Here is a 144,179-nt window from a genome sequence, read left to right as displayed (position 1 = left end):
TTATAATGGTGTATTTGCAAGTCTCTCTCTCCTCTAAGAAACCATGAATCATAGAGGGCAGGGGCCAAGTCCTGCTGACTGAGGGCACAGTTTTTAGCACAGGGACAGCCATGGAGCACTGTTTTTAATGAATGTTTGGGGAAAACAGAAAGGAGCACCTGGCTCTACCTGGAGGGCGTGGAGAGACGGGGTCAGAGAAGGATTTCACAGAAAGGAGAGGTTGGTAGAAGAGAGATTGGAGATGAGAAGAGAGATTGGAGATGAGTCTTCGAGAGGGACAAAAGGTCATTCCAAGAAAGACAAAGACATTACAAGGCCTACTTCAGAGTCTATTGGGAAAAATGCTACTACTGACTACTGGGCTGGCCAACCTGAGCACAAGAAAGGAGGATTAGAGGGTGACAGCACCACCCAAAGAGCCCTCGGTGTTCTCTACTTGGAGCCAACAGCCGTCCCCAGCAGGCCATCTTCAGAGCTTGAGTCAGGAGGGCAGAATAAGAACACGCAAATTGCTATTTCAGTGCAGTTTTGCCTGCCAGCAATTTCTGAGACCACACAATAGAAGTTTTCAAATAGATGGTTTCAAGTATCCACAATATAATGAGATCGAGACTCCACGACTGCCAGCATGTAGCACAACAGGAAAAATATCATTCATGGCAGGGTCATAAATCCTATTTGCATAAAACTCATGAACTCAAAAGCACACACTTCCCATGCAGTGAAAACCAAAGAGGCCTCTCCCAGTTTTTGTTTTCTCTGGATGGTGGCATCAGGTAGGCAAGCCTTCGTGATAAAAGGTTTCTCTCAAGCTGAACGCAGCTACTTATAAGGGACTTCTAAATATGTGAAAGCATTCATTCAGACATTCTCTTCATTGCTTTTATAAATAGAAAATGAAGCCTTTACATAGGCATTAAAGCCTTTCCACTTAAACTGTTTTACAAACCTTAAATCCTTGCACACCCACTGACACACCTTCATACCCCACGTTCTTATGTGCTCACCCACCCAGGCACAAAATATTATGCACGTGCGTGCCCAGAGGACATCACAGTGCTGCACATATTCTAAACACTCATCCCCCTGGCTGATCCTTAAGGTCACAAGTGCACAACTAAGGTCACAAGTCAGGTGAACTTTTTCATAAGTAAATTGAGGGATTCGAATTAAATGAAGTCTGAAGTCTCTTCCAACACTTTAGAATTCTCCATTTCCTTCTATCCTCTCCCTCCACACTTTCAAACCCCACAGCATGGCATACAGTTTAGCCCAGAGTAAATGCAGCATTTATTACATAAGGGCCTTCCTGAGCCTTCACGGGGCATGGGCTTTTCTGCTAGAGCCCTCCAAGCCTTGATTTTCTTTGGTGCCAGTTGCTCCTGCATTCATAGAGTTGAAAAAGTAAAAAAAAAAAAAAAAAAAAAAAAAATTGAAATTCTATTCTGCACACTTAAGATTATGCCCTTCATTGGAGTTTCTAGAGGCAATGTGTTCTCAAAACCTCTTAGTTTAACTGACTAATAGTGAGGACTAGAGGGATCCAGTATTAAGACAGGGCAACAATTCTGAACTTCAGAGGTGGTTTGGACCACAGCAAACTGCATGGCTCTCGTGGAGTTTGGTGACTATGAGAGTGGATTGAGACTTGCAGCAGGTGAGAGGGCTTGCAGAAGGCCAGGGAAGGGGTCAGGGAAGGTGGCGTTAAGGCCGAGAGGAGCACGGGGACCTGAACATAGGCTCCTCCTGGGCCAGGGTTGTGAAAGCTGCCTGGTTTAAATATCTCTAACCTGGTAGGAGCCAGATTCAAAAGCCTACCATGGACAGTGGCATAATTGTGTGAGATCTTATTCCTCAGTGCTGGGAAGAGAGCAGGGAGAGAAGTGGACTATGTAGAGAGTAGGCACCAGGCTTCAGCCATTGCTGACTTTAATGCACAGGGACTCAGCATTGCAAGGTCTGTCATTTCTTGCGAAATTTGCACATTTAAAATATTACCTACTAAATCAAATTTAGAAGATTGTGTATTCCAAACAGAACACCTTAGTGGGACAAATTTGGACTTCCGGTGGGATTTAGGCACAAGGCCAGAGCAATCAAACACATTTCACCAGTAGTGGGTCATAAGGGCCTGGCCTGGGGAAGGAGATTCAGACAATCCGTGAAAGGAAGGCGAGTCATAAAATTCAAAAGTCTCCAAACAAGGGGGACTAAGAATATTTGGAATAACGGAAAGGCTTGACTTCTTTAGGAAAATTGTATGGTCAGGGTCCAGGGACACATGTTGTCCCAGGGTATTTGTGCCTGTGGTCAACACTGGCATACCAGGAACCACTGGGGTGAGGGGAAAGTGGGGGAACTCCCTTCTTCAAGAATACATAAAGCTTAAAAGAAATTGATTCTAGTTTATACCAGAAGAGGGAAATGAAGTCAGAAAAAGATGAGAATAAGTAAAAATACTGAGTCACAGAAAGAACTAGATCACCTGTTTTAGGATTGCAAGAAACTGAATAATGCCTTCAGGAGGCCAGACTGAAAAACACAAACCTGTTTAGCCAATTTGATTACATGTGATTCATTCCTCAAGATTTCCCTCTCACTAGAGTTAAAAACTTAAGTCTTTTAAATGATGGGCTGATGGTCTTGCCTAATCATGAATGAGGAATGAATATTACAAATGAAGTGTGTTGACAAATCAGTTTTTTGAACACCTACTATTTGCCAGGCCCTGTGTGGGTGCTTCACATATTACAACTGCTTTTGTTACTTATAGCATCCTTATGAGATTGATAATTCTTATCATCCCCATTTTACAAATGAAGAAATTGAGGCATACAGTGGAAACATGACTTATCCAACGTCAGGGAGCTAATAATAAGTCAAAGAACTGGAATTTAAGCCAATTCAATAAGATAATAATAGCAATGAATACTTCCAGGGATCTTTGTGTGACCTCTGAGCTGTGACCTTTCATTATTAACTCAACCTGTTTTTAGAGGGCTGTGAAGATTAAATGAGATGGTGCATATAAGCATGTAACACACTGACCTACCCAATAACTGCAATTAATCGTTATTTTAATAGAGTAACTAGATTTGGCATTCAGAATGCTCTTGTGACTATAAGGGAGATAGATGAGAAGAGTGATGCGGACAGATTGCCGTGGACTGAGAAGTGACTGGGAGATGATAAAGAGATAGCAGCCAGTGTAGACTACTCTAAGGAAAAGTTTGGTGTTTAAAGTTTGATTTTAAGAGAGCTGATTTACCATGACTACTGTGGACTGAATTGTGTAAACCCCCCAACCCCCACCAAATTCATATGCTGAAGCCCTAACCTCTAATGTGATGGTATTTGGAGATGGGGGCCTTTTGGAGGTGATTAAGTTATGGGGATAGAGCCCTTATGACAAGATTGGTGTTCTCACAGAGACATGTGAGAGATCCCTTTCTCTTTTACCACCTGAGGATATAGCAAGGAGATGGGCATCTGCCATCTAGGAAGAGGGCTCTCACAAGACACCAAATCTGCCCGCATCTTGATCTTGGACTTCTCAGCTTTCAGCACTGTGAGAAATAAATGTTTGTTGTTTAAGCCACTAATCTGTAGTATTTTGTTATAAAGGCCAAGTTGATTACGAGAAAGATTTTAAGTGGAAAAGGAGAGGCTGGTGGTGCAAAGGGAAAGGGGGTGCTGGTAAATGAAGAACAGCCCCCAAGTTCTGGAGGGAAGGGTGTCAGGAGCCCTGATGAGACCCTCAGCCCTGGAAAGGGGTAAGGATGCTCTTCCCTTGAAAAAGGGGAAAGAAGAGAATGGGTGGAACACATTGGTATATTGTAATGGGGAAGGAAGTGAGGAGAGAAAAAAAGGTGCTGGGGATGGAGGATATGGGGAGAAGGTGGGGCATGGCTTCTGTGAGGATCTATAATCGTGACAACCTCACACACCAGATTTTCTGGCACAGCCCTAATTTCAGTATCCTCTCCTATTATCTTCTATAAGCATATTTATATGGACACTGATTCTTGTCAGACCATATGCACAATTTGAGATTCAAAATACAAATTTCTACCAACCAGGACTGAATAATAGTAATGACGAGCAGCCTCAAGCAGAGCCAAGAGTAAATTGAGTAAAGGTACACTGAATTCTATCGGTAGACCTGGCTAACTCTCTCAAGTTCTACAGAACAGTTCAGATAACCAGAACCATAGAAGGCTTGGCAAGAAGGCTGTATTGAAAAACCAAGATTGTAGAATTCTGTGGCAAAGATAGGAATGCACTTTTTTTCCTGTTCTGAATTAAAGCAAAGAAAGCTTAGAACCAGGATTTCTCTAAATGCATTTCCCTATGGTCAAATAAACTTAAGAAACACTGCATACTATTTATCCACTGAGGTTTTTTGCTACAAATCAGCATATTAAAGGCTCTGAAAAATCCTATAGTAAATATACTTTGACTTTCAAAAAAATATGAAAAAATGCATTTTAATACAACTGCTCTCTTGAAAAATACTACTTGAAAGGACTACTTCAATAATATATTAAGGATTGAGGTGGTGTTGAGTTCGTGAGGGGCCTGCTTAAGAATTAGCAGATAGTGCCTATATGACCCCTATGGAGAGTGGAGTCAGTTAACTATAGGACTTTTGTTTTACTGAATGCAATATGCCAACATTTTAGGACAATAACATTTTCTGGACAATGAAGAAAAAAACTAGATATGAATGAGGATAGAACAGGAAAGTTGAATTTCATGTGTTCTAAGAATAGAGGGTCTTGGAAAAGAGGTATATCTAATGAGGACATTTAAGTAGCTTGCTATGGATATGGGGAATAAATCTTCTTCATTTTTCCCTAAAAAAATTCAGCAAGAATTGAAAAAAATTAAATCACAAATGGTTGTATGTAATTGAAATTTCTTATAGAAATGATGAAGGGGTGGAATGCCACCAGGCGTGGGGTCGAGATGGTATCAGCATATGAAAATGGCGTAGGGAGTCGGGGGATGTCTGTCCAACTGGGCTATAGCTGTTCAACCCAGTATTTCCCAACTTATTTGTCAAAGACCCTAGTCGGTTTTTTGTTGTTGTCGTTGTTGTTTTTAGAATGCCTTTTAACATCTCAGAACTAGTTTTTCTCAGATTCAAATTTGGGAATACCCTGGTTTTAGTCATTTTTTACCCCACATAATCTGATTAAATTAGGGAGGTTGAGAAAATGCTCAATTTGACTCCTGATGAAAACCACACAAGAATGACACTTAAAATACCTAACAAATCCAACATAAGTTCCAGTAAATGAGAGTGGGTAACTGTCAACCCAAAGCGTTCGAGTTGAATATTAGCACTACAAAATTCCACTCTCTTTTCAGGTTAAATTTAATTCTGGAATTTAAACTCTCCTCTTACTAGAACTGGAAAAGGCCATGGACATCTTATTCTTCAACTCCCTCCTTGTACAGAAGGGGAAATTAATGGCTAGTTGGTGACACAGTTGGGCTAAAACCCCAATCCATTAATGGTGAGGTATCAGCAGTTACTCTGTGAAATGTGAATAAATCACTGCTAGATATTCCAAACCAAAATCATCAAATGATTTTCCTCCTCACCCCTCTCCCCACCCTCCATCTGTTTTGGGTCTGTGGTTGTACATAAACACTGTACTTAGGAACAAGACTCAAGCATTTAGGCATTGCCTGGGTGTGGAAAAAAGAACTCTTTGGACCTCTATTAGTTAGGATAGGATAGGCTGCAGTAATAAATGGACCCAAACAGGTTATGGCTCAACACAACACAAGCTTACTTCTTGCTCACATGACAGGGGTACAGGGGACTCTTCAGTTATTCAGGAACCTAAGCTGATAGCAGTTCTGCCACTTTCAATAAGTAGTTTCTAATGCTGCTCAGGGGATCTTCATCTTAGTAGGGCAGAGGAGGACACATGGAAGCTTATAAACTAGGCTAGAAGTAGCACACATCAATCCTGCTCCATTCCATTGACTAGAACTCAATTACATGGCCACAAGAGAGAACGGAAAATGAAGTTCAGCTGTTAAACAAGAAAAGGAAAAAAAGACATTTCTGTGAACAGATCTTTTGACCCTCATCTTTCCATGAACTTATGAAGACATTAGTCTCCCCATCTGTAACTGTGTGAATAAAATAGAAAGAAATGACAATTGGGTTCAGTGGTGTCTTTTTCATTTCCTAATGTTTTTGGTATCCTGATTTGCATTTAGAATCAAAACTGATAAAACTGATAAAAGCTGATAGAGTTCTTCTTCAAATCATTATAGGTTTCAAAAGCCCCTTCTCCCTCCACTCCATTTTGTGAGTGAATGCACAGTGCTGAATACGGAAAAGCCTGTTAGTGTAACAGAAAAAGGGGTAGTTAGGTTCAAACTTTTCCACTTCTTAACTGTATAACCTAAGGAAAGTCAATTAATGTCTTGGATGCCCAGTGTCCCTTAATTAAAAATTAAAAATGCAAATTTCAACTACACAAGGATATCTGATCCCAGAAAATATAAGGGTCTCCTCCATCCTTTCCCACACTAATTCGTATTAGGACTCTTCCTGATGATTCGTTTTAGGAATGAATTGGCATTGTTTACATAAGTTGACCAGGGCTCTGTTTTGGGACTGGGGGTAACTCTCCTTGAAAGTTACCAATTTATCTATAAACTTAGTTTTGTTTTGTTTTGTTTTGTTTTGCCATTCTTAAGCTGCTTCTAGTCTGTCTAAACATGTACTCATTGTGAGTTTGAGTTAGTTCTTAAACTAAGGCACAATATAGGTCATAGACTTAGAGAACAGGATTATGCACAGAAAATCAAACTGATGACATATCATGAATTAGGGGTGTATTTTTATTTTCCAAGACATACCAAGTTCAGGATAAACTTTTTTGCACTTGTAATTTCAGTGATTTTTTTTTTTTTTTTGCATTAGGGATATGGCACAAATTTATTAAGAATACAAATACTTTAAATATACTTTAAATATTATTTCTACATCCTCAACCCTCCTACAGGGGATTAAAAGGAAAGGGTGTGGTAGAGTTGTTATACAACTACTGTTCCATTATATAGTCCAGAAGATTCTAAGAGTTGTTCTAGTAATGCAACTTGTCCCAGACAAAGTGAGATGATACCCAAAATGTCTCAATTTAGAAGTGGAAAAATGGAAGCCAGAAGAGGTACATTCACAGCTTGTCAAATATTATGTACAGAAAAGCCATAATGTAGACTCAGATTTTCTGACTTCCATCCTATAGTTTCATTTACTCATTCACACACTCATTTATTCACTTACTCTTTCATTCATTGAGAGAACACTATGGACACAGCAGTCATAGAGGTTGTGAAAGATGACACAGATATGGAAGAAACTCTCAGAGTCAAAGATCATAATCTGATTGAAGAGGCAAAATCAATACAAAAATGCAAAAAGCAACAAAACTGAGTCCAAATGATTACGTGCCTGGCACCTTGGTCAGAGAAGTGCTTAAAGAGCTCCGAGGGAATCCACTTCAGCATGAGGTGGTCTGTTCAGGGTGGTTTTGCAAAAAAGGTGGAACTTGATCTCACAAGTGAAGACAGATTTGTTTTTGCTTTTGCTTTTAACTGGGTCTGGGGTTTGGTGGATGGAGGTGGTAGTGGTTAGACTTGTGAAGAAGAAAATTATGAGCAAAATATCAGGAAGGCAGAAATGAACACAAATTACCAAAAGATAGTGAGAAACAGTTTGATTAATAAACTTTTTTGTTGTCATTGTTGTAAAAGAAGTAGACAAGAGAAAAGAAAGTTCAAGAGAGAGAAAGAAAATCTAGGAGAGAAGAGACAAGAGTCTGTTGTACATGTACTCGATTGCCATTTAGAATTCATTTCTATTACCACTTAGTATATATGTGCACGCGGAAGCCAAAGAGCAAAAATGACGTTTTCCCCTACCTTGAAGTTGAGATATGGATGTGAATTGGGTTCTACCACCAGGGCCAGATTCTGGTCATGCAACCTGTGCAGTTGCATATGACCCCTTGGTCAGAAACTCTAGGTTTGGTTTAATGCTCTGCTATCATGGTCTTAAAATCCTGAATAATTTTAGCTTTACATTTGTGTGTTGTGAGTGAAGTCCAATGGGGGCAATGGTTCATGCATATGAGCAGAAGGGATACACACAATATGAGTATCCTTACAGGTTCTTTTTGCCCCATTCCCATGAGTACAGAATCTGGTGGACCTACAATGTATGAGAGTTCAAAAAACCTCAAAACTGGTACACAACAAGTGCATTACCTACATGACTAAATAAGCAGAGCTGCTCTCAGTCCTAAAAGGCCCACTTCGTACCTGAGACAGAGCTTTCTTGGAACACAGAAAGAAGGGAAAGGCATTCTAAGAAACATGAAGCACTAAGCACCCTTATCATATCTTTTCTTACTTGCTTATTTTTTACTTCCCTATAATTAGCCAACTACTTAGCCCTGAAAATGAAGATACGGAAGAAAAGGAAAAGATAGGGCAACCCAAAGTTTTGTTTCTTTTCTGTCCTTTCTTATTCATTGGTAAACTGAGGCACAGATTTTTAGTGGGATGTGTGCATATCAAAAAGTAAATAAAAACAGCTGAGTTAGTTGTGTGTAGTGCTTTCATTGTTCTGATAAGAACAAAATACATATGCATGTACAATCTATGAAATACAAATTGTGTGATTTTGGTGATTCTACATGCAAATTAAATGCTTTATATTTGTATTTGAAACTGGCATTGTGCAATGCAAAACGGTAAAACTCAAGTTAATAATTTAAATTTTTAATTTTTCCTTTCTGAGAAAGACATTGAATAGCAAATAAAAAACACCATAAGTTGAGAGAGAGACTGCAGAAGAAAGGGAAAAGCTTTATATTTTAGTGCATTTAAAAGTTTTTTTTTTTTTTTTTTTTTTTTTTTTTTTTTTTTTAACAAAGGACCCTTGCATTTTCATTTTGCACTGGGTCCCACATATTATGTAGCAGGTCCTCTCTACTGGTTTGATTTCTTTGTGTGAGATCTGGAAGGCAAAATGGTGTGGACCCTGTCTTCCTTCATCTACCCTGCTGTCACTGACCTAACTGCTACTGCCTAAGGCCAGCCATGCCTCATGGCTTATGTTACTTTCATCACAAGGTGAAAATAGTGGAAATTCTAGAGTAAGGTTCAAATTAGGTGGGGATGCAAACCTATTTCAAAGGTAATTCAGGGTTTTGAGTTTAATATTATTTTCAATTAATTTTACTTTTATTGAGATTATTACTTTAGTATAACTTAACATCTCAAATAGAATATACATTTTTAAATGGAGACATAATTCACATACCATAAAGTTCACCTTTGCAAAGTGTACAATTCAGTAGTTTTTAGTATATTCACAGGGTTGCAAAACCATCCAGAATATTTTCATCACCCCCCAAAAAACTCTGTACCTGTTGGCAGTCACTGAACATTTCCTCCTCCTTCAGTCCTCTGGAAACCACTCATTTATTTCTTCCCTCTATGAATTTGCCTATTCTGGGTATTGCATATAAATGGAATCACACAAAAGGTGATCCTTTGTGATTGGCTTCTTTCATTTAGCATAATGTTTTCAAAGCTCATTCTTTTAAAAAAAATTATTATAATTGACTAACAATATTTTATGAGTTTCAGGTGTACAACATGATTATTTGACAAGGTTCTTTCTTCTTGTAGCAGATATTAATATAATACTTCATTCTTTTTTTATGGCTGAATAATGTTTCATTGTATGGTTATGCCACAATTATTTTTATCCATTCATCTATTGAGGTATAAAGTTTAAATGAATAGTAATCCCTTTTTTCCATTCTTTCCTTCTTTACTTTCCTATTCCCCAAAGGAAACCACTTTATACTCTTTTAGTTATTCTTCTTGGTATGTACCTCTCTGTTTACATACATCATTTTCATACTGTTATTTATTTATAATTTTTAGATATTATTATATTCTTACTTGGGAAGCTAGTCATGTGTGACTTTGTCACCTCCATACAAAGCTATTCTTTCTTCTTCCTTTCTCTCAATATAATCACATGAACAATTTTTGCTTAAATCAATATTTAGCAGTTAGATTATTATGACCATGTACAATATTGTTTACTTCTGAGCCAAGAATTGTGTCATTATTACTTTTGTTTTTCTGAACCAGGAAAATCAACTCTCTTCTTGATCTCCACATACTGGAGTGCCACAGCGGCCAGGCCTTTGGACCACTTCTTTACTCTATTTACACTTACTCCCTATTCATCCCGAGTGCTTATGACTCTCGGATACATATTGCCATCCTTGCTTTCACTTGAATTCCAGACTAATGTCTCCCACTGCTGACTTGACATTTCCACTTGGTTTTCCAACAGGCACCATATAATTAACTTGTCCAAAACAGGACCCCTACGTCCCTTCCTCTAGAGCACAACCTTCCCCATCTCAGAAAATGGCACTTCCATTCTGCCGGTTGGTTAGTCCCTGAAACCTTGGAATTAAGCATCTCTCTTTTTTTCCCTTTCATATCCTATATCCAATACACAGGAAATTCAGTCAGCTGTACTGTCAAAACATATCCAAAACCCAGCCACTTCTCACCACCTCTACCTCTACCACCCCAAATTCAGGACAGCATCATATCTCACCTATACTGTTGCAATAATCTCCTGACTGTTCTCCCTACTGCCATTTTTGACCCCCTTTAGATAATTGTCTACACAGTAGCCAGAATTGTCCTTTAAAAACATGAGTCACATTGCATCACTCCTCTGCTCAAATCTCTCTAACAGTTTTCTGTCTCACTCAGATAAAAGGTACTATATGATCTTGCTCTGCTGCGTCTTTGACCACTCTCCCCCACGACATACTCTGCTCCATCAGCATTGGCTTCCTTGCCATACATGGAACCCTCTAAGTTCATTTCAAACTCAGGGCCTTTGCACTTGCTGTTCTCTCACCCAAAATGCTTCACTCCCACTAGCAGCATCTTGCTCCCTTCTCTAATGTTTTACCTGCTCAAATGTCACCTTATTAGACTGAATGTTTCTGACTGGCCCTTATATCAACACCCCACTAAACTCTTTGTGCTGTTTTATTTCTCCTCTCACTATTATCACCTGACACATTATATGTTTGTTTATTGTCTGTTGTCTTCCAACAGAAGGCAGAGATTATTTGTTGTGTGTACTACTATATCCAGTATCAAGAATGTGCCTGAAATACAGTAAACACTCAATCAATACTTGATGATTGAAGGAATTAATTTAAGTGTGAATAGATTCATTTATTCAAGCTACAGGTTGAATTTGGAAGTAAAATTTCACACTCTGCATTAAAAATTCTATGTAGTCTCCCCTCATAAATGGCTTCTTATTTGGTAAGACTCTGTATTTAAGTCTCATTCTCTTCCATTAGACTGAAGTTCCTCAGAAGAACACAGAGGAGACCATTAATAAAATTGATGAGGAAGGGCAAATTTCCCCAAGTAATGAGGAGACCAAGCCCTGCACCTAGAGAAGAAGGTCCTTTGATGGAGAACATAGAAAGAATTCAACACACATGCCAAAGTTAGAGTCAAAAGGAAAGTTTATTAAAAAAGGGGTAACACTCCACAGACAGAGTGTGGTCTCCTCTCAGAGGCAGAGAGTGAGAGAAACAGTGAGAAACAGAGTAAAGGCACTACTGAGAGAGACCAAGAGAGGTTTGGAAAGATGGTAGGATGGGGTGGGGCGAGTTTTCAGGGAATTTGGCTTGTATATCATTCTTTAGTTCCTGTGAGTTATTATTTAAAAGACTTTGCTAACCCATTTCCTTTGACATGGACATACAGTGAGGAAAGGCAAAGGTATGTAACATGAAAAGGAAAGAATATGTAGAGTATAAAGTCTGTTGGCAGTTCCTAGCCTTTAACCTATAGGTTGCCCATGGTTTTAGCCATAGGAGTGACTCTTGGTTCCTGTTTCTCCTTCACAGGTGTGGAGAATGGGTTGATAGCAATCACAGGAGAAATCTTCCTTTGTTCTGAAGGTGTCCTCCTGGTCTGGCTGCAGGGCTGATCAGCACATTGCAGTCTCTGAATGTGGCTTGATTAACATTTGTAATTCTCGTGCCTCCTCCCTACATTAATTCTTCCTGGAGGCCCCAATCCTCAGGAAAAGTAGAAAAAACTAACCATGTTCTTAAGAAAACAATAGCCAAACTTTGCCAAGAAATCTCTGAACCATGAGTAACTCTTTTGCCTATTGCACTGCTAAGAGCCTGTTTAGCCCCAACAGACACCCTTGAGGCTAAGCCCTTTTGAAAGGGTTTATGGAAAGTCTTAACTTCAGACTTATATTTTGAAGAAGTACAACAGATGTTATCTCATGTTATTAATCTAGGTCAAGTCCAAAAGGCGCTTCAGAAATATGGTAATAACATTCTACCTACCCCTTTTAAAACTCAGCCAGACTCTCCAATACAACCAGGAGATCATGCCTTATTAAAAACTTGGAAGGACAGGTCCCCAGAGAGCCGACATCGGCCCAAGTGGAAAGGGCCTGCCTAAATTTTGTTAAGTTCCCCAACTGCTGCCAAATTACAAGGCATCAACAGCTGGGTACATTTATCTCGAATTAAACCAGTTTCTTATGAGTCCTCACAGGTTCCTCCAGAAAATGAATGGTGAAGTATGACCTATTCCTAAGAACTCATACAAGATCTTAAGCTCTAGTTCTGAAAAACAGATAAGTCCACACATGTTCTGGGGAATCAGGGAACTTTTAGCCCGGTGCCTATGCCGCTACTCTCTCTTTAAAATGATTCAATTTGTTTTCAGTAGATATCTTTAACTTTGAATATACAAACTGCCATGAGAAGGTAATCTTTTTGCCAGCTACTTCTGCTATTAATTTTGACTTTGGTCTTTTCAATCTTTTTGCTAAATTTATATATTCCAGACTTCTAGGCTTCCTACCGCTTCTACATGGTGGAACGACCTCATGTTGTCTGCCTCTGGGGCCCTTAGAATAGGCTTTCAGAGATTTTTATTCCCAGTAGGCAGGGACTACAGCCCTATCTCAGCTTTGAAGAAGTTACAGAAGACAGACCTTTGTCCCTCAACATCCCCTTAAGAATAAGGGAATAAAATCTCTGAGGGGCGAATAATGCAGGGAGGAGGCAAGAGAATTAAAAATGTTAATCAAGCCACATTCGGAGATTGCACTGTGCTGATGCCCTGCAGCCAGATGAAGAGGACACCTTCAGAACAAAGGAAGATTTCTGCTGGATTACTAACATTCTCCACACCTGTAAAGGGGAAACAGGAACCAAGAGTCATTCCCAATGGCTAAAACCTTGGGCAACCTATGGGTCAAAGGCTAGGAACTGCCAGCAGACCTTACACTCTACATAATCTTACCTTTTCATACTACTACCTTCCCCTTTCTCGCTGTATGTCCATATCAAAGGAAATGGGTTAACAAAGTATTTTAAACAATAACTCAAAGGAACTAAAAATGATATATAAACTGAATTCCCTGAATACTCATGGAACTTTCCTTTTGACTCTAACTTTGGCATGTGTGTTGAATTCTTTCTACACTCTCGGCCAAAGAACCCTCCTCGTCTCTAGGTGCAGGGCTTGGTCTCTCCATCACTTGGGGAAATTTGTCCTGTCTTGCATCAAAATGTCTGTGGATAGTAACGTCTTAGGGATATAAAGAACTAATGTATACAGCTGCTCGTAAAGGTTTTATGTTGCTTCTCCCTCAGATTTATTTAGGAGTGAATTCAATACACCCAAGACAAAAGATTCTATGACCGCATTCATTCATTCATTCATTCATTCAAGCATTCAATTTGATATGTATTGAGCACCTTCTCTGTGAAAGTTTCTAGTTCTTAAATACTTCCTATTCTTGTATCTAAACTATTTGCCCTCTCCCTTACTGATCTAAAATTTTCTTTCTTGTTCTCACCTCAGTGGAGCTGGGAAACAGCTGGGTACAAGGATCTGTCTAATGACCCTTTCTCCCTTGGTAACTATTAAGACATCTCAGGAAGCTCTTTGCTGATGCCTCTCAAATTTAAAATGAGGACACTGAGTATTCCAAATAGAGGGCCTTGACATTTAGAATATAGCAGTCCCTCTTATCTGTAGGGCATATAAGATCCCCAGTGGATGCCTGAAACTGCTGATAGAACTGAACCCTATATATACTATGTCTTTTTCTTCACATACGTACCTTTTCACTTAGAGAAAGAATTTACAGCTTCTCTGTGGCATATCCAAATTGCCAGCATCCCTACTGTTGCGCTTTGAGGTCATTTTAAAGTAATCACAGTTTCTTGAAAATGAGCATTGTGAGTGATATGACACTCCAGTAATGGATCCAATAACCAAGACAACCTAAATGACTAAATTGTGGGGAGCATGTACAGTGTGGGTATGCTGGACAAAGTGATGAGTCCCATTCTGGGCTGGTTGGAATGGGACAGCTAGATTTTGTCACACTACTCAGAACAGAATGCAATTTAAAATATATAAATTATTTATTTCTGGAATTTTCCATTTAATATTTTCTGATGGCTGTTGACCGTGGGTAACCGAAACCATGGAAAGTGAAACCACGGATAAGGCAGAACACCTTAACTTCCCCTCCTTTTTTCACCTGAGGAAAATGCCTGGTTGTTGACTTTCGGGCAAGCCATCCTTCTGGAGGGCTGAAGTTTGGTTTCGTGGGTTGATTTCACAGACAGTGGGCACATTTTCACAGTCCCACTAGGAGGGAACCACATTCTTGGAGGCAATGTGTGATAGCATGATAAAAAAGAGATAATATTTTATGTCTACAATTTTAATTCTGTTCAGCTGGTAGGGAGCAATCTAAAAAATGTAGGGAAAGAGATGAGGCCAAATGGAAAACAAAGCCCCCAGTTCATACAGGAGGGCTGTTTTGTAGTCAGGTCTTTGGAATTTCTCTGCAAAGTCACTAGGCCCTCAGTACATTCTTGCAAAGTCCTTGCTTTAGTTGGAATGAAAAGGTGTCCTTGGAATGAGTTTCCTGAAACTGAGGTGTTATGTAAATAAAGCTGTTTTGTAACAAAGTCTCCAGAGTGTCTTTTACCATAGGGCCTTACTTTTAGGTCAAAGGGCAAGAAAGGACAATTACCAATCAATATTATTGTTTTGCGACAATTATTCACTGTTTTGGTTGGCATCATTTTTATTTCCCAAAGTAGAGCACTTGCAGAGTAAAGGTATGTTTGACTTCAACAGAGGCAAAAATTCATTCTTTTAAAAAAAAATGGAACCTAATTCTTTTAAAGCGGGAAATCTTTGAAGCAGTAAGCTCTCCTATTGTGTTTAAAATAATTCAATTTGCACATACAAACATGCATATGCATACTCTGTCACACACAATCTGATTTACAACCAGCTTTTTATTTTTATTTTTGTCCTTTTCTGCCTGGTTCAGAGCTATTGTGTCCAGCCACCCATTTGCACTTAGTAGGGGAAATGGGCTCATCTGTCTGGAAAGGTGAGCAGGGACCTCAGGATATAAAACCGATTGTGACAGATTCCTATCAGGTGCATTTGCCTGTGAAGGGACTTATTCAGCTGTAATGAGGTGAAGTTACTGCATGTGGCCAGATTGCTAGGAGATCTCCTTGGAGTCCCTCTGGATACAGGTGTAGTGGGGGTGGCGCTGGTTCCTGGTACAGCTCCTGGGTTAAACTAGGGCTTCCTTTGTTTTCTTTTGGGAGGTTGGCTCAAGCCTCCGGAACCTGTTTGCTGTTGTTTCTCCTGCCAGGTGATTCTGTCCTTGGGAAGGTATGGGCTGTGAACACAGGAACAGCTCAGGACACACGATTTGTAATTTTGAACTGATACTGCATTTCCCCAGATAGGCATAGCCTTTCTTCAAAATCATTTTCTCCTTGACTTCATCTCTAGAAATTACTTTCTTTTGCTCTCTTTAAGGTATTTTCAGAATCCTGTGTTCATTAGCCTAACTTTCGAGCTTTTACTCTGTTCCCCACCTTACCTGTACAAGCCTCAGATCCCAGCAGCCTACCTAGTTGGTGTCCTCAATTTCACTTGAGCCACATTTCTTTTTAGCAAAGATGTAAGCAGTTTGGGGGATTTTCTGGATAGAATCCCTCAAGGTACAACATGTGCAGTCAATTCACCCATTAATACCTGGCACTATGTTTGTTTCTGATGGGGATAAATTATCAGGAATAAATAGAAAAGAATCAGTTTCAGGGAGTTAAGTAACACGAAGAAGACCGAAAACTCCTTTCTTAATTCTACCATCAACTTCCTGTCTGACCTTGAGTTTCTAAGACTTGTAAATACAGAGAACCTCAGATAACTTCCCAGGGCTATTTTGAGCAGTACACATTAATTGGTTAAGTAATGCAGTGATTACAAATCATCTTGTAAATGCAAAGCTTTATATATACTAAGTAATTCTGCTTGACTTACTAAATGACTGGACTAGAAATGACAAAGTCCACATTATTACTATAATAATATATATAATATATGTAAAATATATTATAATATCATACAATAATAAGAGCTAGCATAAATTAAGCCTTTATGTACCAGGTGCTGAGCTTAGATTATCTTGCTTAACTCTCCCAATAATCTTTAGTGGTCAGTACTTTCATTTTCCCCATTTTAGAGGTGAGGACAGAGGCACAAAGAAGTTGAATAATTTCCCAGCCTTGCGGCCAGAAAGAACCAAAACTAGGGCATGGATGCCGACGATTCATTTTCATGTTTACTCTTACCTACTCTGCTATAATTCCCACGTATGTCTGGAAGTCTCTCAAACCACAGCAGAAAAGTTAGATAATTTTGTTTCACTAAAGCCTTCATGAAGTCCATTTTAAGACATAATAATAAATAATTAACAATTGCTGAACAATTATGCTATACAATTACACATATTAAACCATTTAATTCTCACACCAACCCCATGAGGTTAGTAGTGATATTATTCCCATTTTATGAGTGAAGCAGAGAGATGTTAAGAAACATGTCCATGGTCACACAGTTAGCAAATCGCAGAGGCTGGCTTTGGACCTTGGGCAGTCTGGATCTAGAGTTGTGATCTTTATTAATAAATAGCCCAGTCAGTGAATAAAAGTGTAAAGCTGCGTGTAGAATCCTGTTATTGACTCAAGGAGTAGACTTGGCCACTAAACTATCTGTGCAATCTCAGGCCTCAGTTTCTTCATCCGTAAAATGAGCATTTTTCAATGATCCTTCCAACTCTGTACTTTAAGATGTCTGTATTTCATAACAGGAGTCTAGAAAACAATCACTGAAGTTTCAGGAACAAGTAGATAGCAAACATCAAGGTTTTAGGAATTTGAAAGGAGACAGGAGCCTACACACATTTGGAGTTTCATTCAGAAGACCTAGACCTAGGACACTTGAATCTGGAGGTGCTAGTGAGACTTTCGGAAAATAAAACCATTTGGCAAGAGGATGGTGTTTTGAGAGCTGATATGGGTTCTAGAGATGTGGTATAGAAGGATTTTGGAGGCTTCATAGAGTAGAAGGTAGGAATGGTTTGAAAAAAAAAGTACAAATTAGTGTCGTGTTTTGTGAATTTGGAGTTAATATTGGGAAAGAGAAGTCACAATTTTATCATTCTTAAAGTACAAGTCTTACAGTAAGGGCAGCACGGAATGATAGAGCCTAAGGGCTTTGGATAGGACGGATGCCGATTTGCATCTCAGTCTGCCACTCTTTAGTTCATGCTCAGTAAGTGCCTTAATCTCCTTGGTAAAACAGGAATCATATCGTTACCTTTGAGGGCAATTTGAACTTCAGTGTCACCCCACCAGCAGGCAAAGGGAAGGCGGCGGGGGAGGGGGGGTGTAATAATAGTGCAGAAGTGTAATTAGCATTTTTTCTCAGTTCTTCCTCCTTGACTCAGTTAAGAATCACAGGTCAGTGAGATTTAGAAAAGATTTGTTAATATTATACTTTAGAAAGACAAAGCACACTCCAAAGAGAAGCAAGCGAGAAGTGGGAATCTCTGAATTATATTTGGGCTGTGATGGGTGGTTCTAAAGGCATTCCTAGGTGATTGCTTCATGAGGGCAGTTTGATTGACACTTGGCTGTTATATAACTCTTTGTCTAGCGTGCATGCGCTTACCCAGAATTCAGTCTGTTATAATTAGGCATAAACATGATATTATATGACAGTATAATGAACATTAGATTGTGGGCAGATTAGGGTACTACTTTCTACACAATTGTCTGTGGCCAGGTTAAACCAGTTAAGATTATGGCCCTCCTGTCCTTTGTCTCTGGGGAAGCAGGAGGGATTCTCTAACTACCAATAGGGTTTTCTTTGGGAGGTCTCTAGGCTGGGCCTCTATTCCTTTGTCGACCCTCGTCCCCCCTTCATGCCTAACTAGCTACCTAACAATACTGACACTGACTAGAGACTCAATAAATTCTACTTTCATTCCAATAGGCCGGGATTGCTTTTCTTCCTATTTCCACCTCAAATCTAAGAAAGTCAATCCCCAATTAATTCTTAGCAGTGATGAAAAATTTTGATAGTAAAGAGGAATGAAGATGTCATATTTGTTCCTGATTTTCATTTCAAGTTGTTTTAGAAGTCTCGAAGAGCTTGACTCTGATCTCAGAGACAAAGGAATGGGAATACAGTGATAAGCAGCATCGTAAGGAACCCCCAGGTAGAGGAGCCCAGCTTACTCCTAAAGGTAAATATAGTAGAGTTCCACTAAAAAAGTCATAATAGGAGTTTCCCCTCTCAGTCCCACTTCCTCACCTCCATCCTGGGTAAGACCTGGTATACAAGCACTGGCCAATATCTGACTGACTTCACGGGACAGAGGGCTAGTTAGAGGAGGAGCCTCCATTATACCTTTCAAGGTCCTCCAAATGGCAGAAAAAGCAGCTTTAATGTTATTCCAAGGGGAGAAGGAGAAGAGACAAAAGTATCACATGTGTAGATGCAGAAGACCAAGTTGAAGAGAGGGGAAAGAGTTGCCCTGTATTATTTCCTATTACTGCTGTAACATATTACTAAAACAATGGTTTAAAACAACACAAATTATTATCTTACAGCTCTGGAGGTCAGAAATCCAAAATGGGTTGGTAGGCCAGCCTTCCATCTGGAGGCTCTGGGGGAGAGATCATTTCCTTGACGTTTCGAGCTTCTAAAAGCTACTCATGTTTCTGGGCTCCTGGTTTTAGATTACTCCTATCTCTGCTTCTATCTTCACATCTCCTTCTCTGACTTTGACCCTCCTGTTGCCCTCTTATAAGGACTTGTGTGGTTATATTGGGCTTACCTGAATAACCCAGGATATTTTGACCCCAAGTCAAGATTCTTAATTTAATCACATCTGCAAAGTCCCCTTTGCTATGTACGATAATATATTCAAAGGTTCTAGGGATTAGAATGTAGACATCTTTAAGGAAGGCCATTATCCAGTCTACCATGGTACCTAAACTTTAGTATCCAGAAATTTAGTTTATCTCCTTCTTAACTTTGTAACTTGAAACAACTCACTACACCTGTGGTCCGCATCTGGAACGTAGAAGTCAGACTGCAATCTGGAAGTTGGCTACAAACACTGTTTCATCTGGTGCTAGGTTAACCCTTCACTAGTACCAATTCCCTGGATAAAGTGTTTAATCATTTACAGTTGTAATGGGATGGTCAAAGGGAATGATATTTTCTTTAGTTTAAAGTGGGATTGGATGGAGAAAAGAGGTTTAGAAAAAATGAATGCAGGGATTAGCTAAAATAATTGGTATTCTTTGAGAATCCTAGGCCTTCCTTCAAAGTAAAATAAGATATGACAAGGTAGACTGACTCATTTATGTATTATGTGTCTTTTTCTTAATTCTTTCTTCACTTAGAAAGTTAAAGCCTGAGGACCGTCAAACAGCCCAACCCTAATAAATCTGCCACTTTCTCTTGTATTAGATGTTCTCCAATTTTCTTCTTCCCCAGACCCAACCCATGCTGGAGAGGGTTGCAGAAGATTAGAATAAAGATAATCAGAATAAAGCTGAGGCTGCTCCATTTGAATAGAAAGACAGACTGGGTTTAAGAGAACGAACATTCCCCTTGCAGAGGGCCCAGGCTCCAGGCTGAGAGCTCCTGCCTGCTTCTCTGCTCTTCCTCTTCTTGCTCCTCCCTCTGTGTCAAGCTGAAAAAACATCGGATATTTACTTTGATTTTCCTTTTCAAATGTGCTTGATTTTCAAGCCTAGCTTGTTAAGGACACTGCCCCACTGGGCAGTGGGGCTTCACTGGGTTCCTAGCATACCAAGTTAAAAAAATAAAACAAACAAACAAATAAACATCAACAAAAAACAATAAACACAGCCCACAGGAATCCCAAGTCACAGAGCAAGTGAGTTTGTTGGACTCATTTAAACTTTCTCCAAGACTAACTCCTCATGTATTTCATTAGATTAAGAGTCGCCCTAAAGTTTCTTCTGCATTGATGGTGTTGGGTTTTTTTTGTTTGTTTGTTTTTGTTTTTTGTTTTTGTTTGTTTTTTGTGTTTTTTTAGCAAGTAAGCAATAAAACAAACATGAAAAGTATTTTGATAGAAGGAGCAATCATGCTGTTTATATCTTTCAGTATCCAAAGAACTCCTAGTGATCCAAGTTTTTGGCACTAAGGGCAATACTTAGCAGACAGGATCATGCCCTTGATTTTTATCTTTGTGGACTTAAACTCAATGAAAGTCAGTTCACAGAGATGTTATTACTGGGCCAGAATAGACTTTTCATATCAGTAGGCCTGGTTGACTTTAACCTTGTGATTTTATTTCCCCCCAAAAATAAGAATAGGCAAACAGAGAGAGCCTGGAACTTGAGGGCAAACCCATTAGACAAAATGTATCTGAAATCTATGTTCTTCTTCTCATTTCCAATGCCAGTATTCTAGGTCAGTCAACTATTACCTCTGAGACTAATACTTACAATGGCCTTCTAATTGATCTCTCTTTGTCAAGGCTTGCCTGACTCTTGTATGATTTTTACACACACGATGGCCCGGGTGATTTTCAAAAGTGAAAATCAGATCATGTCACTCCTCTCACTGAAACTCTCTAGTAACTTCCCTTGCATTTAGGGTAAACTCGAAGTTTTTACTATGGATTTCACTATGGATCCATGGCTTTGCTTGTCCCTCAAGGCTTGACCCACTGTCTTCATGGGCTACTAGACTTCGATTTCTTAAGTAAGCTTTTTCAGGCCTCAGGACCTTTTCACATGCTGTTTCCTATATTTAGAAGTTTTCCCTTCACCCTATCCCTTTTATTCTTGCCTTTTTCTTTAGATTTCACCATAAATGTTACTTACTCAGGCAGAACTTCCTTTACTACCCTATTTAAATGAGGTTTCTCATTCCAGTTATTAGTCTCTATTTTAGTCTTTATATAACATTTATCATGATTTGTCATTTATTTTTATTTTTAATTTATTATTATTATTAAATTTATTTTCTGCTTCTTGTATTTGAATGTTGAGAACTCAAATCATGTTTTTCTTGCTCACTTTCTGTCTAGCAAGGCATTTAGCACAGAGTAGAGACTCAACATATATCTGTTAAGAAGAAACACTTTATTCTGATAGGAGGTTTTAAACATGGCTGTGTTTTCCATGAAGTAGTCTGCTTTTAAAGTTTTATTTTATTAAACACTATTTAACATGTTGAAGTGTCTGTTAAAATCATCTAGTTCTAAATTTTATTGAGATTGTTTCTATCCCTCAATTTCTTATGTTTTCTCATTTCAACCTTCGTAAATTCCATGAATATAAATGTATGCTTGAATGTAAGCATCATTTTGTCTACTTCATTCACTACTGTACCTCCAGTATATATAATAGTGCTTGGTACATAGTAGGCATAATATGTATACTGCTGTTACACAAAAGCTATCCAAGGTGAAGTTTCTAAGATGACCTAGCACTAAAGACTCGGCGCAATGGCTCTTATAGATTTTGCCAACTGGTAGCATATTAGCTAGAAGTGCCCCACAGAAATATATGTTTGACCTGGGTGATATTTTAAATTGTTTTAAATTAGTTGCCTGTATTTAAAACTTAGTTGCCTGTATTTAAAAATCCCAACACCAACTTTTCTTGCAAAGCCAGAAGATCTAGCCACACCAGGTCCTCTGCCACATGGCACAGTGGGCTGAATGAAGCTGGATAGCAGCTGTCTCTTTTGGAGGTCTATGTCCTCTCTTTTGCTTTTCCATAAGTCTGTGTTGATGCAAGTATCCTCCCCTGTACAACTGTCCTGAAAATAATAGTGGGGGATTTTTTAACTAGATAAATATAGAATTTCATCAAAAAAAACCATCTGGAATGAAGAACTGACTCAGAATATTTGTGCAAGATTGAAATGAAGTTAGTCCTGATTAGTCCTTCAGAGATTTGTTCAAAGCTCTCATCAAGTGGTGCAGTAGGTAGTGGCTAGAATAAAAATTATTTACTCTTGAGATTTTCTGTGTTGTTAAATTCTGGGCATGGAGTAAGGAGCTAAACTGATTTCTTCCTCTTAGGACCAAGCTAACTAAGCTCATAAAAATTAGTCAAGGGCACCATGTCCCCAATTTCTAAGGAAGGGAAGAAACAAATATAGGCATTATTTAAATCTGTCACTGGGCCATATGCCTTAAAATTTGACAAACAACTAGTCCCTAGACAAGACAAATCCAAGAGCTTAGTCTATCAACTGATGATGAGTGAATATCATCACCACCGATGAAATCTGAGTTTTTATCTGGGCATTTTGAAACAAGTTAAGCTCCCGAATAATGTGAGCAACTATTTGAGCTTGATATTCAGAAGTTCAAGTTACATTTGATGAAGAAATACTTCAGCTATGTTTGCAATAAGTGTCAAAGTAAAAAGTGATTTATGAGATCTAGAAATGAGTTATTGGCTTAAGTAAATCTGGGCTGATTTCAAAATGATGAGTTTATTATAAGCGTTTTGCTTTTAGAATTTTATTTTTTCCCTCTATTCTCTTATTGTTTTGGTCACTGTGGAAAAAAAAATAGGCCTGATGAGGGTAAAAACATCCAAGAACTACTGAGTTTGATTTAGCCTAGCAATTAGATATATTTTGGCAAGTGCTACTAATTTATCCTTAAAATAAACTGAAATGCTACAAAAATGGATGTTGCAGTCTAAAATTACTCATCTATTTTAAAATCTAATTTATAGCTTCCACTTAGATGTTTACAGATTATAGTAAAAAAAAAAATAAGAGCTATTAAAATTATAAAATGTTTAAATATAATTTATGAGGAATTTATCATTCATGATTTAATTAAGTAGTTCATTGCAGCTGTTCGGGTTCATTCCTGAATAAAAATATCTCATACCCAGCAGTATTATTGAAAACCTAAAGTTTTACTTCTATTGGTTTAGCTTTTCTTTCTCCTTTTTCTTTTTTCCTGAAAGTGTGAGAACACAATAATCTAGGAAATTGGAAAAGAACACTTTTCAAAACATGGAAAAGCATTAACATGTAGTTACTCACATCCGGTCTACAGATTGATTTTACTTGGACCTATGTATTGTTTGACGATAAATTTCAATTAATTTCCCAATAGGGAGACTTACTCTCCAAATCTTGATTTTTCAGTTTCTCTGGAAAAATTGGAAATTCTGGACAGTAGTGGGCCCCTCATCTTTATCCAGCAGCTATCGCATGTGTAGAAAAGGAGTTGTTTCTCTTTAAAAGGGCATGTGCTCTTATATTCCAATAGTAGACAAGCTTCTCACCCACCATCCTGGTAATGATGGAGCTCTAACTCTTGCCCAAGGTCATTTTCAATATGAACATCCCCTGATTCTCTAGATTGCACCCTAGGGGTTGGTCCTTTAACCAAGCCTGTAAGTAGCACCTTAGCATTCTGTCTAATTTTCAAGTCAGGAAAGTAATTTCTGTTGTCCCTTTCTCAGGGCCTAGGGTGTCTTTAATGAAGAAGCAAGAGAGTAGGAGCCTGAAGGGATGTGAAGGCTGCTTCTTCACCAAGGATAGAAGGAAACTGAAATTTCTATGTTTATAAATTCTTAATTACAATATACACAAGTGGGCCTTATTTAGGCTGAATGTTTGTAATAACACTGGTTATGTATAGTTCCATCAAGAGTAAAGACATTGCTAAATTGCCAGGTTTTTACAAATTAAGATGAAAATTGTATGTCACTGAGTCCAAATCTTTGTACCAATATAATAATTACTGTATGACTGGAATTACTGAAAAGTAGTGGCTTTTCTGAAAAAAAAATAAAAGTGAGAAAGTCCTTTTAGCTTTTTCAGAAACATCTTTAGCCTAAAGTGGGATAGTTGGGCTTGAAGGACTTGGAAAATGCTATTGAAATGACAGAAACCTGATCACAAATTAATCCTATCTACCAGTTGTAAGAGGAATTGATCTATTCAAGATATGTTTTTCATACCACTTCCATCTAAATTCCCTCAAAATACACCAAATGTAAAGAGTGGCCAGTGTAGCTATTAATCTCAACTTTCCAAGGCAAATTAGTGTGAAAAGTGTACCCCCTATGGTCACTTAATTCAAATTAAATATTTCTTGGTCCCCAATTATGGGCATGATTCTATGTTACAAAAGATGGATAAAATTTGAGTCCAGAAACTAGCATATGTTACAGATAAGTATGCAGGTGACAAAAATACAAAATACCCATTGGATGTTTTAAAGGATTATATTGATGATAAATGAACAACGTGCTATGGGAAAGAGAGAAGCATATCATTTAGGTTGAGCCTAGAAGGATAGTTTGAGCTGAGTGGAGAAGGAACATTTAGGCCCAAGGCCTGACAGTAGCAACACATGCTTGGTGATGCTCTGAGTACTCTGCTCTGACGAGAGTTGAAGCTTCTTGAGTGATGAGAAAAAGAAAAAGGAGTGAAAATTGGCAAGAAATAAGGCTAGAAAGCTAAATTATAGCCAAATCAAGAAGGCTACGCTAACGCATTAGAACATTGTTTTGAGGTAATAGTGAAAGGCACTGAAGCTTTTTGGGATTTTCATATTTTTATTTAAAAAAAATAGCTCTCCATGCAGTGTACAGCATGGATTAGAGAGGTGGGTGTGGAGAAGGGTCAAAGTTATTTTGAGGTTTCTAACTTGGGTTTGTTATTATCTTCTGTCTTAAACCTAAAAGATAAAATATCTATTAATTAGTCTTGGCTCAATGGTATGGTTTAATGTTAACATAATGTTAGATTTGAGTAACAGCCCTCTTTATGAATTGAATTATTTTGTTAATATATATTATTTTATTTTAGTATACTTTTTCATTAAAAAAGAATGTAAATTAAAAAAATAACATTGCAATTATTTGAGGATTTTCCCCACCTCTTTATGACTTTCCTCGGACCTTTTCTGCTTCCTTCTCTTTTCCGCTTTCACTGTATTCTTAACAGTTTTGCAGTAACTCCAGGGTAATACTACAAAGTTTGGGCATTGAAGCTGGGATGCTAGTGTTTCGGAAACAATTTGGGGGTCCAAATGACTCTTAATATTCCTGTTCCCTTTTGCTACAGACGGCTGAGAGTGTTGTAAAACATATAAGATGGAAACCTTCAAATCAAATGTAGTAATAAGCCAATAAACCAGGAATCTGATTATGACAAGAAGTAGGAATGAAAAGGAAGCATAACTCACTGCAAAGAGGTAAAAACATAACACACATACTAATATTTCTAATATGTTTTACCTTGAACCATTATATATGGAAGCTGTTTTGGCCTCATGGAAAATAGATTATTTTCAGCAGAGTCTACCAATGACAGGCCTTTGGAGATTTTGAAAGGAAAACAGAGCCCTTACATGTAAAATACAATTACAACCATGTGAAATATCATATTGTTAAGTCTGGTATTATTACACTGCTTTGGCAGAGACATACTTAAATGTTAAATTCTTATAAAATATGAAAAATGACAGCTGATAAGGAATATAAGGCTTTTTCATGAATTTCACATAACTTTGGAGATATTCAGCCCACTGATAAGCATGGCTGAAGTAAAATTCCATGGAATGAGCAAGGCTGAATTTAATATTTTATTATTTTGCCAATACTTTTATTATTTTGGAGAACTAGTCACAAACCACTAATATTTTTATTAAATATTATTTTTACTACTTATAACTCAATATCATCTTAATAAAAATAATACAGTCTCAAACTATTTTAGTTGTTGAGATGGCAATGAGCATTAAGTACACTCACAGAGTTCATATTTGGAGGAAAGAAAAGAGGTGGAGCTGAAGTCACCTGCCTCTGAGTTCCTACAGAGTGCCAATGATGGATGCTAGGGCCCTATAGCAGCAATTCCTTCATAATATCCATAGCTCATCCAAAGTTATCTGTTCGTTTCCCGCCAGTACATCATAGTTAAGATTAAGACCTCCAGAATCGGACAGGCTTGGGCTGGAAAGCTGCTCTGCTGCTTACTACTATGTGGCTGGAACAAGCTACCTAATATTTCTATGCCTCAGTTTCTTTATCTGTAAATGGAGACAATCTCTTAGGGTTGTTTTGAATGTTAAATGAGATATTCACCTAAAGCAGGGTTTATCAACCTTGGCACTATTGGTATTTTGGATTGAATAAGTCTTTGTTGTGGAATAGTGGTCCTCTGTACTATAGGATGGTTAGCAGCCTTCCTGGCTTCCTTCCAGCAAATGCCAGTATCAACTCCCTGTGCTTCTTCCCCTGAGAATTATGACAATTAAAAATATCTCTAGGCATTGTCAAATGTCCCCTTGTGGGAGAACTCCTCCCCTCCTCTCAAATCAATGATCTTAGTAAGGTACTCTGAACAAAGTAAATTCTCAAAATGTATTATTATTATTATCATTATTATTATTATTATTATTATTATTATTATGTATTGCTATTAAGGAGCAGAAACTTTGCACTTACAAAATCTCTTTGTTTCTTTCCTTGGCCTTCATGAGAATGTATAGACAAATGGTCAAATGAAGGAGTAAGAAAGGATGAGCCAAAAACTATATAATCGGCTCCTGGCTGTTTTTTTAAATGTAGTGATTTTCTTTTTTTTCTGTCATTAAGGAGAAATAGGTGACCCAACCCTTGGATCATTCCTGATATATTCCAGATTTTGCCAGGCTCTGTAGATGCCTGAGTAAAGAGAATGTCATCACTTTACCAAGCCTGCTGTATGAGAAAAGGATAAAATATAACATGTTAAATCACTTGCATGCTATTATACAAGTTGCGCTCTGGTGAGCCAAGCTGTCTCCGAAAGTAATTTCTGTGTATATCCTCACCTCTCACCTTTCACCATCGCTATTACTTAACCCACTGACCCAGATAGCTCCTTATTAACATTTAATACATGTCGAAGTGTTAGTGGGCTTTGAACAAGAAGTTTCTGACTTGCTTTTAGCTTTTTACCCTTGAACCATTACGTGAGTAATTCTTTAAAGCTCTTCTCTACCATTGCTGTAACCATGGCATATCTTTTTTTAAGATAAAAATGAACAATTTATGAAAAGAGTTGGATCCCCTGAAGCATGTAGGCTTTCATTCATTTAACAAATATTGATGAGTTCCTCTTATGCTGAACATTCTATGCTAGGGAGGGCTCAGTGAGCCGACTTGGTGGTTGTTTTCTAGTTGCTTATGCTAGAGAAGGCAAGTGAAAGGGAGTGCTGGGTGACACAGACAGGTAAATGGGTGATTACGATAGTCATCTGGATGGGATATGTTCTGAGAAATGCTTCATTAGTTGATTTTGTTGCTGTGCAAACATCATAGAGCACACTTACACAAATCTAGATGGTATAGCCTACTACATGCCTAGGCTATATGGTATAGTCTATTGCTTCTAGGCTACAAGCCTGCACAGCATGTTACTACTGTATAAAAGGCATGAGATTAAATCAAGCACAAGAGACAATGATGCAATCAAGAGATGAGATAAACATGAGATGTATGAGGCTGCTGCCAGCATAACATGTCGTACTGTTTTATAGCAAACTTTTTTCTAAGCAGAAAGAGTACACTCAAAAATAATGAGAAAAAGTATAGTATAGTAAATACATATACCAATAACAGTCATTTATTATCATTAACCAGTATTATATACTGTACATAATTGTGTATGCTATACTTTCAAACGAGTGGTAGAACAGTAGAATATTTTATACTGGCATCACCACAAACATGCAAAAATGGGGTAGCTATGACGTCACTAGGCGGTAGGAATTTTTCAGCTTCATTATGATCTTATGGGTCCACCGTCATGTATACGGTCCATCATGAAATGGGATGCCCTTATGCAGGCATGGCTGCACAGAGTGAGAAGTGCTAAAAAACAGAAGGTATGTCGGCAGTCACTCCAATTAAAGTACATAATGGGGCCTCTAGCTGAGTCTTCAGGGGTTGAAAATGTTGCCTCCATTTAAAAACAAAAAGAAAACTATTCCCATCGTCCTCCCTCCCTTCTTAAATAAATAAATAAATCAATAAATCAATAAATCAATCAATCAATCAATCAATAAATAAATAAAGTAAAGTTGCCTTGATGAGAAATATAAAAATTCGATAAGGGGGAAACTGGAAGTTGTGACATCTGAAGCATATAGCTCTGGTATATGCCAAATGCAAAAGTATTTGAGGACAGGAATGTTTAATTTAACATAAATATTTATTAATTTCTACGTGCATTCCAGAAAACATTTGATATAGCTAAACTTGGCAAATAACCATTTATTTTTCATTTTTTAATTTTTAGATTATAAAAGCAATACATGAACATACTTGAGTAGATTTTCAAACAGTGCAGAAAGAAAAAGAGGAAGAAGTTAACTCCCCTACGTCCTCTCCCCTTCCCCATGTCCACCTCCCTGTCTAAGATGAACATTTGGGCATGTATCCTTTCAGAGATCTAGTTATATAATTGGTGGACCCACATAAAATTGCTGTTCGGTGTGGTCAAAAATAGTCAAAATACCAGCACCTTTGTATAATTCCACTTAATATTTATTTAACATGATTTGAGTCATCCTACATGTATTATTCTGTGACTTCCTCTTTTTCATTAAAAACTTATCTTTAAACTCTGAGAGATCAATTTTATTTTTTTTGGCACATTACATCCTTAAAAGGATTATTAAAAAAATAATCTTGAGACAATAGATGAACACTACAGAGGAGAAGCTGATGATGGTAGAGCTGCTTGAAAAATTACTCATAATATGCTACCATTTGAAAAATAAACTGGTCGCCTAAAATCAGCCTGTCCAGAAGGCCCAGTTCTTTCCAAGGGGCCCATTGTGCATCACTAAGAAGCTTTTCAGTTTGCAAACAAAAGAATGTCCCCATCCTTTTCACTGGCTGGCCTGGCTCTTGCTGCCTCATGTAATTTACCTTTCAGCCACCCAGTGATCTCTGACTGCACTGTGCTGGGCTCCAGGCTGTCTGGGAGAGAGGCTGGCTGGCTCCAAGACCCAGAGGCCATAGTCTGCTAAGTTTTTGTGTTAACAACAAATGTTAACTTAGTTTCTGATGACTGCGGGAGTCTTAGGATAGTACCTAATCCTTCTAAATTGTTGTCTAGTATAATTTTTCATAATTGCTATTTTTCATAATAATGCCCTCAGAAGGCAATTTGAGTGAAAGCGGCACTGGATTTATGGTTAGAAAACTTGCCTTTAAATGTCTGTCTGCTCCATTGTTTATTAAAACTGATAGACTTTGGCTAAATCACTTCTCACTGAACCACAATTAGTTTTAATAGCTATAAAATTAAGATAGTAAAAAATATCTGCCATTTATTGGGTGCTTACTATATGCCAGGCACTGCTTTTAGTACTTACATATATTAACTCATGTAATTGGCATCATAGTCTCATGAGGTGGTCGTGACCCTATTCTCAACCCCATTTCACAGATAAGGAAACCGAGGTGCAGAGGTTAAATAACTTGCCCAAGGTCACATAGCTAGAGAATGAGAGGAATGGAAGCAAGAGGTGTAATGACTGGAGGAGGTTAAAGAAGTATGAATGATTTAGCATCTCTTCTTGGCCACTAAGGCAAAGAGTTGGTGATTTTTGTCCCTTCAACTAGTATCGCCCCCAAATCAGAGAAGCATAAACTTTTAGAACTGGGTAGAACCTCAGAGGTTGCCAAGGGGCAAATCTCTTGTTTCAAAAGAGGAAGACACTTGGCCCAAAGCATTCAAGAGACTCCAAGGTTCTAGCTTGCTGATAGTGTGTGTGTGTGGGGGGGGGGCTAGGTTTTGCTACCCAATGCCCTCAGGCATTCCCATGGTTTTTCCTATTTGGTTAAATACTGTAAACAATTTTTAAAAGCTGTTCATTGTAGAAAAAGTTAAACTTCTGTAATAGTATATTGAAATGCCATATCCCATCACCCATCATTGGCCAGTCTGGCTTCATCTGCATACCCACCCACTCCCTACATGCCAAATCGCACTGGAAAATTTGGAAGAGAATCTCAGGGAATCTTATGTATGATATATTTCATAGTAAACATGTATATATTTCTAAACTACAAGCACTCTTTTAATATTAGCACAATACTATTAGCACACCTTAAAAATAAAGATATTACTTAATATCATCAAATAGACGGTCAGGTTTCAAATTGCCCATTTGCCATTCTTTTTTCTTTCTTTTTTTCTTTTTTCTTTTTTTTTAATTGGTTTGCAGCAAGCAAGTATTAAATTTTTAACAAATGTAAGACACAGAAGGACACAGGAATGGTTAAAAAACAATTCCTACCCTTCGGTTCTGAACAGTCAGTTATGAAGTTGAAAACCGACTCTTAGAGCAGAACAAGCATGCACTGTGATATAGAGGGAAGCAGCACGGTGTAGAGGTTTGCTCCCGGGCTGCCTGGGTTCAAAGCCTACCTCTACCACTAACTATCCAGGCGACAGAGGTAAGTCACTTGACCTATTAGTAACTTCTCCTTATCTGCAAGATGGGATTAATAATGAACTGACCTCAAAGGGTTGTTTGGAGAAAAAATGTGATAATATAGGCAAACACTTAGAACAGCACATAGAACATCATACCTACTCAATAAACATTAGCTATTATTATGCTATCTCAACATGGTTATGACCTATTAACAAGTCTTAAAGGTACTTCATAGTGGAAAGGTGGGTAGTTCTGGTTATCGCACCACTAATAATAACACATAATGATAATAATGATGATGAGGATTTTGGCCAAGATTTTATTTTTAATGTGCAAGTCAATTAAAAGTAATTGACTTTAATTGTCAATTACAATCAATGTGCAAGTGTTTTTGCACTCATAGTATCTCTCTCTCTCTTCCTCATTTCCCTCCCTTCCCCCTCCCTCTCCCTCTTTCTCTCTTCCCACACCCTTCTGTAAAATGAGATCAGGACTTAATCCTGGGAGCTACATCTCCAAGGCATTTCTTTCCTAAAGAGCCCAAGGTACACAAGAGATCTGATTCCTAATTGAAATGGGGTAGCAACAGAGAGGTTGCTATAATCTCCATGCTCAGGATAACCACTCATCCTGGATTGCTTGGTTTATGCCTGTTGTCTTCTTTCCCTCCCCCAAATGTCCCAGTTTGTATAATAAATTATATGATCACCCTACCTATACCTAACTCAAAACATCAAGTGTATTTTTAAAAACATGTGTTTTAGAGTCAACCCCATTTATCTCCTGCCTCCCCCATTCCTCTATCCCACTCCAGCCCCTACCCTAGCCCTGCCCTGTATATACTCCCATCCCCAGAGTCACTTTAACTATTGGAGGCCTGTGGACAAGCTATGATCTGAGCTGTTTCTGTTGCTGAAAATGATTTACACTACAGCACTGGTGAAACATGGGCCATGTTCATGTGGTTATGCTTTCCACTGTGGATATAGTTTCTGTCATCAAGAATGAGGGGCAAGTCCCTAATCTGAGATCATTTAGTTGCAAATTTTAAGAATTACATAAATATTAAACAATTCCACTCCATCCCTCCTCTACCAATCGAGAGACCTGACTTATGTGTACTCTTTTTTTTTGTATGTTAAAAGTATTTTTACTCCTTGTATTTACTCGATCATTTAATACTTTGAATCTTAAAGCAAGTTTTTCTTACTACTCTTTCAATGTGACTTCTCTCTAAGATCTAAGGAAAGTATAAAAATGTGAAAAGGTCATGGTGCTCAGTATGAGACTAAGACAGATTTGGATTAGACAAATTTATGACAATAATAAATTGTAAGAGAAGAGGTTGAATTTTTTGGAGCCAAATAAAATACTGATAAAATAAAAATAATAGGAAAAAGCACCCAGATGCATAATTTGTCAGAAATTCCATTTTGCAGATGTGCAGTGCCTACTGTGTGCATGGGTAAGCCCTTCAGTGAGACACACTGTTGAATTACAGCACAGGTTCTCCAAAGAATGGATTTTTTATTTAGTGGAGAAGCTATGACAGATAATTCTAACACAAGGCAATGAGAGATATATGATTTAAGAGATGTCTGAACCCTGTACTGTGGGGATTTATGGAACACAAATGTGACTCTGAAGTTTAGAAATACTTCTGATTCTGGAAAGTAGAATGGATTTAGATAAGAAGCTCTATGAAGTTGTTATTTACTTATTTATTTTTGTACAGTGCCCCAGGCATGGGAGATTGTCAGCAATAGTTACTGATAATTATGACAAAGTAAGCTTTTAGTGTCATATTTTAAGTCTATGCATATATATATATATATATAAGGTTTTTAAATTAACCCCACACCCTTACCCCTTTTCTCACTGGACTTGTCCTTCTTGGCTTTAGATTCTGTTTTCATCTCCCCTTTTCAATCATCCTCCTCCATCAACTGGATCTCCAAATCTCTCACTTCTGATGCTTTTACTTCAGTTTACAAACTGCTCGAAACTCCCTAGTCTCCCATTAATCTCTTGCTCCATCCCCTCCTTTCTTATACCATTAGATTCCTTAAAAATCTATCAAGTGATAAATTTTTGGATCCACCTCTTCACTTCAAATGTATTGCTTAATCCACTCACCGCAGCCTGAATTCTGGCCTCACAAAATCTGTGGTGTGTGTGTGTGTGTGTGTGTGTGTGTGTGTAAAAGTACCTGTTTAGTTACCAAAGACCTAAAGATTAACTAGGGAAATGAGTTATTACTGTAATTAAGGACAGGAGCTATGGTGTCAGCCTGCCAAAGGTTTGAATTCTGATGCAAAATTTGTACAAGTTACCTAACTACCTAGTGCCTCAGTTTCCTCAACTGTAAAATTTGGGGACAAAGAGTACCTACTAGGTAGACTTCTAGTGAGGATTAAAGAGTTAGTTATATATAAAGAATTTAGAACTTGCTAGGTGTTGTCAGTCCTTATTATGATTACAAACTCCAGTCAATGAGTTTCTGTCCTTATCTTATTTGACCTCCCTAAGAGATAGCATACAAGAAAACACTCCTACCTTCCTGAAAATCTCTTCTTGGGTTTTGGCTTTCTGACCCTGTCTTATCAGGATCCTTCTGTTACCTATTTTTTTCTGCTTGTCTGTTAAATAATGTTTTCCCAGGAGCCAACCAGCCCCTCTGCTTTCCTCATGATATTCATTCTCTCTCTCTCTCTCTCTCTCTCTCCCTCATCCAAATCTTTGGCTACAGTCACCTCCCTAGTGCGGCTTTGAAGTAGTTCATGAGCCCCTCAAACCCAATAGGCTCAACTCCAAATCCTTCACCTTCCACTATAAACCTATGTCCATGTCTTGCTGAAGGCATGTGTACTGTAGCTCACACCAGAAATCGGTGGACCATTCTGTAGTCCCTCTTCCCACTCATCTTCCCCAATACTCTTAGTGATTAAGGCCTAGTTATGTCTCTTATTCATCCCCTCTCACCATTCTTACCGCTACGAACTTAATGCAATTCACATTCTCCCATGGACCGCCACATTAGGGTCCTTACTATTTTCTTTCTGCTTCAAGTTTTGACCCCTTTCAACTCATCCTTTACTGAACTTCTCCACTCTCTTTTCAGAATGTAAATCTTATCACATCTGGCCCCAGTGTAAAGTCCTCTAGTGACTTTTCATAGCTCAGAGGCTGAAGTTCATGTTTCTTGGCACAAGTAATTCTTTTTTATCTCCATGATCTCAACTCTCCCCCTCCCCTACGGGCCCTGTTTCCCTAAAAATGCCACTACTTGTGGTTCTTTCTATTCCTCATGCTGTTTCATGCTTCTCACCCTTTGCATACGTGCTTCCTATCCTTGTACATTCTCCTGCCTGCTCTTTTGATTGCTCAGAATCTAATTGTCACCTCTTTGGGGGAGCCTCATGAGATCACTATACAATATGACTTAGGTGCTCCTTTGTGTTCAAACACGACCCTATGCATACAGCTCTCTTAAAGTATGTGTAACAATGTAGTCTTTGACACCCTTATCCATCTCTTCTTTCTCTGCAAATCCCAGGAGGACAGCATCCGTTTTGTCTAATTTTGCATTCCCAGAACCTACTGTAGCACATCTGGTACATTGAAGATATTCAATAAATACTGAATGAAAGCTTGAACTAAGAGCAGGCATGGTCTTTCATCCTCAAAAACTGTGAGGTGGTTATTGTTAGTATAGAATCTAGGAGTAAGGATCTTATAGTTGCTTCTCCCACTTTACAGACAACTGACAATGCCTGGACAGTTCTAATGGTTACTGGAAAAACAGAAACTATTAAGTAAAAAGCTTGAAAAGAATTATACCCTTGGCGCAGTAATTCCACTTCTAGGAATCTATCTTAAATAAATAATCAGAGGTAGGAGAGTTTTATTCACCCAGATGTTAAGCAATTTATGTAGGAAAAAAAAAACTGGAAAAAAACAGAGAAATGATTAAACATCCAAAATTATGGTACATATATACAATTGAACATTATATTGCTATTGTATGTCATGTTTCCAAAAAAATTTAATGATTTGAGATGATGCTTATATTATGATTAGTGAAACAGCTGGATAGACAACTTTACAATTAAAGTTTTAAATTATATAAAGAAAAAATAACCTTTTAGAATAAGGAGGACAAAAGATTTGAAAGAAACATATTAAAATGAACTCTTCAGTAATTATATCTTGGGTGATTTTATTTTGTTTTATTTTTTATAATTTTGGGGATTTTCTAAATTTTCTAAAATAAGCATATTTACTTATATACAATCAGAAATATAAAAAAATTAAGTTAGAGATAATGGCTGAGTGAGACTATAAGTGAACATCTTTTGTTCTATTTGTGCAGCATCATTCCTCTTTTCTGTGGGAGAGTACCACGATTTGGGGGGCGTGGGACACATACCTCTCCATTAAGAATGTCCTCATGATGTGGATAAAGTTGACACCAACCCTCCAGGGGTGGGCATGTAACCCTGACCTGGCCAATCACCGTATTCCATCTGGCTTCAGTAACTAGTTCCAGATGGTCATGTGATTTAAGCTAAGGCAGTACTTTTATAGAAGATGTTCATGAGGGAAGAAAAACTCTGCTTACATTGGTACTAATGAGCAGTAAGCCTAGAGCTGCCCAAGTGTACACAAACACAGGAAAGCATTGCTGAAGGATAGAGATAGAGAAAAAATGCACGTGCATGCGTGCACACACACACACACACACACACACACGCATCACCTTCTAGTCCTTTGAGTTCTTATATCTAGCAAACTCTGGAACATAATCATCCCTGGACTTTCCGGTTGTTAAGAGCCAATAAATTTTAGGTTTCTTTGTTTGCTTAAGTAAGTTTTAGTTGGGTTTTTACATCTTGCAATCAAGAATTAATACAATTATATCAAACTATAATACAAGACTACAATATTCAAAACAGCATGGCACTGGCATAAAAACAAATACATTGTTCAATGGAACAGAATAGAGAGCCCAGAAATAAATCCATGCCTATATGCTCACTTAATATATGACAAAGGAGGTAAGACTATCCAATAGTATAAAGATATTCTCTTCAATAAATGGTGTCGTGAAAATTGGACAGATACATGGCCAAAAAAAAAAAAGGACTACCTTCTTACACCATATATAAGAATAGACTTCAAATGGATTAAAGACTTAAATGTAAGATCCAAAACCATAAAACTTTTAGAAGAAAACAGGTAGTAAACTCTCTGATATTACTAACAGTAATTTCTTTTCAGATATATCTCCCCGGGTAGGAGAAACAAAAGAAAAAATAAACAAATGGGACTACATTAAACTAAAAAGTTTTTGTACAGCAAAGGAAACCATCAACAAAACAAAAAGACAATTGACTGATTGGGAGAAGATATTTGCTAATGATACATCTGTTAAGGAGTTAATATCAAAAATATATAAAGAACTCATACAACTCAACAACAAAGAAACAAACAATCCAATTAAAAAATAGGCAGAAGACCTGAACAGATACTTCTCCAAAGAGGAAATACAGTTGGCTAATAGACATATGAAAAGATGCTCAAGGTCACTAATCATCAGAGAAATGCAAATTAAAACTACATGAACTATCACCTCACACCTGTCAGAATGTCTATCATCAATAAATCCCAAAACAACAAGTGTTGGTGAGGATATGGAGTAAAGGGAACCCTCATATATTATTGGTGGGATTGCAAATTGGTACAGCCTCTATGGAAAACAGTATAGAGGTTTCTCAAAAAATTGACTCAGCAATTGAACTTCTGAGTATTTATCCAAAGAAAACCAAAACAATGATTCGTAAAAATCTATGCACCCCAATATTCATGGCAGCACAATTTATAATAGCCAAGATATGGAAGCAACCTAAATGCCCATCAACAGATGATTGGATAAAGAAATTATGGTTCATTTGTACAACAGAATATTACTCAGTCTTTAAAAAGACATGAAATCCTACCATTTGCAACAATATGAATGGACGTAGAGGTTCTTATGCTGAGTAAAATAAGTAAGACAGAGAAAGATAAATACCACACGATTTCACTTATATGTGGAATCTAAGGAACAAAAAGAAGAAACTAATCAAAAACAGACTCACAAATATAGTGAACAATTTGGTTGTGGACAGAGGGGAGGGGGGGAGGGGCTGGGAGAATGGTGTGAAGAGTTAAAGAAGTACAAATTAGTAGTTGATAGATAGACACGGGAGTGGGGATCAAGGCATAGGGAATGTAGTTAGCATTAATATGTGGGCCAGGGGAGGGAGGGAGCAATTAGGGGGGTGGGTTATTTTATGAACTGTATAGATGTCTAACCAATGTACTGTATACTTGAAACTAATTAAAATAAATAAATTAAAACAAGAATTAACACAATTACAAAAACAATACAAATATAAAGTATAATTCATGCAAGAAGGCAAGGCAACCAAAGAACAGAGTACAGAACTGGTCCCTTACATCCCACCTGAGTTATAAAACGTTTCCATCATTGTAAATATGTCTGTTGGACATGACTAAAATATTTCACTCTTAGCCTCTTCTAGATGCCTTTTAGTACATAGCTGGCAGGGCATATTATTAAAAATAGCTAATAACCCTACAGGCACAGGGACTGGAGGCTCTCTACTCTGCCTAGTATTAAAATATTAATTGTTAGATCTGAGGAGTTTGGGGGGTCTCAAAAAAAGGGATGCAGCGAGGGGGCACTTAGATGGTAGGAGAATGGCTTTTTTCCCCCAGTGAGTACAAAAGGATTTTAATATTCTACTAATCAATATAGCCAACTTGGTGTGTACCGGCTGCACGTGAGCCATGTTAGCAGATATTATAGCTTCTTATTTAGGTATATCCCCTGCCTCCCCCCCCTCCCCAAACTGTGAATCCCCCTAGGCAGGGACTTTGTCTTAATGTTTTTGTGCCTACCTTGGTGCTCTATAGATGTTCGTTGAATTGTTAATATGAATCACTGTCTAGCATTGTATAATTCCCTATTCTGGTATTTTTCCTGATAGAAGTTTCCTGTCTAGAATTAAATTGGAATATGGTCTATTTTCACCAACTCTTTTGAAGACTTGTTATCCTCTCCAATATCAGTTGATTGAAGAAGAAAATTGTAAATTTTCTCTCTCAGGTATATTGTTGGTATTTTAACCCACGGTGACTTTTTTTTTTCTTTCACTAGAAAATGGATTTTAGAAATAAATCAAGATCCTAGAAATTTATGATTGCTTTGAGTGGTAACTTTTATCTGTTATCCTAAGAAAAAGGTATGGTCCAATGGCCCCGAGTACAAAGAACTTTGAATTTCAGTTCTCTCACAGCTGAGGACTTGAATCTTTTGCTAGGATATTGGGTTGTGGGTTCCCACACTTGATTATAAAGATTGTGATAGGGCCCACATCTGTCTACAATGGTACTTCCAGTTCCTAGTGCCTCCTTGTTCACAGTAGACACTTAAATGCTTGTTAAAGGAATAAATAAATTTCAGGAGAAGCAATCATATATATTGATCGAGTAGTGATAATTTTTAAGCAATAAGCTTTGAAAATAATTTTTTCTTAAACCAACGTAGGTCCTATTAACATCAAACAGGAGGGCTTTCAATATTAAATAAAGTAGGGGGTGCTGGTTGTTATAAATTTTGGATGCTACTTTAGAGAAGAGTCTAGATGCATCTAAAATGTTCCATTGCTTTTTTTCTGATGGGCACCTCTCATTTATTTTCCGTTCTAAAGCTCTCTGGAGAGGTGTTTTACTGGTTTATTAGAATGCATAGGAAAGCCTCATTATACCTGGAGTTCGTCATAAAATGACTGGGTTTCCCCTCTATTAGCTGTGTGATCTGGGGCCACTTTCAAAACTACAAAAATAAACGTATCGGCTCTATCTACCTTACAAAGCTGTTATTGAGAGGATGAAATAATATTCAGCGTAAGGAGGAACCATAAAACCCTATACAGATACTGTTGTTACCTTGGATAAAGCATTTCTCAGGCAGTGGCACCTGTCTTGAGATTCATTTTACTATTATTCTGCTCCTGGTACAGGCTAAGGCAGCTAAGAGGAACCCCAGGATCCCCACCCCTTTAACTATCGTCCGACAGGCAGAGAAACCATAAAGGAAGCGGGGGGCGGGGGGGTGGGGGGTGCGGGAAGGCGCCCAAAAGGCTTAGTATAACGACTTTGGTGCAAAACGGTTTGCAAACTCCAGTTCCCAGAGTGAACTTCGCAAGGCTCCCCTCCCCACTCCAAAGCCCCAGTCTCCAGAAAAGTCTCGGCAGAAGCTTGTTGGGCGGAGTCCACTGCGACCAATAGAAACCAACAGTGTGGTTAACAGGTTAAGGAGCAGGTGGAGAAACCGAACATGAATTATCTACGTCCTGGCTCAGCCTTTTACCGCGGTACCAGCCGCCACGCTTGCCCCTGACTAACAGGAATGGAGAATATTGAGGTCCAACACCTAATTCCCCTCCCCGCCCCCATTCCTGCCCCCGCACCACCTCCAACACCAGCGACGTCCACCCTTCTCCCTCGGGAGCGTGCTCGAGGGCTGGGAGGGACCTTTATTGTCTGGAGAACACCTGCCAGGTGGCGGTTGGGGTCCTAATGTGCGCGTGATGCCCAGTTTAACAAAGCATGTGGGCAGCACCACCGGGAGCCGCTTCTAGCTGCCCAACCACATCAGAGGGGAGGAGAGGTGGAGAGATGAAGGAGCTCTGAGGTCGGGAGCGGGCAGTAAAGGCTGGGGTGTCCTCTCTGCGGGTTTAGATACTCCCACCTCAGGGAATTAACAGGTCAAAAGAGCTGGGCCAGACGCCGTAGGGAGGGAGCGAGAGGGAGAAAGAGGGAGGGGAGGCGAGGAGGGGCGCCGAGAAGGGGCGTGGCCGGCGCGCAGGGGGAGGGCGCTGGGAGGAGGGGCTGCTGCTCCGCGCTCGCGGCTCTGGGGGCTCGGCTTTGCCGCGCTCGGTGCACTTGGGCGAGAGCTGGAACGTGGAACGGTCCTCGGATCCCAGAGCAGCCTCCGCGATGAGAAGCGCTCGCGGTGCCTGGGGTTTCCTCTGCGTCCTGATCCTCCTGCTCGGCCTCCAGACAGGTGGGAGAGCGCGACGGGTACCGGGGCCGTGACCCCCGCCGCCGCCTGTGCCGCCGAGGGCTCCAACTCGTTGGGGTGTGTCAGGAGAGGTGGCCGCCGGCTCCCAGTGTCCGTGCGTTTCAGCCTCGGAGAACATTCGAGCTTCCCCGGGACACTCCTGCGCCCAGCGTCGCTCACCTGCGGAAGGAGCCCCCAGCTGCTGGGGTTGGGGACCCTGAACTGGGGTCTCCCGGGCATGAGGGTAGCAAGCGGGGTTAGGCGTGAGCGAGGTGAAGGCTGAGGACGCGGGCTGCATGCAAGTTTAGGGTTGCTTTTGTGCAGAGGGTGCGCAGGGCAGAGGCGGGCGGGTCGGGGCTTTGCACCCAGTGCGTTATCTCCGCAGTGCGAGGCGCGGCCGCTGCTTCCTTTTGTTAAAAGTTGCGCGTGTGTGACCGGCGCACTGGAGGACCGGCCCGCAGGTTCTCAGCCGCGCCGAGGGCAAAGTTGGAGAACGTTTTCTTTGCTCTGCAGCTGCTGCTTTCCAACCGTGGGTGCTCTTTGTGCCCCAGAGCTAGGGACCGACCCGCTGTCGCCTCTGCTAGCGGCGCCACCCGTTGACACGAGTCGAAGGCTGCGGCGTTCCCCGCGCCCCGGGTTATGCTTTTGCACCGAGAGCGTTCGCTTCTGGGGCGGGACTCCGCGAACCTAGAGGTGGCGACTACGGGGACAACTTGAGTACGGCGTGTGGAAAGCAGCCGCTAGGTTGCAGACTTTTTGCTTTTGTAAATCTCGTGCTTGAGGCTTGCCCCTTTCTGCCACGGTGCCGTTTCCTGCCACGCGCCTCGGAGCGGCTGGAGGCTGCGTTTGCCGCCTACTCTTGGGGGACGTGGAGACAGTGCGTTGGAACACTGAGGTTCCCGACCCCAGCCACCTCCCGCGCCAGGCCAGAGTGCCGGGGCAGGAAGTCAGGGCTCTGCAAGCCGCGCGAATCGGGGTCTGCGACCTGTGATCGCAGCTCCCTGTTTTCTTTGGGAATTTTGAGATCGCAGCACCGTTTCCCACAGGATTGCTATACTTAAGGGCTTGCCTGAGGTGGGGGATGGAGTGGAACTTTCTGAAAATCTTATATTTTAAAGAAAATTTTATTATATCTACGAGGAAACTTGGGTGCTAAGGTGGAGGAGGAGGATTTGCAGGCTCCTGGAAACCTTCAGTTAGATTCCTGCTCCTTCTTCCCATTTTTCTGGGTGTCACTGGCTGGTGCGTCTGCCAGTGCAGGTGGCCTGACCAACTCCTGCATTGCTCTCTCCCAGGTCATTTAAAAAACAAACAAACAAACAAAAACAACAAAACAAGCCTTTAGGGCTATTCTGATGATATGAAGCTAGAAAGTGAGTCTGAACTGGAATTCAAGGGCTCCAGAGGAAGCATCGCAGTGAACTATTGTGGGACTCTGGACTACCGCTCAATTTTCCTTTAGTCTCAAGATGAAGCCTCCCCCTTCCCGGTCTCCTAAGGCATTGTGAGGTCTTTCCTGTGAGGGAAGAGAGGCCTTGCATCTGGATCCCTGTGAGGTAGGAGAGAGTTCACCAGTAAGTGTCCGGATTCCGTGAAGGTTTTGACCACCTCAGCTTAAAATGACATGTGTGGGCCTTATATCTTTGTGCCTTGGCATTTTTAATTTCAGCTAAGGTACGTGAACCAGCAATAGACAGACCACACAGAATAATTCCCTTTTTAAAAATCGAATGAATCAGTTCCTTCCTTCTTCCTTGTAATTAGCCTGCTCCATCCAGTAGATTTTTGGCAAAGGAAATTTTCAAGTCTGGCTCCTGATTTGAGGTGGGAGTAGGTGAAGTATGGTGCAATGACAAAGTCTTGTGCTGCCCTCTGGTTTTTCTTTTCTTAGCGATTTGATTTATTTATTGGCTGTGTGCCCTTGGACAGGTTGATTAAATTCTGGGGATCCCAGTTTCCTCAAGAGGACAGTAAGGCATCTGCCTCATGAATGATCCTTCGGGTCCAAAATTCTCCTCTTCCAGTGTTCTGAGTATAGACTCTACACTTTTTCTGAACTGTTTCCCTAATTCCTTTCTGCCTCCTTGGCATTCCTCTGCCTCTCCTGGTCACAGGGACCAAGCACTGGTGGTATCCTAATGATCTACCCCTGGTTAAAGCAAGGATATGTGGCTTGTACCGCCCTCTCCTTAGTCCACATGTGTTTACACCTATAGTTTCACTTTGAGGGCTAGGAGGTGCCAATTATGCAGGACTTCCCCCTCCCCCATATTTATTTACAATTCCTGTGCCCAGCTGGATGAACCTGCAGGGAGCAATGAATCATACCTTCCCCTTGTTCCTGCAGGTGTGAGGCTAGAGTCATCCCCAGCAACTGGACACATTCTGGATTATTATCCTACTGGAAATAATATCATGGTCTTGTAAAGGGATTTCGGATAAGTCATTTATCCACATTCTGGTCTTTCCTACTCATCCACACATTTATTCTTATGCCTTTATAAATCATGTATGCTGTGCCCTTGCAACACATTTTCTCTGGTGCCTGAAATTGCACATTACATGTGTATTATACTTAGTTGTTGCTCTTTAATTGGGAACCGTGTACCCAGCCCTGTGCTGGGACCCTTACCTGACATTTTCAGTTCTCTCAACAAGCCCCTGAGGCAGTACTGTCACCATCCCTACCATTTTACAGCTGGAGGAGCTAGCTGAGGATAAATCAGTTTCCAGAATAATCAGCAGTGAAACCTGAGGTTGGTCCCATATGCACATCTATTCACATGACTTACTAGAATCAGTTATAAAGTGAGATTCATTTGAAACTATTTAATGAGTACCTACTATATACCAGGCATTGTTGGAGGTTCTGGGAATACAGGATGGCCAAGGGCTTTACCGTCCCAATTTTTGCGAGAAAGACTTGCGAGAAAGAATTGCCTGTCTAATGATGTCTGAGTTAGAGTGTTCTCAGTCTGAAAGGAAGTAGTCATTGAAGTGAGAGTCATTAAATTATAGCCTCCCTGGAGGTATGTAGGCAGGTGACCCTGAGTATGAAGACTTTAGGTGTTAGCTGTACCATTACAGTTGGTCCCTCAGAAATGAAGATAAGCCATCTCTAAAAGGATGATGTAAGTCAGTTGAAAATTTTTTCCATCCCCCACTCTGAAAAATAAAAAGTGTTTTAGCTAGCATTATGTACTCGTGGCATGCCCGTGAAAGAGAAAACTCCCAGTCATGGGTAATAACCATTGGGCCATTTACCCTTGGTGAGAACGATGAGCTACAAGGGCAGGTTACCACTCACAGCTTTTTATCTCCCAAAACGAATTCCCATCAGGAATGTGCCAAGTATTCTGTGAGCTTCCCTTAGAGAGCATTTATGTACAGATGTTGTTGTGGTGATGGATTTTGCTGCTGTTGTTGACGGCTGCTAAAAGTTGCCCGTAGGATTTTGACTCATTTCCTCAAGTCTCTCCCAGCTGATTAAAGAAAGACACCAGGAAATGGGCTGCAGCGGCCTGAGCAGAATTCTTGAAGCTGAATTGCAGTGTGGGGACCCTTCAAAGGCAGTGGCCATAGCAGCATTTTCTCCAGAATGAATTTAGTTTTTAGCAGTAGACAGGCTAGGACGGGGGGGAGTGCTTTATTTTGTTGTATTCATGTGTGGTGATTTTTACAAAAAAGGCTTGAAAGACATTTGAAGGAATCTTAAAAATGTAAATTTTTATGTGGTTTCTGTAACTTGAGTAGGTATTTTGCTGCAAATCGAGAGTGAGGAGGGGTCTTCAATGGAGTTACCAGAGGTAAAAGTTTGAATTTAGGGCAAATCCAGGATAAATCTTTGTTGAAAGTAGACAAGACTTGTGGGTAAGCCTAATCTAATAGCTCTGATTTCAGACATTTTGGGCAGGAGACAGCCAGCCCATCTTTTGACTTCAAACTCTTAACAAGTAAAGAGAAGTTGTAAACTGATAGTCCATGTTTTGTTTGGCCCCTGTGATGCCTTTTTAGCAAATACTGAGACAATATTTAAAAATATAGAGAATCGATATCAAGATCTCTCAAAGGATGGAAAACTCCGCTCCTTGAGATGGGACCTGTGCTCTTCTGGTTGCTCTAGGCAATACCATGCTCTACTGCCAGCCTTCAGGTGTTATGCCTGCCTGCTTATCATGCTCAGGTAGTTCTATGCAGGCACCTATTGGGAGGAGCACAGGCCTAAGGAGAGAAGACAACCTTGAATTAGTCAGCTAGCTCCATGGCTGACAGTCTTGTGGCCTTGAATGGAGCAAGTTGCTTGACGTTGCTGAATTTCACTATTTCATCCTTGTTTTCTCTCTGATACTTTGGAAAAATTACCTAACCTCTCTGTGCCATAACTGTGTTCCTAAATGTAAAGACTTTAAAATGGTATAGTATATGCTTAATTACCTGTGAGCCATAATTACTATCTGTAAAATATGAATGATTATTATCCCTAAAATTATTCTTATATGACTGCCTTAAAGATTAGAAAGAGATTCTTATAAAGATGCTTGGCACCGGGTCTGGGATAGGACAGGCACCTAATGCATAATGAATTTCACAAGTATGTAGAATTTGACTATTTCTCTTTATAATCCTTTCATGCAGTTACCAATAAGTACTAACTTGACAGATTTTAAAATGAAACAAACTTTAATTTTTGTCTTGAGTTTTATATAACTTTTGACATAACAGTTGGGAATCACTAATCTTAGAGATTGAACAGACCTTGGACTTTTTTTCACCAGGAAGGGAAAAAACCCAGATTTCTCCAATGCAAACATTCAGACCTGTTAATTTCTCCATTCATATTATACTTTAGCCTTTATGCTTACACTTTGGTTATGACATAGTTTTGTTAGATCTCTTCCAATGCATACCACTCTGACAGCTAGGTTTTCAAAACTTGCAAAGTTTGAAGTTTAAGCTAATTTTTATTCAGGGCCTGTTGCATCAGTGTTAAGAGCTTCGGCTCTGATATTGACAACCTGGGTTCTTATCCAGTCCACTACTTGCCAGCAGCTGTGTGATCTGGGTAAGACCTTTTAGTTCTCTTACACTTTATTTCCTCATCTGTAAAATGGGCATGATGGCATAGGGCTACTGAAAGGAGTAAATGAGATTGTGCATATAACATGCCTAGCAGTGTCCCTCACAGGGAAAGCATGCCATTCTGAAGCTAATTAGGCTGATTTTGTTTCTCTTTCCACTTAGTCTCTTAAGAAAAAAATTGGAAATGGTTTAAAACCAGATTATATAAAAGCTGTTTTTAGTATTAAAATGAAGCGTATATATTTAATATATAGTTTTTTCTTTCTTTCTTTCTTTCTTTCTTTCTTTCTTTCTTTCTTTCTTTCTTTCTTTCTTTCTTTCTTTCTTTCTTTCTTTCTTGCCTGCTTTCTTTCCTTCCTTCCTTCCTTCCTTCCTTCCTTCCTTCCTTCCTTCCTTCCTTCCTTCCTTCCTTCCTTTCTTTTTAAACCCGCAGTTAGTGGCAATGTATATTTCTCTCGCTGGCTCTTTATTTAACCTTATTCTTGGCCTGCTGTCCACCAAAGGGGATACAGATCTCTGGATAAAAGTTTAGGAGGGGAAAAATCTGTAAATGACTGTTTTCTTAAGGTGACTAAGGAAATGTAGCTCACATGGGGTCCATGAACCTTGTTACCTTATAAAGTAGCATCGAAAGCTCCTTGAGAGTAAGGAACTTTTCCATGACTGCTTTACCTAGGAGTGAAAAACCAAGCTGAACTTGACCATTGTCCTGGGCTGGACACTCAGTGGTTCTCAGTAAGTATTGGTTTAACATCTCTCCTCTTTTTTCAGCACTTGCATAGCACTTTGAACATAGTAAATGCTCAGTAAACATTTAGGATTTAGTTTAACAAAGGTTTATCTATCATTCTCTATGCCTTGGTCTTTGCACATGGACTCTAGGTACTGGCTAGGGGTGAGAGAGGGACAGGGTAAGACTGCCACTGATTCAAAGTAGAATTGCCATCTTAAGAAGTGCCAAGTGCTTGGGCAGGATTTCAGAGGATAGGTATTTCTGTCTTGGTGGGTAGGTGATAGACATCAGGGGTAGTAAAAGTGTCCATGTAGGAGATAATATTTGAGATTAATTTCTGCAACTTAAAAGGGGGTGGAACATCTGTAGTTGAGGCTTCAACTGGAAAAAGCTACAGAAACAGGAAATAAGACATGAAGATCTTATTTGAGGCTTGTCTAATCTTTCAATTGGTGTGATGGCTGGGGGTAGGGAGCTGTGGGGTATGGAAGGGTGGACTCTGGCCAGCCTCATGGAGCTTTGGAGGGAGGGTATATTTAGTGTTGAGTTTGGTTCAGATTCTGAAAACAGCTTTGAAGTAAAGGCTAAGTTGGAGGTGACCCAGTAGTGGCCTTTACTAGTCCAGGGGTTTGCTTACTAGTTCAGGGCTTCTTGCTCCACCATTCTCCAAGGTTAAGCCCACTCCTCAACTGTGTCAGAAAATTTAGATACTCCCTTACTTTGAGCAGCCAAGACTAAGGGAAGTGTGTGTGTGTAAATTTTAGTAAAATACACATAAAATAAAATTTACTATCTTAGCCATTTTTGGGTGTATAGTTCAGTTATGTATATTCACATTATTTTGCAACCCATCTCTAGAACACTGTCTATCATGCACAACTGAAACTTTGTATCCATTAAACACAAACTCCTATTCTTCCCTCCCTCAGCCTCTGGACACCGTCATTCTGCTTTTCCCCTCTATGAATATGACTAGTCTAGGGACCTCATATAAATGGAATCATTCAGCATTTGTCTTTGTGACTGGCTTATTTCACTTAGCATTATGTCCTCAAGGTTCATCCATGTTGTAACATATATCAGGATTTTTTTCCCAAGGAAGTGTGTGTGTGTGTGTGTGTGTGTGTGTGTGTGTGTGTGTAGATAGATATATATCACATATTATCCGTTATCCATCAATGGACCCCCTTCGTAGGCTTCCCCCTTTGGGCTATTATGAATAATGTTTCTATGAAGATGGATGTACAAATATCTAAGGGAGAGTTTCTGAGGGGCCTCAGGATGGTTAATCTCATGGCTGAGAGCTGTGTTCATGGGGAGCTGGACAGAGGAATGATCAAACTTTTTAGAGGACCTCTGGCTAAAGGGGTAAGTGCCTGTGTATTAGGGTGCATGCTCTGGAAAGAAAGGAGACCACCTAAGAGACAGGAGGAAGATAAAGGTAGCAGACTTAATTTACTTTGGATGTGTCTGGCACTGATGAGATTGAGGGGAAGAGGAACGGGAGTTATTGCTGGTGTGAGTAACTGGGCGAACTGGTGGTATGGTGGGATTAATGGAAATAAAGCCTATTCGAGGGGGGCGAATATGATGCTGGACTCTTCTGTGTTTGTTCATTGATTATGTACAGGCTAAATTTACTTGAAATTCAATTCCACAGACATGATGGTAGATATAAATGAAATTCTTCTTAGGGTTAGGTTCATGTAAGAAACAAAACTAAACCCCAAAGGTCATAGAATATGGCTCTATAATATGGTAGGATTTGGGGATTATGAAGAATTGTGTGTTGTGTACCACTCATATAAGTACCAGTCATATAATGAAACATAAATCTTCATGAAAAAAATATATAGTCAGAAAATAATCCTGCATTTCTCCTCTGCATTAGGCCATTTAAAAAGTATGTTTATTGGTTTTCTCAGAGAACAAAATGGACATTTTGGATACAGAAGAGGACATAGGGTTGATTAAAGCTTTGGGAAATAGTCCCTTTGAAGGAAATTTAAATTGGATTTATTAAACCTGGAGAAGATAAGGTGAAGGAAAGTTGAGTGAATGGCAGTCTTCAAATATTTGTAGTGTGTGAGTGAAGAATGAGACACAATAGAGCAGTTTAAATTGCCCCAGAAGGAAATTGCGATTTATTTATTTTTGGGGGGGAAAATTCTTTGATTGAGAGAGTTGGAAATAACTTTATTGCGTTACTAGACCGAGTTATAGGGTCTTTGCTGCAGGTATGAGGAAAGCCAAATAATTGTCATTTGAAATGGTTAGGTCCTATCCACCTCAGTTGGATTGATGACCTTTTAAGGGCCTGTCTGAAATCTTTTCTAAATAAAATACCTAGCTCTTTTCTTCACTTTCTTGGTGCTGGGGTAGAGTGTTTCTCATAAATTCTGGGTGGACTCTAACATGATTCACTACTCTTTTCACAATTTTTGGCTATATTGAAAATAGCCAGTGAAGAACCCACAGCCTAAAAATGGATTATTGATCTGTTGGGGGTAGGGGTCTAACTACAGAATGAATTGTGCGATATGATAATTAAGCTGAGTGCCAAAATAAGAAAAACAAAAGGAAGTTCGAGGTCTGGAGAAGTCCATAACCTATCATAATTAGCCCTAACCTAAAAGTAATTGTGCTCTGTGATCACCCAGCTGACTGATTATTTTGAGATAGAGCCAGCCATGCTGTATGTCGACTGAAAGATCTGCAAGCGTGAAGGAAGTCCTTTTCCCTTGATTACTCAGGGATGGATTGTTCACTGTGTGACTTACCCACCACCCTGACTTCCCTTCCCACCTGTCCTTTCCCTTTGGTCATTTCATGGTCATGGCTCATAAGAGATGAGCCACAGTAGGGGAAGATGGTAGAAATGAAATTGCAATTCAACAGCTTCTAGTTGTTTACACCAGGGGGTCCTAACCCCCGGGCCCCCAGCAGACCAGGTACAGTCTGTGGCCTCTTAGGAACCGGGCTGTATAGGAGGAGATCTGGCAGGCAAACAAGAGAAGCTTCATCTGTATTTGTGGCTGCTCCCCAGTGCTAGCATCACTGCCTCAGCTCCACCTCAGATCATCAGGTATTAGATTCTTATAGGAGCATTGGTCGCTGGTGCCAAAAAGATTGGGGTGCTGGTTTATACTGTTTCAAGCCTGTCACGTTGAAATATATGATGATTTCTGACATGTGATTCCTGGCTTTAAGGAGCCTAGGATCTGTGGGAAGTTAAGTGCTGGGTAGATGCTAAAGTAGTAAGATTTGTAGTAAGATTTAAATAACAGTCCTGGTCCAGAAGCTAGGACCCATATTCATTACCATTGGTTTGGAGGGATGGGTATCACTTCCTTAGTAAAATGGCTAATTTAAAGGAAGATCTGGGACCCGAGTTGGTCAGGGTGTCAACAGCAAAGGCAAAGGGTTGCAGTTAGCCCAGACTCCTGTAGAAAGAATCTCTGTGGAGACTAGTAGAAGATGAGATGGGATCATTTTTAGGTACTTGCATTTATATTCTTCAGTAATTGCTGTATTTCCTACAATGCCATATGTGATAAGATTTGTGTAAGTGTAATCTGGTCAATTAGTTGCTTACTTGGAAATAACTTTAAAAAATGGAAAAGTACAGATCTCACTTTTGCATTTGTTACATATATTGTATGCATAATGCAAATCCAGAGGTCTGAGAATATGTACTTTTTGTTGCTTTTAAGTCTAGGGCTAATTACAGTCCTCAACCTGCCTACTCTGTTACCCCCAGCCAAGATCATAGGTTTTGTAGACTCACCATCTGATAGGCAATAGATGATCTTCGATTCTCTATTTATTAACAGATTTTAAATATTTAATAAAATTATAAACCGAGTATTTAGCAGTCTGCATAAATTCATTTATTAAAACAAACAAGCAAACCCAGACCAAACCAGCAACAAGGAAAACCCCCAAGACTTGATAAGGGTCCTGTGTGGCTTAGGACTTCTTGAGATTCCACTCTGGGTTCCCCAGCTTTCAATAGAAGGTAATTATGGGCACTGTCACTGCTCACTGCTTTGGGGAGGAGTTGGCTGTGGGAGGCACACATCTATCATTTGAGTAAAAGGTGTAAGTGATGGCACTTGCCAAGGAATGCCTTGCTCTTGACTGAGGGTTAGGGGGCAGTAGGGTGGGGGAGTGCAGATAAATAATAAGGAAAGTGAGAAGAGCAGAAATCCTTACTCCTTATATCTTTTTTTTTTCTTTCTTTCTTTCTTTTTTTTTTTTTAGTGATGCAAACCATTTAGCTACATTGCGTTTACCTCAGGTGACTCAGGTGATATCAGGGGGGTGTTAAAAAATTCTTCAAAACAACCCTGGGCTGCTAGTAATTTATATATGATGGCCTAAGTAGACTCTTAAGAAGAGGATTGATTGCTTTGCAGAGTTAGAACAATGGGGGCTTTATTACAAAGAACTTGGGAAATTATCTGGTGTCTCCTTTTATTGGAAGGAAGTATTTATAAGTAGGGATTTAATGTAGATTTGGCTTCTGGAGAAAACATTTGTGGTGATTTTAGAAGTACGTTAGGTGGCTACTAGCATTGGCTATCTGTTAATTTGGCTAGTGCCCATTTATAAGAAAACTAGATTTAATGTTTTTTAAAAAAATGAGAATTACTCTACTGGGAAAGACTATGGGTACTCTGAAAGTGATAACAATTTTTTTTTTTTTTTTTAGTTTGTAAAATGTTTAACTGCATTTTCATTCTAATTTTCCCAAGGTACATTTCTTTTTTAATCGCTGACATTGATTGAAGGTACCTCGAGAAGATTTCACTTTAAGAAATGGCCTGGTAAAACCACATAGACTTGTCTTTAGGATTTTTGTCATTAAATTAAACCAGGATTCTTAATCCAAACTATGTCTTTAGAATAGCCACTTGAAAAATGGTTAATTAGGATGTTTGAATGTTTTTTTACTTATTTTAGTATAGTTGGTGTATTTATTGAAGAGAAATAGTAGACAAGTTTCTAGCTCAACTGAAATGCTTGAGTTTTATAAAAAAGAATCCCCCCTCCTGCTTTTTAAAATAAACTAGCATATGTATAAGGGCTTATGCATTTTTGAGTAGATCTGAATGTGTAGCCTAATTTACATTCCAGCATTTTCAAGGAATGTTATTTAAAATGATCACCTTAGTTTCAGAATGACTACCTTCTAAAGAGAGGCTGGCCAAGGGGGTGGATGTTGGAAGAGCTAAGCTGTGGCCTGCCATCAGGTGAGGAGGTAGTCCAAGACTAGATGCCTTTGGCTTCTGTCTCTATACGGGAGAACTGGAGCACCAGCTCTGGCCATACTATTGTAGTGCTTAAGATTTACAGCTTCATTCTACTGGTACCTTCTAGTATCTTTTAAACTGACCCTATACCAGGAATTCATGTTTGTTCACAAATAATTATTCAAGTATGCGAGGTATAGCAGTGAGTACACCAGGCAAAAACCTTTATCCTCTTGGGGCTAATGTTCTAGTGAGTTCTTTTTATCTCATGAGCCCAGGCCCACAAAGTGGCCCCCTCCCCCCCCAAAATTGTCTAGGGTCTCACAGAAAGCAACTTAATTTAGATTTATTTCAGTTCTGTATTATGGTCAATTAAGGAAGGAAGCAGAAGAGTCAGGAGGGCTTGGGTTCAAGAATGGGGAAAGAGGGGATAGAGAAGGCAAACTAGGAGAACAGGGAAGGAAGAAAGGTGGACAGGGACTCCGTAGGAGCTTTTTGAGATGTCACTTGAGTTCTGTCTGTCACCGGCCCTGCCCTAGGAAGGGCTGAGTGCTCCCCACTGTTCCAGCTTTTCATTGCTTCAGCGTTTGTAACTTAAGAGCGCTGAGCCTCTTGAGCAGGTGTTTCTGATGTAGGACTTACCGAAGCGCCTTGAATGTGTGCAACACCAGGAGATGCAGACAGGTGTCTTCACTTTCAGGATGTCGTGGAACCAGCCCTTAATGTGCCGAAGCGTGTTGTTAGTCTGTAGGTTTGGAACCATCTTTCTCAGAGTGCACCGGAATGCTTTTTCACAGCTCAGAGAGATGCTTTAGGGGTCCAGGCTGAATGCTCTTCAGTATGTCTCCAAGGATTAAAGGTTATGCGCCTCCTTTTTAAATTCTTTCACCTTTCTTCTTGTTAAAATTTGATCATTTTTGGTTTTCATAATAACCATGTTCCACTGGTAGCACTTTGTGTCTGACAAAAGCACCATTTAGCCACCATCACTCCTACTGCATATCACATTTCAACTCTCCTGTCACTGTAGCTGGCCTGGGTGAGGTGACATTAGGTTTACTTTTTGCATTTTGGCCTTACGGTGACCTTTCAGAGGCCCATGATGTGAAAAGCCATTCAGTTTCAAATCAAAGACTGACTTCCCAAAATGAGAATTGACACTGTTTAATTACTTAGGGCTGGAAGGTTCCTTCTCTATCAGTTCTTGGCGTGGAGTAGGACTCCTGCCTTTGGTGCTGTTAGTGTTGATCCTCGGGAAGCAATCTAAGATAAAGACTGTCTAGGGACTGAAAGAGGTGCCCTCCTGAGTTGTGGGCAGGAAGGTGTCCCCAGTGACCACAGCTTTGCTTGAAGGCATTAAGGAGAATTCCTCAGCCACTTGGTAGGATGTCAGGTGACTATTTGATGAAGTACCAGATTTAGGTTTACAAGTAGGAGTACTTTAATAATTATGACATCGGTTGCTTTAAAGTACTTGCCCTAGGTTTGAGGAAAGACTAATGTTTCTAAACCAGAGAATTCTTTTCATCTACTGTAATAACCTATTGTTGGGGGTGAGAATTTCAGGGCCTAAATTTAAATAGGTCCTGTTTAAGTGTGCTATTAGTTGAGACTAGGGGAAGATAAAACAAAAAAGTTGGGGACCTGTGACTTCTAGGTGGTTCCCTATTACAAGCCATTTTATTTCAAGATGGAGGAACTGAACCTCACATTAACTTAAAAATTATGTGTGTGTGTGTGTGTGTGTGTGAGAGAGAGAGAGATGTGAACATTTCTCACAGAGAGAATAGTGTAATGAACCCACATATAAACCCATTATCCAGCTTCACCAGTTAGATCACCATCCAGTCTTTCTGCTTTCCTTCCATTCATTTCATTCTCCTATTATTTTGAAGCATATCTAAAGTATCATAGAATTTTTTTAAAAAAACATTTTCAGTATGCAGCTCTAATATACAGACTCCTTTCTCTAAAATAATGATAATGCCAATGTCAAACCCTTCCAAATAAATATAACTCCACAACTGAGTATTCAGTATTCGCATTTCTCCTATTAAAAATAAATACACAAATATATGAATATTTGGTAGAATCCAAACAAGGTCTGCACATTGTAATCGATTGATATGGACTTTAAGTCATTTCTTATTTATAAGTCCTATTGTCCCCTGTTTTTGTTGAAGAAGCTGAGTATTTGTCCTGGGCAGTTTTTCAGTCTGAATTTTGCTGATTACATTCCTCTGGTCTCTGTATAAATTGGTGGTTAGGCTTGATCATATTCAGGTTTGATTCTTAATTTAAAGAAATTTTTTTATTCACATAACATACAATTAAACATTAAAAAAAATTTACCTATCTCTCACCTCACTCCTCTTTGGCAATTATCAGCTTGTTCTCTGTATCTATGGGTCTTTTTCTGTTTTGTTTATTGTTTTTTCCACATTCCACATATATGATTTTAAAACAAGACTACTGAATAGATGCTGTGTTCTGCTATTCTATTTTCTCCCCCCCCCCTTTTGGTATACCATTGGGTACTTAAAAAGATGTGTATTTTTTAATGGTTGCCTTTATACTGATACCTTTAACTAATACCCTTGGTTTGCTCCTTATGAGGGGCTCTTTTTTATTGTTTTCCTAATAGAGGTAGCATTTAAATTAGCTAGTAAGTAGTCTGTTCCTTCCTCTCCCTTTTTTTCCCCCCTACGTTGGGATTTACTATCTATCTATCTATCTATCTATCTGGCAGTCAGCTAGCATATTCTGCTTTTCAGATATGTACTTCAGTGTCCCCTAATTTTTCTGATAGCTGTACTAAAATTACTTCATCAGAATATATAGCCATCATATGCTCTACTATCTCCTTTGTTACTACTAGCCTTAGTTCTGCAAGTACATATATATTTAATGCTTGCCACTAGTTCTTATGTCCTTTCTTTCCTGACATTTTGGTTTTCCAAAGCTCATTCTTTATTATATGCCTCAGGAAGAAGCACCTATGGGAAGTATTTCCTAAATTATATGTTCACAACAGTTTGTCTGTAGCCTTTATACTTTTTAAAAGTCAGTTTGACCGATATGTAAATCCTTGGCCCATCTTTTCTTTGCTCAAGTATCTTGAGTATTTTATTGTGTCATCTTTTGCCATAAAGTGTAGTCAAAGTCAGCTGATAATCTGATTTTCTTTCCTTCACATTTAACTTGGTATGTTTGCCCAGATATTCGAAGGAATATTTTTTACCTTTATTCTTTGAAATCTAGTAGTTTTATAGCATTGGCTGCTCTGGGTTGATTTTTTTTTTTTCCAGGGACATGATGTGCCTTTAATATGTAATTTCAAATGTTCTTTTCTTTTAGTGACGTTTTTCTTGTAATATAACTTTTGCTATTCATTCCAGTCTTCTTTGTTGGCTTTAGAAACTCCCAATACATGTCTATGAGATCTTCTTTGCCTATCTTCTATATCGATCCCTTTCAAATCCTTTTAATGTTTTTATAATTTGTCCGAATTAAAAATTTTTTCCTCCTTTCCATCTTCTAGTTCTTTTAAGGTACTATTCATTTTATTTGCATTTGTTTTCTTTTTCTTTACCCTTCATATATAAAATGATTTTTTTTCCTTTTCTAATTCTTAGTTCTTGCCTTCATTTTCAAACCTTACTTTTCTCCAGTCAACTGATCTCTGGGTTTTAAAATTCCGATTTATGCTGTTCATTGTAAATTCTTTTATTTATTTAATTTCTTTTAGATCATTTAAAAATATTAGTTTATAGTTTTCATTTGATTTGTGTCTTCCTGGTTTGATTTTATTATCTATACTAGGGATGGCATTCTGTTCCTTATTTTTTCTTTATATAATTATTTGGAATTTGGAATTCAACTGTGATTCTTTTCTGTTGTTCACTGTGAGTTTTCCTATATTTTCAGTAGGGCCAACATAGCTCTTCTAGCTTCACAGTTCTAGAGAACCTACTTGTTTTCATGAGGTGGTAAAAATTATCGACTCTACTTTTCTACATCCTAAGACCTCATTTTTTGTTTTCAATCCCCCTCCCTACCCATCTGACCTTCTTTTTCCTTTGCCCCTATTTTGCTCATCTTATATTCATCCCCAGCATTTTCTCTTCAGTATGGGGCTTTGTTAGTTTGTAGGGATCAGACCCTCCCCCCACCCCCCCCCAGAATATTCCAGATATTAGACATACATGGGTCACAGTCCCCTCTGCACTGACTGGTGAAATTGGAGTCTGCAGGGTCCTCTGCCAGTTTCTGTGGGTGTTCAGAATGGCTCTGAGGACTCCAGTAAGTACCTAACGGCAGTTTGTGAAGCTGTTGGTAGCTTGTCCCCAGGCCTCAGATAAAGGGTTGGGGGAGGGGGCGGGGGGGGGGACCTTATCACCTACCTTTATTATAGCTGTTGTCCTTTTTGATTCTGCTCTGTTTGTCTGTTTTTAAGGTTATGATAGGGGCACATTTGAGAGATCGAATAGTTATTTTGTCACCACTATCTGGCCAGAATCTATATGGACTTTTATACAAAATTTGGTAACCTCAGAGTCTACCAAATTGGGACCAAAGTAGCAGTCTCGAAACATTAAATCCCTGGTAGCTACCTTTAAAAATAATTTTCTTCTAAAATAAGTTACTAAAAACATATTGGAGAGAGTAAAGTTAGTGGTCATAGACTATCTGAAAACTGGAATCGAACACTTTATGTATGGCCTGCCTAGCGTTTACTTTCTAAGCTGATTGTTTGTGATAAAAATGTAGTGGTTGAAATCATCTGAGTACCAGGAAGTTCATATCTGAACTATTGTTTCTGAGGAAAATGTATAAAAAGTGACAGACTTTTGCTATTGTTTGTTTGATGTGACATTCCTTGAGTACAGAAAGAGATAATACTAATTTATAGCTTAAAAGCTTTAAACCTCATGTATATTTTTAATATCATCTAATAAAGATAAAATCATTACTAAATTAGGTGCATTTTTCTCCTTCAGCCAGTGAAAAATTTGCATATCTCTAATTATAGTGATTTGAAAAAAAAAATTGTTGCCAGGGCTTGACATAATATTAATTTAGATTTCCAAAAATACTAAATTTCCTTCCTCCAATTTGAGTTTCCTCCAGTTGGCCATTGATTTAAATTACATACTAAAAGGTTACAATTTTAGAATTGGCCTCTTTCTCCCCCTGCTTTTAGGGATAGCCATTATTCTAAAGCCATATAAGGAAGGGGTAAAACTTTCTCAATGGACATATTGGAAACTTTGTTTTTTTTTTTTTTAATTATGGAGAATAGAGCAAGAGTGTTTTCAGACATTTCTACAAAGAGATTGAGAAGAAATCATTTCAAATACAGGGCTGGTCATTAAGAATTCTTTACAGAAAGGAAGCAGGCTTAATGTATTGCTCTAAGTGAATGTCACCCAAGAAAAATTAAGGGAAAAGTGAACACTCATTAAGCAAATTGACCAGCAAGTGTTCTGATGAATGTTGCAATGAATTTGAATAAACTAATTTTGTCCATTAGTGTGCTTTTAGACCAATGTGATTGTTTTGGTCTAATTATTTTTTATTTTGTTTATTCAAATGTAGAATGGCTACAGAATTAACCATTGCTGCAATTATCTGATTAGCAATTTAGGAAATTGGTGAATGGTATCGGACTACTCACCAAGAAATGTCATATTTGATATTTCGTGCAGCCATGTGCATGAACACTTATTGTCTAAGAGAAGCCTGTGCTATCTTCTGTGTCTCACCCACTGCGAATGGGAGCTCAGAGGCCCTCACTGGATTAGCATGGCCTGTAGACGTGGGCTCTGGGCCCTCAGATGTAGTGTACCAGATTGAGGTCTGATGTGCTGCAGAAGTTGTCTTTGCCACCCAGTGTCACTATTCTGGAGTCCTGTCGCTGTGACTGGTGAATTCTGCAACATTTCCCACTTTTAAAGCTTGGGGATTCGAGAAATCTGTGCCTGAGTGGCTGCCAAAGCTTGTCAGGGGGACCCAGTGCGAGGCCGATTTCTAGGTGTAAAAGCCAGGCAGATTTGCTCACTCAAGAAAATCTGTTTTTGCAGGTTTGCTTTGAGTTCCAAGATACAGATACTCTTAAGATTTTTTTTTTTTTTTTTTTTCCCTGCACTAATGTCTTGGGTTTCTTCTAGCTGCCTGTCTTTTTGGGGGGAGGGGAGTAACTGGTTCTCCAAGTGGGGGCCTGGACCAGCAGCAGTAGCATCACCTGAGACTTCATACGTGCACTCTCCCACCCCACTCCAGACCTACTGAAACTGGAAACTCTGGGCGCAGCAGTCCATTTTAACAAGCTCTCCAGGTGATTCTGGTACAGGCTAAAGTTGAGAACTGCTGGCTGAGTGCAAAAACTATAGGCCTTTGTCACAGCATTGGGCTATGATAGTTAAATTAAAGCTTCTGCAGTCTCAAGTGTCAGACAAGGGTGCAATTCTTAGTTCTCCTTCTGTGCACTAGAAAGATAGAGGTGAGTTTCAGTTAGTCCAGACAGGAAAACAGACAATTGTAGTACTGTGGGACAGTGCCTCAGTAGACTGCAAGAGGCCTTCAGAAAACATGCATATGCATGGGAGCAGGGACTGGAAGGCCCCTCTAGAGGTGGTATTTAAAAAGGACAAAATGATCATGTCTCTCCCTGATTAAAACCTTTCAGAGACTTCTCAGAGCTCTTCGAATAAGGTTTGTGTGTGCAGATCCTATCTATGGCCTCCAGTGTCTCCTTTTAAAGTCCGTTTTGCACATAGAACCTGCCTTGTCCTTTGCGCAGTGCTTTCTTACTCCTTAATGTTCTGCTCCTTCCAGCACTGCCAGGGGCACCAGTTTCCTCCTGGTCTTATGCACTTCTGATCCCAGCTCACATGTTTCCTTTGCAATCTTTTTCGACCCCCCAGGGTAGGTCAGATCAGCTCTCATTGTATAGTGCACTTCATACTCATCACATTGTAATTATATAATTGCATAATTTTTAGTTTATTGCTCAGTGTTGGAGCTAAATATAAATTCCATGTGGGGGAGAGACCTAGCCTGTTCACTGCTGCCCAGAGGCCCAGCACAAAGCAAACATTCAGAAAATATTTTTAGATGGATGAATGAATGGGGGGGGGCAGTCCCATTTTAATCTGTAGGTCATGGGGCTGGTTAATGCGTGCAGTTTTGATAGAGGTGTCACCTAAAGAGTTTTATTTACATGAGCGATTGCCACCACCGCATAATCCTAACACTGGAAAGGCGAGTCCCGAGCACATTGGCAGCAGAATTTCATAACTTGGTTCTAATTTAGGACACCCAGGAGAAGTTCTTGAATATTGCTAATCCAAGGATATGGGAAAGGAGAGAAATCCTCTGATCTCGGAGATATTCGTAAAACGTGGGGCAGAAGCCAGCAGCTGGAGTGGTAAAGGTGGTGCCTGGGAAGTGTCCCCAGGGAATGAGTGTTGTCCTTTCCCCGCTCAGGGCTTCCAAGAAGAATTGCCTGCTTTGCTCACCAAATTAGGGCACCATATTTCTTCCCAGCCACTTCTAAGTCCATTGAATATAAGAGCAGAGATGTACTCTTTTGCCTTATTTTAGTCTGTTTGTCTTGGCTCGGATAAAGCTAGGGTTTTTCATTCCTATTCTAGAAGGCAAAAGCATGGAATTAACCTTCCAGGGGCAACAGCTTCATGGTGGGGGCATTTGTCTCAGGACACGAAGTAAGCCTCACTGATGTTTAATAGAAGAATTGCCAATAGCATACCTGTGTGTAATTTTTAAAAATACATAAATTGAGAGTTGAGGACTCAAAAAATTTTAAAGGTGAAGGTTTCAAGGCCTAGAGGGTAAAGATGCTGACATATTTAGGGAATCTTGCTTTTAATAGAGGAACTGATAATTTGTTGACTAATTTGTCAATTAGTTGAGTTGCTTCTTTTTTTAACATTTGAGGCTACACATACTCTCATACCTATTTTAAACTCCTTTTAGATTAAGTTGATGTAATAAACAGTGAGTTTTGGAACAAAAGACACAAACGCAATTTCTCACTTGCTGTCAGAATAGCTGTAATCTGCTGAGTTGGCCAGGAGTGTTGATAGCATGAATGGCTATCGTTTTATGTTTTGGTGCCTGTGTCCTTTAGTTTATTTATCTTTATCAGATGCCATTTTCCTTCATAACTTCATTCCACATCCCCTCTGCCCTCCTGCCCATCCTGGATCCCAGTGTGGCTCTAATACTTTGTCCGGTACTCTCTTCCTTCATTGTCGTCAAGTACAGTAATTACAGCAATAGGACCATTTATTGAGTGTAAGGTACATAAAGGATTTATAGGTGATATAAGAATCCTGAAATATTTTACTTTCAATTTATACACATCAAAACCAAGATTTGGAGAGGTCAGGTAACTGCCCCCAAAATCTCACGTAGCTTGGGATGGAATTCGTGGTTGTCTGGCTCTAAACCCCACACCTTTTTTTTATTATATTCCTATTGCTTTATCATCATGTCCAATCTCTGAGCTTGACTCTAGACTTTAAAATACTGCTGAATAAAGTTACAAACTTTGCAAGATTGGTACAAAGAACTCAAGGATACCCTTCACCTAGACTCACCGATGGTTAACATTTCGCCACATTTCCTTGGTCTATGTATATACATGTTATCTTATTCTACCATTTTGAGAGTAAGTTGCTAATGTGGCCCCCTGAAGACCTATCCCAAGGAGACTCAGCCTTGCTTTTATGAGACCATTGTGGCCAACCAGAATGAATCCTTTCTTCTGCCCTCTACTGAGTGTGGTCTTCTCCTTTCCTCTAGGTTGGGGCCTTGCTCCTGGGAAGGACACTGAGCTGCTTTTCTCCTCAGTCTTAGTCCCATCCCAGTCCTTTAAATTCAGCTCAGACCCTAAAATCTATCCACTGCCTTCCTGGAAATTGGATCTCTCTACTACCTCTTCTATGGCAAGGAAACAGAAAGGCAAATAAAAAGGGGTTCCCTGTGTCTACCTATCTGTGAAGAGGGGAGAAAGGAGATTCGCCTCAGCTTGTTATCCAGAGCTGCAGCTAAATCATTTTGCCACTTCTAATTCAAGTCTGTCTGCCTGACAGTTATCAATGCTAGTAACCTTTTCTCTGGCAAATGCTTCAGATAAGATTCCTTTTATTATTATTATTATTAATACTTTTGTTTTTACTTCCTTTGGTGTAAACCACCCTTGTGGCTATAAAACGACATTTTGATAGTGGAAACAGATGGGAAAAAGCATTCTGTCTGCTCTGTATATGGAATGGAGGGGAAGGTGCAATTTCCCTTATCTGACAGGTTCATTACAAGCAGGATTTAGAGTGTATTCACTAGTAGAATGTATTGATTTACCCACTATGGTGAGAATTAGCTTAAATATCTATTTAAGCAAAGTATAATTCCCCACATTTTTCAGAGCTAGGAAATCAGGCCTTTTAGAAGTACAGATCATATTTGAAGACAGAGTTTAAAAGTGACTCAGGAAAGCAACCCAAATATTAGGATGGATGGACACACAAATATGTGGTATATACATACAATAGAATATTATTCAGCTTTAAAGAGTAAATTCTGACCCATGCCACAACATGGATGGACCTTGGAGACATTATTCTGAGTTAAATAATAAGTGAGACACGAAAGGACAAATATTGTATAGTTTCACTTAAATGAGCTATCTAGAGTAGTCAAATTCATAGAGACAGAAAGTAGAATGGTGGTTGCCAGGGGCTTGGGCTGGTGGCAGCAGTGGTGGTATGGGAAGTATTTCAAGGGCATAGAGTTACATGTTGGGATGATGAGAAAGTTCTGGAGATGGATAGTGGTGATGGTTGCACAACATTGCGAATGTACTTAATGCCACTCAACTATACAATTAAAAACTCTTAAAATGTTAGATTTATGTTATGGCTGTTTTACCACATGAAAAACGTTTAATGCCTTGTTGGCACATATTCATGTTTGTGTGTGTAAATGTTGACCAGCTAAGTCCCTAACTTTATGGGTATTTCATTTGAGGTCATTAGAATGAGATGCTTCACATATTTTTACTTCTTAAAGTTTTCATTTGCCATTAGTACTATCTCATTTTCCCTCCTGAGCCTGGGAGTTGGCATCTTGAGGAATTCTAAGTTTCCCTGGAGGATGAAATGATAGGGTGATTAGTATTGAAGTATGGCCCACTCTCTGCCACACGTGAAGGCAGTTTTTGCCCTACAGGTCCGGCATAGCCCTCGTCTCTGGGGTGCAGCTGGGAGGGTCTGCCTGGAGGCCAGACGTGCACACACAGGGCTCTCTTATTGGTGTTTGGTAGGTCTTGGGGTTAGGTTAGCCTTTGACTAGCGTGGCTGACTTTGGCCGACCTTGGCCGTGCTCTTCTTGCCCTGTTCCGTTTTACTTTGTTTCCCAGTCTTTCTGTAAGTTAAGGAAGTTAATGTCGAAAGAAGTCAGGCACTCCCCCACTTCCATCCCAGACTTCGCAGATGGTGAGGGTCTTGTTCTGATGTTTATTGGATTCTAATCCTTAGTGCTTCTTATCTGGTTCAGATTTCAGTAAGTGCTTTCCAAAACTCAAAACATGGAAATCTGCATATTTATAACAGGAGCTGTACGGGGCTATTTGGAAAAACCCACTGGAAACGAGAAAGTTCCTCTTTTCTGCTGCAGGGATGGATCCTAATATATTGTGCTTGTCAAATTCAGACCTTATCTGACTCCCCAAAGACTGACTTCATGATGGCAGAGAAAGCTTTCCTGTCTGTACGAATCTTTGGCTGAGATCAAAAGGGGAAGTCCTGCTTCCTCAAATGATGGGTTGTACTTTTCTTGGGATGAATGAGTAGGAAATACATTAAGTAGCCCTATGAAAGCCTGTGCTGCCGGTGATGTGTGCATATCTGGAAGAAGTTTTGCAAAACAATAAGCTGAGAGGGGTCTTTTTTTTTTTTTTCTTCTAGTGTTGAATAATACAAATATCTTCACATTTATCATTCATTTCATAAGACATAGGGGCCAGGGATCAAATTTCCACGTTTAGGCCTTATTCTAGTTCTGTGTTCAAATAGTAGTTTAAAAACAAATAGGTGATTAATAATATTATTTATATTATAAGAGAATCACTGCTGTTCATTCTTGCCACAAATAGTTGAGTACCTTTTATGTCCAGTCACTGGATCTTTATGAGGGGCTTTCTTTATTTTGTCTCTTTTATGGTATAAATATTCTAATGTAGATTTTAAAATTTTAGAGCTTTTGATGATTTTTGATGGCCTCTTTGTAGTTTTATAGAAGGAAAAACAGAGACCTAGAGAATCCAAGTGACTTGCCCAAGATTTAGAATCCAGAACTTTTCTGTGTCCACATTATTACATTTTTTCTTCACATCCTTCACTAATGGCTTAAAAGCAAAACATGCAGTCAATGCACTTTCTCTAAAATGTACGAATGTTAAATATCTTAGCAGACACCAGATAATCACTAATTTTGCTTATCGCCTCCACCCTGAGGAAAGCTTTGACAGATGTCATAATTTTAAAAGGCATTTATTGCAAGTGGGAATCTTTGCTGCCGAGTTGTTTTAGTAAGTTTTCTTAGAAGTACGTAAAACTTTTAATATCTCTTTAATCTTGGGTGTGCTTTTCAAAAGGAAAAGCAGCCTGAGGGCATCTTCTCTTGCCACAAGATGGCATGCTGGGGAGCTGGGAACCAGTTGGAGGAAGGAGTTGAGGGTTCAGTTACAGTGAAGCTCCCGGTTGGGCAATGTTGAGGGGTCTGAGTGGGGGAAATGCTCTATAGCAGAGAACAAGGTCTGCGTGATTTGCTCAGGGATCACAGTCACAGCCAGAAAAGCAGAAAATGCAAATGCTGCAAGAAAGGTATGATCAGCACAGGTGATTTATTAGCACAGGGTTTGTCCATGTGGTTAAGGTAGAAAATAGAGGGGCTGCCTGGGCCCCTGGGAGGAAACCACTCTCAGTAGCAGAGGCAGGAAGGGCCCAAACCACAGATGAATCCACCCAGGCTGAACACCGCAGAAAGGTGAGTGGGCGTGAAGATGGGGTGGGGGTCATGCAGCCCGACCTTGCCTTCCCTGAGAAGGGCACTCCCATTTGTGGTGGGACACCCCATTCGGGCCCCTTGGCGAACCACTCTTCCTCGGATGTTCATGGGAAATGTGGGGCCCACCTGTGGTACCACTCACTGGCTCTTTTGTGCCACTGATATTTTCCTGAAAGACTAGACCCAAAGAAAGAGGAGCTTAAAATGGTGTTTAAGCCCTGCCCTTGGTTCCTTTGAGCCCAGTGAATTCATGCATCTTATGGGCATATTCATCAGCCCCTGAAGTCTGCTCAGCAGCCTTCTCTGCTAGTCACTTCTCTGTCCCTGCCTCTCATTCTTTCCTTCTTCATTGTTCTCCCGACAGCCTGCCTCTGTAGATATCCATCCCCTAGCTCCTCATCTGAGTGCCGTGAGAGCACCCATGTCTTTCATTCCAGTATTAGCCACGGCCTCCCTTGCGTACTTACTCCAAGAGTCTTTCCTCCTCCTTCTCTCCCTCCTCTCGACTGACTCTTTGGTCGCTGTTCCCCAACAGCATCTGCAGTCAAGCTCCTGTTCTCCCACATCCCATGGCTGCAATACCATCAGAGGTTCTGCTGTGATTGGCACGGGATGGGGCTGGGAGGTTAGCGATTCTAGTGTGCAGGCAGGGCTGCGAATGAGTGATATCAGTTACATGACTCTTCCGCCTCACTACTGTCAGTGACCAGTCCTGTGTGCTGAAAACTTCGGGGCTAGTTCTCTGTCATTCCTGCTGCCCTGTGTGCTGGCACATCTTTGGAGATTCTGTTGACCACCTAGAAGGCCCTCTGCATCATCTAGTCTGGGATTTCCTGGTTCTCCTCTACAGTGAGTCATTGCCATATCTACTTTACCTCAGCCACCTTGGTCTTGTCATTTTCTTCTCTGCTTTTTATTCCTTATTCTTTATACTCTCTATTCCCTCCCCAGACATCCCTTGTTACCACCCCACAACCACTTTGTGTGCTTGTATGTCTGTGGTCCTTACCTCCCCTGTACCCCCCACCCTTACTCCCCAATTTCCAGGACTTTCCAACTGCTATTCACTGGTCTAAATGCCTTTAAGTTAGTGTTTCCTCGTTCATCCTAGTGACACCCCATCTCCCCATTACATAAGCCCAAACCAGGATGTCTTCTCTCCTCCTCCTCGCTTCTTCACCGCCCAGATTCAGCCCATCCCGAGGCCAGTAAACACTCATCTCTTTTTTCATTCCTCACCACCTCTGTTTGATGCTGCCATCAGCATTTGTCTGGGTCTAGTAGTCCTAGTTGTACTATGTCTAGTTCTGTTCTGTCAGTACTCTCCTTCACTGCTCCCAAAAGGTCCCCCCAAAATACATTAATAGCTCCCCACCAGAGTACGCTCACCCGCTTACCATGACAGAGGAGGTGTTACAGTAGTCCTTCCCTCAGTCCCACTCTGGCCTCACACCTGGGTGCTGTAGCAATTCTGAATGATATTGTGACTCCTCAGCATGCACCTTACTAGTTCTATGATATTTGCTCCTGTGGTCCCCCATCTAATAGGCCTTTCTCCCCCTCTGCCCTGCAGCTTGGCCAGGTCACACACATACTTTAATTTGAGCTCTAGGAATCTTTTTCTGACCCCTCTTTTTGCCCACAACCTCTATTGCTCTTTCTGCCTATGCTTGCTTCATTGTGTGCTAATTATCTGTGCCCCTTTCGTCCCACTGCCTGGGAGCCCCTGCTAATATTTCTGGTCCCCAGCTCCACCTAGACCAAATGGTAGCTGCTCAATTACCATTTCATCAATAAAGACATGGGTCGGTACTTTCATCTCTCTTTGCCACTGCTAACTAAAGTTCCAGCTTTATTTCTCTGTCCTTCATTCCCTTCTGTCAATTACTTGTAATCTTTAGAACAACATTGAAATATACTTAAGGAGCTGCATTTTTAAAAACTGTGCTGCAGTGAAGTCTTTGTTATTTTATGATTTTTAAACTGACTTTTAAATGGCTGATCATTTTACAATGGTCTATTGCTATTGCTTGAAACTGTAAACTATCTCAAATATTGAAACAGATTTTTTGTGTAATCACTAAATATTCTGTACCTAATGTAGTTCTGAGATCTGGCACGCAGAAAGAAAATTTCTTTCCTTTTGAAAAGCTAACTACAAATTTATTTCATACCAAGGAATTGTTTTTTTCAGGCCCTGAACTTGGGAGTAGTGCAGTGGAGGACTTAACATTAAGAGACAATAAGGAAATCATGTCAATTACTTATTATTTACCTCATGTTACAATTGGAGTTCTACCCAGATAAGTTATTTAATCTCTGTATTGCAAGGTTAAAGATATACCTGAACTCTTCCTTTCTCAGAATCCTTGGGAAATAGCAGGATTATGAACCTGGATTTATGTGATTTAGGACTATTCACAAACTTGGCCATGGAGGTACCTTTAAAGGTGGAAGGTAGTAGGCATTTAGATCTAAGTTTGGGAGTATGTAGTTGTGAGGTAGTTCAATTTCTTTGAAACCTCATGGTTCCCCTCACTCCATACATTTGATTTTACTTTCTATTTTACTATGTATGATATAAAATTATGTTTAAAATGATTTGTCACTGAGTAAAATCAACCTTAAGAAAACTAGTTAGGAAACACCCTAGATCAGAGAGGCACTACTCTGTTGAATGATGTTCCAAAATATCTTCCCCTGTCCTGCATCCCCGCATTTCCTGTAGGTTGTCATTCCTTCATGGTGCACTTATTAAACATGTCTGTATTCCTGGTGCTCTGTGAGTCTTTGCGGCTAGGTATTTACAGACTTTGCTTTGGATTCTAAGAGCTCACAATTTGGGGGATGGGGTAGGGTCCTCACAGGGTGAGCTTTTCCCGAATCACCGTGCACCTTTGCCCTCTGAGGACTTTGCATCTCCCTTCCTTGATTGCATATCCGAGCATGACACATGCAAACACATAAAGTCTTCTTCACTCAACTCTCACGGCCCCTCCCCCTGGAACACTTTATGGTCCTTTCAGGAAGAATAATAGCTTCTCCCTTTGAGTCCTGGGACATTTGTCAACTTTCAATATTTTTATTTCATTTGCATTGGATTTGTTTCCTGCACAAGGCTGAGTTCCCCACCAGCATCTAGTTCACTACTATATGATAATTATGCAATAGGCGCTTGTCGAAATGACTTTTTAATGGTTATGGTGGCCTGGACCTCACTGCAGTAGAATGGGGTGGAGACCATCCTGGACCCTCCCCGCATGACTGACTGCTTTTGTGTGGGTGATCCAGAGTGGATTTGCAGTCTCCCTGCCACTGGGAAAGAACATTTTTTAGGACTTGAGTGGTTTTCACTGAGCTCATACTTCCCCTCTCTCTAGTTTTATTCTATTTCCAGTATCATCTACTTGTTTTTGAAACCTCATGGGTGTTGTGGGCAATTACTAGGATCCTTCCATCTTGCTTTTCATTGTTTATTCCTATGGGGATATAAAAGTATGTCAGAAACAGTAGGATATACAAATCATTAGCTTTTTTATTACGAATTGTGGTTAAACAGTATGTGAACCAAAGAGTAGTTCAGCTACAATGGTGTTTTCAGCTTCAGCTTAGTCAGTTTTTCCTGCCCTACTTCCCCAAAACTAAAGTAGGCCCCTCCGTGTGGGTTTTCTTCCCCACCGTTATTTTGCCTGGTTCCTTATATTTGTGTCCAAAGGAGAAAAGGTTTTGAAATGACTTTTTTATTTTAACCTCAGCTGTAGATCCAGTCTTTGCAGTTTTAGATGTTTGTGAAGGGTACAGAGACCTTGTAATTGTTGAGACTCTAGATTGCAATAATGATTGACGTGGTCCAACCACTACCGAAGCACCCGTGTTCAAGCAGGTCACTCCTGCTTACACAACTCGTTGAGAACCTTCTGCAGAAGCCCAGTTTGGACTTTCAATTAGTCTTTTAATCAACAGAGTATGAAACACACAGGCATACCTCAAATACTTTATTTTTGCTTAAAAAAAGGGAGCTGGACAGCTGCGTTCTTTTTGATGGAGAAGCCAAACCTTTCCTTGAGTTTTGGTTGATTTTGAGTTTGGGTTGACTGACACAAGTTCACAGAGGAGTTCTGAGCTGTCGCCCTTACTACACACTATATCCTAAATGCAAGGTCTGCAATTTTTAATTTTAGTTTCCTTACCTGTAGTGCCTATGAGACAGTGGGAATGCAAACTTCCCCCACTGTGTTTGTGAATCGGGGGCCTCCTCCAGTCTTCTAATGTTTTATCCACATTTAATTAACAGATGACTTTTTTTAGTTGAGCCACCCCTATAATGTGTTTCTGAGTTATCAGAGGATCTCCCCCAGTACATACACTCATCGATTTTCATAATATGTACTTAATTTACATGTAATACAGCATCAAGTCCAATGTCCATGAATAGGTTTGAGTATAAAACCTAATGACTCAGGTGGTGTGAGGAGAAAAGCAATGATGTATGAGAGAAGAGACTAATAGCCTTGAGCATTCAAAGCCTCCTGGGTAGTAGGAGCCAGTGTGGTTTAAAACTTCTAGGTGATTCAGCCCGGAGGGTTAAAAAGAGCTTCTACTAAGAATGCCTACTTTGTATTAGGGGGTAGAGAAATGGGAATGAAGATGCTATTCACACCTTCAGTTGCAACTGTGTGGAACAAATAAAAATAATGACAACAATTAATGTTTTTAAATGACATGATTTAAAACAAAGTTGAGGGGCTCGTTGAGGCTAATACCAGAAGTCAGAGTGGTCAGATGAGAAAGAGTTAGGATAGCTAAGAAAGTCTGAAGCTTCACTTGGGCCTTGACGAATTGCTGATTTTTTAAATTTAAGTCTTCTTTTAAATTATGGTAAACTATACATAACATGAAAAGTACCATTTAAGTGTCCTCGTCAGTGCCATTAAGTACATTCATAGTGTTGTACAACCATCACCACTGTACATTCCAGAACATTTTTTTAAATTCCAAACAGAAATGCTGTACCCATTAAACAGTAACTCTATTCTTCCCTCCCCCAGTCCTTAGTAACTTCTGTTCCCTGAATAGCCTATTCCAGGTACCTCATAGTTATCCTTTTGTGTCTGGCTTATTTCACTTAGCATAATTGCAAAGTTCATTCATGTTGTAGAATATGTCAGAATTTCTTTCCTTTTTATGGCTGAATAATATTCTAGTGTATGTATATACCTCATTTAGTTTATTCATTCATACTTGGGTTGTTTCTACCTCTTGGCTGTTGTGAATAATGCTGCTTATAAGTGTGGGTGTACCACATACGTGTTTGTGTTCCTGCTTTCGGTTCTTTTGGGTATGGTTGAATTTTATATTTTCGAAAGAGGTTACGGAGGGTATGGTGGCATTTATCTTGAACTCGTTAAAATCTTGGGTTATTGAGGCTTCGTAAGTGCCCTTGTCCTCCCTAGTTTATGCTCTGTGAGTACAAGGATTGTCTTCTAGGTGCAACACTTAGCAGGGTACGTGGGATAAACATTTGCTGAATAGTTCCTGGAGTTCCTAGCCAGGAGCCATCATTGACTCTAGTATCTGGTCCCCAGAATGTTATGTTTGCTGTCTTTTTTTTTTTTTTCCCCCTTGGCTCATAAATTAACATGTGTTCAGGGGATAGAAAACAACTGTTAATATTAGCCTTAGCCAAACATAATTAGTGAAGTACATTTTCTAATGCAAAGAATCCTGATGTAGATAAAACTCAATTCAACAAACATGTGTTGAGAATTTGCTATGTACCAGACATATTTCAAAATGTGTAGTTTCAGGGCAATTTCAAAGCTCAGTTAGAATACTTTATTGGTATTGATTTTTAAATATAATAAAGGCAGGTATATGTGTATATACATACACCTTTTAGCATTAATCTAGTCTTTTTTTTTTATTGTGAAAACATTATAACAACGTTCAAGATAGTTTGGAAAAAAGAAAATAAATAATACCTACAGTCCCACTCTAATATAAGTTCTGTTTTCATTTATAATGTGACTTTGAGGGTTGAACTTATAATTTATTTTGAAAATAAAACCCTGAATGCTTCTGATGGTAATAATTTTAAAAATTTATCTTTTAAAACTCTAGTAGTAAAGCATAAACTAATGAACTGAAATTTGGAGGCTCCTTTTTTGTAGGGTAGCCATAGTAGTTTTAGTGGGTAAATTAACCCTCCTTTTTCTTAGTGCATTCAACAAAATTGACATCCAACCTCTTTTTGAGGATAGGACATCTGTTATAGGGCTAGATGTTTAGGAACCTGTCCTTCCTTCAGTCTTTTATATGTTTAGGGATTGAAGGGAATGTTTTTATGACTACACTAGGGGAAAAAATATAATTTAGGATTCTTACTCTGAGGGCTCGAAGACCTTAGAGGAGGTAGAGGAGAGGTAACATTTAGATGAAGACCACCATCGAGCATCATTATAAGCCACACGGTTGCTGGGGTTGGACATGTTGGTGAGATTTTGTGAGGACAGGTGACTGTAACCTGGAGTGGTTCGGGAACAACATCCATGAAGACTGGGCTGGGCTTTCCACATGGCAAGGAGGTGAATTGGTGGAGTTAGTGTGTCCTGGAGACATGGGCAGAAAAATGAGTTCACCAAGGAATGAAGAATGTTTGCAGGATCCTTAGCCAACCTAAAGGTATTTCTTATTGGAGAAGCAGGTCGGGTCCAGAGAGAATAGCTAGAAATGAATCCCATGAAAGTGTTATACCTGATATCAGGGCGAACTGCTGCTGCTTCTGTTAGTTTCTTGAGGCTGGGAGTGAAGTTATTGAGAAGGTGGTGCTTTAGGCTGATGGAGCTCAGGGTTATGAATAGGGTGAGTTGGGGGTGGGGTGAGTGGAGGCTGAAGGCATGGACCCCTTTTAGGAGACAATGTTATCTCTATGCTAAGTGGCAAATGGCTGGAGTGGGGCAGCAGGAGTAGAAAGGCAGACAACAGAGTGTGGCAGAGGTTCCACAGGAAAGATTGCTAGAATTTGCTACCGAGGAGGGAGAAGTCAGACAGGAGCGTTTGGGAAATGATGGAACCATTCACATCTACAGGAAGTGAGTAAGTCAGGACTGATGGGAGGTGTGATAAGAAGTTGTTTTTGAAAATATGTGTCTAATATTTTTATGTGTTTTCTGTGTGCCCAAGCATTGTTCTGAGTGTCTTATGAAATAGCTGCTGTTATGTCCCTACTTTACAGACGAGGAAACCGAGGCAGAGATGATTAGTTACTGCCTAAGGGTTGCACACTTATTAAGTGGCAGAGCCGGGATGCAAATAGAGACAACTTTAAGTCAAGAGTCAAGCTTCCACCTACTATGCTTTACTGCTTCTCTATAATAGCTAGCATTTAAAAACTGCCCAGAGCTATGTTATGCTCCTTTCATGTATTTACTGCGTTTGATTCTTATAAGAACTCTGTGAGATAAAGGTATTTTTATTATAATTTTTCAGATGTGGAAACTTGGACACAGAGAGGTCGAATGGCCTGCCTTAAGTCACACAGCTAGGCCTTACCTACGCTGGTGTGATAAGTGTGTGGAAGTCAGCAATATTTGTTCTGGATTGCAGTATCTACATATGCCCTTAAGACTCACCTGTGAGAAAATCAAATTGATTGGAATATACTATAACATAAATTCTTTAAGAATTTTTGGATTGACTTTACTGTCAATGTCACTAATATTTACTTGGAACTACTCCTATTTTAAAGGGGATAAATAATTGACATAATGGTGTTTCTGTTGCTGTGCCCATACATTCTGTATGACTTTGAAAATAATCCCAACCGCTTCATGTCCATATCCTGGCTGCTCCATTTAGCTGTTGAGCCTACAGGGCACAAACCATCTCATTTATAGCACTTCTCCTTTCGTTGGTACTTAATGACATCTGATGATTATAATTGACTTTATTGTTGTCTCCCATGAATCAAGGCTGCTGAGTGTCTTCTGATCTGGGTTGTGATTTGCGTGACATCATGGAGGCACAGTTGATGTCGAGGTTGAAAGGTACTCAGATGAAATAACTGCTTGTCTGGATAACAAAGTGGAATCGAGACTGTACCTGTAGGGGACAATTTCAGCTCTTCTTTAGACCATATTCATCTGTCCCTCTCCACAGACTCTTCTATCTTCAAATGTCAACAGGTCTCCTAATTTTTTTTTTTTTTTTAATTTTAACCTTGTTTGACTACAGATCTATTTCTCTGTCATCTCCTGCCATAGCTCTTTATGGAGAGGTCGACACTTGCAGCCTTTAACTTTGGAGCAAACAGAAATTCCCACTCAACTGAAATTGTACTCTTGGATTTCCTGTGGTCTCTTTCTAACCAAATTTGAAGACTTGTTCATTCCCTTTGATCTTGTTCAGCATCTGCCCTAGGACCCACCCACCTCCTCTTTGAAACTCTGATCTGTTGCCTTTCTCGTATCTTTAGCCTGTCCCCTTCCTTTCTGGTGGTGCGTCCTTCCTTCCTTCCTTCCTTCCTTCCTTCCTTCCTTCCTTCCTTCCTTCCTTCCTTCCTTCCTTCCTTCCTTCCTTCCTTCCTCCTTCTTTCCTTCTTTCCTTCTTTCCTTCTTTCCTTCCTTTCTTCCTTCATCTCTCTTGTCTGTTGACTGTTCCTATGCCCTTTTAGCTGGAGGAACTCTCCAGGATTGGTACTCACTGTGTTCCTCTTTTTCCCAACCCCCCCCCCCCTCAATTATCTGATCTCAGTCTTTTAGCTTCACACATTATTGCTCCGCCTCCACTATCTGAAGTTCCTGTTGCAGGTGAGAAGCTCATCTACTTTCCTGTCCCAGTCCCTTTCTGACCATGTCTCCATCCCCCCCTTCACCCCTCCTCACCCCAGCTAGCCTGAACTTGCAGAGAGTATCCTGGTATACCTGCCTCTTGCAGCCTTTGCCTCCCACCAGCCCTTTTCTCTACCTGGCCTGAAGGCTTTTACTCCTCCTTCAGCTCTGGTTAGTTCTTTTCTCCACGTGGAGAATGTGTGTAGAGGGGGCACACATCTTATGCACATGAGCCATTTCCTCCAGGGACCTGAAGAAGTGGTTGAAAGTCCTCTAGAGAATTCTCTTCTCCTCTTGTCCCAGCCCACCTCACCAAGGGACCTTTTATTCTCTGTCTTTCACCAAGGTCATGTCAACCTTTTGTATTTTTGATTATGCTATTACCTATAATCATTAACATATTCTTCCTCTGACAGTATATTATATCTTTCTCTTTAGTCTCAAATCCTTACTATGGGTTCTTTATTGCTTTTGCTTCTCTGAGGACCAGTGCTTTTCACTGATCTTCTTGAATCTAGCTGATCTCTGGTATCTTCCTGTGCATGTCTCTCTTCTACTGAAAAACCTGTTGTGACGTCTACATGGTCTCTATTGTATATTTCAGATATTTATACCAGATGTTCAAGGCTCTGGATGATCCGGTTCCATCCTGCTCAGCCTGTTTAATCTTACTTCTCATGATCTCCACAAGGAACCCTATGTCCATCCCGGCTGGTTTCTTTATAGCTCCAAATGCCTTGTGTGCCAGCTCTTTTCTCATTCTGTCTTCTCTTCTGCCTTTTCTGATACTATCGAGGTCCAGGCCATTTCTTACTTTTTCTTCAGCTTAAACCTAAATCTTGTAACTATGTCTCACTTATTCTGACACTTGAGCAGTGTGTTGCTGAAGCTCCGGAGTCAGGCCATGTGTAAGGACCACGCGTCACCCTTATGTGGGCTTCCCCCTAGCACCTTGGATGATGCTTTTGCAGACCATAAGATCATAATTAATGAATGAATGTTTGCATTCACGCAACAGATGCATGAGTGATGATTGGCTGTTGTGAATTTTCTAAGGTTCACATTTCATATTCAGAGCCTGAAATTTGCATATTTAATCCAGTTTTCTACCAAGGAAAACTTTCTAGGCATTAGGTTGATCAGGCTGCAACCCAGCATATGCCATGAAATATCTTGTGGCCTGATCTTTAAAATGGGATTTTCATTTTATGCCTTATTATTTTAAACTCCTAAATAGTTCTTTTGATGAATATTGCCGTGTACGGAGAACTGCATAGAAATAACTGAATTCACAAAGCTTTAAGAAAAAGCCAGCTATGTCATGGTCATGTACATTTTACCAAAAGAGTAACAGGCCAATAGTTTTTTTTAGTGTGAGGTTTTGTTTTTGTTGTTTCTAAGCTGGGTGTCAGCGTGTCAATACCATTGTAATGGCCCATATTCAGAAAGGAAACTTGACCTAGCTGTATGACTCAGAGAAGGCCATGGCATCCAGCAAACCTTGGCTTGCACACCAAGGATTAATAAAGGGTTGCAGAAAATAACTTAATTTTATAGATGAACTTAAGAAACTTTAAACAGAACACTTTCTAACTATAAATAACAGGGCAGCTTTGTCCTATTTTTATTGTAGAGTACACAGAAGATGGAAATCAATATTGGAAGAAATGCTTTATTTCGCCAAGGAAAAAAGATCCTACTCAACATGATTCTCATTTTTCTTGGCAGGCTCTTCTCAACCATCTGTGAGTCCAGGGGAACTATCTCCACCATCCATCCATCCAGCAGAATCAGAGTTAAGAGTCAGTGTTGGTGATGAGATTAGGCTGTTATGCACTGATCCAAGATTTGTCAAATGGACTTTTGAGACCTTGGGTCAATTGACTGAGAAATCACAGAATGAATGGGTCATGGAGAAAGCAGAGGCCACCAGTACAGGCAATTACACATGCACCAATGAGGACGGCTTAAGCAGTTCCATTTATGTGTTTGTTAGTGGTAAGTGTTCAGTTTTCTTTGATACTGTGCTTTAGAGATCTTAATATCCTGTTCTTAATTATGGGTGACATATAGATGACTAAGCCATAGGTAAAATATTAATAATTGGGTCTAGAAAGCCTAAAATAAATTTTTCTTTGTTAGTTTCTCCATCTTTTAATACATTGTGGCTTTGGGTATGACTCCAGCTGAAGGTCTGCAAGGCTGTGACACTTCCTAATGAGATTACAATATGGTTAGCCCATTTGTCCTGCTGCTCTGAGTAAACTCTGAGAATAAATTAGGTCCTTTGGGAAGGCTGCATTTTAATGCCTTGAGATCTCAGATATTCCCACTTAGTAAAAATGCTTCAGGGAACTAAAGGTCTCTAAAGGCCTAAACAGACCAACACTTCAAAAGAATTGACCCACTTTTAGGGAGTAAACTCAGAAAAATAACTCAGTCAGCAAAGTATCCTTGTCTTTCCTAGGTTCTTTATAGATGTCAGTTGATTCATTCAAAAAACTGTGACCTCTTAAGAACTAAAGAAAAACATGATAGTTGGGTTTCTATACTTCATTTCCTGTGTTGAATTCAATGACGCATCTGCATTTGTGCTTTCAGTATCTTTCTCTAGAGGAGGTTTGTTGGGGCGAGGTGGGAGGAATCACAGAGGAGTACTTTTTTGCTAATGTAAAAACTGAAGTACTTGAAGCTTAAGAGAACCAGCCAGGTTACAGGAGGTGAAGTAGAGGCCTAGTTCTCACCTTGGGTTTGTATCTTGACTGGGGCTGTCATTGAAACAAGCGTGAGTAGGATGCTTCGTCCATGGTATTGTGGAATAATAAGGAGTAAATTTATCCCACATTGTAGATCTTAGCAACCTCAAGAGTCTTAGTTCATCACTGCAACATTTGGTTAAGATTACCTGCTCTGTCTTGTTTACATAATTGTTATTTGGGAGATAGAATTGTGTAAATTCTAGCTCTATTAAGGGTTTTTAAGGTTGACTCACCTTTGCTATAAAGGTTACCATGAAATTGACTGCCTCTCCTTAGTTTATCTGTTGTCCTTAGGTGGGTAGCTGAAAAGATATACGCTTTGATAGGCCACAGCTTAGCCTCTGCCTATGGTTTCATAATTGTTGAGCCAACCTGTGTGCTATTCTTTGACATTCAGAGGTATACTGTAATTTCACAGTGGTAATAAGAATCATTCTGTTTATTAACAGGATGGGTAGACACCTGACTAAATGGGGAAAACTGCTGAATTAGTCAAATCAGTCTCACAGGGCTCACAAATTTTCTTTATAGAGGAAGTCATCCTCAATAACTTAAAACTATACTTAATTATTTATTTAACATGTTTGGATACTTACATAATCTATGTTATAGCAATGAAGGGAGTCAGGGATTATTGTAGGAGCTAGACTCAAGCGACTGAGATAGAGTAGAAGGAAAAATAGCCATTCCCTGGACTTAGAACATAGTTCATCCATTGCGAAGTAATTTATTCGCAGAATAAATGTAAGGCTGGGAAGTGCATAATTCATTTTGGAAAACTATTTCAAAATTGGTCACAATTAAGTGGCAAGAAGTATATTTTAATTATAGTAAATTGATTTTTGTGGAACACCAAATTTCTAGCCGGAAAGGACAATCAAAAAGCAAATTTTAGATGTAATCTGTTGTCCCAACAGTATATCTATATTATCTTTACACAGCAGAGGGTAACAGCATATTGTGTATACAGAAGAAGGTTTGTCTCTGTTTACACAGGGTCCCAGTCTCCCCGAGGCTTTCCCAGTCCACACCTGGTGTCCTGGCATAATTATTAATAATACCCCCTTTCACTCACAAGGGTCCTAGTTTAGATGATAAATTATTTGCCATAGCATTCCTGAAACTTATAAACTCCCCTTGTGGATTTGAAATTATTTGATTTCTAGAACTTATATTTAAACATAACTTTAAAGGAATTCAAATAGAGTGAGGCCCACATGTTATTTATACTGGGTGGCCTGTTGACAGTTTTCTAGATTCTATCCAGAAGCTGAAAGATCCCAGAGATTGAAAACTCTGGAAAGGGCCCACACAGAGGGGTTAGGGGGATTATTCTTGACCCATGCTTCTTGAAGTATTACCTGTTGCAGAAAAGGAGTAATGGTTGTAATAAAATATTCTCAGAGTTTTAAGAGCTCAAATTGTGGTACCATTCAAACCTGAGTTTGAATTCTGCACATTCACTTCTGGGCCATGTCACTTTAGGAGAGTCGCTTTGTTGAGACTTCAACTTCTTCATCTATAAAATGAGGATAATGATAGTGTACCTCACATAGGGGTGGTTTGAAGAGCAAATGAAATAAAGTGTGTAATGGTCCAAGCTTAGTGCCTGACATATGAAAAGTGTTCAATAAATGTTAACTTTTACTTATATTATTTGGATAAATTCTTGTAGTAGTATTTGGATACATTCTACTTTTGCCTGCAAAGAAAAAGGTCAGTAGCCATTTGAGCTGCTGGGAATTGTTATGAAAGGTAACATTTTTGAACTTTTAAAAATGTTTTAGTGCCTGTGACCAGCCATTTAAACTACTGATTTTTAATATGCTATAGATCCTGCAAAGCTTTTCCTCATTGACCTTCCCTTGTATGGGAAAGAAGGCAATGATACGCTGGTTCGCTGTCCTCTGACTGACCCAGAAGTGACCAATTACTCCCTCGTGGGATGTGAGGGGAAACCTCTCCCCAAGGACTTGACGTTTGTCGCTGATCCCAAGGCTGGCATCACAATCAGAAACGTGAGGCGCGAGTATCATCGGCTCTGCTTGCACTGCTCTGCGGACAAGAAGGGCAAGTCAGTGCTGTCGAAGAAATTCTCTCTGAAAGTGAGGGCAGGTACAGGCCCTTTCTTACTTTCTTCTGGGAGTCAGAGCATTCCTTGATCTGAAGACAATTTATCTTTGCACTGGTCCACCTTAGGCAGCTAGCTGGCTCTTCAATCCCCCAGCTTCAAAATGTTGGCTGCTCATGAATTCTTTATTTCACAGTCCCAACCCCATGGGACCAGTCCACATCTGCCTCCAGCTGGAAGTGTCTACCATAGATTGTCATTTAGCTGGGACTGGGGACAGTTGTTAAACCTACTGGCTCCAGTACACCCCAAAGTTTCATAATTTCACAAAGTGTTTCTTCCCAGAGAAACCCATTGGGAAGCTTTAGTTACGCTATCTGAAAAGTTTAGCATGTAGATTATTCATTCCTTGATTTATTATTGATACATGAGTTGACTTTCTCATTAGTTATTTTAATGACCAACTGATTGTGGACCTTGTTATTATTGTGGCATTATGCAGGGTGTTTTAGTCACAGGAGGATATCTAGATTTTGTATGTCAGAGATCATCTCATTCGATCTCTACTGGCATTCAGCTATTGAATAGTTTTTAATAAGACTTTTGAAAAAATATGCTTTTCGGAATTAAGGAAAAATTGATTATTTAAGACCTGAGATTTTCAGAAACAAGCAAGATCTATTTTTAAAGTGCTTGGAAAAGACACCTGTTTGGTTACAAGAATATAATTAGTTGTAGGCCACGTCCTCATGAAACCATCCAGGTTGCGTGAGGTAAAGATTAAAACCACTTCACGATGCCAGAAATTCTACCTGTTTTGAAATAGCATTGTCCAGGTGCATTATAATCTCAAACTGGACATTCCTATCTTTTCACTCAATATTAGTGAATTTACTTGAAGGATGCATGATTTAATTGCTGATGTCTTCAGATACACAGGTAATACAGGTCGGTTAGTACCATACTTTATGTTTTGCATAAAAGAGGACAAAATAAGCTGTGCACATTTGGGGAAAAATGATAAGTTAAAATGTCATGTATATTAGAACAAATTATTTGAGGGTCACACTTCTTTTTATTTTAGCTATCAGAGCTGTACCAGTTGTGTCTGTGTCGAAAGCAAGCTATCTTCTTAGGGAAGGGGAAGAATTTACAGTGACGTGCTTGATAAAAGATGTGTCTAGTTCTGTGGACTCAATGTGGATAAGGGAAAACAGCCAGGTGAGTGAATCATTTCCTTCCTTTTTCTCAGTATGTCATTCTCTCTATGTGGGAGATTTTCACATTTTTTAAAAAGTCTATTAGTTGTCCTGGGAGGATGGCTCAGCTGGTACGTCCATCTGAGGTAGAACTGTCTGGGAGCATGTCGAGATGCATATTTTCATAACGCCATATGTAGATGTGCACACTCATTATTGGTAACACGTAAATGTCATTTTGCACATTTATTTTTGGAAAATCGAAGAGAGAACTTCAGACTCAAGTTATTACTTCATGATGTTTCTTTGAATGACTTTAGTAGGAAAATTTAAAAAACTAATAGCATAAATACCTTGTTTTTTTTTTTTTTTTTAAATTATCAATACTGTTCAGCCCAGATTATTTAAAATAATGGAAAGAGTTGCCAGTTTTTTTCCTTCCATATTTAAAAAGAAGAAAAGTTCTCATATATTAACCAGGAAGCTCTTCCCACTCTGACCAAGTGGCCTGTCCATTTGACAGATGGGTTACTTTTTGGGATCTGATTTTTTCCTTTGAGGCTGGTTACCTGAGATCAAGTTGCTAATAGTTTTTTACTTGTTTTAGTTGCTATTAATTAAATGGTTATCTTTAATCTAAAACATTTGGAAATGTTTAGTTTCATATTCATTTAACAAATGCATATTGAACGTCTACCATATGTCAGATTACTGTGTTAGGCATATCTTAAAATTAAATAAATTTAGCCAGTTATGTTTGAAGTTTTCATTTCTCTCTAAATACTCAATATGGATAAAGGAAATACTCATATTAATAAATACTCATATTAATAGCAGGAACTTTTAAATGTCTAATTTCCCTGATATTCTGCTTTACAATTTCTATTGACTTATTTTTCAGTAATTTTTGTAGGCTATCTAGTTAATTAGCTATTGTGGTGGTTTTTCTTCAGTACACATGTATGCATTACATTGGGAAAAAGAAATGCTATATTTTTCTGCTTCTCTTTTTCTTCTTCCTTCTCATGCCCTATGTTCAACAATGGCAATTTCATGCCTGTTTAAAAAGCCTTTGCTAAACAAGTAACCGTGATCATTAGCATAATGCAAAGCATTATGATGCTATTCATATAGACCTGTGATGGATGATACCTTGCTAAGTGAAGCCTGCAATTGACTAGGAGAATGGATTATCCTCTTGACTTGTTCTTGCAAACCAATGGCTCAGGGAAACAAGTTTTAGTTTCCATGGTCATATAACTCAATAAAAAACAATAGCTTATGTATGAATTTTTGACTAAATTTAAGGAATACAAGCCTATGTTAATTGGCTTTCTATAACCCTTGATTTCAGATGAGAGAACAGTTTAGATTGTGTGTGTATTTGAGCCTCTATATAACTTGAAAATTAGCCTTTTTGATATGAGAAATTAAATTGCCCCAGGCAGTTCTGTTCTGAATCATTTTTCCCAAGAGCCCTGCATGCCATTCCCAATTAATCCACTGGCGTTGGTAGATAAGCCTTCAGTGTTGGGAGCCCTTTGGGGAAATCCCAATGTGCACCTCCAAGGGTTAAGGAAAACCAAATCACGTGCAAACAATATGTAGTGTGTGACTTGCAGATGGGGCTTATGGCTGTATGCCAAGGTTCATCCATGAATCTTTTATTGATATTTTTTGACTTAATTTGGAATACTTAGCACTTTTAGCACTATCACATTGTTTTAAAAATCTGTAGTATTTGATTCTGACCATTTAGAATAAGTGAAACTCACAATAAAATTTAGGATAAACTCACTGTTCTAGAGTTTTTGCAATTGTTTGTTTTAAAACTGAAGAGAATCTTGGCGTGTATTCCACACTTGTGAGTCTTGGTTAGCTGTTCTTATGCTCATAAATCCTCATATTTTTACTTGCTTTTGATTGTGATCTTTGACAGTATCCTAAATTATGGTCTTTGGGTTTAGGTGTTGATATCGACCAAGCTATTTATGACCAAGCTATTTCTTCCGGCACTGACATGTTTACCCTATGATAGGCTCTTAGGCAATTAGAAGAATTTGAAAGAAGATACCTTAAATCTAGAATTTGGTATGTTATCAATCCATTGTCATTCTGCAGAGGAGAAGTCTGTGACATGATGGAATGGAAAGGGCTAGAGATCATGTCACTTCACCATGCTATTGCATCTTCTTAACAGCGAAATGGCAGATTTCTGTCAATTATTAGAAGAGTCTCTTAGAAGGGAGTATCTTTAAATCTACACAGTGCTCCTAACTGTAGAGGCCTGTACAGACCTTTGTTCCCTCATTCCCTTTTAAAAACAAAAGACTGGTGGTGTGTCTTTGACTTACCCAAGATCTCACAATTAGTTGACAAAAAACAGGTTTCTCTTCTTTTTATTTCAAAACATTCAACTTTGGCAGTCACCTTTTATGTGTGCTTATTTTAATGTAAAAAATTTTCTAAAAATATAACGAGAAATGTGCATAGGAAATATATTGTGAGCCTCCTGTGTAATTTCAAATTTTCTAGGAGGTGCATGACAAAGAGTAAAAAAAGTAAAGTTTATTTTCATGAAATATTTTATTTGACCTGCTATATCAAAAGTATTATTTTATCATGTAATTAACATAAAATTTTTAATGGGATATTTTACATTATTTTTCCATATTAAGTCTTAAAATTTGGGACTATTTTATATTTTTAACAATTTAATTTGATGTTTTGCATTTTAAGTGCTCATCATATGTGGCTAGTCCTTATAAATACCATACTGCCCTAATTTTTAAAAAAATTTTTTTCTCTGCCCCCATGCATATGTATTATCTCATGGTTGCAGTTTTAAGTAACACTCAATTTGTGTTTTTAAAGTAATATAAACATTTTCTTGTTTTTACATTCGTAATTTTGATGTCTGATACACATTTAGGTCATCTCCAAGTTTTCACCGGAGTAAGCATATTAGAGCTTTTGTTTTTTATTGAGCTTTTTCTCTTGAGATAAACTCGCTGGACTTGATCAGGAGTATGAACACACTGCCAGGTTGCTTTTCCAGCAGGGTTGTTCTGATTTACATACTATCAGGTTGGGCCAACACTAACAGGTTCACCACGGCCCGGCCAGCGAATCACCCCTGATCCCAGTCCATGTCAACATAAGCCCCTGTCTACTTTCTTTTTTTTAGTTGCTTTTTTCTCTATTGTAATAGAATGTATCACAATTCAGAAAATTTGGAATATGCAAAAAGCTATAAGCTACTTCTTTTAATCTTTTCAGAGAGTGGCTGTAGTTTATATTATTGTTTTTTTTTTCCATGTAAGAAATCTTTCCACGTCTTGTCTACAGACAAATAATAAGAATGGTGATATCATGAGGATAAATTCACAATCTTTTCTCTTCAGCTCGTGCTTAAATAATTTGGGACTTGGTTTTATATGTATTCTATATCTTGGAACTTCCATGAATAGTTACCAAATTTTTTCTGGATATATAAAAACTGTAGGATGAATTTCCAGGTTAGTTTGTAGACATTGTGATTCTCTTTTTTTTATTCATGAAAATAATACACATTAATAAAATAGAGATGATTGTTATTAGCAATGTGTTTCATTCACTGGGATATAGAGTAGAAAAAAATATATAACAAAATACCAATATGACACAAGTATCCTGGTTTATTGTAAAATATTAATATTCTGTAGTATTTCTTGTATACTGACTTTTAAAATTTGGCACTATTAAAAAATATTTAGCACTGCGAATAATTTGGAATTATGCATGCTATAGTTATTAAGAAATGAATTTTCATGTTTTTTTCTAATCACTAATGACTATCTTTCAATATAATCCTATAATATGAAGTGTTCCAATGACAGACTTGTCATGATGCTTTATTATTCTTACTTAAGTAGTGTATAATGAATGCTAATATGCAGAAGCTAATTGCTGCTATTTTTAATTTATGTAGGAAAGATCCTGAATATAAAGTTTATGGTAATCTTTTTTTTTTTTTCCTCCTTCCAAAACCAGCCAACTAAAGCACAGGTAAAGAGAAATAGCTGGCATCAGGGTGACTTCAATTTCCTACGTCAGGAGAGGTTGACTATCAGCTCAGTGAAAGTTAATGATTCTGGAGTATTCATGTGTTATGCCAATAATACTTTCGGATCAGCAAATGTCACAACAACCTTGGAAGTAGTAGGTAAATATCTCTATGGGAAGTATAAATTACTGGTAGTAGTGAAAGTATTACTATATAGTTTACTTTTTACATAAATGGAATATTGAACAGAATCTTTGAAATTTTTATTATGACTGACTGACTGACTGAATGAATGAACAAATGAATGAATGAATAAAAATATCATTGTAACTTCTTCTAACTAGAGCACAAAAGCAAATTCTACCAGTTTAATAGAGAGAAGTGGAAAGCTGTAATTGAAGTTATTCAAACCTTTCATATTCTGTACTACTCGCCCTCCCTTCTCCACGAAGCAAATAAAATATAAGTTGAGCTTTTTCAAAAATTCCAGTTCTTGTTGAATGACTTGAATTTGGAAAGGGATGTAGTATTTCTCTCTTGAGGAGCTTGAATGTTTAGAGCCTAAAGTATTTCTCTGACTCTTTAGGTGGGACTCCTCAGCCTTTTGGTTTATTGTTTTACCACTCATGGTTCTAGCTTTGCAGCAGGAAGGGGTGAACTGGGCTTCTGCTCCCCACCTCACCTCACCCTGTCCTCCAGCCTTATAGGCTGTAGCATGAACCTTCAGGAAGGAGGTCCATAGAGCCATTGGCCACTGGTTCTGCAGTTTACAGCATAAACTGGGACATAGTAACCTGTGCCCTTAACCCCATCATATCTGGTATATACACTGGTTTAGCCTTTTCTTCCTTACTCTAAAAATTTTCCTAAGTATTTGTTTTCTAAGCATCTACTTAAAGAGTGTAGTGAAATATTTGGTGCTTTTGATTTATGGAAAATAATGATTTTAAATTACTTTATTTACACTTTTTTTTTTTTTGTCTTTTGAGTATTGTTTGAATTTAATTTCTTTTCTTGTCTTTTTAAAGCAATCCTATTCCTGATGCTTGACTTTGATTAAGTGCTTGTAGGGTGGAGAAATTCTTCATCATGAGCAATAATAAAATGATGCCATATTTGTTTTTATTTCTATCCTTTCCCCATATTTCTTTAATAATTTATGTAGCAATGTTAGAGGTCTGTGATTTATCTCACGATAATCTCGTATAATTTTGATATTTCTGCCCATGTTGTAATGGAAAGTATTTCAACAGACTAAACATGAAAAACACACTTTACTTGCAGTTACAGAGTCAGGACAGAGAAAGAGTATTCCTCTGTCCCTAAACATGATTGTGAACCATTTATTAATTTGAGAAGAAGGCTATGCTTTTAAAATATTAAACTCCATAAGTGCTAATTTGCTAAGTTGATTAGGGAGCATGTTGATATATCAGCTTCAGCTCCAGAAAGCAATTAGTAAGGATGTTTTGAGCATATCATTGTATGTAATCAGATTTTTAAAATCCATTCATCAATTTCCAAGAATATAACTGTATAACTGGCAAGACTTGTGGCTGAGAAACCTGAATCTGGTTTTGGATTGTTTTGAGAGTGGGCTGAGATGGAACAAGAACAGGAAGATACACGGAAAAAAGTGATTTCTTTAGGGGCTGGGAGTAGGATTTGGAGATGATGGGGAGTAATAGAACAGGACTTTAGGATGGCCTCGACTTTGTTTTGAGTTGGGGCTCTGCCACTTAACTTGTGAATGCACCCTACTTTAATTCTGCCTGCATTTTTTCTTCTGAGAAACAAAACCTCAACCTCCCAAGACAGTGGAAAGGAGAAAAGTCAGTAGATTTTATAGAAATGTCTGGCATAGTGTTTGTACTTGATTAAAGTGAATGCACTACCAATTTCTTAATGCAGAAGTATTTGAAAAAAATCAGCTTTATGGCATAACAACCTAGATGGAGTTCTTTGATTCTAATAATTCTTATACTTCATAAATTTGAAGCTCTGTTCCACTAGAGGACATAAAACTATATTGAGCAAACTAGACTATAGAAAGCTCAGGAGGGGACTTAAAATAAGTATTTTATATATTGTGATTGTGAGAGAAATGATTCCATGAAATATTTTGCATTGCGTGGTTAGAATTTATAACCTTGAGAACCTGAAAATTTAATGTAGCATTTGGATGGAACATTTGTTTCCTCAAGATAACCCAAATTAGCTTAAAGAACGATGAGTATTTATGATTCAGGTATTAGGACAGGTGGCAGTTTCCCTATCCAATTTTCATTTGGATCATTTTCCATTCTCACCTGAAAAATCCCTTTTCAATTGGTACAAGACAGGTGGAGTCCATTTTCTATTCTGAATCTAGAGGAAACAAAGGTCAGTATATATTATCTTGACAATGTCATGTGGGGCTTTGATATATTTAACCAAATAGCACTAAAGACAATGAATGATAATTTTAAATTTCATAATCTTTAAAATTTGAAAAAATAGAACAATAAAATTAAAACTTATTCATAATCCCACCTTCTTTCTCTTCCTCCCTTGATTGATCTCTCTTTCTCTTTTTCTGACCGAAGGATATAGAGATTCTAGGGTACGCTATGGTAAGAAGAGGTTAGCCTTGGCTTCTCATAGACCTGTGTTAAAACCTAGGCTCTGCCATTAGGTAGCTAGTTGTATGGCCTTCCAGGATTTAACTGTTTTAATCTATAAACTGGGAGTTACAAGCTTTCTCTTTTAGTATATTAAGATTAAATATGTCATAATTATTAAATGAAATATGTGCTAAGGTACTTAGGGCACTTCTTGGCACATAGTAACTATTCCATGAATGGTAGCTATAAAAGTAATATTGGCAATTATAATGTTCTTTTTCAATATCTTTTTATATTATTTTAACATTTAAGGGTTACTTTATTTAACTGGTTTCTTATTTTTAAAATTATTAGAATGAGTGTAAATAGCATCTCTTTGTATGTAGCTATCTACCTTACTAAGAAGAGTTCTCAAATGGAAATTACAGGATTAAATTGAATAATAATTTTGAAACATCTACATTACTAAATGCTTTCTAAGAGTTTTGCCAATTTACAGGGTGTCATTCAGTGTGCCACTCTTACCACACTTTATTGAGTTTATTTCAGATTACTTTTGCTATTGTTTTTCCATAGGATGGATATACTTTATTTTTGAAAGAGCTTTATTGAAGTTATGCTATTTTTAATAAGTGAAAAGTGATCCCTTATTTTAATTACTAGTGTAAATATTTTTCTTCTATATTTTTGTTTTTTCCTATTAATTTTGCTATATAGACATTTAAAAATGTTTATGTATTCACATTTGTCTTTGATGACATTTTTCTTCTGTTGCTTCTAAAAAGCCTAGAAAACTGTGTCCTCTGTAGAAGTTTGATTCTGTTTAGTTAAAAATATGGTTTGGTTGTTAAAATGCTGTTTTTGATTCATCTCTATAAATAATATGATGAGGAGACCTAAGTTTATTTTTCTTCAAGTACTAAAAGACATTCTTTTTAACACTTTTATGGCTTTCTTTTCTAGATTTATGACAAATAAATATACACTTATCAAATATACACTTAATACTGAGTCTGGGTATGGGCTAACTATTTAGTCCAAATACTTTTTAACCTGATAAACATCAAGACTAGTACTTCTAGAAAACTTATAAGAAGGTAATAGATTTTTAAGCGAGTTGTTTGAGAGATGGGAGAATAAACATTTCAAGTGTGTGTCCTTTCTTTATGACGGTGATTCTACGAGAGCAAAATAAAATGTCAAAAGGCTAGTTTAAATTCTTACTTGTCATTACCAATTCATACTAGAAATCAATCCGTTATCTTTGTAATCTAAAGAAGTTGTTTTGTTTTTCCTTGGTAGTTGTGGATAATGGGTTCTTTCTGTTTTATTCTGTTATGATTAGATAAAGGATTCATTAATATCTTCCCTGTGGCAAATACTACAATATTTGTAAATGATGGAGCTAATGTAGATCTGGTTGTTGAATATGAGGCATACCCGAAACCTGAACACCTACAGTGGATTTATATGAACAAAACCTTCACTGATAAGTGGGAGAGTTATCCCAAGTCTGAGAATGAAAGTAATATCAGGTAAGAACAAGGCCTCGCTCTGGAGATGATACATTTTCCCTGTCCTGTACTTGGCTTACCAGATCCTCCTTCCGTGACCCATAAATGTATAAGAGGACACCTGGAATGGGAGGAAGTTTGGGACTGCTTCCTGAGTCTTCATCCCATCATTTCATTGTGCTGTGTATTTAGGGTACACACAAAAAATCCATGCCTCAGTTTTCTCATTTGTAAAATGAAGGTTAGTTCTTTCCCAGAGTTCTGAGGTTACTCCAAAGCAGTGACTGGCATGTACTAGGGACACATTAAATAGTTCTCTTCAGAGAATTATTTATTTTTCAATTACAATTGGCATACAGTATCACATTAGTTTCAGGTGTACAACACAGTGAACAGACATTCAGAGAACCTATGAAGTGATCACCTCGATAAATCTGGTACCCGTCTGACACTGTACATAGTTATTTTTAAACACTTTTTTTGAAACTATTAGAAAACTAAATCATTAAGTAGCTTTGGGTCAGGCCGTGAACGTGAGTTCTTTTACGTCATACCTCTCATTTCATCCTCAAAACAACAAAATTAATAGTAATAAATAACACTTTATGTAAGCTGTGTGTACTTTATTTTGCCTTGGGCTGTTCCAAGTATGTTTTTTATATTAATTCAATAATTTTAGTCTTCACAAATCTTATGAGTGGGCACTCTTATTTCCCCATTTCTATAGAAGATAAAACTGAGTTAAGTAATTTAACCCAGATCAAATGGCCAATAAGAGGTAAGTGCCTAGATAGAGTTTGTATATTTTTCCAGTCAGGAGCTGTTGGCTATTATAAGATGAGAGAAAGTGATACTGGTCTGGGCCAAGGTCTAAGGGTTAGAGGGACAAGGATGGATTTGGAGAGGCTACCCCCTTACCAAGACTTGGTGACTGAGGAGGAAGAAGAGAGAGGGAGGAGCTGAAGATGCCTCTTAGGGTTTTGGGTCCATCAGCCAGTTTGGGTGGTGAGAGACGATACCATTCAAGGAGAAGAGGTGGGTACAGGTTTAGGACTTGTTGAATTTGAGGTTGACCTTGGCGTCTCAAGAGGAGATGTTCAAGGGGGAAGGAAGTATCCTAGGTCAGTTCCCTAGAAGCAGAGCCTGAGGCAGGAGTTCTCAGATAAGGGCTTTATTACAGCAGAAACGGACCTGCCAGAGTTGAGGAGCAGGCTTGTGAGGGAAAGAGGAAAGAAAGGAAGTGGGTGAAGTGAAGCTGAGGTGTAGTCTGATCCCCGTGATGCTCTACATCTGGGCCTTTTTCCCTCCCATGGTCGGTCACTCATTGGCTGTAGACCCGGCATGCAGTCAGCTTCTAAGTGGGTCTAAGTGCTCAAGGACAAGACATGGGAGAAGGTTGCAGGTATGAGTTGTTATTAGCTGCATCCCATGCATGGAGGCTTTGCGGCATGGAACTAGCTCTGTAGAGGAGGCACAGACAAAAAAGTCAGGACTAGAGGTAAAAATATGAAAGTATGAACAAACAGCAAGAACGTAAGTATAAGAGTGGATTGCCCAGGGAGTGTGTACAGGGAAAGAGGAGTCTGACACACCACTGCATATGTCCAGTTGGTTGTGTACCTTCTGTAGGTCGGGGGCTGCCCAGGATATGCCGTCCACACCGGAGCCCATGTTAGTAACTCCCCTAACAGTCCCACATGCTCAGTCCACACAGCCATATCTGGCAGCCCTGCAGTAAAACAGAATCTTGAATAGCAAATATTGCAAATAGGATAGAAGGAAATCCCAGAGATTATGGTGTTGCTTGCAAGAAGGAAGGTAGGGGCAGCAGTACTGACCTTGCTGTGAGGGCCCTGCAGCGTCTGCACGGAGACAGCCTTCCAGTCTGGGGTTTTTCCAGGTCAATGTCAAAGCAAAGTTGGGCAGGCAAGTTCAGGACACTGGTGAGAAGGTGACCTTAAGGACAGCACAGGAGGAGGGAGAGGCTACAGTCTCTGGGAAATGGCCTTTATGCCAAGAAAGTCTTTTCCCACTCAGTATTCTCACAAGACAGGTATTTATCGCAAATTAATTCTATGTGTGTATATTTGTGTTTGTTAATATGGATCTTGATAATACTGAGTTAAGTGAGCTGTATTTTCTCTAAATACATGTTTCCAGATAGAAATTGTGAAAAAGACATGCACCGGAGGCAGGCCTTCTGCAGGTGATTAATTTATTGCCATATCTTTGTAGATATATAACTGAACTTCACCTAACCAGATTGAAAGGGACAGAAGGAGGCACGTACACATTTCTAGTGTCCAATTCTGACGTTGATTCTTCTGTGACATTTAACGTTTATGTGAACAGTGAGTAAAACGAATGGTTCCTTATTTTTTTTATTTTTTTATTATTTTAAATTGTGGCTCATGTTCGTAACAGTTGCAAAACTGAGCTCCTTGTGTACTATGCAAATAATGTTTCATGATAATTTTGACCTTAGCAAAGACCCGGTGGTTTGTGGTTGGAAGAATGTGTACAGAAACCAATTCCTTGTCCTACATTTCACTGACCAAGGGACCTTGGTCAAGTAGATGTTGGTCAAATTCTGGGTGCTGCCTTTGAATTTCAAAATAACAGTTCTTTGAGAGAAAATGTATTATTATTCATTGTGGAAATGGGGAGCCAGAGGTTGAATAAGGTCTGGATTACAGTGTTAGGTGGGAAAGAGAGGCTATCAAGCCCTGACATGATTTCTTTTTTATAATGCTCACCAACTGGGATTTTTGCCAAGTGCAGGGCTTCTTCCTGGCTCTCCTCTGCGGCTTATCTGCACTTCTTCCAAGGAAGGGACACAGGTACTTGCCACACCATACCACACCAGCCAGGACACCAGAGGACAGAAGGCTTCCAAAGATAGAATTCCAAGGCATAGTCTCCAAAACAGCCATCAGAATTAGGCATCCTGGGGTTGGGGGTTGATGAGGAAACAACCTGCAGCATTCCCTAGAGAACAACTCAGTAACTGCTGAGCACTTCGTGTGCATCGGGCTGAAGGGTGGAGCCTATTCCTCATCCTCAAGGAGCTTACTTTCTGTATGAAGTGACTTTACATCATTATCTCACTGATGCTATGGCTCAGTGGTATGGGGATGGGGTAGCATGATCCATGTACAAATGAAGACAAGAAACAGCTTCTAAGTGATACTCGGGGCATTTCTGATTGCTGATCTGGAGTCTTTTGGACTATACCAGCATTTTCAAAATCGCGATTCCCAAGCAAGATATGTGTTTAGATAAAGAGGATCACATCTGCGTAGTTACACACTTTTCTCAGGATCCTTAGTGTGTTGATGTGTATGATGCCTTCCTAGGAGGGGGCTGTGGGAGGGAGGGTATATCCCAAACTTGTTTGACCACAGAACTCTCCTTTTCCAAGGGAGTCACGTTAATTAATATCTCTGTTCCTTGGAACAGTTTTGATTATGTGATATCTCATTAGCCTGAAATTCAAATATCTCTAGATTAATTCAGATGTTAATCAGAGGAGCTTAGTATTACACATGGGCACAATTACCTACTTCTGAAAAATTTTAATATTCAAGTAATTTAAGAGACAGTACAGGTAAATCAATATCCTTGCAACCATAATGCATACTCTGTCATACAAAACTTTATTTTGGGTGCTCTGGTGTGGATCTTTTTAAAAAAATTTCCAATTTATTCTGGACTGCTCCTTTTTGTAAATTATGGTAAAACCAGTTACTAGAAAAGTAAAATGAAAAAGAACAGATATGCAAAATACAAGATTATATACATGTGTACATATATGTATATATATAATATTGGATTCAACAGATACAAAAATTACTGTCATATTGTTCCTTCTAAATGTGTATTTTTAGTGTCTGTACTTACCTCCTGTGGACTAGTGACAGCAGATCATGGATGTGACATGCTCCACAGACCTTACTTTGAGAATCTCAGTAGTTGATAATTTTGTAAAGTTAGCACCTTTTATATATATCTTTCCTTGGCTTCAAGGGCAAGTAGGCATTAAGATCTTTCGTTTTTACTCTTTTTCATCCTTCCATATGCCACTGTATAGTCTGCCAGTCGGTGGTGAGTCATTGACCTTAGAAAGATGTTTCTGAAGTCACCCCTACTTTTCTCTGGGTGACAAAATTGCTACCATTTTACTTACAAGGCTAATTTGCCATCCGACAGGATCACTATTAATCACCTCTGCTGGTGAACTCATGCCTGTTTGAAACTAGATAGGAAATGGCATTAACCTCACCAAATGATCCTTTCTAGATTCCTTGTTAATGCAGGAGGCCTCAACTATATTCTGATGCCTTGGTCACAGACACTCATCCACCATCTCCTGAGCTCCTAATTCATAACACTGGGCATACAGATGAGAGTAGTGTAGTCCCTGCTCTTTTAGGTTAAGCTCTTCAGAAAATCTTTTTATTAATGTCAGTTTGTTACAAACACTGAACTGACTGAAGGCATTTAGTTCTTTTACCTAACACATGGGATTTCTTGATTTCCAAATACTTTGAGTGAGGTAGCATTTTTATGTGAAACTTAAAACATTCATCTTTTGTGAATTATTTCCCAGTTGCTTCTTACAGGTATAGTTAGCTAATTTCTCTATTGACTTTTTTTGAGGGGAGGGAGGAATTGAAAAAGAATTCTAGTTAGCACTATATGGGGCAAGAACTTATTATCTTAAAACTTAAAATCAAAAGCTAAAAATACTTCTAAATTTAAAATTGGAGCATTGTGTCAATTTTGACATAAATTTTAGCTGAGCCAAATACTGCATAGATCTACTGTGTGGTTCATTCTGTAAATCAGCTGAGTCCCAAGGATGGAAGAAATTGCACTCTGTAAAAATTAGAGTTAATAAAAATCAGAATAATAAGTGCATAGTATTAGTGCATAAATTCAGGCTGCTTTTTCTCAGTGACATTGATGCATAATTGCTTAATAGATTCAGCTTTGAGAGGTGCTCATGAAAATCTTTGATTTTGAATGGTTAAATGTTTGGTGGTTGAAAAATCTATTTGTTTTGAAAATCCCACATATAGATTTGAGTGTACTGAGAAAGGGAGAGATTTAGTTTTAATCACTTGTGTGGGAGGCTTTAAAAAAAATTATGACCTGTCAGTTTGTGTTAAGGGACAAATATGTAACATGTAAAGCTTGAAAATGTTTTAATGTTGTTTCGAACCTCTTTAACCAAACCATAATTTACATGAGCCTGTTTAGTTGGTCCAATGATATTAAAGGTGGTTTATAATGGCCAAGAGTTATAACATGTTTCTGAGCAGAATATCCAGTGGAAATTGATGGAAGTTTTTATTTAAAAACAAAACAAAATCACTGATTCTTTTTATTGAACTTGACATTACTATAATTACTCTTGCATTGCTTATCAAACATATATATAGGAATCATATTCTTAGTTCTAAGAAAGCTTTATTATTATTATTAATTTTTTTTTGGCAAAAATGGCCATTTGTTTTCCTTACACATCAAAATTGGTAGAAAAATAGAGTCCTAAAAACTAAGAAACTATCCCAAAGTGCTTTTTTAGTAGGCACTACTGTTCCCAAAATTCCTGGAGCTGTTAGAAAAGTGACATCGAGATTCTGTAGGTAGCTTGTGATACTTTAGAAACCTGCTGTCTCTGGTTACATAAACGTCACACAATAAGGTTTTTACTACATCCATATACGAATAAAAGGCCAAATGTGTATTTTAACCTTAATTTATCCACTTAGCTCCTTTCCCTCTCCACCCAATATTTCTTGAATAAATTTCAGACTTTATAGTGGACTTAAATGTTACTCAGTAATATAAATATTTTATAATTTTATTTTGGCTTATAATTTCAGATTTACATAATTGTGGAAGTTATGATTAATAGGATAAATCATTTGTTCTTTAAACCTAGAATAATTCTAAGGAGACCCAATAACTTTTTTCCCAGCTTTACTGAGGTATAAATGACAAATGAAATTATAAGATATTTAAAGTGTACAACATGATGATTTGTTATATGTACGTGTATATATATAATATATAATACATTGTGAAAAGATTTCTGCTATTGAGTTAATTAACACATCCATCACCTCACACGTTTACCCATTTTGTTTTGCTTGTTGTGTTGTGTTGTGTTTTGGTAAGAACATTTAAGTTATACTCAGCGAATTTCCGTTATACACTACAGTGTTATGAAGTATAGGTACCATGTTATACATTAGATGCTCAGACCTTGTGAATCTTATGACTGAGAGTTTGTACTCTTTTACCAACCTCTCCCCACCCCTGGCCTCACGCCCCAAGGCCCTGGCAACCACTTTTCTACTCTCTGTTTCTATGAGTTTGACTTCTTTTTAAAGATTCCACAGAATGTATTTTTCTCTGTCTGGCTTATTTCCTTAGCTTAATGCCCTCCAGACTTATCCATATCATCACAAATGATAGGATTTTTGTTCTTTTAAGGTTGAATAATATTCCATTGTGTATGTACACCACATTTTCTTTCTTTATTTATCCCTTGATGGACACTTAGGTTGTTTCCACACTTTGGCTATTGTGAATAACGCTGCACTGAACATGGGATTGGAGATATTTCTTCAAGATCTTGTCTTTGCTTCTTTGAGATAAGTACCAATAAGTGGGTCATAAGGTAGCTCTATTTTTAATTTTTTGAGGAACCTTCATACTGTTTCCCAGAGTGGCTGCACCAGTTTACATTCCCACGAACAGTTCGTGAGGGTTCCCTTTTCACCACATCCTCTCCAGCGCTTGCTCTTTGTTGATTTATTGATAATAGCCATTCTTACGGATGTGAGGTGATATCTTATGGTGGTGCCGATTTTCCAATAACTTAAGTCACACTTCAAAACGTTATCTGAGAGCATTTCCAGATCAGTATTATGAATTTAAAATTTTTAACAAATGATATGCAGAGGCCATAAATAGATCTCCCTTTGGTCTTAAAGGTCTGTCCTTTAATGAGAAACCTACCAGTCCAGTGAGGGTGCTGTGGTCCTCAGGCAGTAGTACCAGGAAGGCAGGCAGGACAAGCAAGGTCCAGAGAACTAAAGGGTTCGCTTTTATTGTTGGGTTTACATGGAATACATGTAATGTTAAGCTAAATTGGATTTTCAAATGACTGTTGAACTGCACCAAATGAATTCTCAAAAGTCACCAATTTCACTCCGTTTATGGCAGGGTATTAACAGGAGGTTGAAACAATTTAAGGAAATACTAAATAATGTATTATTTCTAAATCACTGAATTATATAATTAACATCCTGTCTGGTATGAGCGATTATTTATAGTCATACAGTATACCTAAATCAGTTCAAGTAATAAATCACCCAGAATGTGAGGCTTCTTGATGAGAAAGTTTCTCTTTGACTGCATTTGCAAAATCTGGGCTGCCTTTTATGTATTTTTGGCCATAGTTAACTCCAGTTATGAGTGGCTAAATTGTTCTTCTAGGGAGAAGCCACTATAAATGCAACACCCTACAAATAAAGCACATGCCCAGCCTGCCATCTGCCAAAGGTGAAGATAGACCTGTCAGGTTGGCCATGTAGATAGAGGGCTCAGACTGCCTGCCAGCTAGCCATCTGGATCACCCACCTGGCTGGAGGTCGCCAGGACCTTCTCCCAGGTTAAAATAATAATGGTGGACTTGCCTTCTAAGGGCAGCCTAGTTTTGGACTGCCTAGTTACTAGAACTTCGCCTTTTGAGAAGGTGGAACTGTTTTCCTACCTCAACCTCTTAGCCTTTCTATTTCCATTTTAAAAAGATGATAGGACCTTTTAAACATTGGGGTGTCCAAACCTTACTTGTGTTAGATGCTAAAAATCTTAAGACTGCTAACACACTTATCTATTGAGTTTTGCTTGAGAGACTTTGCATTTAGTGTTTTTTATTTTTCCTCTGTTAGATAGACTCTATTAGAGCTACTCCTATATTAAATTATTGGAATTCTTAAACATGAAATAAAGCTAGTGTTAAATAGAACTCTTTTCTGATTTATTTACTTGCTTTTGAGAATGTGCTGTTAAGGCTGCCACGGTAACTAGAATTTAGCTTAGTTTGTGCAAACATTTTTGTGTACTTGTGTTTTTAAATTAATTTTTTTATTATAAAAATGTTATGTGAAGGATAGAAAAACTAGAAAATATAAATAAGCAAAATAAGAATCAAGCCAGTTTTAATTGTCTTTTTAGTTTATTTATATTTTATAGATTACTATTGCTAATATATCCCTTACCACATATCCTTTTAGACCATTTTTTAAACCTTTTTTTTTTTTTTTTTTTTTTTTACAAACATGAGGTTCTATTGTTCTATTGCTTTGTAACCTTCTGTTCTGATGCCAAATACCAAATGCATTGTGAGCATCGTTCTATGTCATGAAATATTCTTCTACAACATCATTCTGTTATCTCATTACATAGTTTATAATTTCTTTAACCCGACTGAGGCAATTTTGAGACATTGTGGAGTGTGAAGTGGGACTCTGAAATGATGTGACTGAGTTTTAAAAGAATACCATCAGACAGTTAATTAAAGCTTATAATTATGTTGTTTAATCTCAAATGAGCAACCTCGCCTAAGTGCCTGGAAATCAATAAGGTTATCATGTGTCGTGATCTCTCTTGCTGCTATGTCTTGAACATATGTCATGAGAGATACACAGTGCCAGCTTTTAGGACAGCTCTAAATTAAGGAATAATTTCTGAATCTTCTTAGGGTGGTACCTAATCTCTATGAAATAGCTGCTTGTCTTCTTACATTAATATTTTTATAGGTAATACGTGTTCATTTGAAATATCTGACAGTGTCTGAACTCTGTTTTTATTTTCTCTTCCTGAACTTGAAATGAATTTTTGTTCTTAAATTGCTTGGGAGATATGAGTGTTGTTTTTGATGTGACAGTTTTATATCTCCTTATGAACAGGATTTCTGTGGATGCAACAATTGCTATAGAAATTTAAATTGGGAGAAAAAAAGGATATCATGGCAACCTACTTTTAAAGTGGAATTGATTCTTCTCTATTCTGAAAGGATTTAGGAAATGTGGCTCTGAACTAGAGTCTCAGGCCCCCACCCACCCCAACCCCCAGTGTTGGTATCATTATTTTTCCTTCACGTCTCATAAGAAAGTTAGTTTGGTGAGGTGTGTTACTAATTTGGGGGATCTGTTTAAACGCTGCCCTAGTTAGAGGACAAGGTAACTTGTTCTTTGTTGGTGTGGTCTGGCCTTTTAAAAAATGTTTTAGGTAGAAAAGCAGGAGAAACAGGTTTAGGTATGTGTAAGCATGTAAACTTCTATTAGAATTGACCCTGCATTGGTGACCAGTTTTCTAAAAACAGCACGAGTAGGCCCTTTTATATCAGTGGAATTGTACTCCAAGGAAATTTTCTTTCCAGTTGAGTCACATGTGTTTTTACATCAAACTAGTCCCCTTCATTTACGAATATAAATGGGGACTTAAGCCTTTGCTTCTGTGTCCCCTAGAGAGGTGGTGACATCCAGGTGTATTTGCCACTTACCGAAGGGATCTGCTAGAGCTAACAAGTGATCGCGTCTAGATGACCAAAGTTACCAAAACTCCAGGGTCATCTGTAATTTAGTGGAAATTTAAATACATCTAAGAATAGGTACATAATTTTTTCCATTAGCATTGTGTCAATAACCTTTCTCCTCTACTTGTGAATTATGTGGCAAAATGAATTCACTACTTTTATGGAGTAGAAAAAAGATAGTATTGTATCATGTGCCTGTACTCCTTGGCAGCAATTAGAGTGATGTGTGTACACATCTCCCTACCTCACGTCTGGAACATGTAGCCATGGTACTCCCGTAGATTGAGCATAGTGATTGAGGAATGCCCTCCCCAAGTAGGTTCATCATTTTTGTTCGTTTGTTTATTTTAACTCAGAGTTGGGAGATCTTTTTGATGGGTGTTTAGAACAGGGGTTGTGAAACTATAGCCCTTGGACCAGATTTGGTCTGCGGCCAGTTTTTTAATGGTATATAAGCTAAGAATTTTTTTTCAAATGGTTGAAAAAAAATTAGAAGATTTTGTGACACGTGAAAATAAAATTCAGATTTCTGTGTCCATAAGTGAAGTTTTATTGGAACACGGACCATGAGCATTTTTTCACAGTCTGTGGCTACATTTGTGGTACAATGACAAAAGTGAGTTGTTTGTAAGAAAGACCCTATGGCCCGCAAAGCCTAAAATAATTACCGTTTCATCTTTTACATTGAAAGTTTGCTGACCCCTATTAGGAGTGAAGAATGATCCTTAGGAGAATGATTTTCTTAAAAATGATAGACAGACACTCTATTAAAGATAGCTAGATATGACAGACTATAGTTGAAGTTTTGTTTTGTTTGTTAATCTTCTATTCAAGTGTCCATATGCCAATTTCCGGCTATCTTTAAGAATGTACAAAACAAAATAAATTTTCAAAATATTTATTCTGGGGATTTTTTAAAAGTATAATATTTCTCTTATAAGTAAAAAGTAACCTGATTTTTTTTAGTGCTCCTATTTTGGCTGATTTAACTTCCTTTATTATAACAGTATGATAGCAGGAATATAGATTTGATTCAAACCCAAATCAGGAAAGTAATAAATTGCTACAAAGCATTGTTGTATTGCCATTAAACACCAGCAAACAAACAAATTCATCCCAGAAACAACTTAAGTGTCCATCGATGGATGACTGGATAAAGAAAATGTGGTACATACGTACAATGGAATGTTACTCAGCCATACAAAAAGAATGAAATCTTGCCATCTGCAACCACATGGATGGGCCTCAAAGGCATTATACTAAGTGAAATAAGTTAGACAAAGAAAGACAAATGCTGTACAATCTCACTTCCATGTGGAATCTTTAAAAAAAAAATTGGAACTCATAGATACCGAGAACACTAGTTGTTTACAGAGGTGGAGGGTATGAGGTGGACAAAATGGGTGAAGGAAGGGTCAAAAGATACAAACTTCCAGTTATAAAATAAGTCCTGGGAATGTCATGTACAGCATGGTGACTGTAGTTAATACTGTATTGCATATTTGAAAGTTGCTAAGAAAGTAGATCTTAAAAGTTGTCATTGTTAGAAAAAAATTTTTGCAACCAGTATGATGACAGATGTTAACTAGATCATTTCGCAGTATATACAAATATCAAATCATTATGTTGCACACTTGAAACTAATATGTCAGTTATATATCAATAAAAAATTCATTCCTAGATTCCTCTTTGTTTAGTCTTAGGAGACTTAAGTCTGTTCTTCGCTGAGTGTAGGGTGGGCCAGTGTGCGTTTATAGCAGGACTTTGGTCGAGGTGGTCAGGAGTGAAGAGCTGTACTCAAAAATGCTTGTCTACCCGATACTTGTGTAACTCTCCTCCCGTCTCCACCCCACCCCCCAGCTCTTTGGTATCTGTGCTCTGTTCTTTAAAATTCATTTTGTTCTTCTGTGTGGACCTGATGGTGATAAAAAAAAAAATGTTTTTCAAGATCACATATCTGTGGGGTAAATCATCGAATGCTTAGGACTTTAAATTGCATGAGCAATAAATTTTCAGTAGAATTAGAAGCACTCTGAAATCTGCCTACAAGCTGATCTGTGTTATTGGAGACACCAGAATGACTCAGGACCACAGTGCTTTGAAAGGAGAAAGGGGGCTATTTTTATCTTCACAGGAAATGCATAACTTATACACCTCTTAGGCTTATCTAAACCTCCAACTTGGGAGGAATTAGGGAATGTGTCATTTGGCATACCGCTGATTGTAGAATATCTAAGAAAACCTTAGCTCAAATTTAACCTGAAGAATAGCAGAGGGTAATGCATCTTTAAAAGCAAAATATATATTTTATGCCTTACAGTGCTTCGAGGCACTCACAAAATGCAGATGAGCCTAGATTTTCATTTTTAGGAATCAGATTTATACTCAGCTCATTTTTTGTGAATTAAACATTTTCATAGTGCAACTTGCCAGGTACAGCCCAAACCATACTCATGAAACTTAGCCTTTTCAAAATGAGGTTTCTCATCACCAACATTAGGGACAGGACTGGGATGAGAGGGAGAAAAAGAGAGGTACTTAAGGTGCAAAATTTAAAGAGGTGCTCACTCATGGTGCCAACCCTAGATTTGCATGACCTTGAGGACGAGTGCCTTCTAGTTCCGCACCCTAAGTGCTTTTCTTCCCTCACTCTAGTCCTGGCCAGAGCAGGGTCCCTTGAAGGTACTTTTAAAAAGTGCATTGCTGGGTCAGAGCCTCAATGTACTAAATCTCTGTGGATGGGGCCCTGGAATCTGCATTTAACCTCTTAGTGCTTCAAATGCATACTGAAGTTTGAAGACCCTCTGAGCTTGGTTGGCCAACCTGAGGCCCAACAGGACAAAAGCTGCTCCTGTAGCCTCAGGTTATAACTGGGATAGTCGCTGAAAAAATCTGCCTAATTAACCAGCATACAAGAGCAAGTAGGCCAGCCGGACCATGCCCTTGCCAGCCCCGGCTGTTGTATAACTGCTACCAGGTGTCACGCTGGAAGGCTTGGGTTGTGGAGCTGTGGAGCACGTATAACCAAAGCTAAAGATTGATTGTGTAATTTTGAGCTGTTCCAATTTTTTTAATTAAAAAATGTTTTATAGGTTCATTATTAGCAACATGGTCATTGTAAACAAAAATTAAAAAATAAGTCAAAAGAATAAAATGGAAACTATCAATAACCCTATTACCCAGAGATAAACCATCATTAACATCTTAAAGTACTCTTTCAGCATTTTTTTTTTTTTTTGTATGTTTGGGTTTTTTTTTTTTTTTTTTTTTTTTTTGCTATTGAGTCGATTCCACTAAAGTTTATTGTGTGGCATTAGGAAGAATGAGTTATAAAAGGAATTTTGGTATGAAGAAATCTGACTTATGAACTCATGAACTTGATTACCATTTGAGTCCTGTATATTTGCTGTCTTTGTAGATCTTCCCCTCTCATCATTAATCTCAGCATTTAAAAAAAATTCACATGACCAGATGTATGTGTGGGTTTCTTTCCTTATGGCCCACGATCACAAAAAAGTGGAAATGGTGCCCCTATACAGGAAAGTTGCCACTGGGCTGTTCTTCTAGGTCTCCTCTTGTGGGTCTAATCGAATTCCTTTAAAGTCCAAGGGACTTGTTCTTTTTAGGGATACTTAACCATTCAACAGTTTTTACTGTGTGTCCATCACAGATCAGACTCTACTGGGGGTCAGAGGTACACCCAGTAAGTCGTGGTTTCCTGCCCTGAGAACATGCACTCAGGTGGAGGAGGCAGGCCAGTACACTGTAGACTATCAGGCTCTCTAAAGCACTGCAGGAATAGGAAGGAGAGATCAACCACCTTGACTTTGGAGAGTTGAGGATGGCTTGGAAAAGGGGTGCCACTTGTATCGAGTCCAGAGAGGCCCACCGTATGGCGCCTGCAGTCTCCAACAAATAGCACTCTCATAAAGTTCTACTGTTTTTTTGTGTTATGTCCTACTTTCCAGTTCGATCACACAGTTGCCCATGATAATTAAATGAAACTTGCCAGATGGATGCTTTCGCAAGACGATGGCTCGTTTTCTTGCTCTATTTGTGAAAGCTGGCATTGGATCCAAACTCCCAAGGATACCCCTACCTTGAGATTGCTTTGGAGTGTCGCTCTTTTGTGTGTATTAGCCAAATGGCCAGCCCGTCAACCAGGCCAGGTTGAGTGACAGGTGGGTGTGCCATGCATGTAGACACTCTGACCCCTGGCAAGCCATTTTGCCCGCAAGGAAGTAAGATGCTGAGAGATTATTCTACAAAGATTTCATTTATCAGTGTTACCTTCTTTTGAGGAAATAAGCTTCCTAAGTTTCTGATCTGTCAGTCTTTCCTTCTCACCACATGCAGTTTTCCCACCAGTTATGACATCACCGATGTCAAATTCCCAATTTGTTTGATTAAAAAACAATTTCATACTATCTTAAAGAATAATTTCTAGATCATGGAAGAGAATATTTAGAGTGGCAAATATAGTGATCTTACTTGGTAATAAACTTGATTAACCAAGGAGGGCGTGTATTCTGAATAGAAAAGAATAGCTGAATCATTAATAATAATTATTAAATTTATTGTTTCTGTGACTCGTTCTTAGTTTATCATTCATTTCTGCGACTCATTCTTGTGCTTCATCTCATTTAATTGTCACAACATCCCTGCAGAATGGTTACTGTTGTTATTCCCATTTTATATGTGAGGAGACTTGATGGAGGGTAGGGAACTGTGAGCGTCGGAGATGGAGTGCAGCCCTGTCTGCTGCTGGCAGGGCCTCCTGAGTTCTGTGGTCAGGTTCGGCACGCGATGCCACAGCCAGGACGTTTGGTTCAGCTTACTCATTTTCAAAGGGTTAAAATTCTTTAAATATGTTACTAATAGAACAACTGAACATAAGTTCATCTTCCTTCTACTTTAGAAATAATCTCAAGAATTTGCAGTGATTTAGGGTTCCCTCGATTGAATATCCGCTGATTATTGTAGTTACACAGAAATGTCAAATTAGAGCATTCCTGCTGATATCATTTACTTTTTCAGTGATTGTACTCAGGTTTAGATATATGTATGAATAAAACTCTTGGGCTGGTTTCCTCTTATAATTTTCTGACTGTATTTTGCATTTGAAATAAAAATTTGGAGTTAAAAGCGCATATTGTATTTTACTCTTATGTTTTTGCTTTTTTGTGAATAGAATGATTCAGTTAATTTGTACTATTCCTGCATGTCCCCCTTCAAAAAAAGGGAAGTGTTTTTTTTTTTTGGCGGGGGGACACTTCTTTTTTCCTGTAACTCCTTTTTTTCATTCAGTTCAGTCTCCACAATAACTTGAAATCCTAATGTCAGGAATTCCCTGCAACAGAATTTCTACCTCACAGTTTGGAATGCTAGTGTGTCGATTAGAAGCGGTCGTTCAGATTACTGCTCATTACCACTCGCTGGAAATAGAAGCCCTTTCAGGTGGTCATGTGACCTTTGCTTCAGCCATCCCTGGAACAGGAAGTTCTCGGAGAACCCCCACATCTGCAGGGTGAACAGTCTGCATTGGGGCTGGGCAGCTCTGACTGTGAAATCCTTTCTCAGCCTGACCTTCGCGTGCCCCTCCTTCTACCCTCTGCTTGCTGGTTCAGATTCTCCCCATGAATAACATGTTCTCTCAGGGCCTTCTTCAGCCTCAAGAAGGTTCTGAGGATTCTAAGAGAGTGGAGTGAATCTTGGTGAGGTTTTCCAGCACTTTGACATATGGCCACTTCTCTCTTCCTGCAGTAAAACCAGAAATCCTGACTCATGAGAGGCTCATGAATGGCATGCTCCAGTGTGTGGCAGCAGGATTCCCAGAGCCCACAATAGATTGGTATTTTTGTCCAGGAGCTGAGCAGAGGTGAGATGATTATTTTGGGAGCCACTTAACATGCAGAAGGGAAGGACTGTAATTCGGTTGAATTTCAAATATGTTTTCAGATTTTTTAAAGCATTGTTTTGATTATTTTTTTCTATCCATGTGGGCATAATTGCTATATTTTTCTTAGTAGACATTAATTTTGTTTGCTGAAAAATGATTACTGAATGACTTCTCTATTTTTGTGGTTATCTTTTCGGATTTATGGTGCAATTTCTAGCCCGCAGGTAGATAAAGCAATTTTCCAGGACAGAGTAATTAGATTTCCATTCTATACACAGGAGGTAATGTGTGTGGGAAATGTGGCTGTAGTTATCATGAAAAAAATTACCTCAGAAGTTAATTGCCAAGTAACCAAAAAGTAATGATCGTGCAATTACAACATACATATGGCATTTTTAAGCTATGTGTTTTAAATAGTTTTCTTCCTGATTAGGTGCCCAGCCCCTGAGCAGAGCACATCTGGCATTGTGCTTCCTTTCCCTCAGAATCCACACTTAAGCCTTAAATTGTCCTTTCATATTACCTGAAGATGAAAATGGGGTCAAAATTGCTGTTTTTATCCATCAAATGGTATTTTATGCTCAGGCTTTAAAAGCTCAGTGTAACACCACAATTGAATAGTCAGGATAATAGTAGAAATTTTGTTTTTCATTGAATGGATCTTTTTATCACACCAAGTCGGAAGAGGTTACATAGGATTGTTGTTTTCAGCTGAGTTTTAGTGGAACATTTTACTTGGGGAATGATAGAGAGGTTTAAGACCCCCAAAAAGTGTGCCTGCAGTGGAAGCAACCCCAGTAGTTACATTCAGCCATTCAACAAATATTTATGGAGTGCCAACTGTATACCGGATGCTGGTCTAGTGAGCAAAACACACCTGAGTTCCAGCTTTGTGAGTTTGTATTTTAATGGGTAGAGATGGACAAAAGATGAGATAAACAACTAATGGAGGTAGGTGTTAAGTGTTAAGGAGGAAAACATGGCAAAGGAAGGAATAGAACACTGCTAGGCATATAGGGCAGGAGGAGAGGAGTAATTTAAAATAGGGTCATGAGGGCCTGGCTCCACATGGTCTTTGCTACCTGGATTGCAGCCCGGAGGGATAACCTGTATCTCCCTTGATAGAACCTCAGGCTGCAGGGTCCTTGCTGCTGGGGTTTGGGGGGTTGCTGTGTGGTTGTCCTTGTTGAGACCTTAACACTTTTCTCCTACATACTTTTCCTTTTCAAGCCTTCATACATCCTTTCTCAATTAGTATATTTATCAGGGTTTACTATATGCTGGGATATTTAAATCATTTCTACCCTTTCACTAAATTTCCAAGACTGGTATTACCATCCCAGTTTTACAGCTGTAGGAACTGAGCCTTGGAAAGTTTAAGTGACTCAGAAGTCGACAGAATAGGAGTTTGAGTCAAGAACTAACCCACATCTCACTCCAAAACCTCATCTCCCTCTTTCTTCTATTCCACAGTGCTTTCCCTGTTCACTGTGCCACAGAAGTGTTCATTCGTCATCAGAAACTCTTGGTTGTAAAAGAAATTTCCGATTATTAACCCCTAACTCAGTTTGAGAAGTATGCCAAACCCAAAGTGTTTGATTGAGTGGTGGATTTTCCTGGAGTGAATCTGGGCTGTTGTTTTCTTCTTCCTAGATGTTCAGTTCCTGTTGGGCCGGTGGATGTGCAGATACAAAACTCATCTGTGTCACCGTTCGGAAAACTAGTGGTTCAAAGTTCCATCGATTACAGTGCATTCAAGCTCAATGGCACGGTCGAGTGTAGGGCTTACAACGATGTGGGAAAGAGTTCTGCCTTTTTTAACTTTGCATTTAAAGGTAACAGCAAAGGTATATTTCTTTTTAATCCAATTTAAGGGGATGTTTACGCTCTGCTATATCAATCATGATATTAATCCATTCCATCATTGGCCATGTCATTTCTGGTAATATCTACATTGTACTGTATTGTCATCAAACTCATTAAGTTTCATTCTGTGCTAGTTTGTTAGTAAAATATATGCAGTAATTTTGACCATGCACTATTTATATTTTACACGTGTTTGTGCACATATGTATATGTATGTGAGCATATGTATGAAATATATATTATATATGTATATAATGAATTGTATATTTTCAATTGTTTTCATTTAAAAAGGGTAGAGAAGGAAAATAGGGGAGACTAAATTTACCTTATATTCAAACAGCAATAGAATTAGGACAATAAAAAATTTTAATTCTATTTAAAATTTCCGTTGTTCAAAATCAGTTATGTTAACACATTGTCAGACAGAAAATTAACACTGTCTTTTATGAAATTATGTTAGTGAGTTATTTCTTTAACATCTTTAAAATTCCATTCATGAGTGACTACCTCTCTTAACATTAGTTAAATGATCCTTGCAAACACATTGATGAATTGGTATGAATTTAGAAGACAAAGAAACTGGGCACCTACATTCTTAGGGCTCAGTTTTTGTTTTCCTGAGTTGGCAAAGGCGAGTGCCAAAGAGTGCTATATTTTCATTTTTTGAGTAATGAGGGGAAGAATCTTACATTGTTCATCATAGATTTTATTCAGACAGGGCAATAAAAAGAACATTTTAAAAATGCTTTTTTCAGTTGTGGAAGAAATTCATATTCAATGTAGAAAACTTGGAAAATATAGGAAAGCATAGAGAAAAAATAGAAACCATCCATAAAGGAAATTTCTTAAAGTTGTCTAAGGCAGGAATTTGGTTGAAGTACAAAGTTCGTTTAGATGTTTTTCATTGACAAACAGCTTAAAATTATTCTTGTGCTATGGAAATCTCAACTTATGTTCCACAGTAGTCTGGTTTAAAGTTATTTTAAAAGATTTGCTTGAATAACAAAGTAAGAAAATAACCAAGGCAAGGAGTCGATATGAGCATGGCTTTGAATCCTGCCATGGGCTGTAAGATGGGAGGGGGTGAGTTTGGGGTTAGGTGATTGTGGTGAAGATCTGAGCCTGCTGATAGGTTGTGATTCCATGATCTTCTTTCATTTTAGAACAAATCCATCCCCACACCTTGTTCACGCCTTTGCTGATTGGTTTTGTGGTCGCAGCTGGTATGATGTGCATCATCGTGATGATTCTTACATACAAATATTTACAGGTAACCACTTATTTGTTCTCTACCCTAAGTGCTTTAATGGTTGAAACATTGATAATTAAAAGATGATACATCTTTCCCTTTCTCCCCTACCAGAAACCCATGTATGAAGTACAGTGGAAGGTTGTTGAGGAGATAAATGGAAACAATTATGTTTACATAGACCCAACACAACTTCCTTATGATCACAAATGGGAGTTTCCCAGAAACAGGCTGAGTTTTGGTCAGTATGAAACAGGCTTTCCAAATAACCTTTTTATGTACACATAACAATGATTTTAGGGAACCCCAATAGCTTTCTTTGTTATAGTCTACCTGAAACAATAAGTGTTTTCTGTGAAATGTCACCACTTTCGATAGATTTGGTATAAGCACATTATAGGGAAATGTGTCTAGACAAATGTGTTCTAATTCATTTGTTGATTTTGAAATTACGCAAACAATCCTTTGATTCCACACCGCCCCTCCCCCCCACCACTGATTTTGTTGTCTTCCTTTCTTCAGGGAAAACTTTGGGTGCTGGTGCCTTCGGGAAAGTTGTTGAGGCCACTGCGTATGGCTTAATTAAATCAGATGCGGCCATGACTGTTGCTGTGAAGATGCTTAAACGTAAGTTTCTGCAGGCTAGTGCATGTGCTCAGCATTGGTTTGCCAGATTTGTTTGTTTGTTTTTTGCTAAAATAAGATGTTTTTAATTTTAGCAAGTGCTCATTTAACGGAAAGAGAAGCTCTAATGTCTGAACTCAAAGTCTTGAGTTACCTTGGTAATCATATGAATATTGTGAATCTTCTTGGAGCATGCACCATTGGAGGTAAAGCCATGACCACCTTGTCTTTTATTATCTGTCAAGTTATCAAGAGGGGAGATTTTGATACGATTTTGATGATGTTTGATTGTAAACTGCTTGCAAGATTTTGACCCAGGTTATTGTTACCTCTTGTTAGGTTCTCCTTCCTCCCATCTTAAGAATGTGTATTTTGGTTTTTATCATGGGCAGGGACAGCCCAAGCACATACCTTAGTGACTGTCGAGTGTCGTATCAACAACACTGACCTCTGGAATATCTCAAGCATGTCTCATCTGATCCAAAAAACTTTTCATTTTATCTCACAAGCTTTATATTTTGCTGGATCATATTTAGTCACTGAGGGGTTAATATCTATTTGCATACCATAATTAAAAATAGCCCTGTAAGTCCACCAGCTCTTAAATATACACCAAACAAGGCAAACACTGCACATTTGTTAAAAATAAACTTCCAATTCTGAAGCATCAGTCAAGCCTCCCATCAAGGATTTCTGTGATGTTTCCAGAAAGCATTTTCGTCTGTAGGAACAAAGCCGTGTGCAAGGAGCTGTTCCTTGAGATCTGGAGAGCTCCGTGGTCAAGTTGACAACTTTATATAATTTCTTAAAACAGTCCTGTTAAATGTTGCTTCACGGTATCATGAATTGTTCATGAGAAATTTCTGCCCAAGTTAATTATCTGCCTGTTAACTTCAGAGCTTCAGTTTTAGGCATTCCCAACACCAAGAAAATGTTCTACTAGTAGTGCTCAGAAGGGTGACACCTTGTCAGTAACACATGTGATGATGTCTCATCATTTCAGATTTTCACCTACTTTCTAGTCTTGTCTCAGTTGGTTGTTCCCCATGGTTGGTTTTCCTATTATCCTGCAGTGTGTGCCATCGTTTTTATAATAATGTTACTGAGAGGATGTGAGCCCTACTATATGTAAGTAGTAGGGAATCAAAGGATTTGTGTAGGAAGTTTGATAATAGTATAACCAGCAGTCACGCCTGGCCCCTAATCACTCTGAAATTCAAGAAAAAAGGGGCTTGCTTGTTTAGTTTTATCCACTTAACTCTGCTTTTGGATAACCAGTGTTAATAGATTGGATCATATTGGTACTCAGGAGGCTTAACCATTGAACCTGATTGTTAGTGGCCAGGTCACCCTTCAGCGTTTTTATGGGAAGCAGGATTTGTCTATACATCTTACCTCCTTCTAACCTTATATGCTTGTAGGGCCTACCCTGGTCATTACAGAATATTGTTGTTATGGTGATCTTTTGAACTTTCTGAGAAGAAAACGTGATTCATTTATCTGCTCAAAGCAGGAAGACCATGCAGAAGCGGCCCTTTATAAGAACCTTCTGCATTCAAAGGTGTCTTCATGGTAAGACTGACTTACATCGTTGGTTGCTGATGGGCAGTTCTGGGGTCATAAGGGTTTGGAATCAAGGCTGATTCTTTAAAAAAAAAAAAAAATGTATTTTGAGGTGCAAAATCAGAATTATTAAATCATTTAAGTGTGGTTAACAGTTTAGAAAGTTTAAATAGTGTTTTTAAAGATTCAGAGTCTTAAACTTAAATTTTTGCTGGATTTTTAAATGCATCTTTAGTTTTTCCCGAAGCTTTTGTTCTGTTCAACTGAGAACTCTATACCTGTTCCTCTATCATGGTTCAGTGTGTCATTCCATTTTACCGTGGAGCTTGGTACTATATGCATTGTTACAGTGAGACACTGTTTATAGGGAAAATGCAAAGGCTTGTCAAGTTGTCACAGTAAATTCCTTTAAAACATTTAACAAAATGTCAGAAAGCTCTGAACCTAACTCTGCATGTAGGTTTTCTGCCATCTACCTCTGAATTATTTCTATATACCTTATTCTTTAAAAAAAAAAAAAAAAAACTCGTTATGCTATAAAAAGGCACACACACTACTATAGCACAATTAAAGAAATTCTGTACCTTATTGTCATCTCTGTCATCATTGGTGTCATTCAGAATTTAAATGATGTGTAAAGAGCATCAAGTATCTTTAAGGGGAATTAGTGAGGTTCACAACCACAATAGAATTCTCTGTTGTGCTTTGCCTGTTCTTTCCGAATGTTGTTAAGATCCCCCACCTAAGAAGCTTTCCTAGCGTCACCCAGGCCAACAGAAATCATGTTCCTCAAACCCAGTCCCTTATGCTTTATATTTCTGCAGTGGTGGGTTTCTGCTCACCTTTTTATTCACTACATCCCCTAATTTTGAGATGGCAAGAATGTCTTCTTGCCTCTTAACTCCAGGCCCTCAAGGACCTCAGCAAATATTACTGATTGGCAGTTCCCTCTTGAAGCCTTTTCTGTACCTCTGGGTGAAGTTTTAATCCCTAAGTGAAGCTTTAAATTTTTTTTTTTTTTTGATCCTGTAAATTTGCACAGTGTTAAGTGATAGTAAAACACAGTAGTTTCTCCAGAGCATGTGTTCTTTACGTGAATAAATGAGCCACTTTGCTTTTGGCCCCATATATAATTTTTAACTTTCTGAAATAATAGCCTAAATTGTTTAGTCCTGTGGGGTGTTCTTTGTGCTTTGGGATTCCATATGGGACTGAAACCACCCGCATACTCTGAAGGAGATTGTTGTCATGGTGTTTCTATGCTAATCAGAAGCAGGAAGTACTAGAATCTTGAAGACTCTCCAGCCAAATGTTGCAGATTCAAGAGGTCCAGATGGTTCAGAAAATCATCCAAATTATTGGTGTTTATCTGAACCAAATGAGGTTTTTTTAAACCTTCTTCCATCAGTCACTACATGTTAACGATCTCTGTCTTCTCCCCCATAACACATCTCAGAAGCTCTGATCTTTGTCTCTTTCATTGTGTCTCTTGGGGCTAATTTAGAGAGTTTGAAGTCATGTGGAATAATGCTTTTTGGCTCTATTTTCCATTAAATCTCTGGTGCCAAGAGATAGGAGATTTCTAACCTGAGTTCCGTCTATTACCGAACACAAAAAAGGCCATTTAACTCTTGGGGATTAGACTCTAATGTTGAATGTTAAAAACTCACCTCTTACTGAATAAGATTTTCTTCATTCAAACCTGGCAATACTTACTTTCTTCTAATAAATCAGGCTATCATGTAAAAAAAGAGATGGGGGGATAGAGCCTGCTCTATGGGCGGCCCCTCCCCCCGATCCATTTCCCATTTTATTCAATCAGGATTTGACGGGTGTTTCATCTCTCCCAGCAGTGATAGTACTAATGAGTACATGGACATGAAACCTGGAGTTTCTTATGTTGTACCAACCAAGGCAGACAAAAGGAGATCTGCAAGAATAGGTGGGTACCTATCAAGTAATGAAATCAACTTTATTTAAAGAAGGTTTCTCAAACTGCCATAGAATATAGTGCCAGTCTGGTAGTGATCGGTTCTCTTCTACAAAAGGGTCCAGTGGCAATGCAGTAGTGGCAAGTGGCAGTTAAGGGTTGAAAGAGAGTACTTGGAGTCAGAGCCTGTGTTATTATACCTGAGTATCTTACTGCATCTATGAAAATATATGCATATCAAATATGTATTTTGCCTATCAAATTATATTAATTACATGTTTTGCCTATCAAAAATATGAGATTTTAAAATTAATCCACCATCCTTCTCCCTTAAAGATTTTATAACCTAGCCCAGGGTTGTGAATATTAACTTTGTGATTCAACACCTGCCTGTTCTCAACATTTGAGAAGGTCATTTGCCTACAAGTTTACATTAGTTCATTCATTACTTGCCTTTAGTGTTATTGTTGTCATTGTCTTATTTTCTTCACCATTAAGGTTTTAATTGCTGAGAAAATCTTTCTTATCCTCACAGGCTCATACATAGAAAGAGACATGACCCCTGCCATTATGGAAGATGACGAGTTGGCCCTGGACCTGGAAGACCTGCTCAGCTTTTCTTACCAGGTGGCAAAGGGCATGGCTTTCCTTGCCTCAAAGAATGTAAGTGGGAATGTCTTAGAAGAGGTTCCCCTACCACCTCCCAGAATGGAGCATTTTAGAGCTGTAGTAAGAATGCAGACTGTAATTTTGAAGTGTTGTAACCAAAAGCAGAGGAAATTTAGTTTCTTCAAGTTCTAACTGCTGTCTCTTTGGAATTCTCATTCTCATTTGTAAGCTTTAAAGAGCAAGCTGTATAAATGAGCTTTCTATGAATATTTTAATATGGAATGAATTCATTTAAACCATTTAAACCTTTTGGCTTTTAGGATATAGGAGTTACTCTTAGAATATAGGTAATTTATCAGCAAAAGCAGAGGGTACCTCATACAGCTTTAGTGCTTGGTGAACATATATTAGGGTTTTATTGAAGTTGAACTAATATTGCATGTATGGTTTGTGCAGTGTTGGGGAATAAGGAATCAGAGAGAATACTAAACATCTGGGAGAAGGATAGGGATGGGACGAGAACGATGGAGCCAAACAAAGGAGCTTGGTCTTAGGAAGAGTGAGAGGAATTCCCTAGGAAATGGGATGAACAGAATAGGGATAAGGTCACAGATCCGACCCTCAAGTGTCATCGGTGACATTTCCAAACAATTGCAAACTAAAAGAGGATATAGGATGGCTGAAATAAAGGGCCCCTTCCCTATGTCCTTGAAGCTGTCAAATTGAAGTTTAGACATTTTAGAAACTCTATTAAAGGACATTCACAGAGAAGCATGCAAAATGAGTTTTCAGTGTAAAAAATATGATGTGACTATTTAGAGTGTATTTTCCTATGAATGAAAGCAGTCCTAAGAAGTTGGTTTTGAAAGTGATTATAGTAATTAAGGTCCTAGCGATGTGAAACACAAATTTTGAGCATCATTCAAGGCATAATTTAGATATTTATTTTTGGTGCACCGAATAGTTTAAATGTAAAGCAAAAGTATTGGATTTGTATAACATAAGCAGCAACCTAGTATTAAACATAGTTTTCCCTCTATAAAAGTTTAAAATAAATTTAAATGGCTTTCTTTTCTACCCCTCTCTCCTAATAGTGTATTCACAGAGACTTGGCAGCCAGAAATATCCTCCTTACTCATGGTCGAATCACGAAGATTTGTGATTTCGGTCTAGCCAGAGACATCAAGAATGATTCTAATTACGTGGTCAAAGGCAATGTGAGTACCTACTCTCTGCTTGATAGTCCAAAGAAGAATTTTAGTTTCAAATTTTTATAAGAGTTGTTTTTTATGATTTTCATAATGCAAATCCTACCTTTGAGATATCATGCGTTTTTGCAGTCAAATTAAGTATATTTTGGCAAAATTTGCATAGTATGCTGAGCATTACTACAACTAACATTCCGATAATAGAATTCCTAATTCTAATTGTGTAATTATGGGGCATGTGAAGGAAACAGAAATAGCCTTAATTTTCATTATAGCCTGAGAATAGCAATGAACTAGATTTTGCTCTAGCGAAACAAATGTGGACCTGAAGGTCACAGCAGGAGAATTTTATTTCGAGATTGACATGCCATGTGAAGAGATTAAAATCGAAGATAGTGTTCAAAATTAGGTATATAGAACGTTGGATCTTGTAATCAATAGAGAGCTTATTAAATAGGTTCATAAGTAATCATTGGTTTACAGAACATAGTAATTTTTTTTTCACAGAAGTGCTTTATTGGGGTGCCAATTTTCATTATGTCTTCAGAACAAACCCTTGGCATTAGAATGTAGCGTCTTCTCATTTTAAGAGTTGGAGAAACTAAGGCTTGGTATATTTTAGTGACATTTGTCTGAGGTGACATAGGTCAGCAGAGGCTGAAACCAGAGTCCATGATTTCTAGAGCACTGTCCCATTAGTATGGGAAGCCATGGAGCCCTGTGTATCTACTCTTTTATGACTATTTTCCCAGGCCCATTTCTACAATTCAGTTTTATTCCTGAAGGTAGCTACGTGTATCCCTTTCGATAGTGTAACATTTTCTCCCTCATCACTGTGGCATACCTGTGGGTAGGCTGTAGTTGACTTGGGTTTGTAGAAGTGTTGCTGGCAATGCCTACTGATGAAAGTATGCAGTTCTAATAAATCTCCAAGGCTAGATTTCATTATTAAGAGTGTTCATAAAACCATGTTGTCTTCATTCTGGTACACTAATGGAAGGAAGAAGGTAAAGTGGTACTTTATCCAGGCCTCTGAATAGCAACAAAAGGACAAGAGGAAGAAACTAGCAGCTTCTGGACCCAGAGTCGCTGAATTCAAATTTGGCTCCATCATTTAGTAACTGTGTGATATTTGACAAGAATTATCCCACACCTCTGAGCTTTTAAAGTGATGATGAATGTAAATACTATAATATGATGAAGATATCTGTGATTACTGTTGGTGACAAAGTCACAGGTATTTCTCAGACTACGATGCTTTATTGTCTTCAGTCATAATTTAAGGAAATACTAAATTGCATTTAGAAGTTAGTGAAAACAAGAATATACTTTTTCCCTTCCGAGTTCACAAACACCTGAATTCCAAACATATGTAGACATTGGGTTAGGAAACTCTATAGGAGCTTTAGCACAAAATCTTGGAGGTGGGGGGTATACCGAAAAGCTTTTTTATCTCTATGGACTAAAATAACTTTAAAACTGGAAAAAATTGTCTTCCCAGTTTTCAATGCTAAATGAGTTAAGAAAAGGATTGATTTAGCTTTCTGTGGTAGATTAGATTCCAGGGATCCAGATCCTCTTTAAGAGGAACAGTCATGGGAAGTTTGGCTTGATTTTAGCAGAAGGAGTTCAGGACGTGCATTTCAGCTGTTGAATTTAAGCCAATCACTTCCTTGGAATTGTCACAGTCATAAGGCACTACTATTTATTGAGTGCTTACTTATGCTATACAATTTTTCAGATATTAGTAAGTCAGGTAGTACTGTGCTAAGTACTTTTACCCATATTACCTCATTTAACCCACAAAACAACTTAGGAAATTTGAAATATTATTTTTGTTTTACTGAAGATATAGAAGCTAATTATAGACGTTTAAGTGACTTTCCCATGTATTAGTAAGGGAAAGTTTTGGCTGCATATGACAGAACCTTCCCTCCACTCCCCCCTGCCCCAAAAAGGAAAAGGAAGGGAGAGAGAGAGAGAGAGAGAGGTGGGGGAAGGGGGGAGGGAGGAGGGGGGAACAGGGTCATAGGAGTAGCAACCAAATCTTTCCACCTTTACATTTTTTACTACCCTTGGGTGGAGCCTTCATCTTCAGCATCCAAGATTGCCACTAGATAGCCAAGATAGCCAGAGACCACATCCAGAAGGCAGGATGGAAAATGGTAGTAAAAGGACACATGCCATCTACATTTAAGGAGATTTTCCTAAAGCTGCCATACAACACTTATTCCTGAGTGTCCAAAACTCAGTCACATGATTATACCTGGTTGCAAAAGAGCTGGGAAATGCAGTCCCTACTGTGGAGAGCCATGTTTCTATTATTCAGGGAAAAGAGGAAAACATTCTCACTGGTAACTAACAAGTCTGTGTCACTCAAGGCCAGTTGTGGAACCAGGATTAGAACCCATGTCTGTCTGTCTCTGATGTCTGTGATCTTCACCTCCATACTGTACTGATTCAATGTCTTCATCTTGAAAATGGAGATAGTATACTTGTGAACCACCTATTCAGGCATAGCTGGGGTCATCAGAGGTCATAAAGGTGAAAGACTTTTGTGATATGACAGTCAAGTTCCCACCCCCACCTCTCAACAGGAACAATGTCTATAGCAATATTTTCTATTCAGTTTTTTGAATCTTCTCAATTAACATTGCTGAATCTGTTGTGCTTCCGTTACAGGCTCGGCTACCTGTGAAATGGATGGCACCTGAAAGCATTTTCAACTGTGTATACACATTTGAAAGTGATGTGTGGTCCTATGGTATTTTTCTATGGGAGCTGTTCTCTTTAGGTAAAATGACCCTGCCAAAGGCACTTTAATAGACTCAGAGAATCTTTTAAAGGTTTTATCAGTGGCTGCTTGCTTATGATTAACACTGATTTGCAAACCATTTGTGCCTCAGGAAGCAGCCCCTACCCTGGAATGCCAGTGGATTCTAAGTTCTACAAGATGATCAAGGAAGGTTTCCGAATGCTGAGCCCTGAGCATGCACCTGCCGACATGTAAGGGCCAAAATATTTTTTCTTCAGATAATGTATCCCCTTTTATTTTTATTTTTAAAGACAGAGACCCAGATTTTGAGTGTTTTCAACTAGCACAATTTGAAATACTACTTGGTTCCTTTATAGAATACCCTGGTCAAATGTCATTTCTGTAGATTTTCACAATCTCTTGTCACCAAATACAGAGCAAGTTTCGGCAGCATTTCATACATAGCACATTATGCACATGCCGCTTACTATGTCCAGTTGCCTAGGCCTGGAATTATTTTTGAAATTATCTCATGACATACACCTGAAGACAAATGAGGGGTATTGGGGAGTAATGGAAAGTGGCCCTCATTCTGCAGGTATGACGTAATGAAAACTTGCTGGGATGCCGACCCTGTAAAAAGACCGACATTTAAGCAGATCGTTCAGCTGATTGAGAAGCAGATTTCTGACAGCACCACTCATGTAAGTACACTCTGCCAGGCACCAATCATGTGAGTGCACTCTGCCAGGCACCAATCATGTGAGTGCACTCTGCCAGGCACCAATCATGTGAGTGCACTCTGCCAGGCTCGGGATCTCTCTTCTCTCCGTCCCCGGTGTATTCTTTTCCTCAGACTCTGTGGGGTGAGGACTAACCTCTCCACCCCTTCTCTCCTTGGCTTAGGCTGCAAATTAGCCTTTGGGTGGGAAAGTAAAAGCAAGGGAAACAAGTTCTTTCAGTCCAGCCCCCCTGTTCTGAGCCAACGAAGGATGTGAGATGAGGAGGAGAAATAGTAGAGGGCTTTACACTCAGAAATGTGGAAGTAGGATCCATAAGGATTTGCCACATTTCCTCCCCCACCCCAAATACTGGTCATGGGGTCAGCATGGGCCCTCTCTCACATGTCAGGGCCATTCAGCCTTTAGAGGGTTGGGATGGTGTGAACTAGAATAAAACCATAGAAAAAACAGCTTGTTACTACAGTGAAATAAGCCTTCTGCTCAAATAAGCATAGCCAGAAAATGGCAGATAGCTGTCATGCCCACAAGCCATATAGAATGAAGAGCTGTTTGAAGTTGGGAGATCCCTCCCAGTGATTTGGGGAGGGGGGAATTCAAAACCCAAACCCTTTATTTCTTCTGCTTTTAAGGAAGATACTAATCCTTACTTTGACTCAGATTTTTTTAAGCTGATTTTTTTTTTCTGGATTGTGTGCTTGGACCTATCTTTTCTTTCCCAAGTGTATACCACCGATACTTTTGTGTTAATGCTTACTCTTCTGCACGTCAAAGTGTATTTCAAATTAACTAGCATTTTTCACCTAAGTGCTTGATTCCTAATGGAAGATCTATTGAAGGGCCACCGATTTCTCAGCAAATTACATTGGCTGTTTTGGCTACCGAGGTTTAGAACCCTTTTTAACAGGTTAGATAGCACCTGTTCCTAGAAGCGCCTCAGCAGAAAAGCACATTTTTTTGCCATCACTTCTTTTGTAATCAGACCTTGGGAAAAATGAGGGGTAAAATAAAACTTGTGGGTTGAGTTTTGTTTTCCAGTACGACTTGGTTTTTAGCTGCAAAGGTCTTTAAACTTCCTCTCGTTGAGTCTTCCTCAAGTTATCTGCAATTCTGAAACTGCAAACATTTCCCTTTGTCGCTGTGTTCATTGTAGGGACTGGTGTATTGACTGTGGACTTGTTTTCCTCAGATTTATTCCAACTTAGCAAACTGGAGCCCCAACCAGGAGAGTGCTGTGGTGGACCATTCCGTGCGGATCAATTCCGTGGGCAGCAGCGCCTCGTCCACGCAGCCTCTGCTCGTACATGAAGACGTCTGAAGCAGAATGAATGTCTGCGGGTCTCCAAGTGGAGTGATTCTCGTTCGTTTGGTTTCTATGATTATTTTGTTTCTTTTGACTTGCATCCTACTCCAGGGTAGTGAACACCCGCTATAATTCTCTTTATGAGCACACTTTAGTAGCTGGTGATTGTTGTCATCAGCTCCCATCCCCTTGCCAGGGTTTGAACTGTGTATATTCCTGACAGCAGAGTAGCTCCCATTAACGGAAAAGAAGTCTGACTTGGAAAAAGGGAGGTTGGGAAGTCCTTTCTGAGGCTTCTCTAATATCTGTTTGAAAAGTATGGATGACAGTTTCTTTAAATAAATGGCATTAGTCACCTTCGGCCCTCGTAACCACCCATAATGATATGATGGTACAGCAAGATTAGAAGCTGAAACCTAAGGCCTTGTTGTGGAAAATGGAATGTTATTAGGACAAAGGTCAGAAGTCTACAAATATGTAGGTCTAAGATATCTATCGTTTCATACTAGGAAAGAGACATAGGCCGTGAAAAAATGCTCCCTGGGCATGAATTATGACTCGTTGCGGTGTGTGAGCCTTCATGCTACCGACCTACTTTCTCACAAGATTTTGCTATTAGGGAGCTGAGTTGGAGCAAGGACCTCCCCAGCCAGCATTTGTATATACTCATCTATCAATTGTACATGTTCATATGTCTGAGGGGGGAAAACCCACAAACTGTTGTTCGTGGATACAGCTCTGGCTCAAGACTGCCATATATGTAGGAATAGAAGAAAAGCCAGACAAATTTGAAGGACACAGTGCTTTTTTTTTTTTTTTTTAAAGAAAAAAACATAACTGTCAAGCACAATCTTAACAAAAATCTCCTTTTGTAGCTGATGAATTTGCTCTATAGATCGTCCAGAACAAGCCTACCAGCTTCAGAATGGCATTATGCTGAATAGATTTGATGCCATTTGAAAAAGATGTACTGCATGACTCCGGCAGAAGTGAGAAAACAGTGCTGTTCTAATTTGGATTCTTTTGTAGCAGGAAATAAAATTTAGATTCATTCTCCTTTGCAGGCATGTCCTGAACGCAGGGCCGGTATATAAGTGTGTATGTGTGTGCACACGCGTGTATGCTTGTAGACAAATATTTTGGGCTCTGTTCTTGCCTCGAGCCCAAGAAGGTCCTTTAGTCCCCCAGAAGTAGTTTGTTTTCATCGTCAGTACTGCTCTTGGTCTCCTTCACCTGGCTGTCCTGAGAAGGTTACCAAGAGCTTGCATAGAGGCATATAGTAGGAAACAGAGTGCCTAAGTTCCTATTTATCTGTGGTCCACCTGCACTTAAGGCATTCTCTTATTTAGACTCAGCATACTGTACCTGTTCCTTAGACTATTAATGCTACTCTTCCACTGAAACATATTTAAATTTTACACTTTAGGTAATTGCCTGGATATTATTCTTAAGAGTTTACCTTCCCCCTACTCCCCCATCACTACCCAACTGTAAGAGGTCCATGTGTACATGGCAAGGTTTATGTGTTGTCTTGCAGGATTCAAGTATGCTGCCTTCACGGTTTTCCCCTCCTAGGTCCATCCCTTAGGTAATGTTTAGAGAGCTGTGGCCACTTATCTAGAAGTAACCATTTGCACTGGAGTTCTATGCTCTCGCGCCTTTCCAAAGCAACAGGTTTTGGGGTTTTGTTTCAACATAAGAGATTGTCGCTGTTTGCCATACTTTGTCTAAAAATTTCCTTTGTGTTTCTATTGATTTTGGTTATAGTAAGAAAATGGTTGTTAACTGTAGGTGTCCAGGTACTTCAGGGGCACTTCACTGAGAGGTCTGTCTTGGATAGTCTTGAAAGTTTATATTTTTATAATTTTTTTTACATCAGATGTTTCTTTGCAGTGGCTTGATGTTTGAAATTATTTTGTGGCTCTTTTGTAAATATTGAAATGTAGCAATAATGTCTTTTGAATATCCCCAAGCCCATGAGTCCTTGAAAATATTTTTTATATATACAGTAACTTTATGTGTAAATATGTAAGTGGTGCAAGTTTAAAGGATGTTGGTGTTCCACGTGTTTTTTTCCTGATATGTTGTCTAATTGTTGACAGTTCTGAAGAATTCTAATAAAAATGTAAATATAGAAATAAAATAGATTTTTTGATTTTTTTCAACTTTAGTGAAATTAAACTTTAAAGTGTTAAAGTTTGTTTTAGAATGTTTTGTACCTAGAATGCATAAGACCCATGCAAAACCTTCAGATCACTGGGGTTTATATATTTGAAAATTCAACATTTATTAAGAATTTAGTATGTGCTGTATTTTCTTATTCTTACAACTCAAGGTATTCATTTAAATTGAAAAATATAAATGGAAAACATTTTGAGCATTCTGCACATTGGTAATTAATATAATTAATATTAAGTTGACTCATGTGAAATAACCATTTTTTGTAGGCAAAATAATGGTCAAATTGCAGTTTAATGTGTTTCAATCTAATATAACTAGCATGTTTCTTCCTAAGAGAGAGTCTCTAAAAATTAACAAGAACAATATGGTAATTCGCAGGCTTGACCTGAGGAATCCCAAGAAAGTGGTTTGTATTCTTGCTGGCTTGCATCTGAAAGAGAGGTTATTTCATCATGAAATGTTCATGACTCTGCCTTTCAATACTTATAGTCACTTGCGTCTGGAACAGAGTTAAGTCCTTTCACTCACTTGGAGGGAGGAGACTTGTGCCTGTTAGTTCAGGACTGTCTATGGCTGGAGCATCCTTTGTGATCCAGAGGTATTGTCCATACCAGCAGATCCTGCACAGAGTCTGACAGTTTTCCAGCTTCAAACAAAGAACCATTCTGAACCACATAATCCTATTAAGAAGGTGGTAGGCACACAAAACACCTTCAATTTCGATTTCCTTTATTGAGGTGGCACCTGTACCTGCACAAGTATCTCCTGAAAGGAAAGGGACAGCTAAAAGTAACTTGTAATAAAAAGGAATCCTTTTAAAATCAGGAGGGAATTATGTGGCCAGGAAGGTGTCAATAATCAGACAGAAAAACAGACCCACAGTTTAGGGAATTTTTATTATTTTATTGCTGACAGGAATAAATGCTAATTGACCACAAAACAAAGAAGTCGTTTCTGAATATTTTCATATTTGGACTTTTTCATGTGTGCGGAATCATAACTTAGAAGTAGTCAGCAGCCCCTGTATTGTAGTCTGTAGCTATCTCTCTCACTGACCCCTCTTGTAACAGCAAAATGTAGTATCGAGTGCTTGGTGTCCAGCCTCGAACTGAGTTCAAACCTTGGTACCAGTCCTGCCTTTCCACTTGCTGCTGTGTGATGTTGGGCAGATTAGCTTTTAAAATTCCAGTTCCCATAATAGTGTTTGATGTGCTAATATGAAGCTGTCAAGGCCACCTTGTCATACACCAAATATATAAATAGTGATCAGAAATGGTAACTTCTGTCATGGCTAATTAGTCTTATTAGGAAGGAAGAAGCTGTTCCTATACCAGCATAACTCAGTTATTAATTTATAGAGAATTATACAGTCAAAAATTTGTTTCTAGTTGTCTTTCTCTTAAATGCAAATGATATAGTACTAGTTTACTGTGAAACTTGACTTTGCTATGGAGGTTTCTATGTTTAGCGAAATCCCAACTTTTTAGTGAGGAATTCAAGGCTCTCTGTTCTTGTTACGGCCTTCTTTCCAGGCTTCTCTCCCATTACCACAGGCTCACGAATGTGCCCCACTTTCTTTAAATTCCCTCCTCAGACTTTGCAGTGTCTGTTCTCCCCAACAAGCTCCCACCTTTCAAGACCAGGGAAATAAGGTCAATTGAAGTAGCCTCAGAATTCCCATGACACTATACTTTCTACTTTTCTCACAATCTATTCTGCCTTATACTATAATTATTTTGGTTCTGGGCTTATCTCTTCCTCAACTCCATTATGTCCAGACAAAATCAATCAACATAAAATACCTATATATGCTAGGGTTTCATTGATTATCATTTACTTGTTAAAATATTTGATTATCCGGACACTCAGGTTAAATTTCCCTGAGGTTGCAAGAGGTCACGACGTGCCCAAGTTTACTTGGTAATAATAGATGGAGCCAGAGTCTGAATCCAGACTGAGTCCCTGTACCTCAGAGATGGCAAACACCTGGTCTTCCTATGCTAGCATCTCCTGTTCCACATTCATGCAGATATCATTCATCTCTCATAGCACTCTGTCCCATGGAGCCAAGATGCCTTAGAACTCTAAACCTCCAGGAAGCCCAGATAAATCAACTGGAGTTAGCCTAAGGACAAACTTACCTATCACCTTTAAATGATTACCAAGTTTCCATTTTCTTGAGGCACAGGTGTTCTCCATCTCAGGCGCTCCTGAGGCTGCTAGCACAGTGCTTCACACGTGGTTAATTAATACCCTTTGGATGAATAATTAAACATTCCATCAGCATGGAGTAAGGGAAAGCCATCTGGGAGGATATGGCAGGAAAGAGGAACTAAAAGAAAATGCAACTTTTCCCCCAGAGTGAGACCTGAGAAGACAGCTTCATTTCACATTAGGGGTGAGGCTTTGGAGAGAAGGGAAAGGGAAACTAAGAGAGTTCCTTTGAGCAGCCTTACTGAAGCCCGCACAGCTGCTTTGTGGGAACAAGGAGAAGAGAAGTAGAGAAAAAGGAGACAGATGCATGGGGCAGGATGGAGAGGAAGGGAAAGTGGCAGAAGTGATCTTCCTTGTTCAGAAGGTGGGGAAGATACTGAAGCTACCAAGAAGACCCTAGGCTAGAAGTACAGAAATTGAAGACTGAGGAGACCTTCTCTACCTCAGGCTTGACCCTGCAGTAGGGTCATCAGGGCCAGCATCTCATGGGAAAACACCCCCCAGAAGGGGTCTTGGGACCAGCTGGGCTATCAGGAAGCACCAGCTGGGCAGCCTTCAAGTGAATTTTCGTAAAGGAAATTATATCAGTTTGCTAGGGCAGCTGTAACAAAAAACTACAAACTGAGTGGCTCAAAAAACAAATTTATTGTCCCTGAGTGTCAGAGTCTAGAAGTCCAAGATCAGGGTGTTTGCAAGGCTGATTCCTTCAAAGGGTTATGAAAGAATCTTTGCCTCTCTCCTGGCTTCTGGTGGTTTTCTAATCATCTTTGGCATTCCTTGGCTTGTAGACCTCTGTCTTCTTCACATGGTGTTTTTCCTAAGTGTCTGTACATATTTAAATTCCCTCTTTTTTTATATGAACATATCACATTGGATTAGGGACCTCATCTTAACTAATTACATCTGCAATGACCTTATGTCCAAATAAGGTCACATTCTGAAGTACTGGGGATTACAGTTATGACTTTAATTTATGAATTTAGTGAGTCGCAATGTAATCCAAAATAGAAGGGTCTCGAAAACCCTCTGTATTGTAGCAGGTGATCTGGTTCTGACTAGGGTACTGAAATTGGCTCTCTAAAAACTAAAAAACTAAGAAAAATGATCTCCCAAGTACCAATTTCAGAACACTCTTTTCGACTGCTCTATGAAACTGTCTAGAACAGTATCTGGTCTGTAACAGGCATGCAGTACTTGCTGAACAAATGAAACGTATGCAGTGAGGGACCCCTTCTCCTTAGAGCTTGCCTCCTTGCCTGCCCTCCCTTCTTTTCTCTCAGTTCTCCTCCATTGCCCCTTTAAAGGTCGGAATTTCAGAGCTAGATCCTTTATTGTCTACTTTCATCTGACATGTTGCCACCAAGCTGTGGTCTATCTCACCTAATCCTCGAGATATGGTTGTCACTTACCAAGTGACAGTTTCCAACTATGTCTCTGACATTTCTCCCCTTTGCATAAGACCAGGGTTGTCAGATAAAACAGAGGACACCCAGGTAAATGCCCCATGCAATATTTGGGACACACAGATATTTAAAATTTATTTATTATTTATCTGAAATTCAAATTTAACTGGATATCCTTTATTTTGTTAGCTAAATCTAATAACACTTGTCTAGATTTTGGGTCTCTTGAGGTTAGGGAACTGCACCTAATTAATCATTTAATAGTCAAGGTCCAGTGCATGGAAGGAATGTAGAGTTAAAGTGATCATGAAAAATGAAGGAGGAACTTTATTTTAGTGGAGTCCTGTAGATGGCAAATCTTAGTTTTTTGCTGTTATTTTATCTTCATTCTTGAACAACTCTTCACAGGATGTAGAACTCAAGGATGGCAATTATATTTTCAACGAGTTTATTTTCATTCTCTTCTGGTTTTTATTGGTGGTATTGAAGAGTCGCATTAGTTTGTTCTTTTGAAGATAGTTATCTATATTTTCTTTATTGCATCTAACATTTTCTCTTTCTTTGGTCTTTGTGGTTTCACTATGATATGTCTAAGCTTGAATTTCTTTCTCTTATCTTATTTGTGATCCTTCGTGCTTCTCGAATCTATGGATTGGTGTCTTTCACCACTACTGGGAAATTCTCAGCTCTATTTAAGTTATCTACGCCCATCTTGTTTCTCTTCTTCTTCTGGGATTCCAGTTCAATGTATCTTAGAGCCTCTTACTCTGTCCTTCATGTCTCTTAATATACTTTTCATATTTTACTTCTTTTTTTTCTTTCTATGCCATATGCAAGGTTAATTTCTATTCTTCCTGTTATCTGAGTCTCCTTTCAGCTCCTGTCCATGGAGAATTTTTAGCATCTTTATTGAAATATAACTAACATACCATAAAATCTACTCATCCTATGTATATATAATTCAGTGATTTTATTAAAGTTATAGAGTTGTGCAACCATGAGGCAGCTTTTGAGCATTGCTATCATCCTCGAAGTTTCCCTCATGCTTGTTTGCAGTTAATAGGTATTAAAATAATTTTAACGAGTTAATTTCCAATTATTCTTGCTTTGTAAGATTATACCACATATTTGACTCTTACAGCTTGCACTCATTCATTGAGTCATTTATTGTCTCTGGGATCTTTCTCGATGTGTAGGTCAAATAAATAACTGTAATAATTGATAGGTTGACTTGTTTGGATGATTATTAACGATAATGATGATGATGGTAATACAATGGTGATGATAGCTATCATTTATTCAATGCCTACAATGTGTCTGGATCTATATTGACTGTTTTGCATATATTAACTTATTTAAGCCTCATAATAACACTAGCAAGTAGGTATTATTTATCTCCATATAAAGGTGAGAAGACTTTGCCTCTGAGAGGATCACTGTCTTGCCTCAGACCTCATGGATATGAGCAGTGGAACTGAGAGGGAAACTCTGGTTTGACTCACGTATCCTAGGATTTTAAATAGTAATATCACCAATCTAGTTGGTATATGGGCAAGCCCTTTATTATCCTTTTCTTGGCTTTGGACGATCTTTTAACCATTTCATTTCATCTTCAAAAACACAAGGAAAGGTAAAGAAATCAAATCAACCACTTTGTTACTCATTGCCAACTCCTCTAAATGTTAGAGAGAGTGGTGGTCGAAGTAAAAGTTAATATGAGACTCCAGAATTATCTGTTGATTTCACAAGTTCATGATCCGTCCACTCCCTCAAGCACCATGTGAACTTCCCCACATCCTCCAAGAACATTTTTTTCTTTATATTGCAAAGAATAGTCTTGTTCATTTGAGTCTTATGAGATAAACAAAATGTGTTTGCAGAGGTGAGGGGGCTGAAGTCTAAAGTGTAGAGAGGAGCATTAGAGAGAGGACAAATCAAGAATTTCAGATCATTGAGAGTGTGGGTGAAAATACCATTTTTTTTTTTTTTTTTTTTTTTTTTTTTTTTGCTTCAGCAGTTGTTATTGTTGGTTAGAAATTAACAAGCTGTTACTCATATGTCTCCTTCACTGTTGATTCCACTTTCATTGGTTAAATGCAGCTTGTATGATGTGGGTTCTATGAGGGATTTAACCTCACAAGGGTTGGGTGCTCAAGGTAAATGCTTCTAGTTGAAATAAATTTTCTCTGGTGGCTCGCCTATGTGTCTCCGTCCATGGTTGGCTTTAAAGTGTGCGTGCTTTTTCAAGCACATCAGCAGGACCATGGTGTATTTTATGAGACTGACATTTTTCTTTGTGGTCTGTGGCTTAGCAGCCACTCTTGTTCTATTGCAAAAGAAGAATGAGGACAGGCAAAAGGATGTCTTCAAGGCTGCTCTTCTCAGGATGTGACTAGGCATTCTAGGGCAGCTGTAAACATTTGTGTCCATGCGACAGGACTCCTGGCCTGAGTACCAGATCTTCCTTATATGGCATCATTTACCTCTAATCAGGATACATTTTACTCTTATGGAGAGTTTGGTATAGAAACTTGGTATGAGTGAACTGACTTTCTCTACTGTTTACATTTTAATATTCTGGTTGACATTATCCAGTAAGATGGTGTGAAAATAATTTTCATTTGGTGAGCTAATCAATAAGCAACTACATAAAGTGGTGTTTTGGAGAAGGATATAGAGACTTCAAACAGATAAGATAAAAAAGAATGTTGTCATCGATTAGTTATGTCTGCCCGGCCATGGGTATGGGGAATACAACACCTGTGCTAACTCATATAGCACCTTATGTAAGTCTTACTATGTTCTAAATGCTTTCTATACATTCACTAATCTGATTCTAAATGAACATATGCAATAGTTATTATCTTATAGGCATAAGAGTAAAAAATAGTTATAACTTTAAGTTATAAGGAGGTCAAGTATCTTGACCAAGATCATATAGCTAGAGGGTTGAGGCAGGATTTGAATCCAGAGAGTCTAGCTACAGAGTCTGGGTTCTGAACTACTGTACCAAACATTTTGTTATTCCGTTTTGATTAGACAGACTGCCTGGGTCAGCCTGGTTCAGTAAAGGCCCACATTTTTTCTGGTCTAGGATATAAGAAGGGGTATTCTCTACCTTCATGTTTACTAGACATGAGCTTCATGGGTTTCTCTTGTCCTTCTTTCCTCCTAGGCTGACAAGAATTTAGATTCCTGACCTTGAAAAATCAGATGCCTTTTTCAAACAGAGAAAGAGGAAGCCTCAGTGATGACTAGGTATTCAGATCATATGTGGGTGACAGTTCAACCCAGATCTCTGAGATGCATAATGTTGGAAGGCGACAGGGAAAGTCGAAGACAAATAGTACAGGCTTTCCAAGTCCACCACTTGCCCCACCTATGCCTCTTTTTACCCCTTAGGTGACTCTTTTTTTTTTTTTTTAAAGTAACCACTTATTAAATCCTAATGTTATTTAATCTTATCTTTAAAACAGCCCTAGGAGGTAGAACTTTACTTGCTTTATACAGATGAGGAAACTCCGATTCAGGGAGATAAAGTAAATTTTGTTTGAATTCAAAGTCCTTCTCAGTGGAATCAAATTTTCAACTCTTTTTTGCTGGTGGTGATGCTGAATCCCAAATTAAATGGAAATCCCAATAAACAAAACAGACAGTGGCAAATGGGTCCCAGAAATCCACCTGCCAGGCTTTTACCCCTTTTTCCCACAGCTGTCCCCAGACTTTCTGGTCCTTCATAGACCACATTTGGGAAACCACTGAAAATCCCCTGCAGTTTAGTAGATTAAAATCCCATCCTGCCTTGGTGTGGTGTGGTTGACTATGGCTGATGTCTCCTCTTGCTGAAAGACTCCCTGTCCTGGGGCCCTTCGGGGGGCATTCCCCAGCCACTTAAACACAGACTCTCCTTTTAACTCAATAGGAAGATATGAAAGGGAGCACATCTTCCTTGTCTGCAAGTTTTTCAGACTTCTCCAGCACCAATTTGCTTTCAAATTTCTTTCTAATTTGTATGTAAGATACTATTATTTCAAAAGGATTTGTTCAACTGTTACTCTCCCTTAATCAATGTTAATTTTGATATCGTTCCTTCCATACCTCTTATTTTTATACAAATATATGTATATAACAGGAAATATATGTATATATTTAAAGAATTGGAATCATTATATATTCTGAAACTTACATTTTTAACTTCAGTGTATCATGGTTATCATTTCAAATCTCCACACATAAATTAAACTTATAATTCCCCATAGTGTGGACATACCAAAAGCCTAATGTTTTTAGATAAGAACTTCTTGTCACATTGGCTACTGAAAGTAAGCTCTTACGTTTTTGTCCCACTTCTAACAACAACAACAACAACAACAACAACAACAACAACAATGGTATGCATGTATGTGTTTGGGTTAAAAGCAAAGCTGGGGGGAAGGATGTGATAACAGATTTTGGTCAGTTTATTAAATAAAGATTCATATAAGAGGTTCTAGAGTAGTGTCAGGCAAGGTGCACAGCTCATTAAAGGTTAATTAAATGTGAAAGTATAATATTCTTTGGTGAGTAAAAAAAGGTCTGCAAAAGTAGAGGGAATTGATTTTTATTCAATGTATTTTAAAAGTAAGATTATTAGCTTTTCTTAGGTATCTAAAGGAAATTAGAAGAAAAGGAGTTATTTTCCAATCACACACATGCTTCTATGTCTCAGTTGCCTATGATTAAAATAAAGCCAAACCACATCAGGGTTACATTAGATATTCAGTCTTCAGATAACAATAAGTTATCACTTTCTCTCTGAACTGTTCTCCAATGATTACAACTCCCCTGCCCCAAAGAATGTCAATCCTTAACCCTGTTTGGGCTGATTAGTAAAGCGTTAGTCTGCTTTTAACCGACGATGAAAATAGCTTCACCCCAGGTACTTGTCAGGCAATATAACCTCCAACTCCCTGACATTCAGAATCCATAAAAAGTTTAGTTGATGGAAACAGTCCTTATGCATAGTTGTCTAAAGAATAACCCGTTCATCTTACCTTCCCTTTCAAATTCAAGTTCTATTCAGGAACATAAGAAGGCTGTGTGCACAGACCAGGATATATATTGTATCATAATCCCAGAAATACTTTTGCTGAATTATACTTTGGGGTATTTCATCAACTTTCCCCTTAGAAAATTGTAAAAAGAAAATTATTGTGATTAGTTTATGGTGTTTGCAGTTTAGAAGACCTGAGTTTTAGTACTAACCCTTCTGTCTATTACAACCATGACTTTAGGTGAGTCATGTGATTTCTCTGAGTTAATATAATACCGTGTAGAAACCATATATATTTAGTTGGGGGGAAAAAGAACAGCTCCTAGCTCATAGGCTGTTTGTAAAATTAAATGAGATAGCCCATTAAGTTCTAGCAGTACAGTACTCAATTCATGGTCTTCTTGGAGCAGTCATAATTTTAACTAGGATCCTCTAGTTCCTCTGTGAATCATAAAGACTGATGTCCAGACCTGCTGAATTCTCTGGGCCAGTAGGTTATTCTCTAATTTGCCAACCTACTTGTGTTCCTACCAGCCAGGTTGTATGCTTATCAAAGTCAGCTGTTTTGTTCCCAAACATATTTATGTCACTTGAACTTGTTATCATAATCATATATTTTGGTATTTACATTAAAATATTCCAAAAAGTATAAATGGAAGTATTTCAATAAAAAAAAAAAAAATCAAGGGAAGTATTTGGAAAGACTTCAGTGGCCAAGAAAGATTGCTGTCAGAGTGGATGTGGTTATAACAACTATTTTAAAAAATGGGGAAAGACTATAAAAAACCTAAAAATACACATTTGAAATGTTTCACAAATTATCTAACTTCACATTCTAGTTTAATTCCAAATCATAGATGATGTACCGTAGATGTGATTTATAGAAGAAAGATGGTACCATTACTCAAATTAGAAGATTTAGAATCAAAGAAAGGGCATCGCCTGACACCAAAAGATTGGGGAATAAAGGTATATTCATAAGATTAATTTAAATAAAAGGTGTAAGGTATGTCTATATCATGATGTTTTTATAAATAATTTTTCCCACTTTAACTTTCTTTTTTTTTTTTAAGCAACCAGGTCACTTCAACTATATTATTATAATTAACAGCCTTTTTAAGACCCACAAGAGAAATCACTTTCTGGTCCTCTTTATACTCACTCCTAGAAAGGTTAGAGCCAAACGAGTGATCTACCCTTTGCAAATGGAGACAATTTGATGATATGGTCTTTGTACTAACCTCACGCCTGCTTCCTTGTTTCCCCCTTATTTAATTTTATGTATCTTTATGTATCATTTAAAATACAGATGTAAAACCCATAACTGTCTCAGAGAACTCCCCAAATATCCTCCAGTTTCCCCTACAGATCCCTGCTGCCTCCTCACCAGTTCTGGGAAATCCTAGCCTAACACCTTCCATGAACCTGAGCTTTAGAAAATGAAGGTTACCGAAGGAAGTAGATGTTGTCTTCTGGCAACTTTTGCCTGTCACACAAATTAATCTCTCAACAAATTATACTGCCACATTTGAAAAGGAGTTTTCCCACCTGTCAAGGTACTTATACAAGTACAGAATAGGATGCAGGGCTTCGCAATTTGTCTAACCTGGCTGTAGGCTGGTCCTAACGAGCAGCAGCATGAAATTTCAGTGGCAGGATTCAGAGTGTCCCCAAAACTACACACTACGAAATACAGAGCACCATTTTCTTCATTGTTTCTAGTGGACTTGTATTTACTATAAAAGAAGCAGAGGGGCATAATGGAGGGGAATCTTTAGATCTGTCAGATCCCACCTATACGCTGCTCAGCACCTGGGTGACTTCGTAGGGTCATTACAGCTATGTGAGGCTGGATTCATCATCATTAAAATGAGATGATCATGTTATATCAGTGGCTTTTAAAATACTCAGTGAGCACAAAGGTGGGAGTGGGTAGGACTTTGAGTTCTCACCTTTGCTGTAACTAGAGGTAACTGACATTTACCTGGTTTGTTTATCTTGCTGGAAGAAAGAGTTCTGCTACTCGAAGCAAGAAAAGGGGTCTTAAAAACCACTGGATTGGTTGATCTCTACAGTTTCTGCTTCTGTGAATGCAGCTGCATCTGCTGAGAACAGGCGATGACCTTTCTCCTTCGTGCTGTCCTAACTAGGCCCTCTCTTAGATGTGAGCAAACGATAGCTGCCGTCTCAGCCATCAGTCGGCTCCGAACCCAAGATGCAGCATCAGGACTGAATTTTTCTGGGATGTGCACAGCAACTTGGGAAATATGAGGTGCTGGTGCAGTGCCTCCTCCCCGGGCTTTGGTGAGCACTCTCCTTTGCCCTCCCCACGCCTTCCCACTCCGTACAATTTGTTACTCACCGTGGGGTCAGAAATGTATATACTTAATGCCAAGGGAGCACAAAGGATGGAACAACTAGCTTTGCCTGGGGAGTTGGAAGAGACTTTATGGTGCCTAGAATATAGTAGCTTCTAAAATATATTCAATTTATCGAATGAGGGCATATTTGAGAAGAGAGACTCTGGGGCTAATTGCTTGGAACTGAATCCTAGTTCCATCACTTTATCAGATGTGTAACATTTGGCAAGTTACTTAAACTCTCTGCATCTCAGTTTCCCCATATGACAAAGTGGCTAATATTACTAATCTTATCTCTTAGAGTTGTGATTAAGAGTTAATATATGTAGGGTCCTTAAAACAGTGTTTCTCATGTAATAAATGCACAATATAGGCTTGTTGATTAGCATGGGTATTGAACAGGAGTTTGCAGAGTACAGAAAGGAGGAAAAGACAGTGCATGAGATTCAGATTAAAAACACGAGAGTTCTTTTCAGTAAGTCTCTGAGAGAACTTACTTTTATCAGAATTAAACAGAAAAAAACAGTGGTGCATAAGCCCCAGTTCCATGCACTTGTCTTTTTCCTCTTTTTGGTCTCACTCTCCCTTCTCCACCCCTCCTTTCCCTTTACTTTCTGTCGTTCTCCTGTTCCTTCTTTCTCTCTCTCAGTCCTCTTTTTCCTCTCTCCATCTTTCTCCTCTCTGCTTCCTCCTCTCCTTTCCTCCATCACTCATCAGCCCTCTGAGATCTGCTCTTTTCATTCTTTCACTCTCTCCTTATTTCTCTATATCACTATCTTTTCTCTCCCCTCACACCCCAACCAAGCTGACTCTATAACTATTTCTCCAAAGCCTGAAAAACCAGACCCTTCATTTTTCTGTGTCCCCCTTCCTCTAGCAAGAAGCATATTCATAGTATTAAGAAACAGATCAGAACAAGGAAATAAATCTTTGTTGTTGTTGTTGTTACTGTTGGTTGTCAGTGAAAAGTACCAATGGGTGCCCCTTATTGCCAACACAGCCAGGGCTCTCTTGATGACTTGTGTAGCTTGAGATGATCTCAGTCTTTGGCCTTCTAACTTTTTACTGTCTAACACTCTAGCAGTTTTCAGGGTTTAAATGGCAGTAAGCGACATGGACAGAACCACCCCTGCTGAAACCCCGAGGAGGCTAAAGCCTGAATCCTGAGAAAGTCAAAATACCTGAGTTTATTACACACAGAAAGTAATGCTCAGGCATTAGTAAGAAGGAGCCCTGGGGCCAGAACAGAAGGCCTTAGAAAAGTCTAGCCTGGACACCTCCCTGAGGGCCTTCATTTCTCTTATTCTGCAAATGATTTCTGCACAACGCCATTCAAAGTTCTGCGCATGTAGTGTTGACAAGGCAGAAAAGGTCCCTTTTCTTCTGGAATAACTTCTAATGAGAGAGGTAGACCATATACAAATAAAAACATAAACAAGATACTTTTAGATGGTTAGGAGTGTTATAAAGAAAACAAAATAGGGTCATTAATAAAGGTGTCTCGGTAGGCAAGGATTTGCTTTAAATCACTCTTGAGAGGAGCCCTTTGAGCTGAATTCTCAGTAACAAGAAGGAACTGACCACATAAAGACCTGGGGGAAGGGTGGGTGCCAAAGACCCTAGGCAGAAGAGTTTGTAGAAAAAGGCCTCAAGGGATGGAGTGTAGGGACCAAGTGGGAAAGGTGGTTGGTTTACGATGAAATTGGGGAAGGAGGCAGTGGCCAAGACTTGTAAGCCACAACTCCCTTTGTAAGTCACAGAAATTGGTGAATGATTATATCAGAAAAGGGATTTATTGAAAGGAGTTTAGGTAGCCCTCTGGAATGCCAGGGACAGATGTGGAAAAGCAACTAGAGCATGGAGCAGAAGCTGGACCCTTCCAATGCAGTGCTTGTGCTACTACGCATGCCAGCACTGGTCACCAGACACTTTTACTAGACCACAACTAATGCCGTGTCAACCTGCCGCCCAGACAGATTTCCTGCAGTCACCAAAGCTTGATTCAAATGGTGGGTATATGGGTATATTGGGGTTCTCTAGAGAGCAGAACCAATGTGATGTAGGATATGTGCATGTGCGTATATGTAATATATATTTTACTGTAAGGAATTAGGTCACATGACTGTGGAGGTTGAAAAATCCCAAGATCGGCAGTTAATAAGTTGGAGACCCAGAAGAACCGAAGGTGTAAGTTCTTGTCTAATTCCGAGTCTCAGGTCAGGAGAGTACCAATGTCCCAGCTCAAAGATAGTCAGACAGAGAAAGGAAATTCTCCCTAACTCAGGAGTTTGTTCTAGTAAAGCTTTCGGTGATAGGATGATGCGCACGGATACAAAGGAGGTCAATCCACTTTACTTAGTCTACAGATTCAAATGCCAGTTTCATCCAGAAGCACCCTCAGAGACACGTCAGAATATTTAACCAAATATCTGGGCACCTCGTGATCCAGTCATGTTAACACATAAAATTAACCATCACAGTGGGCATGCACAGCCAATTGGCTATGTGGTCAGTTGCCCAATTCTTGGGGACAAAAGAAGCCTGAAAGTGAGTATTCTATGTATTCTTGTGTGGAAAGTAGAGCCTACCACCCATCAAAACTCAAAAGTCAGGGAATTTCCCCAATATGGAAAGTGGGTTAGGATTCTGGAAAACCAAAGATATGACAGGTGTCTAGTCTGTCATGGCAAGAGTTAGCTTTTTATTTAAGTACAATGAGAAGTGACTGAAGGACTTTAAATAGGAAGTAATATAATAAAACTTACATTTTTAAAAGGTCACCCTGGTTGTTAGGTGGAGATTTCAAAATAGTCTAATATATTAATTTTTTTTTAGTAATTACTCTTCATTGCTTTCTGTTTAAGAAATAGCTTTCTCTTTCATGACCATGAAGAAATTTTTATATTTTATCTTCTAGAAGCTTTATTCTTTTACCATTCATGTTAAAGCTAGAATCCACCTAGAATAGATTTTTGTATGTGGTGGAAGAGTCAAATAGCATTTTTTCCATATGGCTATTCAGTTGACATGGCTCCATTTATTGAAGAGAGCACGGCTTCTCCACTGCTCTACCTTGCCACTTTTATTGCCAATAAAGTATCCATGTGTGTAGATCTATTTCTGTGCTCTCGATTGTTTCTTTGGTTTATTTTTATATCCTTGTTCAAACATCACACTATGCTTTTAACTAGGGCTTTGTAAAAAGTCTAGATGTCTGGCAATATAAGTTCTCTAAATGTGAGCTTCCTCATAATTTTAGGGGGGAAGATTTTTATTGACCCTTTGTATTTTCATATAATATTTAGAATCACCTTGTCAATTTTTAACAAAACTACCTACTAGGATTTTGATTGGCATTGCATTAAATCTATAGATTAATTTGAGGAGATTGACATCTTTACAATATTGATTTTTTGGATTGTGAAAATTGATTTAATTTATTTACGATTTTAAAAATTTCTCTCAGTAAAATTTGATAATTTTCAAAATGTATACCTTGAATAGCTTTTATTAGATTTAGTCCTAGGTCTTTGACTGTTTTGTAAATAATAGTTGAAAAAATTTTAAAATGCTAATTGTGGCTGGTATATAAAAATGCAAATAATCTTTTATGTTGATCTTATATTTAGCAATCTTACTATATTAACCTATTATTTATAATAATTTATACATAGATCTTGGGTGTGGATACAAATCACATCATCTGTAAATATTGATGGTTTTATTTATTGACTTCCAATCCTTTTAACTTTTATTCCTTTTTACTACATTATTGCATTTATTCCACTATATTGGCTAGGACCTCCAACATAATATTGAGTGGAAGTAGTAATAGGGTTATTTTTATCTTGCTCCTGACCTCCAGGTACAGTTTCTTTAGGATTTCTGTAGATACCCTTCACCAGATTAAGGGAGCATACTTCTATTTCTAGTTTGAAAGAGTTTTTATTATTCATGGTTGTTAAATTTTGTGAAATGCTTGTTCTGCTTCTATTCAGATGATTTATATTATTTCTTCCTCAGTTCTAAAAATGTCATGAATACCATCTTTTGATTTTCAAAAGTTAAATCAACTTTGCCTTCTTGTAATAAACTCAAGAACTTGGTACTGATATATTTTCTTTTGCATATTCAATTTGCTAATAATCTTATTGGAATTTTGCATCTGTATTTATGAGAGGTTGGCCTGCATTGTAATGTGCTTGTTAGGATTTACTATCAAAGTTTTGTTGATCTAATAAAATAAGTTTGGAAGTGTTTCCTCTTTTTCTATTTTCAGAAAGAGCTTGTATAAGATTGATGTGTTTCTTCCTTAAATAACTTAAATATTTGGAAGAATTCACTGATGAAGCCATCTGGGTCTTAGTTTTCTTTGCAGGAATGTTTTTACTACAGATGCAATCACTTTAACAGATAGATACAGGATTGTTTAGATTTTCTATTTACTTCAGAATCAGTTTTGGAAGGTTTTGAGGTTTTTTTAAAGCTATTTGTTTAGTTCATTTAAATTTTTTAATTTAGTGGCAAAAAATTGATCATAATATCCTTTCACTGTATTTTCAATGTCTGTAAGACATAGAGTGATAATCATTTTTTTCCTTCTCGGTATTGGTTATTTGAGCACTCTCTTTTTTTTAATGATTTTATTACGTTTATAAATTATTTTAGTCTTTTCAAAGATTCAACTTCAATTCTTTCATTAATTTTTCATTAATTTCTGCCCTTTATTATATCCTTCTTTCTAACTTCTTGAGTTTTAATTTGCTCTTCTTTTAAAAATCAAGTTGTTTACTTAATTTCCAAACATTTAAGGATATTTTTATTACTGATTGCTAGCTTAATTCCACAGTGGTCAGAAAACATATTCTATATGATTTCAATGCTTGGAAATTTTTGAAATTTGCTATGTAGCCCAGGATTCAGACACTTTAAATAAATATTCCATGCGTATTTATAAGGCACATGTATTCTGCAATGGTTCAGTGTAGTGTACATTTATTTATATATGTACATAGATGTGTGTATAAATATATAAAGTCAATTTAGAACCATTATCCACTTATATATTTATATCTATATTTATAAATTATGTTAATTTTGTTTGTAGCATTGTTCAAAACTTTTATATCTGTATTGATATTTTTGTCTGCTTATTTTATCAATAATGAAGAGATGTGTTAAAATCTCTCACCATGTTTGTGAATTTTTCTGTTTCCTCTTTTAGATGTGTCAATTTTGCTTTATAAATGTTGAAGATTTGCTTTTCCTTCTGCAGGCAGTTAGAGTAGGGTTGGATCACCTTAACCCAATGAGTTAATTTAAAGCTGAGTCTTTGTGAGAGCTAGTCTATTGCTGTTTATTCTTCACAGTTAATATTGTGAAATATTTTTAAATCACTTATATAGTAATTCATTTAACAAATATTTCTTGCATGTTTACTATGTACTAGACACTATAATAGGTGCTGAATCTTCTATATTCTTCCATGGGTTATGAACAAAACGCAACTCTCTTTGAGAAGGAATCCTCACCACCAACGTGGCTATTTCTTATTCGGTCTCCTCATTTCTCAGGGATTTCCATCCTACATTCTACCACCAGATATCCCTCTCAGAAGCACCTCTTTCTTCTCATCAATTGCATACTCAAAAACTCGCCTTTGTTTCCTAGCGCCTGAGGAACAGAAGTCTGTTTTTGTCCAGCTGGGAAGCTCCACAAGGCACCACCTTATATCTTCCCCAAGGTCTTAGCAAAGAGTCTTACCACATGTTTGATCTGAATTCACCCTGAGGCTGTTTCAAACTGGCAATGACTTGGGTTTTATCATAGATTGAGAACATTTCTTAATTTCTCAGAACATTTTTCAGGCTGGAAAAACTGTTTTGAGGTCTCTATGTTTCTTTTAAATTATGCATGAAAACTGAGTAGTTCTTTCTTCCATTCAACTCCTCTAATATTATCATAGGCAGCTAGATAAAACAAGTTGACACTTTTAACATCTTGCCTAGAAATTTCCTTAGTCAACTACTAATTAATTTACCCTTTCTGTCTTTCTATGACAGCAGGTAACAGTTTTGCCAAATTTTCTGCAACTATGTAACAGAGATTGCCTCCTCTGCAGGCTACAACAAACGTGGTCTAGTGTCATCCGACCTTAACTAAAAGCACTCTCAAGGCCCTTCTAGTACCTTCCTGCCATTTGGTTTCAATGCAACATATATTAGGCTTTTGTTACAGAAGCATCCCATTCCCTGCAGCAATTTCTATTTCTATTATTTCTTGCTATAACAAATCATTACAGAGGGTTAAAGAGGGTTAAATTAGAGGATTAAAACAACAACAATTTATTATTTTTCATTATTCTGCGGGCTGACTTGGCAGTTTTTGTGCTTCATATACAATGTCAGCTGTGCCTCTATAGTCATGGGAGTGCAGATTGATGGACTGAAGTCTCTGGACTAGATTCGCTCACATTTTTAGTACCTTGGTGGGGATGGCAGGAAGATTAGGCTCTGCTGACAGGCTGAATTGTGGGGCCATTCTCTCATTTCCCATGTAGTCCCAGAACCTCTCTCTCTAAACATGGTTTTTCCATCAGGGTAGCTGGACTTCTTACATCTGGCTCAAGTAAAAACGGCACTTTATTTCCCATGGCTCATGGATGTCTTCTGAAGGCTTTATTGGGTCCTGGGTCTCTTGGCCATCAAAGAAAAAGGCAACAGGAGAATAAATTTAAGTCAGTTTTTCTAATCTCTGTCTAGAGATTAATTCTGTAGTTATTAGAAGATTACTGGAGACATTCCTGGCCTCTCTCAGTTGGGACATTTTCTAAAAGTATTTTTACTTCCTAAAAGCAAACGAACGAAGGATGAGAAGGAAGAGGAAATGGGCATATGTTGAAGTAGATTAGTTTGCTATTCTAAGAAAAAGTTTGGTAAAGTAGAGTGATTATGACTATTAACTAAATGAGGTCTTTGGTATTTTCTCTAGATTTAAAAATACCCTGTACTTATATAAATCTTATTTTTAAACGAGCAAAACACTTTAGCCTTTTAACATTCCCAAAATGATAAAAAAGATGTTTTAATTGTATACATCTGGTAGGAAACGAAGAAAAGTTAAATAACTCTCTCAGCATTATCCAGGTAATAAAACCATCCTCTCTATTTCATCATCAATTACTTTTTAAAAGTGTATTCATTCTTTCAACATATGTTACTGATTACCACTATTTATCAATAAGCATTCTCAGTGTATATTTCCTGATTACCCGGGGCCTGGTATACAAGAGTAAGAGACCATTCATGAAGCTTATATTCTAGTGGATGAGCAGAAATTAATCAAATAATCTTACATATTCAAAGTTGTTCATGACATGTAATATAAGAGGAACTATGAGTGTATATTGTAGGAATATACGATATATCTCAGGGGGTCAGAGAAAGCTTTCTTGAGAAGTGACACTGTGCTAGATATTAAGTAGATGGAAAATGAGAACATCCAGGCAGAAGATAAATTGTGTATAAGGCCCTGAGGCAGGTAAGAGCTCTGCACCTTTGAGAATGGAGTGAAAGTAGATGTAGCTGGAGTTCTGACACCACAGGCAAGAGATTCATGGATGCAGCTGATGGTGCAGAAAGATACCACATTATGGCCTTTGTGGATTACATTTACGAGCTGCCTGACTTTAGGTAAATCCCTTAACCTTCCTAAATCTCAATTTTCTTAAAATGGGGATAATTTTCAATACTCAAAAGCTCCATCTCTGACCTCACTTTGGGCTCTAAGTCGTTCAATGCAATTTGACATATTCATTTAGATTTTCAACAGGCAGATGCAGCTCATTTTCAAAACAGAGCTGTTGATTCCTACAGCTCCATCCCGTTTGAAGGCTTTTGTTTTTTTTACCCTTTCTGTCTTTTCTACAACAGTGGATAACAGTTCTGCCAAACTTTCTGCAACTCTGTAACACAGATTGCCTTTTCTCAGGCTACAGTAAAAATGTCCTTAGTGTCTATCCAGCCTTTACTATCTATCGTCTCTTAGTTCAGTGACTACTTCCATCATCCACCCACTGGCTCAGGTCAAAATCTCGGGAGTTAGCCTCCATTTGTCACTTTGCCTCGTGTTCCATAAGAAATAAGTTGCGTTGGTTCCGATGCCAAAATAGATCCCAAAACAGCCACTTCTCACCATCTCTACTGTTATCAATATAATCAAAGCCTACATTTTTTTTTATCTGGATTATTGCAATAGCCTTCTAGCCGTCTATTCTTCCTCTCTTATAATCTATTATCCACTCAGCAGCCAGAATGTTATTTTTAAATGTATATATTTTCATGTCATTCCTCTATTTGAACACTCACTCCTATAGTTTTCCACTGCACTTAAAATTAAATATAAACTCCTTACCATGACAAGTCCCAGATGAGCTAGTCCCCACCTGCCTCTCTAATATCATTTTGTACTGCTTTGTCACTATGCTTCAGACACATTGGTGCCTTGTTTGTTTCTCGCCATGGCAAGCTCGCTGCTGATCATCATGTCACTCCTTCTCATCAATTAGACTTCAGCTGAAAGAAATCACATTCTCAGAGAGGCCTCCTGTTCAATCTAAATCAGCTGCACTCTAGCCTCCTACTGGATAGTCACTATCCCATTATCCCTTTTTAGTTTTTCAGTAACAACTACCAGTCTCTGAAATTATCTTAACCACCATTCCTGACATTTATCTTATCCATTTATTTATTTCTTGCCAACTTCCAAATGTAAGTTATGGGAGAGAGACCTTGTCAACCTAGTCTTCCTCAACTAGCAAAGTGTTTGGCATAGAGTGGGAGTACAATACAGGTATTTGTTGGCTGAATGAAGGAATATGTGGATGAAACCACCTTACAGTGGTCTCACTCAGCCCGAGCCAGGATCAGTTTGCCTAGACCGCCTGCTCTGGTTACATGACTGAGACACACCGAAAGCTGCTGGTTCTTGTATTAAGGCCAGCATTTTACTGGTAAAGAATCAATTTCAGTTTTCAAGGCCCAGATTCATTGCCTTTAGTACAATTTAGGGATTGTTGTGAACATCACTGTGCGTATCATAGCTGAAATATTCCGCCTTGATGTGTAATTTCCATAATAATAGGTCGCTTATACCAACGATCAACTTTTTATGTATATTTCAGTTTAAAAACAAACATAAAAGGCCTCAGGAAAACCATCTCCCATGGCAGTACATAAACTTTCAAGTAATGGTTTAAAGCATTTATTGATTGCTCGGTGGATGATTTGTAATTACAAATTACACACTTGGTTAATAGGTCTTTGTGGGCCCTTTGAAATTTGTTTTATTGGGCTAACAGATAATTAGGGTCTTTTATGTAGACACTCCACAACCGTTCCTCTGGAGCAATTAAAGTTTGCTGAATGGATCCCCAGCTCTGCTGTTTCTTTGATACATCCCTCCAGCTCCTATTACAGCTACTCAGAGTAGCCAGAGGGGTGGGAAAGCCCAACTGGTGTTTAAGAAAGCAGCTTCTGAGGTAGAGGTATACCCTGGCGGCAGCAGCCTGAGTGGAGGGAGGGAGAGAGAATTGGTCCTGTGCTCCCAGAGGCTGCCCAGCTCCCCCAGCCGTCCAGGCCCAGCGCACACTGTAAACTGCTGATGCTCTCTCACCAGGTCCGCACCATGCACCTGAGTTGGATCAACCTCAGCACTGTCTTCCCCAGGCAGGACGCACCTTTTTTTAGATTTCAGTTCCAAGTATCTGTTCCCAAGCTGATGTTGTGACAACACCGCTTTGTTTTCTATGATTCCTACTTTGAGAAGTATTTTTAAAAACTCATCCCAAAGTTCTCATCGTTCAGACTCAGGGGAAATATCCTAGATTAGAACATGGACTCTGGAGTCTAACAGTTTTGGGTTTGAGTCCTGGCTTTGGCATTTACTAGCTATGTGACTTTGGGAAAGTTACTTAAACTCTGCAAACCAAGAAGAAGAATATTAGTAATACCCGACTTTTAATGGACACTTGCTATGTGTTAGGCACTATGCTATTTCCATACATTTTACTTCCTTAATACACACAAGAAATATTTATTTATTCAAAATTATCATCTTGATTTTAATTGATGACAAAAATGTCTTGATACTTAAATAACTTGCCCAAGGCCAAAAGTGTTATAAGTGACAGAGACAGGGTTGGAATCCAGGACTGGCTCATGTGCTCAAACATTATGGTCTCCTTTCTCTTGAGAGCATATATCTCATAGAGGTGTTTTATGAATTTGATAAGATAATGTACACAAAGCACTTAGCCCAGAGCTAAGTAAATGTTCAATAAATGCATGCTATTATTATTGGTATTCTTTTTTTACTTCCTTATGAAGCTTTTCTCGACTCTTCTCTGGCCAACTTAGTGGCCCCTTCCTTTGGGCTCCTATCATTTTATACCTATTCTCTTCTACATTTGAACTGTAATTATTTGTTTACTCATCTATTTCCCCTACTGGATTGTGAGCTCCTCAAGGCAGGAATTTTGCCTTATTTATTACCAAACATGGTGTTAGGCACACAGTAGGACCTCAAGGGAAATATTTTGAATAAGTAGCTGTGAGAAAGTAGACTTTATAATTCATAGACAATAGCATGTGTGAAGACCCAGAGTTCCGAGAGAGCCTGGCAATTTGGGACCTGCTGGTAGAATAACATGGCTAGAGAAGAGAGGTGGGCAGTGGTGGGAGGTGAGAGGAGAGAGAAATTACAAGAGATGAAGAGATGATGCTGGCGAGGTAGGCAGGCCTCATGGGCCATGTTTTGGTGTGGACTTACTTCAAGAGCAATGGGCAACGATGGAGGTGCTTCAAGTTAGGGAGTTGCGTAATTAGATATGTTTCAGAAACATCACTGAATGAAGTATGGAGAATGGAATGGGGGTGATGTGAAGCAGGGACCACACTAGAGGCAGGAAATCTACTTAGAAGTAAGTTACAGCAGTTTCACAGTGGCAGATTCCCAGTGTCCAGCAGACTCTGGGGTTGTTCTGCAAGCTTGGAAAAGTACCCTCCACCACTTCAACACCAGAAAAGAAAAATTTAAACTAGAACTACCTTATGACTCAGCAACTGCACTTCTGGGCATTTATCTGAAGTAATCTAAAACACTAATTCAAAAAGATATATGCACCCCTATGTTTACTGCAGTGCTGTTAACAATAGTCAAGCTATGGAAGCAATCTAAGTGCCCATCAACAGACTGTTGGATAAAGGAGATATTGTACATATATACAATGGAATATTACTCAGCCATAAAAAAACCCAAAATCATCATTTGCGACAACATGGATGGACCTGGAGGATATTATGCTAAGTGAAATAAGTCAGACAGAGAAAGACAAACCATATGATCTCACTTATATGTGGACTCTAAAGAACAAAATAAACAAAGAAACAAAACAGAAACAGACTCATAGATGCAGAGGACAAACTGATAATTGCCAGATGGGACAGGGCTTGGGGTACTAGGTGAAAAGGTGAAGGGCTTAAGAAGTACAAATCGATAGTTACAAATAGTCACAGAGATGTGAAGTGTAGCATAGGGAATATAACCAATAATCTTGTAATAACTAGGAATAACATCAGGTGGGTAATAGACTAATTGAGGGATCTCTTTGTAAATTATATAAATGTCTAACTACCATGCTATACATCTAGAACTAATATAAAATAATATTGAATATCAACTCTAATTGAAAAATAAATAAATAAATAAATAAATAAATAAATACACAAATAAAAACCAATGTGAGCTGGATGCTAATGTTCACTTGGCTCACAAAGTGTTCAAACTAAAAAAAAAAAAATGAATCTCAATGACCTACTCTTTTTGGAATACCACTTGCAATGTGAATTATTTCCTCATTGGGTTCAGAGCCCATACCATGGGAAATAGAGAGCTATGGATCTAGTCTTCTCTGAAGCACTCAGTTCACCTCAAAGAATGGGGAAGGATTTGAGAACTTCCAGGAGGTTTCAAGGATGCTGAAACATAGATCATAAGGCTGTCCGCTGGTGAGAAGAAGGAAGTCAAAGGAAAACAGATACCTTAGACCTTGTTCTTTACAGGTGACCTCTACCTACTCTGATCCTTCCCCTAGCAAATGACCTCTAGTCATTTCATCTTTTCCCCTAACATTCTTGGTGATACTACTGCTTTTTCAAATCCCAAGCAACAACAAAGAGGGCTTTAAACAATCTCTGGGAAGAGTTTTGGCTGCATCAGATGCATCCCTTCCTTCAAGACATCTATAAGCGGTTAAGAGACTACTGTCTCCTTGACTACAGATGAGAGCCCTATGTGTTAGGTGCCTGCAGAGCTTTTCCATTTTTGTCCCTTAAAATGATCACAAGCCGCCCTTGTGGGTTTCCCTTTGGCTTTGTGTTTTGGGGGAGAAGTCAGTTAGGAAAGAGGACTAAAGGCCAACAGGAGGTGGCTGAGTTTATGAAGTCTAAATAAGCAATACGAGCATGTAGGCTTAGTTGAGGGACTGGCGCACTCCTCAGGGGACAAGCTGGGCCTATTTCACTCTTTTCTGAGCCTCTGAATGCCCTGGAGTCCAGTTACAAAGTCAGCTCCTTCTGCAAGCTTAGTCTAGTAGACTGGAGGAAGTGCCCTTTGCTTCAGAAGGGTGATGCTGAATCTAAAGTTTAAAAGTTTATAATACAAAGTTTAGTGGTTTATGAAGCACTTTTTATGCATTATCATATATCTTCTCCATATAGATGCTGTGAGATAGATATCGTGAACTCCATTTAACAGATGAAAAGACTGAAACTTAGAGAGGTTGAATATATTTCTAAAGGTCACATAGCATTTAAAGTGGTTGATAAAGAATCAAACTTTTAGTTATTCAACTTATCAAATATTTCTTTGGTTCCAACATAGTCAGGCAATGTCTCAGTTGCTGGGAATGCAATGGTAGTCAGAAAGATGGAATTTTCCCTCATGGAGCTTACATTCCAGTTGGAGAGACACTCGTCGGACAAAGAAGTACTCAAAAAATAAAAATAATAATGACTATGGATAAGAGCAGTGAAGGAAAAACACAAAGTACTAGGAGAAAAGGTAGCAAGGACGTAATTTGGATGTGGCATGTGTTCATGTGTGGGTGTGTGCATGTGCGTGAATGTATCACTGAAGACCAATTATAACATATGAGACCTGAGAAACAGGGGGAAGAAATTGGGAGAAAAGTAGGGGTAAGAGGTTTTAGCAGGAGGTAACACACGTGCAGGAGAAACTAGATGTGTTTGAAGATCTGAGAAAGGCCGCGTGAGTCAGACAGAAATGGAACGGACAGGAAAAGAGAGGTGTAAAAGGAGATCAGATTATTGGCAGGCTTAGCTAGCTCACGTAGAGCATTTAGCTATAGGTTTTATTCTAAATGTGATGAGAAACTGTTGGAAAATTTTAAGCAGGGAAGTTATCTGGGTTTTACATATTAAAATGATCATTCTAAATGCTCAATCAATATTAGATTGTATGGGAGAAGAGTAGAAGCAAGGAGACCAATTAGGAGGAGTATATTGCAACAATCCAGTGGAAGGATGACAGCTCTAATCTTCAAATCCTGGAATTTTTGGCTATTGTATGTGCTATAATTGTAATTCTAGAGAGCAGGCTGACAGTTGAGAAGGGCTGTCATTTGTTATATTTCTTAAATCTCCCTTGAGTTTTCTCTACTTACTAGGTGTTGAGGGACAAAGGAGCCCTTGGCTTATTTAAGAATTGGGTAAAATTTCAGCTGCACATTTCCAGGATTAAAAAGACCACCTCTTCATGATCTAAGAAGCTTCATAAAATGCCGTGTAGATGACATTTAAAAAGGAAACTAACCACCAGAACTTTTACTAACTGGTCCTTACCCACTGAGGAATATTCTATCACTTTTACTAACTATGTGACAATGGACAGTTTACTTAGCCTCTCTTAACCTGCAAAAGAAAGAAAAAAGCAGTACTTTTCTCAAAGAATCATACTAGAATGACATTAGATTTAGAATTAGATTCATATTAAATGAAGTAATACATAGAAAGATTAAAAAGTAATACATCTAAAGCTCTTAACATAATACCTAACATAAAAAGCATTCTGCTTTCAATAAATAATAACTATCATAATTATTAGTAATGATACTTTTACAGTGTAAATGGAATAAAATTAGATACCAACATCACTTTCATGGAATAATTAATTTCTGTCCCTAGGCAAAGTATTGACATATGTAGTTTAACTTATAAAACATTACATTTCCCATCACCCAAACTATTTTAAAATGCTTTGAAATTCTTGGATGAAAGGAATTATAAAAACATAAAATATTATTATTCCAAAGAGAAAGTTTATCCTACAAAGCTAGACTTTCCCTAATGACAGTGAGCCACCATTGGAGTAGCCTGTTGCATTATCAAACTGAACAGTTGGCAGTACTGAACACAATTACAGATTCTGCTTTAAAAATCAAAGATTAATTGGATTTCTGAGTGCCATTTGAACTATAGAGGAAGATGATTCTTTTGGCTCTAAAATCAACTTTCTTTTGGTCTAACTCAAGAGTTTTACATCTTTGATTGTCTCCTAATGGCTTCAGGTAAGCCTGGAACTAAAGCATTAGCTTCTCAGTAGAGTAAGGACATATCAAATATCAAATGCACAGGGCTGCCACTTATCTCTTTCCAGTTCTGCTGAAAAGACTGCCCTTTGAAAAATCTGTCTGATGAGAGAGTACTGCAGGGGAAATTCCTATAATTATCACCTTTTCTAAAACTCAGTGGTGTGAGCTTAATCCAAAGACAACTCAGAAGTTCCTATACTTAACCTAACTCCAGTGGGTAACCTGTACACCTCCTTGACTTATATGGCTCAGCTTCTATGAGACTTCTAGTCAAAGATTTATAGAGCAAACAGCCAAAAGTAATCAAGAAGGAATCCAGCTTCTAAGTTGCATCTCTTAAAAAATATTTTAAAAGGTTATGAGTATTCAATTTATAAGCCAGTGACACTTCATATTTCCTTTTTTCTTTCCCCAACTTTCTTCACCCCATATTTTCCTTCAGTTCCCATTCACTAACACCTACCCTCCCCACAAATGTTCCTTTATCTCATTTAGCTTTTCATCTCTCACTCCGAGTTTAGATTAACTTGGATTCTCTTTCTGACTTCTTTTCCATAACCTCCAACCTGTGATCTTCTTTGCTTTTCCTTTGCCCATTATCCATTCCTGTATTATGGATGTCAAATGATTTAATTGAC

At 38.6% G+C, this 144,179-nt stretch overlaps 1 protein-coding gene across 5 annotated transcripts; it reads left to right on the top strand.

The window, feature by feature from the left end:
• Positions 1–39,972: 39,972 nt before the first annotated feature.
• Positions 39,973–116,507, top strand: KIT (KIT proto-oncogene, receptor tyrosine kinase). 5 transcript variants are annotated; one of them, XM_036227931.1, is made up of 21 exons: positions 39,973–40,145; positions 73,859–74,128; positions 76,723–77,004; positions 78,045–78,181; positions 82,192–82,363; positions 86,153–86,342; positions 88,557–88,672; positions 101,701–101,815; positions 103,490–103,671; positions 104,866–104,972; positions 105,066–105,192; positions 105,474–105,578; positions 105,671–105,781; positions 106,997–107,147; positions 108,992–109,080; positions 109,604–109,731; positions 110,772–110,894; positions 113,568–113,679; positions 113,792–113,891; positions 114,239–114,344; positions 115,570–116,507. In XM_036227931.1, exons 1-21 carry the CDS (start codon positions 40,079–40,081, stop codon positions 115,696–115,698), a joined length of 2,919 nt encoding a protein of 972 aa, XP_036083824.1. In that variant the 5' UTR covers positions 39,973–40,078; the 3' UTR covers positions 115,699–116,507. The 5 variants fall into 5 exon arrangements, with proteins under 5 accessions (XP_036083824.1, XP_015979774.2, XP_015979773.2 ...); XM_016124288.2 differs by having other exon boundaries at positions 108,989–109,080; XM_016124287.2 differs by having other exon boundaries at positions 103,490–103,683.
• The last annotated feature ends 27,672 nt before the right edge of the window (positions 116,508–144,179 follow it).

This window comes from Rousettus aegyptiacus, unplaced genomic scaffold (genome assembly GCF_014176215.1).
Source record: "Rousettus aegyptiacus isolate mRouAeg1 unplaced genomic scaffold, mRouAeg1.p scaffold_m13_p_10, whole genome shotgun sequence".
Lineage (NCBI taxonomy): Eukaryota > Metazoa > Chordata > Mammalia > Chiroptera > Pteropodidae > Rousettus > Rousettus aegyptiacus.
The sequence above is the reverse complement of the archived record's forward strand: the minus strand, read 5'-3'. Positions and strand labels throughout refer to the sequence as shown.

What these genes read in the sequence shown, in the direction of transcription:
- KIT (XM_016124286.2), top strand. Translation starts at nt 40,079, where the DNA reads ATGAGAAGCGCTCGCGGTGCCTGGGGTTTCCTCTGCGTCCTGATCCTC. An exon ending in ATTTAAAGGTAACAGCAAAG is followed by an intron (nt 103,684 to 104,865) that starts GTATATTTCTTT and finishes CTTTCATTTTAG; the next exon opens with AACAAATCCATCCCCACACC. An exon ending in CAGAAACAGGCTGAGTTTTG is followed by an intron (nt 105,193 to 105,473) that starts GTCAGTATGAAA and finishes TCCTTTCTTCAG; the next exon opens with GGAAAACTTTGGGTGCTGGT.